Source organism: Crassostrea angulata, chromosome 8 (assembly GCF_025612915.1).
Source record: "Crassostrea angulata isolate pt1a10 chromosome 8, ASM2561291v2, whole genome shotgun sequence".
Lineage (NCBI taxonomy): Eukaryota > Metazoa > Mollusca > Bivalvia > Ostreida > Ostreidae > Magallana > Magallana angulata.
Genome location: NC_069118.1, coordinates 21,947,211 through 22,091,389, shown reverse-complemented (window position 1 = coordinate 22,091,389; position 144,179 = coordinate 21,947,211). Strand labels below are relative to the sequence as shown.

General features: G+C 32.2%; 8 protein-coding genes and 6 long non-coding RNA genes across 17 annotated transcripts in view; 9 read left to right on the top strand and 5 right to left on the bottom strand.

Annotated features, from left to right (window-relative positions):
• LOC128161162 (C-type lectin domain family 3 member A-like) overlaps window positions 1–2,623 on the bottom strand; it is a 3,219-nt gene extending 596 nt beyond the window's left edge. Inside the window, exons 1-4 of one of the 2 annotated variants that reach the window (XM_052824389.1) lie at window positions 2,499–2,623; window positions 1,899–2,165; window positions 1,037–1,216; window positions 1–14 (exon numbers count right to left, since the gene is read on the bottom strand). The exon at window positions 1–14 is cut by the window's left edge and continues 596 nt beyond it. In XM_052824389.1, the coding sequence (XP_052680349.1) occupies window positions 1–14; window positions 1,037–1,216; window positions 1,899–2,165; window positions 2,499–2,550 (513 nt within the window). In that variant the 5' untranslated portion in view covers window positions 2,551–2,623. The remainder of the gene's footprint in view (window positions 15–1,036; window positions 1,217–1,898; window positions 2,166–2,498) is intronic. The other variant, XM_052824390.1, reaches the window with a different exon arrangement.
• A 2,004-nt stretch (window positions 2,624–4,627) lies between these two features.
• Window positions 4,628–8,822, bottom strand: LOC128160260 (uncharacterized). Of its 2 annotated transcripts, none has more exons than XR_008240262.1 (4): window positions 8,751–8,800; window positions 6,768–7,040; window positions 6,123–6,302; window positions 4,628–5,881 (listed from the first exon to the last, which is right to left on the bottom strand). XR_008240262.1 is itself a non-coding variant. In XM_052823557.1 (4 exons), exons 1-4 carry the CDS (start codon window positions 8,800–8,802, stop codon window positions 5,652–5,654), a joined length of 723 nt encoding a protein of 240 aa, XP_052679517.1. In that variant the 5' UTR covers window positions 8,803–8,822; the 3' UTR covers window positions 4,628–5,651. The 2 variants fall into 2 exon arrangements, 1 of the variants encoding a protein (XP_052679517.1); XM_052823557.1 differs by having other exon boundaries at window positions 6,768–7,028; window positions 8,751–8,822.
• A 2,755-nt stretch (window positions 8,823–11,577) lies between these two features.
• Window positions 11,578–23,026, top strand: LOC128160553 (urocanate hydratase-like). Its single transcript, XM_052823892.1, has 21 exons — window positions 11,578–11,751; window positions 12,326–12,456; window positions 13,085–13,238; window positions 13,427–13,555; window positions 13,965–14,026; window positions 14,659–14,725; window positions 15,112–15,168; window positions 16,054–16,140; window positions 16,703–16,854; window positions 17,174–17,282; window positions 17,875–17,945; window positions 18,301–18,398; window positions 18,832–18,940; window positions 19,218–19,306; window positions 19,639–19,709; window positions 19,873–19,971; window positions 20,122–20,221; window positions 20,566–20,647; window positions 20,937–20,985; window positions 22,000–22,050; window positions 22,292–23,026. Exons 1-21 carry the CDS (start codon window positions 11,626–11,628, stop codon window positions 22,430–22,432), a joined length of 2,034 nt encoding a protein of 677 aa, XP_052679852.1. The 5' UTR covers window positions 11,578–11,625; the 3' UTR covers window positions 22,433–23,026.
• A 324-nt stretch (window positions 23,027–23,350) lies between these two features.
• On the bottom strand, window positions 23,351–27,231 carry LOC128160554 (mediator of RNA polymerase II transcription subunit 20-like). The gene is made up of 4 exons (XM_052823893.1): window positions 27,125–27,231; window positions 25,337–25,491; window positions 24,525–24,796; window positions 23,351–24,258 (listed from the first exon to the last, which is right to left on the bottom strand). Exons 1-4 carry the CDS (start codon window positions 27,136–27,138, stop codon window positions 24,046–24,048), a joined length of 654 nt encoding a protein of 217 aa, XP_052679853.1. The 5' UTR covers window positions 27,139–27,231; the 3' UTR covers window positions 23,351–24,045.
• A 152-nt stretch (window positions 27,232–27,383) lies between these two features.
• Window positions 27,384–30,725, top strand: LOC128161223 (small nuclear ribonucleoprotein F). The gene is made up of 3 exons (XM_052824449.1): window positions 27,384–27,511; window positions 29,196–29,321; window positions 29,828–30,725. Exons 1-3 carry the CDS (start codon window positions 27,506–27,508, stop codon window positions 29,957–29,959), a joined length of 264 nt encoding a protein of 87 aa, XP_052680409.1. The 5' UTR covers window positions 27,384–27,505; the 3' UTR covers window positions 29,960–30,725.
• Window positions 30,726–31,638: 913 nt separating this feature from the next.
• On the bottom strand, window positions 31,639–34,857 carry LOC128161224 (uncharacterized). The gene is made up of 3 exons (XR_008240341.1): window positions 34,697–34,857; window positions 34,225–34,345; window positions 31,639–31,830 (listed from the first exon to the last, which is right to left on the bottom strand). It is a non-coding gene; the product is annotated as an uncharacterized LOC128161224 (long non-coding RNA).
• Window positions 34,858–63,801: 28,944 nt separating this feature from the next.
• On the top strand, window positions 63,802–65,926 carry LOC128160235 (uncharacterized). The gene is made up of 2 exons (XR_008240258.1): window positions 63,802–64,006; window positions 65,539–65,926. It is a non-coding gene; the product is annotated as an uncharacterized LOC128160235 (long non-coding RNA).
• A 12,089-nt stretch (window positions 65,927–78,015) lies between these two features.
• Window positions 78,016–84,149, top strand: LOC128161306 (uncharacterized). Its single transcript, XR_008240349.1, has 3 exons — window positions 78,016–79,159; window positions 82,892–82,957; window positions 83,563–84,149. It is a non-coding gene; the product is annotated as an uncharacterized LOC128161306 (long non-coding RNA).
• A 5,763-nt stretch (window positions 84,150–89,912) lies between these two features.
• Window positions 89,913–93,642, top strand: LOC128157949 (uncharacterized). Its single transcript, XR_008239886.1, has 3 exons — window positions 89,913–90,050; window positions 92,017–92,079; window positions 93,240–93,642. It is a non-coding gene; the product is annotated as an uncharacterized LOC128157949 (long non-coding RNA).
• Window positions 93,643–93,734: 92 nt separating this feature from the next.
• LOC128158270 (C-type lectin domain family 17, member A-like) lies at window positions 93,735–109,872 on the top strand. 2 transcript variants are annotated; one of them, XR_008239942.1, is made up of 4 exons: window positions 93,735–93,894; window positions 100,304–100,564; window positions 100,966–101,145; window positions 109,229–109,872. XR_008239942.1 is itself a non-coding variant. In XM_052821029.1 (4 exons), exons 1-4 carry the CDS (start codon window positions 95,571–95,573, stop codon window positions 109,453–109,455), a joined length of 723 nt encoding a protein of 240 aa, XP_052676989.1. In that variant the 5' UTR covers window positions 95,362–95,570; the 3' UTR covers window positions 109,456–109,872. The 2 variants fall into 2 exon arrangements, 1 of the variants encoding a protein (XP_052676989.1); XM_052821029.1 differs by lacking the exon at window positions 93,735–93,894 and adding an exon at window positions 95,362–95,625.
• Window positions 109,873–111,385: 1,513 nt separating this feature from the next.
• LOC128158301 (uncharacterized) lies at window positions 111,386–111,996 on the top strand. The gene is made up of 2 exons (XR_008239957.1): window positions 111,386–111,512; window positions 111,721–111,996. It is a non-coding gene; the product is annotated as an uncharacterized LOC128158301 (long non-coding RNA).
• A 3,983-nt stretch (window positions 111,997–115,979) lies between these two features.
• On the top strand, window positions 115,980–119,052 carry LOC128161268 (uncharacterized). Its single transcript, XR_008240345.1, has 3 exons — window positions 115,980–116,110; window positions 118,700–118,756; window positions 118,892–119,052. It is a non-coding gene; the product is annotated as an uncharacterized LOC128161268 (long non-coding RNA).
• A 4,858-nt stretch (window positions 119,053–123,910) lies between these two features.
• On the bottom strand, window positions 123,911–129,235 carry LOC128157694 (3-hydroxyacyl-CoA dehydrogenase type-2-like). The gene is made up of 5 exons (XM_052820286.1): window positions 129,165–129,235; window positions 128,797–128,970; window positions 126,786–126,965; window positions 124,948–125,179; window positions 123,911–124,371 (listed from the first exon to the last, which is right to left on the bottom strand). The coding sequence occupies exons 1-5, from the start codon at window positions 129,183–129,185 to the stop codon at window positions 124,181–124,183; spliced, it is 798 nt and encodes a 265-aa protein (XP_052676246.1). The 5' UTR covers window positions 129,186–129,235; the 3' UTR covers window positions 123,911–124,180.
• Window positions 129,236–129,434: 199 nt separating this feature from the next.
• Window positions 129,435–137,525, top strand: LOC128161604 (ataxin-10-like). Its single transcript, XM_052824919.1, has 9 exons — window positions 129,435–129,764; window positions 130,696–131,046; window positions 131,196–131,363; window positions 131,793–131,870; window positions 132,208–132,376; window positions 132,708–132,816; window positions 133,492–133,667; window positions 135,874–135,937; window positions 137,022–137,525. The coding sequence occupies exons 1-9, from the start codon at window positions 129,619–129,621 to the stop codon at window positions 137,207–137,209; spliced, it is 1,449 nt and encodes a 482-aa protein (XP_052680879.1). The 5' UTR covers window positions 129,435–129,618; the 3' UTR covers window positions 137,210–137,525.
• Window positions 137,526–144,179: the final 6,654 nt, after the last annotated feature.

Here is a 144,179-nt window from a genome sequence, read left to right as displayed (position 1 = left end):
CGTTAAGGATGGATCTGTATTAAAAAGCAGATTAACTAAAAAAAAAGTATTAATGAAAATACATTGTATTATGTTTGAAACACCTTTTAGAGAATTTGCATTGTGTATTGTTCTTCTTATTAAAGTTCTTTCTTCACTTTCTCACACCTTTTGTAAAATAGGGGGGGGGGGGTTCAGAACCATAAAAGAATATCATTTTTAATTTGTTTGTACAAAAGTAACATTACACCCTGTTGTCGAGTTTACACATATTTCCAGAGAATAACTATTGAATCTATGATTCTAGACTATCTACATATTGTAACAAATACCCTGCCACTTTCAAAGGCACCCGTCCGATTCTTTATTGATCTTAATTCAGAAATAAATAATATATATACTATATCGTGTCCAAAAGTTTTGCTTCTACCACTTTTTGACGATTTTTAACCAAAGCAAACATATCTGACAATGAGGTACAATTCCATCCAAGAAAGGTACAAAGCCAAGATTTCTTCATTGACATATTATCAGTTATATGACGGAGACTTATAACGGGAAATGTTTACATCTTTTTCCATTCGGAAATACTCTTGGCTCCCCCGCAGTTTTCCCCATTCATCATTTTTAAAAAGAAAATTCAATGTAGGCATTAAGTATGAAATTTAAAAAAAGGCATACACCTACCCTGCCCATCACCAATGAAATAAAATATCAACAAAGATCACCAAAAAATCACCAACAATTGAGACAATGTTTAGAAAAATTTTCTGACTCCTGAATTATAACGTTAATTTAGGAGCAACATTTAATCAAAAACTGCAAAAACGAAGGCAGGATATTTACTGTAAATGAAATTCTTTGTGGAATACTTATACCATACACGGAAACTACTGAAAAATACATGTACATTTATATATCATAATCAGTCATGAAGTAAAATTCATTGGCACAACAACCTCATATTTTAGCTGATGTTACTCTAAACCCTACCAGAAGATTTTACATAAATTAATATAAATAATATTCCTTTTGGCGTAAATAAGCAAATATTTACCAGTAGCGGTAGTCAAATTATAAACTTCCTCCAACATATTGGTTGTAGTAATGCTGATAAGACTTCCTCCCTCCATTACACAAGTTTCGTTGGCATTGATCCAAGAGAGGGGTGTATGATGGCTCTTCAGACATTTATTTGCAGATTTCAATGTGACATAGCCTATATCTTCACAAGTAGCTTTAAAATCGAAAACCAATTTAATTTATAAATTATTTTTCACATTTTAGATTCAAAAAAGAACGTTTTACTATTCAAGTGGACAAAATTATCATTGATTTGATATGTATTTGAATATTTTGAGGAAAAAATGCTGCTATGAAGTATAGTCCATATAAATAATAGATAATGTTTTTTGAATAATTGCGATAACAAACGGTTTAAATTATTGACACAAATCAGGAAGTGCCATATATCCTCATTGCATTCTCTCACAATTTATAAAATCATAAAAGATTTTCTATAATTCATTGTATAAAAATTTGTCAGGGACATACATTATAGAATACCAAAGATCAGAGAGAAATTGTGTTCCTTGTCGACATGCTGAAGTGAATTAACATAACTGTAAATCAAATAAACCTTTTAGTTACATATTGTTTTTAGGGCATTTACATGTTTAAAAAGTAAAAACGTTTCTTGTGTCAATAGATAGTTGCTTAATATCGCTTATCTTTATGGCAATTAACATCCAAAATTCTTCAACGGTAATCAAATGTTCTATAGAACTGGCAAGTTTTCATGATTCAGAATTATCTTAAATGCAAACATTGGTTACCTTTTAATACTAGCTAAACTAATGACTATCGAACATAAATGAAATCAATTAGTATACCGATACACGTTAAAAGGGTAGGCATACCTCGCTTTGTATAAACGGATAATGTCCCAGTATCTTTTCCAGAGCGGGGGTCAACACCTCTATTGAACAGCTTACAAATTCCAGACGATTTATCCAGAAGAAAAGACTGACAGTTTTGATTTCCGATGCATCTAGTAGCACAACGGGTACTTGATGAACTTGCTATCTCTAGGTTCAGATAACCATGCAGTGATGACGACTGGGAGTTGTCAAGAACTACTAAGTCAAACCAATTCGATCTATATGTATCCAAACCCAGAGTACAAACTATTAAAAAAGACATTGCATAATTGAATTAACACTAGGATAAAAATTATGTTTCAATACTTACAAACGAAATGGTTTGTGTATAATAATGCTACATTGGTCATAATTAGTTATTCGTTCTTCTTGTTCTTAATCATAATGGAACGGAAAAACCTGATATTTAATAAGATAAGCTAAGGTACGTTTGGTTTAAATATTTTTCGAATCATTTTTTCAGTCAATTACAGATGCCAAATAGTGTCTACCAAAAGTAACTAAATTAGTATTAGATAAATTCGAGGTACATTGCATTATCTTTGATAAACTTCATTCGTTAAAAGTCAAAAAACTTACCAACTGCTGAAAATTTGAATAACAAATATATTAGTCCTATATTTTTGGACATAATGACAGTTGTAAGAACTTAACTTTATATGAAATCAACCAACAGAATCCAGCGTCCGAAGTGAGCGTGAAATATGATGTGTTAGTTAATGCGCATGCTGATGAGTATTGATTTTGTTGGTATCTTTATGTGATTGAATCATTAGCTTTAGCTAGGGTTTAGTTTCATAAACAGCATTTTGTTCATTATTCAGTTGAATGGGCTCTCAATGAAAATCAGTCGGTTAATAAAACGATATATTTACATTCTACTATGTTTTTCCATTAAAATCTGTGATGTTTAAATGCCTCTAAATGCAACACCTATTCACTGAGTATGGATTTACAAGTAATTTACATAAGTAGTTCTCAAACAGTGATCTCTATGTTATCAATGAGAAAACATAATTTTATAAATTTGTCAAAACACCATATTTTACAGTTATTCTAAAAAAAAAGTTGACTTCATTATTAAAAACAAAATCTTAAGAGTTATTTTTCATGGATTATATGTTCATGCCCGTTGATCTTATCTCAACAGTCTGTTAGTCGCTTTTGCGATTATCCAGCCAGTTGGTATTACTATTAGAATGCTGTATATTCGGTTAAACACGGCGAAAGCGATACTTCTTTAGCACGTTAATTAAACTTTAAAAATGATAATAACTTAATAACCCTAAATAAAACTTAATTTAACCTAAATCTAACTTTAAAATACAACTTTAAACGCCATCGAAAATTATTTTAGAAGCTACATGCAAAAATATTTACAGAATGAAACTCTGCCATTCAGTCATCAAGGTGACTGAATGTCATTTTTTTCTATTAGTAACCTTTCCAGACCTTTCGGATATTTCCGTTGACTGAATGGCACAGTTTAATCCTATGATACTTGGTGGTCGAAAGTCAGTTTTACACTGACTGCAATATGTGCATGTTTGAATTCAATATTATTTATGAAATCATCATATTAGTTTTTAAAAGCATATTTTTGAAAGCGAAGTATCTTTAGTTTATGATCTGTAATTTTCCCAAGAAAATGGTTAAATATCTAAAATTTTAATTTTTCAAATATTATTTAAAATACAAAAGTAATTTTTTAAGTATTATTTCAAATTGAGAGGTTTTGCAGTCCAAGAATTCCGTAGACAAATAATTTCATAAGTTTACGTAATATTTTGGTGCTGTTCCTGTAACTAATAGAAAAATGGGAAACAAATAATAATTGTGATGATGTTTAAGGACATTTCTGACAACATCATTCGTTATACCCTGTTATATAATTAACACTTTTTAATAATCCTATTTAGATTGGTAACACGCTAATTGAATACATCACACATGTCATTTTTAAAACCTGAAACATATGTTTACATATATAGGTGCATTGTACAATATACAGATTGTAAAATTTAATTTATTCCAATCGTTACTATTAGCATTCCGAAATCTATATTTGAAAATTTAAAATCACTTCAAAAGTTGAAGATGGATTATTTCATCAGTCCAATGTTAACACGTAAAACATATACAAAATTATCAAAAGTGAACCCAAAAAATGTATGAAGTATAAACAAGTATAAACACGTTTAGTTATGAAAAATTAACTGTTTTCATGATCTTGCATTAAATAGTTTTATATATCAAAATAATTCACAATTGATAAAATACATATAATTTCAGAAACGATTGACATAATTATCAGGTAAATACGTTCGTTTTCTACTAACGCTTTTTGTCAGTGTGGTTTTAACAGAAATAGGAGAGAATAAAAAAAATGAATAAGGGTAAAGAGAGAAGGGGTGGCGATTGGTTAACTTTTTACTTTAATAATATAACACATGAACAACGGTTACAAGTAAACATTTTTTTAAAACTATCATACGAATGATATGAGTTCAGAAATGAAATTCTCTTTGCTTTAGGACTAAAGTACAAGTAATTTCATGCCAAATTATATTTTAATATCATTTCTATGGATTTAGAATTTAAAAAATACCATTATATTTAATTTTATAATAAACTCTTCATAAAACTTGGGATTGAGCAAAAAAAAAAAAAAAAACAAAAAAAAAAAAAAAAACAAAAACAAAAAAAAAAAACCGAAAACAAACCAAACTAATGATTCAATGAAAGAAGTTCGTTCACTGTATCTCAGATTTTTATAAGAATCCTTTAGATTTAGATAAAATTGCAACATTTAAAAGCTTCACAAGAAAAACACACAAAACCCCAACCCAACGGTCTCTTATTTATGCTGTGTAATTAATTAAGGAATAAGGAAACACTCTTCTATAATTTTGGTCGGGCCGTGATCAAATCAAATAAAGCCCAAAGGGCGTTATGATAGATTTGATCATACCCCGACCAAAATTATCACCTTATAATAATCAAAGAATGATTTTTCATAACTTATATCTTATTTAATTTTCAGCAATTGTTCGCTTTCATATTTGAATATAAATAAGCAAACCCCGCTTGAGCCCCTATTCTGCGTCAATTGAATTTATTAGACTGTATAGTCGAAAATCGATACGTAGTAGTTATCACAGGCAAAGACACTGAAAATGTACATATTAATGTATCATATATCACTTCATTAAACTTCTCAAATATTCAAGTGATTATTTTATAATTTAGACGTCACATGGTGCCTTAGATCGGGGTCATGGCTTGAACAAATCAAAAATAGTACTATATATATTATGGTATATAGAATGATTGCATTGCTATACTAAGGTATCATAAATGGTAATATTGTATTTCGAGGAAAGGTTTTAAATATTTATCCCACATGTATACTCATTGAACGTTTAAATCCCTCTCCAACTCCGTATCCTCCGAGATTTGCGTTAAGTGTCACGGTTTTAGCTACTGTATTTATAGTCTACACAATATCACATATCCTAGTGCTTTATTATTTTTTTCAGTTTATTCCTATGTTAAAGTTGAATTCAGAAATCATTCATTTGTACTACTTATAACAAGCACTATTTCAAAATATTTGCGATAAGTTGATAATATTTGTTTTGGTTGTTTTTTGCTTTAAAGACTTGAATCAATTCACCACGGGTCAGTATTCAAATTGCACAACGTCCAGAGTAGAAGAAATCTGGTCACTTCTCACGGGTTCTTCTCACAAATGAATTTTAAAATCGCAGGCGGAGTATCGCACTGTGAATCGTGAATTGTGCCTTCGTAAATGATTAAGCAATTTTGATGAACTCTTCCTTCGGGTTCGGTATTACCCCAAAGTGGAGACGAGAGAGGAAAAGTAGATCCGTCATGAAAAACCCAATTTCCCTCTGAACTTAAATCATTCCCATCTATGTGGAAATACGTAAAGGTTGGATCTGCAAGTAAATAAAAGCGTCTCAAGTTTGTCGCCTTTAAGTAAAAGTGATAATTTAATTGTGATTTGTAATATCATAATCCTCAAAAGATGTAGGTAGAAACTGTAGTTCTGAAAATGACAGGTTTTATTGATTAACTGACTTACAAGTTTATGCTTTTTTGATAAAAATGAACGTTTTAAATTGTTGTATATCAAAAATACTGGACCAGTGCTGTAAACAAACAAATACATGTATTTACCTATAGCAGAAGTCAGACTTAGGACTTCATTTAAAACATCCAATGTTTTAATGGTAAAAAGATGCCCACCATCGTTAACACACGTGTTGTTGGCATCAACCCAGAATTGTGGAGTGTGGAACTTCTTCAAACACGTATGTTTTGTTTTTACGCTGATATATCCAATGTCTTCACAAGTATCTAAAAAAAACAGTAAACTTTAATCATAACAATTCAAAATATTACTCTTACAAGTTAAATTGGAAAAAAAAATATCACAATTAAACATAAAAGTGTAATTAAAACATGAAACCTTATGTCTGTATTGGAACTGTAATTAAGTTCGATTAAAACTTAAAAACTATATTTACATCTACCGAGGATAATCCCCTCTTTTTCTAACGGAAAAATGCTTTCTTGGATGATTCATACTGGTAATAAAGGTAGCGATCATTGCAGAAAAAAAATACATAATCCGCTATTTTTTTCTGCAGTGTCGCCACCTTCATATCCCGTATGAATCACCAAAGAAAATTTTTCATTCTTTTAATAAATTGCTAAAGCGAAAACAAGCTTTACTATGAATTCTCTTGTATAATCGATTTTTAATAATAATATCAAACATGCCAAAATAATAAATAAAAATGAAAGAGCGTTATAAGATACTTTGTTTTGTAAACACTGGATACATCCCAGTAGCATCTTCGGAGAGGATATCAACACGTCTACCGAATAGTTGACAGATTTCAGGCGACTCATTGCTCAGAAAGGTCTCACAAGTTCGGTGCAATAGACACTGAGTGGCGCAGTGGTCCACTGATGGACAGTCAGTCTCCAATTGCAGATCATCTTTTAGGGAAAGCAGCTGCGAGCTGTTCAAGATCACTTTCCCAAACCAACTTGCTTTATCAAGGCCACATACACCACCTGTCAAACAAACTATATTATTCTGATAAGTTTTTCGTTTTATCACATTTAAACAAGTCGTATCATGAAATTACTTGGCCTGTGTAATTAAATCTCCTCAATAAATAGATGATTTTTTGGTTTGGGTAAAAAAGACATATTTGTCTCATCTCGTAGTATTAAGAGAACTAACTGCTTTTCTTTAACTGCTAGGGTGTCGTTGAAAACTCAAGAAAATATCGGTGTCTGTCTGAGAACATGTAATGCATTATTATCTGTCACTACAATACCGACCAGACCCAACCTAACAGATGGTGCACCCAACCTAACTTTGGTCGGCTTTCTGTGCCGCTAAGAGTCGGTTTTGAGTTTGCTTAGGGGACCCAGAGCTTACTCCAAGCAGACCCCAGACTGATCCAGTGCAAACTCAGATCTGACATAGAGAGAAAACCCGGATTAAAGAAGTAGACCTTAAAATTGCTTCATAAATACCACAAGTCTCTACATGTGTATTTGAAATATGCTAGGAACGGGTTTTAAAGGCGGTAAGAAAAAAGATAAATATGCGACATATTTCAGTGCAAAAGCGGACACCAAGCAAATTCAAAGGAGATCCCGAGCGGACCAAGAGCAGACCCAGAGTAGACGCTTTTATTTTTTTTTAAAGCAGACCTTAACTAAACCCCTAACAGACACAAAGCGGACCGGAGTCAGCTTTTAGGGTCTGTTTTGGTGTTAGGTTGTGTCTGGTCGGTACTGTATGTTGAGAAAGTATATAACAACATATAATTAAAGATTTTGTGATAACTGAAATGAAAGAAAATTGATTTAAGCTACATGTATCTTAATTTGATAGTATATAACAGAATATGTTAAATGATATTCTTAAGTAAGAATTATTTTACAAGTACATTTCAAAACGAAAATTGTCCAATGATTTACCGAATTTTAAACGAAGTATTTGATAAATTGATACACTTACACAAAAGGCCTTACGATTTTTTTAATCTCTTTTTTTCAAATCAAATTAAGAGACAATAACGTCTTTTCTTTTTTATTCTTATTCGCTATACCATTTTTCAAAAAAAAAAAAATGATAGTTTAATTTAGCTAAATAGGAAAATTTAAACAATCCCTAAATATTATATTTAAAAGAAAAAGCACAATGTAGCTTTATAGTTTTTGGAAATGCAATTCGTGTTGTTAAAAATCGAGGAATTGTATCCTTCAATCACACGTATTTAATCAAAACATTTAATATATCTATATTATTTTATGATTTGAATAATGTAGACAATGGACATTCATTTTCATTTTGTTTTAAGTAGAATGGTAATTGTATACAAATCAACCCCGTATACCATTTCTAAAACACATTCCGACTTATATATAGTTTACAGAAAAGTACAATTTTAAGCGAAGATTATTGATTTCATTAAAAAAAAACAGCCTGGGTATCATGAGATTGTCAAGTCATATTGTTATCTTTTTCACTTATTAGAATTTCTTTTCAAAAAAGAGTGCAATGTCTTTCCAAACTAGTTCTTTGTGCTTGATCTATATTATATCCTTTATTTGGTGATTTTTTTTACCATTTTAGGTGTACGAAATGTATCTACATTGTAAAGGTTGAATCTAACGCAAAATTTGAAAATTAACAATCAACTTTGCAAAATTTGTAAAAAAAAAAAAAAAAAAAAAAGTAAAATCCAAATTTTGCAAAAGAAATCTCTTTAAACTTACCGAATCCCCATAAAATGTACACTAACTGTACAAGTCCAACCAGTTTTGACATTTTGGAAGATTTAAAAGTGATATTTGTTTATCGCCTCTACTTATCAGGGAAACATATTGAAAATCGACTCTCCTTTCAACCTATAGAGATATTGCACAAAGCTCAATGTTTAGATTAAAGAGTTAATTTGACATAAATTTTTAATGGCTATTGAATACTGATTTTATTGTGTACCTCTCATTAGCATGATAGACGTTTCATCATTAGAATATGGGTTTCATAATTCCATTTAACGGAAGAACAATGTAAATTTGTAGTCCACTCTAATTTAGATCGGTCACTGTTCAGTCAGTTAATCTTTACAAATCAGCTATAGTCCCTTTATTTACTCTTCTATCCTAATCTAAAATTCACTATTAAACAGTAACAATATTCTGGACTTTACTCATTTGGTATGATTTCTCAGAATCTGACGTTTACGAAGTTAACCAGCAAGTGACTTTAGGTTACTTAGTAATAACCGAAACAGACGTAGTGTTATGTCTTCATAACAAGCTCATATCTTAAAACAAAACCGGTCTATTTTCTGTTTTTCATGTCCAAGACAACAAAGAGGCATTACGTTTATTGTATTATTCAATATCTCTGAATCTTTCTCTAATTTATCTTAATGTTGTGCACCAATCATTTTTCATTCATTGTTTAGATTATCATATATTATAGTCAAGCATAGCTGTCATTCATTTTTCGTCTATCCTCACCAAAGTCCAAATGGGGATGCCACTATCTGTTATCAGACTCGGTTGTTACATTTTTATTTATTGATACATATACAATTTTTGCCATGCGTTGAGACTCGATTATTAAACAGTAGTTCTTCATTCCTTATTTTCTGGAATCGGACCCTCGGGAATTCGGTACACCTATTATTTTTTAGAAGGGAGGAGATGACTTAAATCAACTATCCTATGCAGTTGCTCTGGCAGAACGGAAGTGAAACAATTTTTTGACCTAAGCACATGCCATGAAAGGAAAACAGTCAACGCTGATCAGACTTAATAGTTGAAAATAATCGGTAAATTTGATGTAAGAACTAAAGGAAGGGTCGATTGTCATAGTGTCTGGCCTTAGTCCTTTATTCAGAAACATGCGATACTGGAGTAGACTAGACTTTATTATTATTTCTTTGATAAAAAATTGTCTGGACACAATTTCCCAGAAATATTTCGATTACTGATCCATTATGCATCGTTGAGTTTGATGGCGTTAATTATATTATAAAATATTACACAAAACGATTCATACGAGCTTTCCGTCTATAGCTCGGAATTCTTGTCGGAAAAGCCCTAGAATTCATATTACAAAAAAAAAAAAAAAAATAGAAGCTAAGAAACTACTTGCCATGTGAAATTGCGTATCGTTGATTTAAAAATGAATGATAATTGATAATATTAAAATAATATCAACTTCTGTCAGTACTTCAGTGCTTTGATTAGTCATCAGTGCCTCATCTATACCGTATAACCTCTACACCAACATTCCCTCACCCTAATCATCTGCTCGAAATGGAAACAGTTACGGACAAATTTACCAACATCGTTCAAATCTACGCTTCCACGTCTGCAGTCCAAAGACAAATTTCATAAGACTGATTAAATCTACGCGATCATAATAAGTGTAAAATCTGGGTATCGATTCCGGTACCTCTAACTCATTGGTACCACGAAAAGAAAAAGACATTGGATTCAGAAATAATGATTTATTTTTGTCAGTTATATTAATGTGAGCGTTCGTCAATCAAAAAAGAAGAATACAAGAAATGACCTCTCAAAAACTTGTATGGTATGTTGTATGCTATGTTATTTCTAAAATCTTGTTATCCAAGTTTCTCAGATGTCAAGGTCTTGAAGTTTACTTTACTCTAACTATTCAATTGAACTCACTGACATCTTTTTTAAGAATGTGTATCGTCATAAGACGCAGTTTACCTTTGTAATACCTTTTGTACGGTTTTTTTTTTATCCCAGTCGCTAAGTTAAATTTTAAAGTATAAAACTGAAACTTGTTTATCAACAAAAATTACACACCAACACCAAAAAATAAAGTTTTTATTTATCCACTGAAGATTAGATAAAAAAGTAAGTGTATTGTTATCAATGACAGTTTACTGTGTACTTGAGTTAGAAATCAGTTGTTATGTTCACGAGCTTGAGTGAACACGGAATTAAATTTGGTCGTAACCGTTAATCAAACAAGAACACATTTTATTTTATTTTAAAATGCAATGCCATGTACATGGCGGATGCGCTATAATATTCAATTCCGCCAATATATTGGCTCTTGTGTTTGTGCTATAATACGCATTCTCCAAACCTCTTAAAGTTTGTTTTACAGCATTGCGTGACCAGAGAGTTATCAACAGATAGATCGATCTTGAAAATAGCTCATAATATTCAGTATCATTGTCAACAATTGCAGAATTAAATTGTAAAGCATAAAATGTGCATAATAAATAGCAAATCACTCCATATTTAATATAACATAATCCGTGTTATAATACTTGTTTCAGGAAAATATGCTTTACTTTTTGATTTTAAAAAGTGAAATATGAGCAAAACCTAAAAGAGAGAAAACACTCTTTTTAACCGAATCTAAAACACAAATATAGTACTATTAGTTCCAAACGGTAGGACGACAAGCCATCTTTTGCGCTTTTCTATACTATTATACAGTCAACGAGTTAAGTTAACAGAGACATATGTTACCTGTCAAAATCTTGAAGATAACAACCCTACTCATAGGTCACTTACCACAGTAAGAGCTTATCGCACAGTGGCCTGCAACGACACCAATATTACTGTACAAGGACAAGGACAAACAAAGATGTCGTCTTTGAAGGAAATATTTGAAGGGCTGCCCATAGATCCCCTACCACCGAAAAAGCCTCGAGATGAAACTATTGCACATGCGCCTATAAGAACGCCAAATTTAAGTCATGAAGAACAATCGGTAAGGCTTTGAATTATGTTAAAATGTACTCGTTTCGGTATCCAAAATGGTAAATGAATTCATAATCTCGGATCTTCTCTCATTATTTTGCTTCATTATCCTAGTTGTACTTTGGTTAAACGATTAGTATATTATGTTAGATACTATATTTTAAACCTAAATCTCCTGTGCTAACACAGTGATTCAGAATCTTTTTCTGTGATGAAACGTTGACAGCCATGGCTTAACTTTTTGTAAAACTTAGAGTGAAGTTGCAATATGAAGATTTATTTATGAAACCTTGAATAAATTGGTAATGTCACAGCATACATGTTTGTACAATTGTTTTTGTTGTTAATTGTGAATATAAAAACCTAAATTAAATGTGTTATATACCATTCTTTTCTTTCTAAACATTTAACAAATATTATAATACAAATCCGTTCCATATCACACACTGTATCAGCTTCCGACAAGTATTGGACATATACATGTATATGGCCTTTTGATTATGGAAAAGATTTTACAGTGCATGTATATTTATGAAAAATTTACATTGCTGCTGTTCTAATCTGATGGTATTTACACCCTGTAGTTGGCCTTGGAAAATGCCTTGAGATATTTTCCACCGGAAATCCATGAAACTTTGGCAGAAGAGTTCGTCGATGAATTAAGAAATTACGGACATATTTACATGTACAGATTGATGCCCACGACTGAACTGAGGTATATTATATAAAATTAAGATATATAGGATTCGGCAAAAATTAAAATGTTCATTTAAAAACAAACGTTTGTATTACATTCAGGGTGACCAGAAAAAACAAACTACATGCATTAACTTTGACCCTACTTTTGCTTGGTAAAAACTTATGCTTAAAATGTATGTTGCAATACTATGACGTAAAATTACTGTAGATTTCATTAATCAATATTTAAGTTGTGTCCTATCATATAGACTGTATATATACAAATTATCAAGATCACTAAGAGGGCTAGGTGGTTGTGGTCATTTTTAGGCCTTATTTACCTCCTTTACACGAAGAGCTCTGTGTAGAGATATATAAATATGTTCAAATTTTTAAGGTAAAATATTTGAATTGTTTTTACTAAACGATAGACTATGGCCAACGATATCATGTTATAAAGTTCAAGACAGATTTGACCACCCAGCCTCCTAAACATACAAGAGTTTACAATAATGCACGTAACTTATCGACTTTTTAACTTCTTTGTAAATGATGTGTATGGATTGAAAGGGGAAATTTTTTTGCTCATCAATAATCGGAAGTATAAAAGATCTTCGGACATCTCCGACTACCTGTTAACTATAACAAGATTTTATCAATCACAGAGCATATCCCATAGATCAGATCCCTGCTCGGTCTAGACATGCAGCCGCCATTATACATATGATTCTGAATAACCTTGACCCGTGCGTGGCTCAGTTTCCGCAAGAACTTGTAACTTACGGAGGAAATGGACAGGTTTTCTCTAATTGGGCTCAAGTAAGATTTTGTGCATTTTGAAACATAAAAAAAATCAAAAATTAATCAAAATGAGAATTTTTTTTTTCTATTTCTTTATTTGTTTGTTTTTGCTTTGTGTAAAATATGAATCAACAGCAGCAAAACGATTTTACTTTAGTATTCATTTGACAATTGTTCCTCAACCACCTACGTTTCTGATTTCACAGTTTCTGTTGACGATGAAGTACTTATCAGAGATGACGGAGGAGCAGACCCTGGTGATGTACTCGGGTCATCCAGCGGGACTGTTCCCTAGCTCCCCCTCAGCACCAAGGGTTGTTGTCACCAACGGAATGGTAGGAACTGAGAAAAAAAAACAAGGAATGTTATTAATATTTAAAGGGGTAGAAAGGCCGTGTCCATATTCAGACTTCATTGATCTCCTTAAGAAAAAAATCTTTGTTTAAGGATAAAAAATTATATTCAAATCTAAAACATATTGATTTCATCTTAACTCATTACTTTATGACCAAACGTATCATATATAAAGTTTCAGATCAATCAGGCGGGTAAATTATTGAGTTTAACCAATTCATTGAATATTTCCGTGGTATATACATGTATGACTAACTTCTATCAGACACAAGTAAACTAGTTGAACCTTTGAAATAAAATCTGTTAAAAAAAATTCAATTTGTGATAATAAGAAGGAACCGAATAAACAATGCGACTTTCCAGAAAGATCTTTTTCTTTATTCAATATAGGTAATCCCAAATTATTCTTCCAGAGAAATGTATGAAAAGATGTTTGCTCTTGGAGTATCAGTGTAAGTTTACAATTTATATTTTTTCATAACAACTAAATTACTGTACCCTAAGTAAACAAATATATTGACAATATTCGTGCACATGTATAGTTGATAAATAATGAAACTACTATTTTTTGTGTATTTTATTCAATTCAAAGTGAAAAATTAGACTCATCAAACAAATTAAATGATTCAAACAATACAGACATCTTAAATTGAATTAAAGCATCATGACATTTTTATTAATGTAACTAACCTTTGGTGTTCTGCATGGGTGCAATCGTCAGACCTCTATTGCAAAGGACAAACATATGACATGTGTAAAGTAGTATGCAAATCTACCTTTGAAATGTATGTAGCGAACAGGTTACTAAAGAAAACAGCCAATAATAAAAACAACTTAAAAACTGAAAAATAATGTTGATTTTGTTTTGCCATGTCTTTCGTGCAGAGAGACAAGCACTAATTTCTAGATTATTAGACCAACTGTAGGTGAACATGATTTGTTACCAAGTTGTTTCGTGAATAATCCAAGTTATGGGCAAGACAGAAAGCAGAACATAAATATTTTAACAATTATCAGTGATGGACACGAAATTTCATGTATATCCAGAAGATTTTGACAATATGTGTGTTCTTCGAACTCACAGGTATGGTCAGATGACGGCAGGAAGTTACTGCTATATAGGACCCCAGGGGATCGTACACGGAACCACAGTGTGTATATCAAGCTATCATCCCCTTTTGTTTCGTCAAATGTTGTAATTTGCAAACAAAAGCACGTTTTGGCGATGGTGCATTAACAATAAAATATAGTGCGAGGAACACTGCTTTCCATTCAATTAAACATTTAGTTGAAGAACGAATTACACAGGAGTTCTATATTAATTTTAATAATCATCTTCTCACAATACGTATTGCATTTTGTAAAACTCTCACCCATTATATTCATAATTTACAATGTGGAAGTCATATATACAACTGTTGGCAAATAAAATGCAAAAAAGACAGACAAACAGTCATATCAAATTATGTATTAGTATTTTATTTTTAAAAATAAACCAAAAGGGATAAGTATTTCAATGAAAGATATCTATTTTCAGCTGACTGTATTGAATGCTGCCCGCAAACACTTGGGATGCACCGATATGGCAGGCAAGGTAAACATAGTTACGTGTATTGAAATTAAGAAGCATATTTCCTCTTCCGGTAAATATCAATTCCTGAATTGGACAATGAAAATGACTTACATAGCGCAAGTAAAATAATTTACAACAAGTATAAACGGTAATTAAACGTTATATATACCTAGTAAAGCCATCGCAATGACGGAGGTCGATAAGAATTCATAATCAAAAAATATGATTAAATAGGGGACTTTTCTTAATTTTGAAATCAATTTTCAAAAGCACTAAAATAAATGGCCAGTGGTAAGAAAATCATAAAATATAAATCATCATAAAATAAAAACAGACAGGTGTATGTACCAAACAGACAGAGAAGTCCATTATGATTTCATTTAGCTGCAGAACTGTAGCTCTCCGGGAAAAAAAAATATTGACAGACCGGAGAGCTACAGGGCCACCCATTGAAAAAATTGTATATTTATTGCGCAGAAAAACGTGCGCTAGTTTTCGCTAGTGCGCAATAAATATACAATTTTTTCAATGGGTGGCCCTGTAGCTCTCCGGTCTGTCAATATTTTTTTCCCGGAGAGCTACAGTTCTGCAGCTAGGTTTCATTGGATGGTAAAGGATGATTAAAGCAACTTTAGATTTCTAATACACTCGTGCTTAACGAGCACTGAACTTAAATATCGTAAATGACTCTACCTTTTATGTGAAGAAAGATGGTCATGATCATGCATTCATTTACATTTGAATTAGAGCAATGTCAGAAGTCAAGTGTCATAAAGACAATGCTCATAACGAAAACCTGTACCAATCTTTTAGTAATAAACATACTAAAAAACAATAGTAAAGTGATCTTCATTGTGATCAATAAAGGTTGTCATATATCAAATGGAATGTGTTGTTACGATACAGGTATTTGTTTCCTCTGGTTTGGGTGGCATGAGTGGTGCACAGCCAAAAGCTGCTGCCATATGTGGCTGCATTGGTGTTGTTGCAGAGGTAGGTCCATATCTCCTATGAATATCATATGACGAAATCGATTTTTCAATTAGAATAGTAAGTATTTGAATTTTAATTCAAAAAATATCACGTGGTTTATAAAAGTAGGGTTTTTTCTCTCTCCTCTCATAGGCGTCGGAACCGGGGGGGCTAGGGGGGGCTTAGCCCCCCCACTTTTTTTGCAAAGTTATACCTAACCATTAGAAACATAGCATGATGGAGGGTTCAGCCCCCCCCCCACTTTTTCTCGCAGGAAAGATTATTGTTCCTAAATTTACCTTGAAAGATTGAGAAGTTAGTTTCAGAAGCATACTAGCCCCCCCCCCCCCCCCCCCCCCCCCCCCGGATTAGGAATTTCATGATTTTGGAAAAAAGAAAACTTGGGTAAGTAATTGTTTTGGAAGTATAGGTATACTCACTCCCCCCCCCCCCCCCCCCCCCCCCCCACGGATTAGGATTTCCATGATTTTGGGAATTACTTTTTTCTCAATATTTCTGAGGATTAGTCTAGCCCCCCCACTTTCAATTTGCTTCCGACGCCTATGCCTCTTAATGCTATTAGGTAAGCAAAGAAGCTTTGGAGAAGCGATACAATCAAGGATGGGTTATGAAGGTCACGGACAGTTTAGACGAATGTATCAGCCTCATACGGCAAGCCAAAAAACAGAAGAAAGCGTCCAGCATCGGATACCGTGGAAACGTGGTCGACCTATGGTATGAACTTAATTATACGCAGTCGATTTCGGAAATGCGTGTGATTGACGTATGGAATCATAAAAAATCAATGAAATCGATGTGATATACTCAAAAAGGTGGTTATGTACTCAAATAATAATAAACAACACAGAACCATTTATGAAAATTACTGAAGTACATATGTATAACTTAAGTATATGTGCTGTATGACATTATATAGATACTTTCAAGAGTAGCTATTTAAATTTGACAAGAAGTTAGATTATTTAAGGAATAAATATATAAAATATGAACAAAATAGAATACAATTCTGACTACTTTTGAAAATTAACTTCAGGGAGCGTTTAGTGTATGAGTATGAGAGCACCGGAGACTTGCTTGTAGACCTTGGTTCGGACCAGACAAGTTGTCACAACCCGTTTCAAGGAGGATATTACCCTGTTCAGGTAAACTCATACAGGTAAAACAAATAAAATGAAACCCCTCTTAAGTGCATAATTGACGTAAAAGCTTCCATTCACGTAATATGTTGTATTCCGCTATGTACAAAGTTTTACCTCCGGAAATTAACAATCAATCTGTTACATTGTGTTAAGTTTATACAATGTAATTTTTGAAAGCATTTTATTGTCAAGCTTTCTGAAATAAATGGATGCATTTAAATATCTCATTGCGATGGCTAATGTCGAGGTTTTTAGTGAAGAACCTTCAGTAATATTGTTGACCAAACAATGCGCTGTCTTTAAAGGTAATTTTGTTGTTCGATAAGAACATGTCTAAATTAAGTTGTCGGTGTCAATGTATAAAACTGGTTATTTTTCGTTTGCATTAAGCGTATATAATGCTTCTTTCTATAATTCTGAAAAAGTAATGTCACTGTGCAGTATTGTCATTAGCTTTGTTAAAACCTTTGAAAAGCAAGATATATAGGAGAATAAAATAATTTATTACCTACTGATGGCATTAAGTGTATATTGAAGCCCTTGGGTTCTTCGTAGTTCATGTTTTTCTTTAAAAAGCTTAAACATTAATTTTTAGCTGTCTTACGAGGAGGCACGAGTTGAAATGCACGAAAACCCCGTCCGATTTAAAAACCTAGTGCAAGAAAGGTAATGATTGTGACTATGTTATTATGAAGGTTAGATTATCAGCAATTTATCCATCGGATATACATTTAAAAGATAAAGATATATCTAAGCTTTTCCTACATCGTTATGTATTATATATACATATGCAACTATCCTTCCAAAGGAGATAACTATTGCACACAGTCTTAAAATTATCACAACTATCCAAATCGCTTAAAAAACTACATGTAATTGTTTGATTTATTTAGCATTACTCTATTCGAAATTATGTTAAAAATACAGGTCACTTGAATTGTCTATAATAATAAAGAAAGAAAGAGAAAAACAGAACTTCCCTAAAAAAATTACGTTTTATGACCAGCTAACTGAATTTCAGTTTGAGGCGTCATGTGGATGCCATTAATAGACTCTCCGTCAGAGGGATGTTTTTCTGGGACTATGGCAACGCCTTTTTATTGGAGGCAGGGAGAGCTGGTAAAGATTGCTGGTTTTTTGGAGAGAGAGAGAGAGAGAGAGAGAGAGAGAGAGAGAGAGAGAGAGAGAGAGAGAGAGAGAGAGAGAGAGAGAGAGAGAGAGAGAGATGAACCCGTTTAAAGAGATTGTAATTTGAGATGTTTAAATTTTGCACTTAGTGACTTAAAAGCACTAATCCGATAGACGAGCTATTCCCTCGCCAATGTTTAGTAAATAATGTCACCTTTGTAAAAATATCATTTAGAGGTTATATTCTGAGATCTAGAGCTTTTAACATTTATTCAAGAAGCCGCAGATTAATTCTAATTCAGAAAATAAGGTATTGGTTCCTCGGAGAAAAATTTAAGATTAATTGACAATACATGTAGATCGATATACTGAATGAATGAATGAATGAACACATGTTTAATGATGTTATCTTTCCCGTTTTGAGGGGCGGATGTGGAAGAGAAGTCGGGGGTGACAGGGACCACCTTCCGCTACCCCTCCTACGTACAGGACATCATGGGAGATATATTTTCTCTCGGCTTCGGTCCTTTCAGGTACATTACGAAAAACATATAAAACCAAGGGAAAATTTACCAATTTTTCGAACTACGGAATTAAAATTGATATAAAATGAATATCATTCTGTTAACTCAATTTTATACATACATACATGTAGATATAAATGCATAAATGTACAATGAACATATTAAATGAAATGTTTTGCTTTTGATTTTCAATGTTGTTACAAATGTAAAGAACTTTTGTGGTTCGTGGATTTATTTGTAATATATATTTTATTGCTCAGTTTTGTGGGTGTAATTTGCATTGTAGGTGGGTCTGTACCTCCGGAGATCCCGGTGACTTGGATGTTACGGACGAAATAGCCACTTCAGTTTTAGAAGACATCATAAATAAAGGGGGTACATAGTGATGATACTATCATAATAGACATTAGTTTAAATATCAATTTTAGAAGGAGGTAAAATTCATCGCAAAATTTCCCCTTTTTTCTTATAAAAAGAAAACAATCATAAAAAATAATAATTAGTTTAATAGAGTTAATCGTATATTTTTAGAAAAAAATTAAAAATCTTGACGACTCAAATCTTTTATATTTAATTTTCACTACAAAATAAATACAATGAAAATAGTTACTGATATTGAAATAAAACAAATTTTAAAAAAAGATAAAGGTGCATTAACAATTTCTGTTTAGTTAGATTCTAATATAATTATCTAATTATGTATGTAGTTTCACTAAACACCAAACAACAATATGAAGACAACATCAGATGGATCAAGGAGGCCAATCAAAACAAACTGGTCAGTCAATTGTTTCATTTCAATATAAAAAAAGTCGTATTTCTTTTTTTTTTTGAGGGGGGGGGGGCAATATAAACAGAATCCAGACAATGTCCCCGAGTTTTGACATAAATCTAAAAAGGGTTTTAAATGTTTTGATGCGACATATTTTCTTTATAAACAGGTGGTTGGATCACAAGCACGAATACTCTATTCGGATCAGAACGGCAGAAAAGAAATAGCCACTGCATTCAACGAGGCAGTCGGAAGCAAGAAACTTAAAGTATGTACATGTAAAATCGGAAAGACATTGGTTAATTGCACGCAAGTTCTGTTTAAAGTATATACGCAGTATGTGTATGTGATTATTACTACTAGTTTGTTCCATTAATTTCCTTTCACCCTTGCATTCGCATTTTTCTGTTTTCCACAGGGACCAGTGGTGATAAGTCGGGACCATCATGACGTTAGTGGAACAGACAGTCCCTACAGGGAAACCTCTAACATATATGACGGATCGGCCTTCTGTGCTGGTACTGTAAACAGGGTTATTTTTGCCCCGTGTAATTTTCGCCCTTCTTCGCTCGCAAACGGTTGCGCCCCGTCTTGAATTTGCCCAGACAAAGTTGATATTATTTGAGACATTACCCAATCTTAAATTCGCCCGCTGACAGTGAGGGCGAAAGGGGCGAAAATAAAATGGAGGCGAATGTTTCCCTGTATACAGATTTATTCCTTTTCCCACGTAAAATATAACGATGATTCCATTTTTTTAAACACTTTCTTTCCGTTAATGTCCACTTAATTCTCGAGAATCGGTCGGCTTAAATGATGTCGATATTGGAACTGCACGATTCTACATGTTCCTCATTTTCAGATATGGCGGTTCAAAACTGCATTGGAGACGCCTTTCGTGGAGCCACTTGGGTGGCGCTACATAACGGCGGAGGGGTGGGCTGGTAAGGAAGAATAGTTTTATTTTTTCTTTACATCACTAGGGGTATAAAAATTTATGGTGTACTAAGTTTAAGAGAGAGAGAGAGAGAGAGAGAGAGAGAGAGAGAGAGAGAGAGAAAGAGAGAGAGAGCACACTTATCGCAGATCTTTATACTATCCATTTAGTTTAAGGTTATTCTGTAAATTTTTTTTGCGTATTTTGACCAGAGAATGGTGATTTGCATTCCGTATACATACTGAGACTAATAGTTATCAGACATACCACATCAGACATTTTTTTTCTTTTTTCAGGGGCGAAGTCATTAATGGTGGATTTGGGCTGGTGTTAGACGGGTCCAATGTAGGGATTTGTTTTACATATTTACTAATTACCATGCATAGCCAAAAAATAATTATTTCTTTTAAGTTTGTTGTTGCTGAATCTACATACTTAGATGTGATAAAATGTGCTTTCGTAAATATTTGTCAAGTGATTTCTTGTATTAATTTTCTTAATTTGAAAAATTCTTTCTACGTATACATTATGGGCTTTAATGCAAGTTAAACAAAACAATTATTGATAAATTCTTCCTCTTTAATATTATACAATTATTTAATGCTTTAGCAGTCAATAGACCAGAATATTTTTCCCGAGGTGCAGGGAACAGTTCAGTATGATCTATTGCCCGAGGCCAACGGCCGAGGGCAATAGATCATACTGAGCTGTTCCCTGCACCAAGGGAAAAAATTCTGGTCTATTGACTGTTCAAGCGTTAAATAATTGTTTTATTACCTAATTCCTTTTTTAGTTTTCGGGGTTTACAATTTGCATATTGCAATGATTTTCGTGCCATTATGCAATATACTAAGATTTTTTTTTCATCTTTTACATGCACAAAACCTGTTGCATGCATTACAACATCTCAATTTAATAGTTTACACAAAGAAGGGGGAACCTTCAACCTATTAGATTTTAAATACATGTAGTCTTTTACCTTATATCAGGCTTTAAAACTATTGATTATTTGATACTCCATTTTGATAACATTGAATTTGGTTTCACCAAGTACTAAAAACAGCGTCTATGTAAAGGAATATACATTCCATGAGAACTATCGAAAGGATGTAACATTAACATACCAGCGTTCTGAAATACGTTGCCGGTCCAATAGATCGCAGTCTATTGACCGGCGGTCCAATAGATCGAAGACTATTGACCGGTTGTCTAATAGATCGCAGTCTATTGACCGGCAGTTCAAAATAGACGCAAATATTTAATATGTAATAAAACAACAAAATCCCTTTGATTAGGTAATAATATATTATATCATATACATGTGTAGTATATATGCGTTAATATTATATGTATTTGTAGGAGGCGAGGGAGAAAGCCCGCAGAATGTTAGCCTGGGACGTTTCAAATGGGGTGAGTATTGAGAGTAATAAGAAGTGTAAATATCAAAAGAAAATCAAGTGAAAAATTGGTTATAAGTAATAATGGGGTTTTCTTTTATCACCTTTACTGTCAGTTGCAGTGCATGGACATGGCATGGACAGTGGAGGGGGGGGGGCAATATTTTTTTTTTAATGTACTTTCTTATCAAATTCAAATTGTACAAAATGTGACCAAGTAAATGGTGCAACTATTTGTATTATACACCGCATAGGTCAACCGTAGGAGCTGGGCTGGAAATGCCAAAGCTGAGGAGACTATCTGTAGAACTATGGAAGAAAACCCCGGCCTGAAAGTGACGGTGCCATATCATGTGCAGGATAAAGATCTACTTAAAAGGGTCCTCAAAGACTAGACTATTGTTCATAGCATCATAATGGCATGCCATGCCTACATGTAAATACATGAATTTTTGGTAAATGTACATGTATTCTTTTATCCAATTTATCCTGCAATTCTTAGGCTCATATCAAAATGCATTGTCACCAAACAAAGAAAATAACACTTTCAGAATTACACATTGACTTCTATTCACTTTAATTTCATATTTTTGTATCTGAATACAATTTTTCCAGTTTATCTACAATGCATCTGAACATACATCTTTTGATTTTGCAGGAAAAAGCTAAGTAAGTCACTTAAATCATGTGCTTTCATCTTATTACAAGAACCATTAAAGAGTGGTACTTTTTGTACATTCCTTAAAAATCCTACTTTTAGTAACTCTACTTTGAAAATAAATTAAAAAAAAAAATCCAGGGGGGGGGGGTTGGTTGGAGGGATTCCCCGACATCCCCCTCCCCCAAAGAATTACGCGTGCAGAATAAGGGGAGTCGAGGAATCTGGGCTCCTCCTGATTTGTGCATGCAGATGAGATAATTCTTTGTTTAAGAAAATCTTATACCTTTCACAGGATGAAACTCTGCTATTCAGCCAACAGAAATGTGACTTAAAAGTAGCCAAATTGCAAATCTTTAATTGCCATCCAGTCACCTTTCCAGACCTTTCAGTTAACAGCTGACTGAATGACAGAGTTTCACTGTGGTTTAAATAATCTGTACAATGTAATGAAATAAATTTAAAATGTATATAGCAGTTTTTATAGTTACACCAACAGTAGGCATATTGTATAAAGAATTTTACAGATCATTTACTGTATCATGTTTAAAAATTCTCATCTGTGCATATTATACATGTAATACATTTGTACATCTATTTGCATTCATATTGGAAAATTGGGACTGGCATTAAACATTTAAAAAATGTACAAATCTCTGAGTTAATATATTATTACATGTATTTATTTTTTCAAAATACTGAAAAAGAATTCAATAGGTTACAGTGACACAGGGAAGTCAAATGAAGGAAAAAAGCAGGAAATTTCAATGGTAACAGTCACTAAATATACACTCCTTATTAATGATTTTTGCAATTGAAAATCCAGAATAAAAAATCTTTTAGGCATTCTTTTTAATTGAAAGAAATAAAAATCACTATTGGTACATATCGCAGTAAATGGTACATGTATTTCAATTTCTCTATTAAACAATAAGAAATATATTTACAAATGAATTAGATGTTGAGTTACAATACATCAGCTAATTATTGCCTGAGTACTGTTCACTATATAGCACCCACATCAACCATGCCCTCTGTTGGGTAACAGATAGAGCAGGCAAGTCAATCAGTTACTACATGTTGTCACTTTAGCACTGGTCTTCCACCATGGACATCTCTTTTGCTCTACTCCTTGAGAGACACTAAGTTTTGGGGTTTATCCCCACACTCACTGTTTACTATGCTGTTGTGTTTACATTCTCCACTCTTCACTCCTAGACTTGCTTTAGAAAAGTGTGGACACCTGTACACAGGCATTTTGTTACACTCCCTGTTCTGTATGCAGTCAGCTGTACACTTAAAACTCCTCCACCCCCAAGATTCACAAAACATCACCTGCTGGGAGGGGCATCACCTGCTGGGAGGGGGGGCTGATACAGCCTTCCTGAAGTTGTTGAAGTGATCTAGATACTGGAGGATGGTGTCTGAGGGCGTGTACACAGTGTCTGGCTTATGCTTGAGGACTGGTGGAGGGGTTTCGGCGGAGTTTCCCACCATGCTCTGCAGTAGTTCCTTCATCATGTTCCAACACTCATTCAAGATAACACATGGGCAATATTCAACCTGAATAGACATTGGGCAGTTTGTTATTAGCATAAATATGCTGAAATTTGAAAAAATTACCTCTCAATTCTATTTTTTTGGAAAAATTTATGTGTGCAATCTTCAATGCTTTTCTAAAATTCTTAAACCAAGGCTGGTTTTTTTTATTTAAAGCATATTTCATTAAAATCATTTATCATTTATTTTTTTAGTTTTATTTTAAAAGCTATTCCATGGATCAAAGTCCTAAATTAAATATGAAGATGATATGTGCAGTCTTTACTCACCTCGATTAGAATCCCTCGAAAATTAGAAGCCAGGGACACAGACCCAATCTTGATGATAAAGTCCCCTACTTCATATCTCTGTCCCCGAGACTCAATTTTGAAGCCCTTTCTTTGGGAGTAAAAACTTTCCCTGCCTGCCTTTGCCATGGTCAGTTTGGACATCAAGTCCTCAAAAAGTAGGTCAGACACTAAGATTTGACCTGATTCTGTGACAGAAAAACAGGATGCCGGATGTTCACTGTTGTGAAGGATGTTGACCACGCACTGTTGGGCTAGAACGATAATGAGAAAAGAAAAGCTGATATAAAGGCAGATACAAGTCGGTTTCATTATAATGTTAAAGCGAATGTCATTTCTGTGCCCATAAAGCTCATTTAATATACTGAATATCATGTTCTAGGAAAAGTTTAATCATCATTGTTAACTACTGCTGCATAGTGCATGTGCATACCATGTCTTTGAATGAACCAACAGACAAGTTGTTTTATTTAATACTCCAGTCAAAATTTAAACTTATTAATTACATTGACAAGTAAATCAGTTGGTTTTGATAATACCATAGAAGGTAGGATAGTATATACTTTAAAGAGTTAAAACAGAATTTCATAAAAATTAGACACAACGAAGCCCCGATATCCCTTCTCTCTCTCCCTACAAAAGGAACATCATGAAAAGAATCACAGCCAGTATGTATGCGCTAGCTGTAGACCATCTTATTAAATTTTTCAATGTTTACATGAATAACCCCATATTCCAACAATGCAATATCCTTATGACTCCAGACACACAAAATATATAAGACATGTACATACGAGTCTGTGTGACATTCTGTGGGTTGGACTGGTAGGTCTCGCAGTCTACTAGGAAATTCCCAGACTTTGTGGCGCCCATCATTTCCACCTGCTTCTGGAGCCCATCCACCACCTGCTGCCCACTTTTACCCTCAGGGACTGGACAGGCAAACACACTATGACCATAAAAAAATTACATATTATTCATTTTATTGATCAGTTAAACATAATTTTTTCAAAATCAAATTCTGTCAATCTCAAATGAATTTAATATCTCGACGTCATTGGATGAATCGCGTCACATGATTGCCTTTTAAAAGCTAATAGCTTATAATTTTTTTTACATGGAGAGCATCAAAATTTATAAGGCAACATGGCGGATGTAACGTTATTTGAGCGGATTTTTTTTTACACAAACGCTCAACTGTACCTTTAATTTTTATGCCCCAAAATATTTACAGTGACCCCCCCTTTTGCCTGTGACGTAATATTACGATAATACAATGGCATCCAGGTTTGCACAGTCGACTGACGAGGAAAGTTCAAAATTAGAGAACTAAGCTATGAATTTAAGTGTAATAAATTATCTTTTGTTTGTTTACATATCAAACTTTAGGTCCTCATCAAAACAAAACACTTATTAGGTTCTGCCTCGCCTTCTATGGACTTTACTGACCCTATAAATTTCTGTAAACAGTCAGTAACCAACCCAATAAGTAATAATGCTATAGCATCTAAAGCTTTCACAAATCTCTGAAAAAAAATTGAAGTAAGAAATGTAACTGAAGCCAAAACGACAGATATGGGCATGATAAGTGTAAGGATATGGGAGTAAAAATAATGTACCACACCTGGGATTCAAACCCAGGCCCAGATACATGTAGCTCAGTGGATATAGCACTTGACTAGAGATTCAGGGGATCCAGGTTTTAATCCTAGTCCCTACCATCATTATTTCTCCCCACTGATGTCTAGTCAACCAAGCTATCCTGCGGCATAGGTATTCAAACCAAACTGACCATTGCACGTTCCTTTGCCTTCAAAGATACAGGTTCTATTGTCTTGCAGGAATTAACCTATCAGTTACGAGGGCTGGCACATTTTGAACATGTACTGATGTAGTGAGATGGGAGAAATAGTAGTGACGGGTCAACCCAGGCCCATTGAATCACAAGTTACTGTGTTAGGTACTCCGAACTGAACTATATCTTATACCCTATTGGTTGAACTGGTCTAAAAGTCACATTGGTATAAATAAGGAGCAATGACTGGTGGATGAATTCAATTATGATCTAAACATAAGGCTTAGCTAAATGCAGTGAGAAAATGCTGAATGTAAAGGGATGGAAGCTGAAAATGACATATATTGTATTTATAAGTAAGGATTTCATAAGGAATGCATTTAAATTTAACCACAATTACAACCATACAATTAATGGGTTGTGCAAGTTTTCGTTGCATTTCTCCAAAACAGATAATTACAGACAAAACATGTCAATATTTATCATGTTTATCAATACTACACCCGACTTCTTCTTAATAAGACCCCATCACATAGGGATCTTATCCATTCGGTCCTCTATCACATAAATAACTGTAACATACTCTAGATGTATCTTTCTTATCCGTGAAAGAGCACCAAGCGGATAAGATACCCTGCACTCTAATCTTCTCTTTTGTAAACAAAATACCGAATTTCCTCTGTTTGTATGGCTAAGTGTTTAAAAGAACAATTGGTGCCCTTTTATCGATGAGGTAAAAAAAATACATAAAATGTAAGACGCATTAACTATAGTCAACAACATTTACCAAACAACTCCCATTCTGAGATTGCAGAAATTATTATTTACACATTTCCCTCTTTTTCACGTTGTGCCGCGCCGGTAAAATTTTTAATGTGATAAAGTAACAAAACGCAAAACAAGTTTTAAAAAGAAATCAAATTTTGATGGGAACTGGATATGCATAATTCTTATGATAGTTGCTAAAAAATTTGCTTAGTTTTAAAAAACAGACCTTTATTTACGAATTTTTAAACAATGATTCTGGTCTCAGTTTTCAGTGTTATTTCGTTTTCTTAAAAGTAAAATAGTCTGGATTGCGCACACAAAACGTTACAAGCACGCCGGTCGGGATTTTTGATAATAAAATAAAAGAAGATTTATACTTGTCAAAGTTTCCACCAAAACAATGGCAGTAAGTAGAATTGATATATTTTTAAAGATTATTATTTATCAAACGAAGTTCATATGTTGACTTTCGCATAACCATGCCCATTAATTTGATCAAACATGTCACAGGCCTCTGAATTTCTATCAATAAGCCGCTAAATGTAGGGGAAATTTATATATAAATACAAAATGTATTTATTTAAATACAAAATGTATTTATTTATAGATAGGGTATATATATCTCTCTTCTCCTACATTTAGCGGTTTATTGAAAAAGATGCAGAGGACTGTGAACATGTTAACAGGTTGGGACCAATCTCCCAAATTGAATATAATAGCCCGTTTGGGATATAATAGCCCAAATGGGATATAAATATAAATAATGCATCCCCAGATCATTAAATCCAAACGTCGCCCGGCGGGAGGTGCAATACAAGGTGGGTCCCATTCCTGACCGGCTTTTCTCCATACAGATACACAACGTTCGCCATCGATCATAGCTCTACATTCATCTGTAAAAATTTAATTTTTTCCAGTAGTCATCCACAGTTTTCTTCTTTGCACCATTTCTCATGCTTTGATTTATTCATTTCGCGCACACGCATTCAGTCTTCATGACAATTTTTTTCAGCATATGCCCTTCGGGCATGTAGACCCATCATTTTTACCCAGCCCATTCAAATTTTTACATGCCCAACTCAAAATTCGTATATTTACCGGTACATGTATGGTGCAACCAAAATAAATAAATAAAGGTTTTATATCAATTTTATTGTATTAGGGACATCTTTCAAGTTCTTTCCAGCTCCCTCTCAATTTCAAGCTCAATGTACGTCTCGTAATTTAGCAAACATGTATACAATAGGTTTAACTAAACACTTTGATGATTACGATTGACGCTGATTAGACAAGTTGTACCAAGAATGTAGACTGCACAAAGCAAGTTAAGTGAATAACTTGGGTACGATGGAAGAAATGGCAAGTAAACATATTGTACGTTGACAGAAAATTTACACATGCCCTCCAGGCATGTAATTTGGCAATTTTTACATGCCCGCCTGCAAATTTACCAGGCCCCGGGCATCGGACTCCCGGGTTATTTCGAAGACTCCTTCTGTATCCATCTCGATTTAAAATTCTTTTCACAGTGCTTTCTGAGACAGTTCCAGGATCAATTTCATTTCTAACATTCGTTAATTCTGTTAAACTTTGCCTGCGATTCATTCTAACCATTCAAAAAATTTGTTGCTCATCCTGTGCACTGCACTTTTTGGGTCGGCCGCTTCTCGGTTTGTTTTCAACATCTTTAGTTGTTCCATGACGCTTCAAAAACGTGTGCACTGTAGATAACGGCTTTCCGATAATATCTAATATTTCTTGTAGTGTCAAACTTGCTTTTCTAAGAGATAAAATGGATTGTTTCTCTTCCAAACATAATTCCTTCCCCTTTCTACCCATGGTTGTTTACAGACCGAAAGTAACTACAGTAATGCAGAGTGATGATAAAATACCTCATTAACCAATCACGTGATAAATGTCTGTCCTAGTGAAGTTAGATATAGAGTATGAGAGATAACTCTACTTTCATTTCTGAAAACGATGTCTAAAACAAGCGCGTTACCGAATTTTAATCTGAGCGACGCCATGTTTTTACGAATACTTTTAACACGAGACTGTATATCAAATATTGTTCTCTTTTGCAATTTCAGTCATTACCTATGAACCCAAAGCCATTTCTGAATGGACTTACAGGTAAACCAGTGATGGTGAAACTAAAATGGGGCATGGAATACAAAGGATATCTGGTGTCTGTGGATGGCTACATGAATCTACAGGTATTAATACTGGGCTTGTACTATTTAATAAAATCCACATTGCTTCTACTGAGAAGTTCTGGTTTATAGATGTAAACTACATGTATTAAACCTGATCCAAAGAGGAGAATTACATATGTCAAGTTGGCATGAACAGATCATGATCTTAAACTGAAAAGTTGAGTATGATTTGTAGATCTGTGATTGTTAATGAGACTATATTCATCTGCTCTTTAGATCAGGTCCAACAGGTTTAGATAATAGCCTGTAATAATTTCAATGGTCATCACACTCTACCAACTCTGTAAAGGTAGATGGAAAAGTATGGATTCAAAATACTTTTGGTTTCTTACAATAAATTTATGCAGTACTATACTGGGTAATTGTTATTAAACATTAAAATTTTGAGAGTGTGGAAGATGTGTTTAAAACAATTAGTTTTAATAATTAAAAGATTAAATGTAAAATTTACGCAATGAATATCTTAATACAGCACATTGTTTTAAAAATGACATCTCTGTTCATAGCTTGCCAATACAGAAGAATATATTGATGGAGCGCAAACAGGCAATCTTGGAGAAGTTCTCATTCGATGTAATAATGTCCTGTATATTCGAGGAGTGGAAGAAGAGGATGAAGAAGGAGAGATGAAGGACTGATAACTTCCTCACAAAGTGCTGGAAGAGGCAGCAATCTTCGTTATGTTCATTTCATCATGTCATAATACATATGCCATTTTACAGACACTTTTGTATATTTCATTGTTTTCAATTCTGATCCATTGACTTTAGCACAGTATGTATGTACGAGTGTTGTTTTATGAGGTAGACTTTTGTGATCTGCATCATGTTTTTATTGAAACGTAAAATGTTGTACATGTTTATAAATACCATAACATAGTGTTATGTGTATACATGAATGTATACATGATAAAAGAAGTCAAGTGCAAGAAGCTTACTTGAAGAAAATTTGCATTTCTTTTTATAATTTTCTGAACTGTGTATTGCACTTTCAACAGCAACATTTTATCCAGAATCCAGACTTCTCATTAGACTTACAGGGAAGTTTATCAAGAAGGACACAAGGGTGGATTTTTTTCTCCTTGTAAACTTTTAATTATCATTATAATGCACATTATGGACGAGTCCCTTCATATATAAATTTTAGGCATGGCACCTCAAATGTCAGTATTTTCGTTTGTATTGTGTTCTTAATTGACCAACTTGTATTCTTGACATTATCATGAATTTGCCTGCATTCATTTGACTGGACATAGTTTAGCACTAATAGCAGTGCTTTTCCTTATGCAGGTGCTTACTTTGTGAGCAAGCAAGTTATCTACATGTACCTCGTATAAAGGAATTAGATGTGCATAGAAACTGTATACTTAACAGTCCAGAGTTATTAAAGAAAGTGAAAATTACATATACATATTATTATTATATTAATGATTACAAGTCTAAACTAAAAACATAGAAAATACATGTAGATGTGCCAACTACAATTAAACTTAGATATCTCGAACACTGATATATTGAATACAATGGGTACATTGTATGTGGAAGCGATATGCAAGTCCCAGCCACTTATTTCAAAGGTTTTTTACCCTTGATATCTCAAAGTGTTTAAACAGTCCCATCTAGTTTGAGATAACAGTTTGACTGTTCTATTTGAATTTGATGGGAAAGTTCTCCCATCATAGCCTAAGAAAAAGTAACTTCAGTCTAATATCAGGCTGTCATAAGCCTACATTTGGAGGGAAGGAACTGAATGGTTAAGTCCAAAATGATGTTGTATGAAGGCTTGAAAATATTTGATATATGAAAATTGGTGCACTTAAAAAACACAGGTAATACAATCTGCCATTGTTTTGAGGCTGGCAGACTTAACCGAAAATGTTCTTTGTGATTAAATGTATAGAATATGTACGTGCAAGAGGTACCAGAGAGAAAAGGGGCTGAAATAAGTCTTTAGAGGAGTATATATGCATGAATATGACTAATTTCCAAATTAGATCAATTTCAACAAAGCATTACATGTAACCCCATTTGGATTGATTTTCTGTGACTTGGAATATTGGTCAAGTTATATTTAAGTACCAAATGTGAAGTCTCAACTTTGAATTGGGTTTTCTTAAAGTTGATTTGACTACTTGTACAAGATAGTGGGTACCTTGCATTTAGAGTACAGCATCAGACTCTATGATTTTTTTTTACATGGTAAATTTGGTAAAAAAGAAATTGAGGTTTATTAAATATGTATTGTTACCGTCTCGTGTATTGTTGAAGTGTACATGTACAGAACAGTGTACTATCAACAGAAACAAGCAGGAATACCATTCGATTGTGTAAATCAAATTTATTCATAAAGATGATCAGTGATGAAGACACCATAATATTACACACACACATCTACAGCAAAAACTATGATGAATATCACATTGATAGAATAAATGTTCTTAAAATTCATGTAATAACTTCAGCTCATCACACTCTGCTTCTCTATCGGAAAAGGTATTCTTTTGTCTGATCTGAAAAAAACCAACATTAAAACAATGTTTGTGAAACACAACAATCCAGCTGAGCATTAGATAAAAGATGAGCAATGCAGTATTAACCAGTTTCTTCATACATTCTGAGTGATGGTTGCTCAAATTGCAAAATAAGGAATTAGTTAACAGTTGAAAAACCTAGTTAATAATAGGTGAAACTATATATTAAGCTTATTTTAGTTTTGACAAGCCATTACCAAAACCAAAGCTCAATCTTCATAATGTATCTGCTTTCACTAATTTAATCATCCTCATATTACTTAACATTGCCAAACTGCACACATGAAGAAAATGTTATCACAGATCCTAGGGTGCCTTGGCAAGGTTAATGTGATATAATATCCAGGACAGGTGATATCTTTTATGATTAAATTCCAGATAAGACAATAAAGAAAAATATGCCATATTATCTACCAGTGCTTATAAAAGGGTTTAATTTCAAGATTCCAATATCTGTTTATAAGGCAATGGTAATCCTAAACTGCACTGACATTTCCTCAAGTCTTTCTATAGTTCATGTATATGTTAACTTTCATAAGGCTAGGCCTAAAAAAAACTAGAGGTACTGTGAGCAAGCTCACAATTGATACCCCCCGCTAAGAAAAAATCATAACTCATGTTTTTTTTCTATTATAGAAATATTGGATGAATCTATTTCATCGTCCATTTTCTATAAATAACAACTGCTCTATTTTTTAAAACTGTTAATGCTTATATGAGTACACAAACCAATTTGTATTCTTTAAATTCCATTTTAGTTCAAGTTAACTGTTAACGCATGAGGACATTTGAATCCTTATGTTTACAAACATGACTCGAATCAAACAAAATTGTCAAGCAGCCACTTAATATAAACATTTTGAATTATTGGTATACTGAGACCGATTTTTTTTTTAACAATGACCTTGAACTTCCTCAATTGACCTTTGGTCAAGGTCATGACACACTCTCAGGTTATAAGCATTCTAGATGTGAATTAAGAACTTCCAATACTTGTCCATTAGAAAGATATGGACTGGACACGAGTTTTACACTTTTCTGCAAGTGACCTTGGCCTTGCCCAAATGACCTTGGGTGAAGGTCATGACCAACCCTTAGCTCATAAGCAATCTTTGTGTGAACTGAGAACTTCCACCAATGTTTCTCAAGAAAGATATGGACCAGACAAGAACTTTGCATTTTATCTGCCATTAACCTTGACCTTGTCCAAATGACCTTGGGTCAAGGTCATGACACACCCTTAGGTCATAAGCAATCTTTGTGTGAAGTAAGAACTTCCAATGTTTCTCCATTAAAAAGATATGGACCGGACACGAATTTTGCACTTTTTCTGTCAGTGACCTTGCCCTTGCCCGAATGACCTTGAGTTAAGGTCATGACACACCCTTAAGTCATAAGCAATCTTTGTGTGAATTAAAATCTTCCAATGTTTCTCCATAAGTAAAATATGGACCGGACACGAATTTTGCACTTTTTCTGTTGGTGACCTTGACCTTGTCCGAATGACCTTGGTTCAAGGTCATGACACACTCTTAGGTCATAAGCAATCTTTGTGTGAAGTAAGAACTTCTAGTGTTTCTCCAAAAGAAAGATATGGACCGGACACGAATTTTGCACTTTTTCTACCAGTGACCTTCACCTTGCCCGAAGGACCTTGGTTCAAGGTCATGACACACCCTTAGGTCATAAGCAATCTTTGTGTGAAGTAAGAACTTCTAATGTTTCTCCATAAGAAAGATATGGACCGGACACAAATTTTGCACTTTTTCTGTCAGTGACCTTCACCTTGCCCGAATGACCTTGGTTAAAGGTCATGACACACCCTTAGGTCATAAGCAATCTTTGTGTGAAGTAAGAACTTCTAATGTTTCTCCATAAGAAAGATATGGACCGGACACGAATCGAACAGACAGACGGACGGACAGACGGACAAGGTGATTCCTATATACCCCCCCAAACTTCGTTTGCGGGGGGTATAAAAAGTTGTGTGTTTAGGGTAACCTGACCTAACCTACAAAAATGCCCCGATCCTACCATTTTAGATATCTGTTTTTATCCGATTGTGAATTTCATATTACTTCTATTAAAAAATCTGTTTTCAAATATGACACAATTAAACAAACATTCTTAGGATTCATGCAGAAAAATAATATGATAAAATAAAAAAAAAACCTACCTACCTAACCTAATTCTTTCATCAGTGTTACTCTAAACACATTTTTTTTATAGGCCCTACTACAAATAGCTACAACCTATAAAGTCTACCCATACATAAAAACATGAGCATTAATGTCAGAGAAGTCTCAGATTAATTTATACATTGATATTAAAATTATGAAAATGACAGATTGATTTAAATCTTTTAAAACATACCTATCAGCTTCCAGTTGGGACATTTCCTGTAATATCAGCAACATTGGCTGCATCTGCTGCTGACATCTCATGAGCAATCAGAATCACCACAGCAAACAGTCCCAGACTCTTACCAAATTTCCTGTTCAATCATAAAATACCAATCCAGAAATGAGTTCTTCAATACTTAATCTAGATATATTGTTTCTATAATTATATAAATCCCTTCTCTCTCTCTCTCAATTAAAACAACTTTCAAAATGAACAAATTATTTTCTATTGCGAATATCCTTTTCATATTTTTAGCCTATACGTCACTTGTTCTTCTGCTGATATAATCACACTATGGTTTGTAACAGGACTGAAGTTATGAGAGTTGTAACAAGTTAATGAATGTGACTTAACTAATTTATTTCAAAAAGCAGTCTGAGATAATTCGGAATCTATATGATTTATACTGTGTATTGCATGATGTATATATCTATATAGTTACCAAACAAAAGGTTCTTTCCAGAGTGCCATTGCAATTGACTTCGCTCCCATGTTGATGCAAATTCCTTAAATTTACTCTAAAAGATGTTTTAAATATCCTTCGATTCACGTGTTTACTTTCGGGAACCAGTCCGAGGAGCTCCGACTGATCAATAACGTCTATAGAACTCAAACCAAATTCAGTTTTCAATCCCGGATTTATATCTGTGAAACAAGTTTGCTAACCAGTTTTACCTAGGCATGGCTGTGCCAATAAGGTCTGTGCATAGGTAGAATTGGTATTGAACTTAATTTTCCCGTTATATTTGTTAGAAAATGAAATTCTTTATTTGTATTCCATTTGAAAGCATGTTAAAATAAGGGAGATCGTACGTTTTTGATAACAATTTCTCAGTTAAATTTCATTAAAATCTCTCTCTCTCTCTCTCTCTCTCTCTCTCTCTCTATATATATATACACACTGAATATATACTGAATAACCCAGAAAACACGACTTTGTTAATCTATATTTCATATCTGTAAACAATAGTTAACACGATCATCTATGTTTCAGAAACACTGAAAACATTACCATTTGCGATCGCAAAATATAATTTATCTGATAGATATACTTTTACAATTGTGAAACTATGGTTAACAACTATTAACTATAGTTAACAAAATTAATGTAAATTGTAGTTTAGAGATGTGAATCTATACTAATCAGCAAAATCTATTGTTAACGTTAGTTGCAGACAGAAATAAACTTAGATTATCATTCGTTAACTATAGTTTATAACCGTTAAAGCTGTTCGTAAAACTATAGCTAACAGTCGAGAAACCTAATTACCAAGTTTAGCTCATTTTTGTGAATTTGGCGTGCCATTAACATTGGCTGTGTTTGACTGATATCATGGCCTCAACTACATTGATGGTAAGTTTACAACATTGACCAAATGTTGCCCTAACGTTGTGTTCCCAACTAACATGGATACTGAGGTTTGATCTGTCAAGTGTACATTGGCCCAATATTGGCCCAACGTTGTGTTCTCAACGAACACTGACACTCACGTAAGATCTGTCAAGTGTGCATTGGCCCAATGTTGGTTTCAAATAAGCTTGTTCAGCCAACGCTAACCCTACCACCCACAGCCAATGTTGGCCCAACACAGTCATGCTATCTGGGATAGTTATATACTCACATTGTAGCGCAACTTTAAAAAAAAACTTAAGAGTGGTTAAGTTGCGTAAGAATTAAAAAAAAGAAAAAGAAAAACAATTATATAATGTAGCAAGCTTTATCATTATATTTCAAAATCAAATAAGTTAAAACGTTATTTCCTCACTTTATGAATCAAATTCCTCTGTGTACAATTAATATTGAAAGTGTCACGTGCCGAGGAGGAAGAGCATTCTATAATAATTAGTTATAATTCATCTTTCGAGTAAGTGCATCCTTTAAGTATCTTTTAGTTTTTAACGGTCTATCAAAGGACACACTGTCATTATATCAATGCCCATGCATATGAATATCAAGAACACAAATATAACCACTATTTTTAATAGTTATCTTTATTATTTTAGAAAAGAAGTATCGTTGTATAATTTGAAAGTACTTGAATATAAACATAATGAACGAATCACCAGGAAACCAGAAAAAGTCTGAAAGCTGTAACATCCGGAAAATGAGCCACAACAATTAAGTTTATCGCCGTTATTTTTCCTTAAACCGGAAACTGTCTCTTTGTCCTTAGGAGGTTTTTCTGCGACGAAGATACGTGTATATGCGTCTGCTTCATTCAAATAATGATGTAAAATGAACGGTAAGCTGACACTTTTCTTTCTTTCTTTTTTTTTTGTTTGCTACAAAACATATCTGAGCAATCATTTAACGTAATATTTAGGGGGTACTGATGTAATGATAATCAGGTCAAGTACGTGTAGAGAGGCAGTGTGGTAGATATACTAACTTTAAGGTATCTTCTTATCATGGTTTGTTTAAAGTGTTTTGTTTATGATGTTACTATGAAAAAAGAAATAGATTCCATAAATTTGAAAGCGTTATTTTCAATTTCAATTACACATGTACACGACTTTGTTCTATCCGAATGTAAATTTTAGGTGAATACACATGTTTGTATAATTGCATGCCCTCTTAAAGTACAAGCACATTGACACTTAAACAACAATCGTTAAAATAATTTTGTCATATTATGAGATGCGATGAAAAAAAAGAGTAAATGATAAAATTAAACGAGAGAGCTTTTAAATAAATCAAATTTGAATTAGTGATTTAAAGAACAATAATTGATGTTGAGATCTGTTGAATATCGTCACAGCTGTTCGCTAAATAATTGTATTTAAATACAATCCTAAAATATTCCTGATTCAAAGTAAGTGTTACACAGTGATTTACATTGATTTCTTATCTGTATTTAGAAACTGTATTGCTTCAATTTACTTTTAAAAATTGAAACCATGCACACAAAAAATATCGAATTGCCCTTTCTTTTGCAGCTGTAAACATTAATCTGAATTGCTATAATTCTAGTTTGAAACAAAAATCGAAATTAATTCTGATTTCATTGGTTTTTATTGAATATTTAACTCTATGTGTTTTAAAGCATTGATAGAGTAATTGAAAGAAGCTAGTAAAACATTAACATGAAAAATATTGTTAGAAATATATTACTAATATTGCATCATTGAATATTGTTCTGATGAATGATCTCGAATTGAAATTCATTCGAACCAGGTACCACGACTACTGCAGTGCCTGACCCGGTCGAGGAGTACGTGTCTGTGTTAATTCCCGCCATCATTGTTCCTGTCATCTTCTTCATCGTTCTGTGTCTCTTCTGTGTTTGGTTGAAGTTATCAAAAAACAAGGCTGGTCCCAGAAAACCATCAACCTATGAAGATTTTTCTCACGTGGACAATACAGAAGTAATCATCCTTTCTCATCAAGATCATAAATGTATTATAATTATGCCTAAAGCTAGGACACTTTTAAATCAATTGACTAAATTGTTCAAAGATGATTATTGCAATCCAGAATGGTCATTGATAGGATAATGAAGGACTGAGTTGGGTAAGAGGGCAGGGTGCTAGAAGCACTACTAAAATCATTTAAATATGAAGTAGTGAGTAATATGTGTCATTCAATCCACTACGTACATTCTACATCAAATTTCCCATTCTACAGTATGTCGGCGACTTCGCTTTCCTTGAAATTTAACCCGACCCACTTTTCCAAATAATGTTCAAATTTGTGGCAAATTCAAAATGGCTAGATAAAGTTGGGTCAGTCTGCACTCTGTATATACAGGTCTATATATTCATTTAAAAACTTATTTCATTATAAAAGTGTGATGTTGATATATTAGACCTTTTTCTCCTTGGGTATTGTTAATTAATGTTTATTTAAAGCATTGTGCATATCAAATTAAAATATTTACTTTAACATTTCGACTTCAATCGATATCGTATATTTTTCTGGGTATCGCTCGATCCATATATGAAAAAAATATGTTGAGCCATAGTACTTTCAAATATCATATTCTTCATCTTATGATCATATTATATATATATATATTATCAAAGTATCAAATGATACATGTGGTTTCCTCATCATTCTGTCTGTGACCGCTCAATAATAAACCACTGCTATGCAATTTGAATTATTTTTTCTCCTTTTATCATATCATTTTTGATTTATTGAAAAAAAACCAATAAGTTATATTTTTTCTTCCTTCAGATGCTTCGCATGTCTACAGACTTAACGTTGGAGGACAATAAAGCGCTTTGAAGAGACTGGTGCATAGTTTGATCCTGTATGCACCCGATCTTTTGGTCTAGAACGAGAAGCAAAACATGCCTAAAACTGATCAAAATCTATTGATCGGATTGTAGTATGTACATAGAGTAGAAGGCAATTTCTCGATCAATAGCCCATTTTCATATCGGAAGCATGACTGTGAGCTATCGGTATGATATCGGATACTTCTGACAAACGGTTGAATGCAGTGTGTACGCGGTAAAATGATTTATCTTCCTCATCAACTGATGGCTATCTGTGGATAAATGCAACACATCCGTCCCTAAAATTGTTCGCCTTGACAGAAGTACTAAAACTTGTGTACATCATCAAATACATGTATCATGGATAGTTTTTTTGTTTCTTTTTTTTGTGTTTGGAAAATTGCACTAGTTTGAATATTTATCACCTGTCATGTTTTACTAGTGCAAAGCATTGAATTTCATAAAGATTTAGTAAATATTTAATTTTTTATATAGAAATGTAAGTACATGTTTGTGTTAGATGTGACCTTAAAGGATATGGAAGGCACGAGTAAGCAGCATTTAAAAAGAAAGAAGAGTCCAGAACTACCTCAAATTGGCAAAACAGAAAAAAGAGAAGCGATTGCAACGTTGATATTTTTCTACAAAGACTATAGAAATTGGAGAGATTGATTGCATTAGTTCTTGTAAGCGTTCATTTTTTTCTTAATATGTATACATACAAATGAAAAACGTTCATAACGTAAACAGGACCTACCTCCTCCACTCTGCACTCACCTTCTGCAACATACACATGCTTGCATCACTTACATATACATGTTTCTGGGTTTTTTAAGTTAATAAGAATGCGATCACTTGTTTAACACTAATAATTGGTAGCCGAATTATCGAAAATTCATTTTCTCTTGTAATCTGTATCAATTGTTCTGGAACTATTTAAATAACTTAAATATGAGATATTTGTAAGCCGGACATTATATAGAAATTTATTATGGTTTATGGCAGTACAATGGCACAAATATAGAGTGGAAATGCCTAAAACATTATATTGAGAAAGCATATTGTTTCAAATTATCAAAACATAATAGTGACCAGTTTGCTTGAGTGAAAATGTTGATATACTAGTATTAAGTGTGAATGTATTGACAGAGATACAGATTTAAATGATCCAAACTTCCATTTAAATTAATTGTTAATGACGTTGATTTCAGTAGGATTGAAAACTGGTAAACATTACATTATCTGCCTGAATTTGCTACAAAATGATCTAATCATTGCAAATTTGAAAAAAAAAAATATAACGTCTTGGCATGATACAATTTAAGAAATTAATTTCAAACATCATTTACCTGAAATCGTTTACTTGAAATAATGTTTTGATTTTGTACTGAACGTTGCCATATGCTTACACTTGATTGATTTTGATTTCTTTTTCTCATTTGTTTGTAGTTGAGCATGAATTACGAATGAACGTTATATACAATATCCCTAGACACGTTTTTGTAGACTGGCTCGTCGTAAATATTTCTTAATTAAGAATAATTATCGTGCTTTGTTTGTTGTTTTATTTGTTTATTTTTTTTTTTAGAAATTGACATAATAAACAAATTGTTGTAGAATATTGTATGTTTATTATATAAAAGTTAGATTAATCCGGTACTATTTATAAACTAATTTTTAATGCTCTATTTAAGTTGGCCGGTGGGGGGGGGGGTCTAAGGAATATTTTTGGTAATTTTGTAGTGAAAAATTGAAAATAAAATGAATTTTGTAGGGTGCGTGTGGGTTAGTGGGGGTGGGAGGTCTGGACTCCCCTGACTTCTCTAGATTCGCGAATGTGGTGTATGCTGATTGGTATTCATGGAATATAAGTTTAAGCCAAAATAGTGTTGCTTTTATTTGTTATTCAGTTGTTATTGGAAAATATTTTGTTTAACTCTGCATCACTTACCTTTGAATATTTGTAGAGAAAAAAAGATCGTCAACAATGATAACGCTAAAAGTTAAAAGCGTGAATAAGTATATGGTTACATACTAAATGCTCACTTGCAAAGAAAAAAAGTAAAATTATTAATGCTTTACTCTATTTGCACAATTTTGATTTACACAGAAATGGCTGGCACAAAGCAAACTTATTCAACGGAAAACGGGCATGCTCTTGCGTTGAACTTGATGACGGGATCTATTTGAGATCTGCAAATGTTTGTGTTCAGTTTGAGACTGCTGCAAATTCTTCCGGAATTTGATAATACACGCATATTCTCGTAGTACGGTCTGTATGCCCCCACAAATCTCAATCCTCTTTATATATTCCATATGCAGCAGTATTTTTGAGTTTCTATTTTCAAATCTTTTGAAGAATTATGTTTTGCTTCAATTTAGCCATTATTTAAAAAGAGATATTGAAATGTGATATACTAAGTAATCGTTGAAAATACAAGATTCGATAAGCGAAAATTCTTCTCAATCTAAAAATATAAATTTGCTCAAATATTTCCTTGATAGGGATACAAATTCCCAAATAACACTAAGATGAAAAAAGAAAAGAAATCAAACATCATTAAATCGTAATTCACATAATATTATTCGGCTAACCGCGGACACTTTACATAAAACTAAAGTAAGTAAAAAAAAAATGTCCATTTCATTTAGGCAGTCCAAAAGACTTAATTTTCATTGATTCGGCGTTCAATCCTATCTAAAGCAGTTAAATCAAAAAGCACCTATTGATTAGTTACATATACATGGCTTTAACAAACTGCCAGTGTTGTAATTAATCATGTGCACGTTATTTTGACAAAGGTAATTATAATGGAGTGAAAATCAACCTCTAATACATAATGGTAACAACATGTGCAGCAAAATTAAATTTATTATCTCTGGCAAATTGTGGAAGTATAATTTTTTCCTCGTCCCTTCGGCAATATGATCTACTAAACGACAATATATCAGCAAATGACATATATCGTTGCATATTGTGCCGACATGTTGACATCTAACGGAAGTGATGCCGCTAGGTGTATCACATATTGGCACAATTGTTTAATTCTTGAAGGGTTTTCATTGAATGGGTATATAATGTTTTCACTGTGGCACGTTTTTGTAATTTGTTCCAACAGTGAGGACACTAAAAATAACTAATATGAAATACCTTGCACTGTGTATTTTGATTGTCTTGCTGATCATCGTTGTATCCGAGGCCCAATCGACTGTGGGAAAGGCTCACCCAAAGGACAGTAAGTACGCTTAAATTGAGATTGACCAATGAGAAGGAATAGCTACCATCATTTTAGAAACGTATGCTTTTTGCTCTATGCTTTCAAATGGAATGTGATTTGTAAAAAGTTAAAATGGATCTGGGTTTTTTTAAATAATACATATAGTTTATGATAGAGTGTAGACTAAACTGAGAAGATTATCTTATGACTAAGATATAGAAGTAGTGGAAATACATGTATAGTATATTGTTATACTTTCATGTTAAATACTGAAATCTGATTGGTTAAGACGCAGTTAATAATATTTACTATTACCCTCAGCGTTAGCAACGCACTTGGCAACGGGTAACATTAAAAAATGTTACATGCGCGAAAATTATGCGCGTACGGTTCGCTGTAGAATTCACGTTATTCCTATATAAAAGCAGTAAAATTTTCTTAAAAATTTTAAAAAAGACATTCAGTATAACAAAATAAATAGTGCCTGTTTGGGAGGATAACAGTTGAAATTGACACCCCTCGAAAACCATTGTCAACCTCCGCTTCGCGTCGGTTGACAATGGTTTTCTCGGGGTGTCAATTTCAACTGTTACCTTCCCAAACAGGCACTATTTATATACTAGCAATACTTTATAACGTATTTTAGATCTTTTTATAAAATGATTTGTTGATTTTATTTTTTTCCTTTATGGAATATGAAATACAGATAAACACGTATTCAGCTTGTTCAAATAATCTCAGAATTTTTCGAAAAAAAAAAATTCATGGCCCCTAAGGCAGGGAAAGATTCTGGTAGTTAAAAAATTATGAGAAAACAAATCCAACATTTAAACGACAAGAGGACATCGACTCTTTTGCATCGAAAGCATAAAAAAATATTATGAGATATGAAAAAAATTGAGACAAATCTAATAAAAAAAAGACCCCAAACATTGTAAATTGAAAAACACAATTGCAATTTTGCAAAATAAAGTTGTTTTCATTAAAATTTAATGATACTAATGATGAAATTATGGATATTTATCAATATAAAAAAAGGCAGCTAAATAGTTCAGGTGAAAATTATGAAAAATAGTAGATTATTCTGCACCTTTATTGAACTAATACTAATAATATAACACTGTATTTTTCAAATTATATATTTTCCAAACAGTAGCTAATGTAGTTTGGTCAAAATGTTCTTTTGAAAATGAACAATAGCTGTTTTATTGTCATTGGTGTTACTTGTAAACAATACACTGTACATAAAAAATAAGCAACTTTTGAAATGAAATTTGAGCGGCAAATAAATGTTTAATAATGTAACTTAGCAAGAATAAAAATTCACAGCATTTATTTTTAAAAGTAAGTTACTTTTTTCAGCTTTTACATGAATATGAAACAATTTTGTAAGACATACCTGCTTTTATATGTTTTAACATAAAAATGGCAAAAATAATCAAAATTTCAAAACATGCAATCCATCCAGAATTTCAATACATTAATTATCATGAATTACAAACTCCAAAATACATAAAATTTAAGACGAAAGAACATTTATAACACTGGTTACTCCAATGACTTGATAGTAATACCAATGACAGTTTCAGTAACACCAATGACTTTTAAACTAAAAGTCAAGTCTAAAACATCTCAAAGAATTAAAAAAAAAAACTTAATCTTTCTTACATTAACCTTGCTTAATTACAAAGATGAAAAAAATAATAAGTTTAACTCCTTAAATGAGTTTGCAAAAGTGAAAATTGACAAAGTAACACCAATGACATTTGGTTACCCCAATGACAAAATGCATTGGTTACCCCAATGACAAATGCAAGCATACATAAATTTTAATTAACATTTTTCATTCATATATTAAAGCTTAACAAATGCTTGAAAAAAACCCATTCAATTTGATATCACCACCTACTAACTCAAATCATTACTCAGCATACATTTCAACGATTTTTGCTAATTTTTCACAATTATTATAATAATTTTATATATTTTTCTATGTAGCTAAAAGGCAACAACGATCAGACGGAATGTATGGAGTCTCTGGCTCTCGCCGTTGCAGAGGGAGGCGTCTTAGACGTTGCTGATTACATGTAACAATGCTGATTACATGTAACAATGCTGATTTCAAGTAACAGTGACCCTGTGTGCGATGCTTACATCAATTGACAGCATTTGAATAAATTATTTATACGAAAATATGGTTTTAATCAATTTTTTATGAAGGAAACTTCATTGATGCGTTGTTTTTTTCCGCAGGGTATTGTCTTATGAATCATCTTAAAACTCGATAAGCAAACAAACAATTTGTTGTCTTTTTATACCGCATGCATAAGCAAACATTGACACACATGTATTCTATTAATTCCTAACGTTTTCTGTTAAATGCAACTAACTTGTTACAGTCGTAATAAGATTTCCATGGCTTGATGATAAACTTATTTTCCCCTTTATTAATCATTTTCAATTCAGAAAGACATGCATTTTGAACAAAGTTATAATTAGTCACAAAGTAAAATTAAAAAAAAAAATTAATTACAAAGTATGGATCAGACAGTTTGACAGTAGCAACATAATAGTTTTCCCTCCTTTGATATGTCAGTTTCGGGTAGCGACCTTCAACGATTTTTTATCCACCTTTGAAACAAAATTAATTTTATTTTAATACTAACTTACTTTTAATGTGAATCTTGTTGTAGTTTGCAAAGTTTTAATTCTATCCGTCAATAATGAAGGAGAACGAAGGATGAGGGTGATATAAATTTCAAACACCCCTCGTAAATCACTTTATAAATTTGGTTTGAACTGTGACCTTCAAAAATACTGAGCGTGTGGTTTTGCCGTTTTAAAGTAAAATGGGAAGATCCGGTAAAATTGACAACATTTTTTTAAATATTCTATCATTGCAAAATCTCAAGTTTTAACAAAAACTGGTCACAAGTTTAGGTGTTCTCCCAATGTATTGTTTTTACTTAATATAATATACTCATTTGTTCTCTTGCCTTTGGGTGACTGATATCCACCTTACTTTGAAGTGGTTAAAATACATATATATTATTATAACAGTAAAATGATTCAAAGGGTGGATCACGTCTCGTTGCCAGGCGCAGATCACCAGATCAAGCGAGACGCAAATTCTAATTGTTTGTTCCGAGGTTTTTTGGGGTTTGAGGTCTGATTCAAAGTTTTTCTTACATGTACTATTCTCAATACATGGATGGACAGCAAGATTATTTAAAGAACATGTATACTTCTCTCAAATCACAAAAAGTGGATCTGCCTCATTTGTGAGATAGAGCAATTATCATATCACTATGTAGCAAATTCAGATAGCTGAAGTAGTGTTTACCAGTTTTCTATCATACCGCAAGCATGGACAAGGGTTATCCATGAAAGCCATGAACTTTGGTCCTTCACGAACAATGATGATTCCATAGTAATTGTTTCCATTTAAATTTGTATTTGCATCTGTACTAGGTGATCATATAGGTGAGAATTAGTTCCCATGGTTCACCTTATATTCTTGATTGTATTGTTTGAATTATGCCTGGTTCCATTAATATAAGCAGCCGTGGCCTTCAACATCAGTAATAAATCATTTCGAGGTAATGTCTGTATTGTTTTTTATTACTCCTATGCTGTAGGAATCTTTAATAATGGTTTACCACATTGTTTACCCGTAACTTTAGTGAATATTTATATTCTAATGTTTTTAGATTGAAAAACACATGTAAACCTGACGAGTGTACTTAACGTTTTGTTGAAATTCAAGGGCTAAGTTTCCTGATTATTTTACTTAAGGTGGGATATCCCTCTGATAAGAGAGATAACTTCTGTATAAAATAATCTCACTTTGTTTCTGTATACTCACAATTATTAAGGCATGTAGCAATAAGGGAGGCAGTGCTGAGCCCCAATTTATGTTGGAAGGCGACATTTATTTAATATTCAATTCTAAAAAAAAAAAATTGAACGAAACGAAGTGAACCCAAACATTTGGTAAGGAAAAAAGTAAAGAAAACTTTTACCCTCCCCCCCCCCCCCAAAAAATGAAAAAGCGAATCATATTTATCAAAATTTTAATGAGGCAATATCTACATATATACCCCTTCCCCTTCCCCTAATGGATCAATTTTTAAAAAAAATATTACTAAATCTTATGTACTACATGTAGTTCAGTACATAAACAGTACGTGTTTGATGTTTTAGGTCAGAGACATTTGGATGTAATTTTTCTCTCTCTATTCACAAAGGTGAATGAATTATAATTGAGAAAAACGTGACCAAGTAATTGCAAACTCTAGACTTAGTTATCGTCGTTTGAAACTTATAACATTTCAAATGCTTAAAATTGAATAAGGGTTTTCTTATCCGAGAGAGCAGATATGGGACAATAAAATCAAAAAATAACAATATAAAATTTTATTCAAGACAATATATCCCTATATTGAGATCATACCAATTACTGGAAGATCATTCATTTGATCCCCTTTTTGTGTTATAACAAAATGCTCTCACGACTGGTTTACATTTTTAGCATTTCTAAAGCATATGGACCCATTTACATGTACTATTATCTTATCCAAATTTAAAAACAGAAAACCTTTCTTATTAATTAGAAACTGTGGCAATTTATCTTGTACTGTATTTAGAAAATGTATGTTAAACCTTCAATAGTCTATGGTAAAAAAAGATAACTCTTGCTAATTGAAGCAAGTTTTGTTACAAATCTATACAAAAAGTGCTATTCTGAACTAAAAAGTAGCGATTCATTATGTTTTGTAATATAACTTGGCAATGTACATAACTATATATTATTTTCATATACAGTCAATATTTTTAATTTTATGCTGCGATGGCAAAGTTTGGCTTTTTCTATTCACTATGTCTAGTTTTCTTCATATCATGATTAGACACATTATCAATTTTTGAAAAATCTAGTAGCGCTTCATTACTTCAACTTTGTTTCATTTGATTCTATTGATATTGACTTTCATGAAAATCAATATGAAACTTTTAAAAAAATCTATGGTAAAATTAATAGCAGAGGGATATTACACCTTAATGAAAATTATTGAAATGATTAACTTAAAGCAAAATCTTATTGAAGCTTCGGCAAAGGCAAAGTAACAACTGATATGAATTGCAAATGTGGAGTTTTGAATTTTAGGTGCCTCACTACACCTTGAAATATTTTCTCAAATCAGCAGAAAATTGCTTGATTATGATAGAAAGCATGATGGATAAGAAATATATATGTCAAATAGGCGAAAAAATGTGCAATTTTAGATAAAAAATGATATTTTCAAAATTTTCGTTTAATAAACATGAACAAAAGCCCCAGGTGGGTTCGAACTCATGACCTGCGGTTTACAAGCCAGATACTTTAACCACTGAGCTATGACGATATCAATCTGAATCGATTGATACAAACAGTTTAACAAAACATTTAAATCATTATCTTGTGACGTAGTGTCTTAAAAAGTATAAGTATCGGTGTAGTGAAGTACCTTAAATATGATTTTTAAGATTTGTTAAGTTCGCGAGAGTTATCTTTCCTACAGTATTGTCAAAGTTATACAGCATCTTCATATATGGACACAAAATCAACGTCGCCGGATGTAACCAATGAATTTATTCCGCGGTAAAATCTTGGGAGCGTCATTTTAATAGCATGGGTTCTCACTTTCTTTCAGGAAGCCGATAGCTAAGCATTGAACATTTTCAAAGCGATCTGCAAAGTTGTAAGGTTTATATTTTTGTTTTATTTTACTGATGGAGCCCAATAATGTACTTATATTGGGTCATTCTATTGTGCGCCGCTTTCAATAATTCCTAGTAAGTAATGAGAATGTTAGGTACTGTGAGGATCTTGGTAAATCATAGGATATTTTATAGAGGAGTGGGAGGTTGCACTATTTCGGGCATTCTCGAGCTCCGCAAGGATGCGAGTTTCATTGAAAAAGTAAAACCTTGTAACATAATTCTAATTGTTGGGGGCAATGATGTTCGACGTGCGACGTCTTACGAAGAATTTGCAGCAAATATTTAATCTCTTTTATCGGTAATGCACTATAGATTTTGAGTCGCTCAGATCCAAGTATGTAAATTGTTGCCCCGATTTAAGCTGTACAAAGATGAAGGGCTCAGGTGGTTCAATTTCGAGCAGATAGAGGTTGATTAATTCATGAATATACGTGGAATAATGCTATATGCAGTAATGGTTTATTTTGAAAATTATCAAGTTTATTTTGTGCTATCCAATGTAGGGCTGTTGAGAATTGTTCAAATATTTTACAAGATGAACTTAGACTAAACTGCAAACATGTATCAAAGTAATATTTACTCTTCCACTTGAACCCAAGAAACTGATAGTAAGATTGATGAAAATTTCATTTTGTATTCTTTGATCAATAATTTCTGGTGTTGTAAGTGCCGAATTTAAATTTTTTGACCCTATTCCAGGACATTCTCCAACAAAGCCTAAATAAAAACCATTTGAAAAACCCTGAATTAAAAAATTAGTTTCATCTTCATCATACCCTGATAACCAATGAGTAAGTCTATTTACCTTGATTGGTGTTGGGCCCTTGCTTGGATGAACCAAAGGATTTGATTGGTTATATTGTTCCCTGTATTTGTACTACCTGTTTGGTTTTGATACTTCTGCATGATACGTCGCCGGATGCAACCAATGAATTTATTCCGCGGTAAAATCTAGGAAGCATCATTTTAATAACGTGGGTTCTCACTATCTTTCAGGACGCCGATAGCTAAGCATTGAACATTTTCATAGCGATCTGTAAACCACCTCCACCCCTCCACCTTTCTTTTTCATGAACATGTACATAAAAAAAGAAAAATCGTTGTGTATTTTCTTTTTTCCTTATTAAGCATGGCGCTTTCAGACCACAAGGAATATGTTTTGCATAAATTATCTAATCAATCACATCATCGATTACATCAGTAATGGGAGGTATGGATTATTTTAGTTGTAAAATATCATGGCATAAAGAATGAAATATTAATAATTTTATGATTAATTTTATAAACTGATTAATTATTGTTATGTAATCATCTATTGTCATTTTCCTGATTATTTCAAACCAAATTTGGTTAAACAATAAAGTCACAAAAGTGGTAGAGTGCAACATACTTATTTGTGATGTGATGTTTAACTGTACACAGATGCTTTCAGGTGGTTCAATTTCGAGCAGACAGAGGTTAATTATTTCATGAAAATGCGTGGAATAATGCTATATGCAGTAATGGTCTATTTTGAAAATTATTAATTATAGATAAAAACAATGATTAGTTTATCGTTGCATATGTTACAAGGCTATGTGAAACGTTTCAAATTCGATTCACGTGCTGACTATCTCACCATTTTTCATCCTTGAAATGTTTGTAACACTGTAATCACGTATAATTTGTATAATTTATCATGATAATCATTGTCAGCGATGAGCGTATTCGATACAGTCTACACACACTTTTAAAAGTACATCTCAATAGGTAAATGATGCATATTTTATTTGTAAAACTCAGTTTTTATGTTTTAATGCAATGTTAAGCCAGTTCTAACAAACTTTAAAATTGGTGTTGTAATTTTTCGTGGGTGATTTATTTTGACACTTTTCAAATCAGATATATTGAACAGTGTAAACAGAATTGAAGAATTATTCAATTCTTAACCAATAGATTGATACAATTTTTATCATATTTACGCGTAAAGTAGTATTCTTTGAAAATATTTTTCTGGGACTTATTGTTGATAAAATTTGAGGAGAATGTTGAACAAATTCCAATACGAACAATATAAATTGGGTATACAGGTATCCATCACCCAAGTTGAATTTGAGTGTTGACCAAATACTATTGAGTATAGAATTCTTCTATAAAATCATGAGTAACACGTTTCGTAAAATCCTCTTATATACAGACAAACAGAAATGGAAAAAAATATTTACGAAAAAAAAAGATTTCTAACATCCTCAGATTTTTGTTCCAGTGCGTTTTGATTTTAAAATTAAATCTGATCTTATCTTGTCGATAATGCACATTTAAAATGTTTATCGTAAATATTGGCAGATATCAAATCAATTAACACCGACAATGTATGCAGGTGCAATTGTTTTCCCTGATTTATTATTGCTTTGGTTTTACTCCGGGTAAACATTTGGTCAAAAGTTTGATTTCCTAAACTCTGGCCCCCTTTCCTCTGTACTGTGTGTTTCATTCGTCTTGGTCTAAAATGGTGTTTTTCTGGGATTTTCAAAAAATATAATGTTTCCGATGTGCAGGCTTAATTGACATTACAATTCATGTCGTCTTATCCGGACTTTTTGTGTTCACTGACAATTTGTAAGTAGTGGGGCACCCCGACAGTTTTTACATATCCTGCAAAATAAACAATAATTTTACTTGTTATTCGATTTTAGAAACGTGTCTGTAGTATTAAATTAAAATAAACTAGGTATTTTGATATTTTCAAACATCTCTCTTGTATTATATATATTTCAAAGTTTATAACTTGACTATAATAATTGAATGCGTTTTGTTGCCGTTGACAAATAAGAGACTGCATATCATGCTACATGTGTGCTTTTGTTGAATTTAACTTTTCATTATGTAAAATTTGAAGAAAGAAACCTATCATGAGCATTGTTTGCATAGATCAATAGTTTATCATATCAGATATTTGTTAACGTTGTTTTAAGCATTGGCAATATTTATTCTTAATTTATTCTATCATCTGATGAATACATCTGTCTATTGAAGTATTGACAGGAGTTGATTTTATTGCTTTTTTTTATTCTAAAATCAACAATATGTAATTGCGCATGGCAAATAGTTTCATAGCTGGTTTTATTGTGAATAATCGGGCTTTCCAGACAAGACGTCTGATATAAAGACGGAAAACCCTACATTAATCAGGTTGTGTAATATATCTAAAAATAGAATAAACGCTTACAAACTCTAAAATACATTATGTATCAACAATCGAAATATTTTTTTAACTTTAGTATCGAAGCCATTTTGAATAAATAAGTTTCCTTGAAAAGAAAATCCCTCTGAATACAAAACATAACACTATTTAATTTTTTTTCAAGTAATTAGTCTTGCCAGCGCGGTTATACTTTGTGCTTAAGTCCAAACACTGTTTCACTTCAGTTTGCCAGAGTAACTGCAGAGGAAAGGTGATTAAAATCGACCCCAAATAACACCTCAATTATTACAAAATGTAAAGAAGCAGGGGCGATCTTTATTTACCTGATTAAAAGTGTTGTTCATGATGTATTGTGCTCTATAGGCTACGATCTGGGAATTACGTTTACATTTTCAGGAAATGGTTGAAAAAAAATCGTCTTTTCCACAGATAAAGGTATCATATAATTGAGCATTATTTTTAAAATTATTGTCACTTTATCAAACAAATTAATTGGTGTTTGTTTTAAATCAAAAAATGGGTTTGAGATGTTCAAATTTGATACACAATTTTAACATAGTCAAAGAAATAATTAAAGTTCATATACTTACTGGAACAAGTTTTATTGCAATTCACCCATTGTCTAGTAATGCAAGGGACCTATACATTTTATGAAATTTAAGCAATACAAGTAGATTTCTGTCTTCGTTGCTTCCTAACAAGATATCAATTGATGGGTTTGATAGGATTTTTTTTTTCAAAAATATTAGATAGAAATGGTGTTTTAAACCGCCATCTTCAATGCAATGAGAACACAGTTTCCTGGTGTTTTCTGTGCCTTATTAATGAAAAAGTATCCAAAAATGCACAGTCGCTTTATATTGAAATTATTTAGATTTTCATAAAAGCAACAATAGCAACATAAGGAGAGAAAACGTTATATATCTGTAAAGTTTGTCTATGTTTTTTTGTTAATTTGATGGGGGTTTTCTCAGGTTATCAAATCTGAATTTTCTCTCAAATCTCATTATAATGTATAATATTATTCATTTATTTTGTATTTGATAGCCTTGTAGAAATAAATATCCTGCCTACAACCAGGAAGCCAATTAAAGGGTCGCAAGTTCTGATTCAAGACACGTAAAATATTTAACAATCCTAAGTAAGTGTCTGTTTTGGCATAACTAATAATGAAAACGAGAGATGAGGTTAAAGGTTAGTACGGATGTTTCTTTACTTATTAATAAATACATAAATCCATTTGGCAAGAACACTTTCACATTCCTCGTTAGGAAGTGGTCTATTACAGACACCAAGTACATCTGACATGAAATATTTTTGCCTGTGTGTTTTGATGATGACTCTAATGTTTATAATGATTCAAGGAAAGGAGAATGTCTGGACCACTTTCAAAAAGAGTAAGTTTTTCAATAATCATAACTCTAACATGATAAATAAACATACCTTAAGATAGAATGAGTCTAACCTTTGTTGGGGAATCTCTATATAATCATTTAGGAAATTGTAATTGAAGTGTTTGAACAAGCAACTTTAAGGGGGTTTTTTTTCTTCAAAAATACCATGTGGTAAATTTTGTACAAACCAATACACTGTACCTTAAAAATTGTATTTTTAAATACAAAAGAATGTATATTGCTCCATGCGTGGGTTAAAACATGTTTAATGCATATGCTTTATTTTACCTGTAAATTAAATCAAGAAACATCTACCAGGGCATTGGGAATTTTTTTCTGTATTATATCCGCATTATCTTCGTCTGAAAATAAACTAAAATCCAGCATGTTGCACAGAAACAAAACAGCAACAAAAAAGAGAAAAATAAAACAAAATAAAATCAATAAGAACAGCAAAAAACTGCTTCCATTTATGTCATAACTGTTACATGTCACTCAGGTGACCTATAGCTATCTGTTTATCCATTTTCGTGCGACGTTTGTCGTCTGTTTATTTACTATTTTACGTTTCTAACTTTTTAAAAACTGTTTCCATCTAAATTGTGAAACTCAGGACTTCAACACCCATGGAACCCACAGATTTTCAGAAATGTTCTTCTTTACACTCATATATAAGAAAAAACTAAATGCATAGTTAGGATGTCTATTAAGCTCTCTATCAAAATTGTGAGATTAATGGCCCTTCGGTCAGGGATTCGGATCTTAGGTGGGAACAAATTAATTTATCAATATTGTGAAAATGTAATGTTCTCGAAAATCTTCTTCTCTATTCCCATATACATATTTGAAAGGGTTAAAATGCATGTATCTATTTTGTAAAATGTATGAAACTCGGTCAGGAGTCCAGACTCTTAGTTTGAGTTGATATGACCATATAGTCTAAATAAATTAAATTGCTCTTATTTTCTCCAATACATATTTGATAAAAACTGAATACATAGCTATTATGCCCACTACCTAAAGTGTAACATTCATGAACCCAGAGTCTGTGGTTAACGCCCTTTATTTAGACTTTAAATGGCAGCAGTGAAAATTATCGAAATTCTGAACATCTTCCTTAGTCTGTATTATTACTGCCGTGACTAAATGCATTGCTGTAATGTTTATAATATTATCTTATTAGATAGTGAAATTCACCGCCCATGGAGGAGGGGTTGAGATTTTTTACTCGGGCGGTGGATGAAAAACAATCCAACACAGTGAATATTTATTTGTTAGGTCACTTGAAACACGTAGGTCACCTATCGTCGTTTGTCACCCATTGTTGTTTGTCGTAATTTGGTTATCTGTAAACAATTTTACATTGTCGATTGGCCATATTAGATTTAGTATTTGTTCTTTGGTACTCAGATGACTGTCCAATGCATTTAAACCTTTTGATTGTTAACATTGTTTTCATCTTTTAAGTAACTGATAATATTTGATAATAGAAATCTTTGGGACATACATGTATATCAAAACAACTATTTACCTAAGGCTCTAATGTGATGTTTGTCATATGCTATTTCTGTATATTCATTTAATCCGTAGTTTTCAGTAGACGGAAAAGAATACAAAGAATATACGGCATCACCCCGAGACTTCTATGTAGTGGGAGGAGTCCACGTCGAAGATTCTGTAAACAATGAATTTTATAAATGTGATCTCTTCAGAAGAAATAAATGGATATTTTCACACCCTTTGAATTAGATACATGTTCTTGTCTGTCAAAATGTTGCCACGTTACCTACTACTGTACGTATTAATCAAGACAAAATGTTTTTCAAAGACGTTATAAACGTTTCTTAAAAGCTGTGTAACAATTTTTTACCGAAGTTCTGTAATCAAAACACAACCAAAGATTAATACTCAGTACAAGTGACTGTGAATACATTGTACTTTTATAATATAAACAATAAAATGCTCTTTGTTACAGCGTGCGTTGTTCTCTTTACCTATCGTAACGTGCTTACTATTGTATGCATGTACTGTAACTTACAATCATTTCTATCATAAATTCATCGTTGCAAAATAGAAACACATTTTTGTACAAGGAAGAACTTTTTAAGACAATCGACAATCGGGATTGTTCATATAAAAATACGGCTATATTAAAGTCCTTGGGACAAGTGACTTTACTTCGTTATATCCGTATAAGACTTTGTAATAAAGCAGATAGAATCAACCATAAACATGTTTTCCTCAATATTTTCTTCGACCATTGTGCTTTTTCAGGCATGTATAATTTTTCTAGAATCCTCAAATTATCAGATGATGAATCTACGAATTTATTTGAAATTAAATTCATCCAAACAATCGTGTCATTTGGGATTGGTAATTTAAAAATATATAGTACAACTTGCTGAAAAAGATATAAATTTAAATTTTTGAAATTTTGCTATTTCATGCTTCGAAGGGATTCAAAATCAAATCGTTTTATTTGTAAATTTATTATAAATGAGATCATTAGAACCGTTAAAGTTCGCAATGATTTGTTAAGAGTTTGCCGGGGACCTCACTAAACGTCGCTATATTTATGTTGTTCGTACAATATTAATGTACTAAACAAGTTTTACTCTAAATTACGGAAGAATCATCTTAATCATCTTAAACAATTTGCAAAGCAAAAGTATCAGGTTGATTTTAACTATGCTCTGATAATTAAATAAGTGCGCATTGCTTATTTCTAAATTTTCTGTTGAATATTAATGTCACGCGAATTAAAAATTAAAAAGTTAAATTATGTAATTGTGTCAGTTATCAAACCAATCGAAGAGTAGCTTTGAGCGCATTAAATAAAAATAGACGTAATGTCAATCTGCTTCATAAATTGAAACGTAAATTTAAGATTTTTGAAGGAAACATATATAACATTGAAGAAATTGTGTTGCTTTACTTGGTCAACCTGCTCGAAATGAATTGAATAACATCATTTACTTGCGATTTGTATGTCCTCTTTTTTACGAATTAAAAATCAGATTTTCATGTGAAGGTACAAACAAAATATTTATAAATTTTCAAATGTAAACAATCTGTTCAAGCTACATATTTCAAAAACACACCTCCAATGGATATAATATCACACATACGAACATTCTAAAGAAAATTTGAATGCCATAACTAATTAATGAGTATTATTGAAACAATTAATTAACTATAAGGTCCATGAGGAAAATCTAAGTATCGATATATCCCTCTGACGAATATGTAAATATTAAGTTTTTAAGGACATACATGAACATTCAAATATCACTAGAATTAATTGTGTTTGTTATTACACGTATACGATTCTTTTCTTCAAATATGACTACATGTATAGACGGATACGAAAATGGAAACACATTTGAGTCAATTAATCCATTTAGCTTGCATCATAAAACGTCATATTTTTTCTAAATAATTTGATAACCGTTTAAGTACCTTGATCATTGTTTCATGGTTTTTTTATTTGCTTTAAATTTGTTTATTTATTTGGATCGAAGTGAAGGCATTTTGCCCATGAGCATCATGTCTTACCTTCCTCGTTAGTTTAATTTTCGGTTACGTAAAACAAATGACTCGCAAATGAAGATTGATGTGCAATGACGAAATTCAAGGCTGGATTTCCCCATACAGGTATAATTAATCCATTTACATCGACACTTTTTTTTTAATACATTGCCACGTCTATCAACCAGTGTGAAGTGTTTTAGCACATGCATTTTAATTTTGATGCTAAATGTGCATTGTCTCTGAGGGAATAAGAAGTTATAAACTGCTAGCTAGACTAAAATGTAAGATAGTGTTTAGTACACACATCTTGATATGAATATTCAGATGACAAAATCTAATCAGAAAAAAATGTTGTTTCCCTATTTAAATCAGCCGAGAAGTATGCAGAGTTATAGAATGATCGCTGGAAAATGTTTTCTAATATATTTCGATGCTGCTGCTACAATATTTAAGAATGGACAGTTTAAGATAGAAACTTTTATTGATAACGCTGTAGGATGATAGAAAAATAGTTATCTGCAAGTATGTTGTACTTGTAGATCTGAAGCCTCTACTCTTCAGTGAATGGATAGACTATCAGCTTTAATTGAAATAAATATTTAAAAAAAATTGATATAATTGCTTACTCCGTATTTCTTCTTCTTTCTTTAATTTTGAAGATATCATAATTACGTGAGTATTTTCGTTGCTTCAAATAATGAAAATATTTCTGAATTTTACATCTTATGAATACTGTACATAAAGAAATAAATCGGCAGACGAAAAGCTAATACATTTGTATATTGACCATTTAAAAAGAGAAAATGCGATTTTAGTCGCCTTTACAAATCTGATTTTAGAATGAGGAAATAATAAGGCTGATAAAAATGTTATTTGATAGGCAAATCATATTTTAAGAACATACTCTGAAACCAACGTACGTGTATCGTTTACAGTATCGTAACATTAGTTCACATTAGGTAAAAAAAATCAGCATTATTGTTATAAAAATACATGACGCTAAATAAACTCATATTTCTACAATTGTGATTTGCAAAAACATGATTTTTTCTTTCACCACTTATGTTTCGCCAAGAAAATAATCATTGTTAGAATCTAAATATTTATAACTATTTCTATGCAAAGTTGCATAATAGAAATGCGATATTTGATAAACCTTCACCTTGATTTAATGAACAATAAATTAAATTTACTTTTAATTACATGAGCCTCTTTCCTACGTAGAATTGCTGTTGACTTTTTTTTACTTTGTGAAGCATATTCAATTGATAGCTTTTATCTACATACAAGTATATTTTAGAGATTTGTTCTCCTTCAATACTTTTTTTTCAAAAGGAGCAATATTATTCAGTTCTTATGAGTTTTGTTCTACGTTAAATTTATATTTACAAGGGAATTCAGAGTGATACTGAAAATCATTTTTATTAGAAGTTATGATAAAAGGAAGTAATTTTAAAAAGGTTTCAAGTAGATAGAATAGATAAAATATACTTTTTTTCTACATAAAAACTATTTGTAACAATTGTATCAACATGGTCATATTTTATTCAAAATGTATTTATGAACAATGTATGAGTGTAGCTGAGATTCGCTTGTCCTCACTCTCTTTAATTAGAATCAAATTAAGAATCCCATGTGCAGTTGTGAAATAAACAAACATATTAAACATACTTAGACAATGTTTTCCGAATGTAAACTATCTGTGTAAGTTACACTTTCAAGGGATATGCCTCACGCTGATTTAAACAGACTTGATACCTTGTCATATAATACCATCGTAATACTACTTAATAATCAGGGGTAAATAATCAGACTAAATTCGGATTAATTTGTTTCACGTTGTTTATAATTATACTTTCGTGAGGAGGCATTCTTTAAAGACACATGCAGCCAATGGACATTGTGTCTTATTTATTGTTACAACACATAATTTTACGCCCAATGCTGTTTTTTCTACGCGTATCTGACACATTTCAAATGATGATAAATATTCTGTCGTGTCCAAAAATTGCACTTATTTGTTGTGTTCAACAGCTGGCTTTCATACACAGGTATATAGTGATGCAAGCAAATTGTTCTATAATACAAACACTTCGCTTTTCCATATTGGAAAACGAGCATGGAATATGTCAGCTTATGTGTTTTGATTTTGACGCTTATGTTTATCGTTTCTGATGTACAAGTAAGTAATGGACTCTCAGCAAATATGAAAAGTAAGTCCCTTACATTTATATGTTATATCAAATGTGAAGCATTGTAAGACATCCGTTTAAATATAAATATGATGTAATTGTTATAGGTTACTTTTTCACGGATCATTATATTTAACGTAGATTTATATAAAGAATCTTTAATATATAATTGTTTTAAATTTGCATCTGGTCATGTAATTTTTCACCTAAGTAATTTGAACACGTTATGATTAAAAACATTGATATGAAACTGGTGAAAGGTGCAAATTACCTATTTTGACCTACAAATAATGTGTGGATGTACATATATATTGTTGTTTATAATCTGTTTTTACTACTCCTATCTGCAGGTCGTCGTAGGATGGTTGTAAGAAGAGATGGTATTTACGGTGTAAAGAAGAAACGCTGGAGGAAGAAGAGTTCATGGCGTGCAATAGCTGTCTAACAATTAAAAAAAGTGTTAGCTTTATTTTAAAATTAAGTGAATTTCTTTCACAACTTATTATGTTTTAATGTACTGTTAAGCCAGTTCTAACAAACGTTAAATTGATGTTGTACATTACTGATCAGACCCAACCTAACACCAGAGTAAACCCCAACTAAACCCCGTGTTTACTCTCTGGGTTTACTTTTTGAAAATTTTGGTCCACTCGGGGTTTACTTTGGGTTTACTAGAGAATTGCTTTTGGAATCAACTATCCGCCATGAAGTGTGAAGTAGACGTGTATTTTATCTTATCATCCTACTGCATGTGATTCCTGTCCCTTGTTTATTCCGAATACACATGTAGCGTCTGCTTTCAGGGTATACTTCTGATCGGGGTGTACTCTCTGTGTCCACTCTGGGTTTAGTTGGGGTTTACTCTGGGTCCATTCTAATAAACGAAGAGTAAACCCAGAAAGTAAACCCAGGGTTTAGTTGGGTTTACTTTCTGTTAGGTTGGGTCTGATCGGTACTGTAATTGATCGTGGGTAAATTATTTTGACATTTTTCAAATCAGATATATTGAGCAGTGTAAACAGATTTAAAGAATTATTCAATTCATAACAAAGAGCTTAATACAATTTTTATCATTTTTACGTGTAAAGTAGTATTCTTTGAAAATATTTTGGGGGGATATTTTGTTGATAAAATGTGAGGAGAATGTTAAACAAATCCAAATGCAAACAATATACATTGCAATGTTAAAAAACAGGTAACCATCACCCAAGTTGAATAAGGGTTTTGACCAAATACTAATGTAACACATCGTTTTGTAAAATCCTATACACAGACAACCAGAAATGAAAAAATAACTTATGATAAAAAACTTAACATACCATTTAAGATGTCTAACTTCCTCACATTTTCTGTCCCAGTGTATTTTGATTCTAAAACTAAATCTGAAACTGATCTTGTTCATAATGCGCATTTAAAAATAATTATCTAGGGGAAGGCGGAGCTTGGGCTTACAACGAATATATATATGTATATAAATGTGTTGACACGCTTCGTCATTAGATTCAACAAACACAACTTTTCACGCAACCATGAAATACTGTTTGCTGTGTATTTTGATTATATCACTGTTGAATGTTGCCTCTGAAGCTCAAACGACACCTTCGGTAATGGTATACACTCAAGAGTAAGTACGCATTTGCATACTGAGAGCTGTAAAGATCCAAGAAATGAAATTATTTCAAATTAAATTAGTAAGCATTGTGATTTCAAAGACCTGTGTATTGTGTTATTATCCTTTTAAAATAGTGTCTTTTACTAATCAGTAAGTTTTAAAGGTCATAGAATGGCCATTTCTTCTTTAGGCAAGGGAAGTCCTACTAAATAAAGATAAAAAATGAACATTATTGAGGTTTTATGTCCATGAACCTTTATTGAATATGGAAGAGTGTAGTTTATCTAACATAAAACAGAATCATACTAGATGTGGATCAATGTCCTTTTCAAACAAAGTCATAAAATCAATAAGCTTCAATATGATATTAAATACCAAACCCCAAAACATAACTTTGACCTAAGTAAATGATTTTTTTTCATTTATGATGGATTACATGTTGGCCTACTTTCAAGAGCAATATATAGTGTTAAGGATGATAAGGATACTCAGGATTTGAGTTATTAAATTCGGATTGTTATAAAGTTTAATATCACGAATAAAATTTTCTTTAAACAGGCTCAGACAAAAATTTACTTGTAACAAAACAGGATATTCGGACAAATTTTAGCAGATGTTGTCGTCCGCTAGGTTATTTATGCAGTACTAAATCATTAATGAAATTGGAAAGTATTGAAAATGATTATAAACAATAAAACACACCATCACCCAAAAATTTTGAAATTTGACCTCGTATAAATTCTATTGTTGTGCCACCAAAATAAGATCATAAGTATTTTAATACTATGAATGTTTTTGTATTATCATCATTCATTTTTTCAGACTTAATCAAAAATGGGTAATAATTTGAAAAGTGATAGAGAAATTCGGACTGGAATATATAAAAAATGTTCCTGAAAAATTACTGTTTTGTATCTATTTATTGTCACTGCCATTCACATATTGCATTTTTTTTCTTCCAAAGTTACATTATTCATTTGTAATGTTTTAAGATATAGAAAATTTTCACTGTAATAAAAATCTTTTAAGGAATTCTTTTTAATTTTTCAAAAAATATTCAATGGCCAATAACTTAATAAATGAGTCATGGACGTACTTTTTTGAAAGTTAAAAGTAGGAATGAAACTAAAACAAAAACATTATGTTTTGGCACACAAAACCGTAACAGCATTTGAATTGTTAGTGGAAAAGTTGTTTTTAGCAAATTCAAATTAATTTAGAATTCAGTTAATGTTAAAATTTGGAAATTGTTTTGTATCTGATAGTGAGCACAGATCAAGTAGGATGTATGGTGTTTCTAGGTCCCGCCGCTATAGATAGGGGCATCAAAGAAGGTGCTGAATCAACAGAAAAAGCTTTGCTTCTTGCTAACATTTCTATATATACAACAATAAAACGGATTCTGTCCTTCAAAATTAAAAACAAACACAATCAATTCATTGGGTTTTTTTTTTCTACAAATAACACGGTTGGTCCTCATCAACTACAAATTAGGATGCGAAATCTAAATTGTTTTTTTATTTCTAAACAGTATAATTGTTGAATAAAATTTGAACTAGAGAGTATTAATTAAATTGATTTTGTTAAAAAGAAATTATTAATTGTTTTGTTCTTATTGAGTATAAATACGAAATATGACATAGCTTGCGATTTCAATTTATCTCGTTCACAATTTTTAATTTTTTTGTTAATGAAATAGGTGATATTTTCTATTTTTCCGACAGTCAAATTACTATGAGCCTACAAAGCCATTTTGTATCTGTTGTTAAAATCATTGATATTAATCAGGCAGTGCGTATTGGTCTGACTTGTTATCTCTTTGGTCTTTCTCCGGGTAAACAAGTTAGATTTCCTAAGCTCTAGCTCCCTCTCCTCTGTACTGTGTTTTTCATTCGTCACGGTGAAAAATAGTGTTTTTCTGGGATTTTCAATCAGTATGTGCAGCCTAAATTCACATTACAATACATATCGTCTCATCCGGGCTTTTTGTTTTTACTGACAATTTGTAAGTAGTGGCGCACCCCGACAGTTTTCATATATCTTTCAAACAAAATAAACAAAAAAATTACTTGTTATTCGATTATAGAAACTTGTCGATCTTGTAGTATTAAATTGAAATAAACTAGGTTTTTTGATATTTTCAAACATCTCTCTTGTATTATACATTTTTTTAAGTTGATAACTTGACTATAAATATTGAATGCACTTTGCTGCCGTAGACAAATAAAAAGACCGCATATCATGCTACATGTGTAATTATCAATTTCTGCTTTTGTTGAATGAAAAAATGACAATAATAAACTGTCAACCATCTCAAACATCAATATAACGAAATACAAATTCAAAGCAGACCAACATGGACCACTAAAAATATAGAGGTAGGACCAGGTGCCATGGAGGAGTGAGCATCCTCTGCTGACCGCTTACACCCGCCGTGTGCTCTTTGTCGTAATCGGGGAAAAAATGGATAAGTCCGTAGACAATTAGGTAATTAATTATGGTCTAACAATTAGTATGAAAAACGTCAGTCAGCATGCGACCTAGTGGTAGATAGTATTTGCTGACAAGGTCGTTGTATCGACCATAGAACCTACGAAAAGATGACTTCAAAAGAGACTGTTGATAGTCCTGTTTTATTAACTTTTTTGCCAGTAGCTTGCCTCGCCTTAGAAACTGTTCAAACGAAGAACATGCCCTGTGTATCAAATTAACTGAGAGACAAAAACACCATATGCAGGTGATGAAGGTATATTGCTACATAAGTAAGGAAAGTTGACTTTAGAATAATAGAGGTCATCGCGTTGGTCATAAAGTTTTATTGTTAGGTAATATAACCATCAATGTCCATTCCCAGTAAAATGTCTTAATATTAACTTTTAATGTGGAAAATCTGAAGAACAAAACATATCATGAGCATTGTTTTTATGGATCAATAGTTTATCATATCAAATATTTGTTGTTTTAAGCATTGGCAAGTTCCATTCTTTACTTTATCATCTGATAGATACATCTGTCTATTAAAGTACTGACGGGAGTTGATTTTATTATTTAATTTTTTTTATTCTAAAATCAACAATGTGTAACTTCGGATGGCAAATAGTTTCTTAACTGGTTTTATTATGAATTATCGGGCTTTCCAGACAAGACTTCCGATATATAGACGGAAAACCCTACATTAACCAGTTGATGTAATAAATCTAAAAATAGAAAAAATGTATCAGCAGTCGAAATATTTTTAAAACTTTGGTATCGAAGCCATTTTGAACTCTGGTGTAGAAATACATACGACTTCAAAAAATACCATTTAAAATCTGACTTGTTTCAATGTATTTTATAAATAAGTTTCCTTGAAAAAAATTCTTTTGAATACATAACATTACACTTAATAAATTGAATTATTTTCACGCAATTAGTCTTGCCAGCGCGGTTATGATTTGTGCTTATGTCCAAACACTGTTTCACTTCAGTTTTGTCGGTAAGTTTATTGAATTCAACCCCACATAACACCTCAATTATTACAAAATGTAAAGTAGCAGGGGCGATCTTTATTTACCTGATTTAAAGTGTTGTTCACGATGCATTGTGCTCTATAGGCTAGGAACTGGGAATTATATGCACATTTTCAGGACATGGTTGAAAAATAAATCGTTTTTACACATATAAAAATATCGTAAATTGAGCATTATTTTTAAAATTATTGTCACTTCATTAAACAAATTCATTTCAAACATCTTTACATGGAGCATGTTTGTTTTAAATCAGATAATGGGTTTGAGATGTACAAATTTGATATACAATTTAAACGTAGTCAAAGAAATAATTTAAGTTCACATACTTACTGGAAAAAGTTTTATTGCAACTCACCCATTGTCTAATAATGCAAGGAATCTATACAATTTATGAAATTTAAGCAATACAAGTAGACTTCTGTCTTCGTTGCTTCCTAACAAGATATCAATTGGTGGGTTTGATAGGGTTTTGATTTTTTCAAAAATATTAGATGGAGATGGTGTTATAAACCGCCATCTTCAATGCAATGAGAATACAGTTTCGTTGTGTTTTATGTGCCTTATTACTGAAAAATATCCAAAAATGCAAAGTCGCTTTATATTTAATTTATTTAGATTTTCATAAAAACTACAACAGCAACAAAAGGAGAGAAATCGTTTTCTATGTGTAAAGTCTGTCTGTGTTTTTTCTTATTTTGATGGGTTTTTTCAGGTTATCAAGACTGAATTTTCTCTTAAATTTCATTATAATGTATAAAATTATTCATTTATTTTATATTTGATAACCTTGTAGAAATAAAGAGTCTGCCTACAGCCAGGAAGCTAAAATAAGTGTCGCAAATTCTGACTCAAAACACGTAAAATATTTGACAATCCTAAGTAAGTTTCTGTTTCGGCATGACTAATAATGAAAAAGAATGTGAGGTTAAAGGTTAGTATGGTTGTCTGTTTACTTAAGTACATAAATCCAGTTGGCTAGAGCACTTTCACATTCCTCGTTAGAAAGTGATTTATTACAGACACCAAGTTCAACCAAAATGAAATATTTTTGCCTGTGTGTTTTGATGATGACTTTAATGTTTATAATGATTCAGGGAAACGAGAATGTGGGGACTACTTTCACAAAGAAAAGTAAGCTTTTTAATATAAATCTAATATGATAAAATTAGATTATATGTCTTAAGGATAGAGTGTTTGAGATAGCAAATGTAAGGATTTTTTTCAAAAATTACACAACAATTCACCGAACCTAATTGTTTTAATAAATATATAGGAATTTTTATTAGTCTATGCATTGGTTGAAACATGTTTAATGCTTTATTTTTAGTTGTAATCGAGAAACAAAGGGTATTGAAAATTTTAAATCTGTAGTATATCCGTATTATAGTTGTCTTAAAAGAAAACAATCTGCGTTTTGCACACACCAAAAAAATAAACAAAAAAAAAAAGTAAAGAACAACAACAAAACTGCGTCCATTTAGTGCATGTCATAACTGTGATAGGTCACTTGAGTCACTCAATTGACCTACTGCAATATGTCTTAGTCCATTGTCGTGCGCCGTGCAACGACTGTCGTCTGTTTACTATTTTACATTTTTATTTTCTTCTGAAAAGCAACAAAGGCAACAGTTTCCATCTAAGTTGTAAATTCAGGACTTCAACACCCCTAGGACCTTTCTTCTCCATTTCCGTATATACATGTATTTGAAGGGTTAAAATTTTTATGAAACCCTCTTTACCCAATTTGTAAAAGGCCTTTCCCTCGATTAGAAGTTCAGGATCTTGATTGGAGTTGTTATGACCATATAGTCTAAATAAATTAAATTCTTCTCTTCTCCAATATATATTTGATAAAAATTAAATACATAGCTATTATGCCTTTGACCTGAAGTGTAAATAATGTGTTCATTATGTTATTTTTTAGATAGTGAAATTCACTGCTCATGCGGGAGAGTTTAAGGTGTTTTACTCGGGGGGGGGGGGTGAAAAATTATCTTACACAGTGAATATGTATTTTCCGGTCCCTTGAGACACGTAGGTCACCTATTGTCGTTGGTCGTATGCTGTCTGTAAACAATTTTACATTATCAATTGGCTATATTTAATTGAGTATGTTTTGTATTTTAGTAAATCTACTTTAATATCCATGTGCATTGTATGCCTGTGTACATTTTAAATGAAACTGTGAATATTATTATTAAAAATCGGTCATTAAAAGCCTGCATTTGTCTTTTCTTCTTACTAACATTTTACAATATCTCTTCATTCTTGAGATATGGCAGAGTTAATCCGAAAACTTCCCGACTCTTGCCCCATCCCCTCCTTTATGAAAATAGGTGTTTTTAAACAACCAAATCATAACTGACGGGAGTTAACTGTAAAAGTCAGAGGTGTTTTGGATTGGTGTTTACACTCCAACAGGAGTCTTTATATGCAAAAGTGACACCCTCCAACGTTTCAGTGTAAGAACTTTGGTACTCAGATGACCGTCCAATGCATGTAAACCTTTTGTTTGTTAACATTTTTTTCATCTTTTAAGTTACTGACATTATCTTATAATAGAAATCTTTGGGACAAACATGTATATCAATACAATTGCAATGTATTTATTTAAGGCTCTATGTTTGTCATATGCTATTTCTTTATATTTATTTAATTCGTAGTTGTCAGTATCAGGGCTAAAAGAATAGATGGAATATACGGCATCACCAAGAAACGTCTATGTAGTAGGAGGATTCCACGTCGAAGATTCTGCAAACAATGAATTTTATAAATGTGATCTCTTCGGAAGAAATAATTGCATATTTTCACACCCTTTGAATTATCTATTTGTTCTTGTCAGTTAAAATGTTGCCACATTACCTAGTACTGTACGTAATATTCAAGCCAAAAAAGGTTTTTAAAGACGTTATTAATGTTACTTAAAAGCTGTGCAACAATTTTTTACTGAAGTTCTGTAATTAAAACACAACCAACGATTAATACTCAGTACAACTGACTGTGAATACATTGTACCTTTATAATATAAACAATAAAATGCTCTTTCTTACAGTGTTTTTCTCTTTACCTATCGTAACGTGCTTACAATTGTATACGTATGCATGTACTGTTACTTAAAATCATTTTTACAGAAATTCATCGTTGCCAAATACAAACACGTTTTAATACAAGGATTTATTTTGTATAGAACTGACAAAATATTACGATTATTCCCTGACAAATAAAATGCATCAAGCTTGCAACGTTTGTAAATCAAGGTGTTTTTCCCAATACATATTATTATGTGATGTATAGTGTTAAGTATACATTTGGATTATTAGCATGTTCTGTAAAACAATGTTATATTTTAACTTTTGATTGTTAAAGTTCTGAAGAACTTTTTAAGACAATTGACAATCGGGATTGTTCTAGTCGTACAAAAACACGGCTATATTGAAGTCCTTGGGACAAGTGACTTTACTTCGTTTTATACGTATAAAACTTTGTAATGAAGCAGATAGAATCCACCATAAACATTTTCTTCGACCATTGTGCCTATTCAGGCATGTATGATTTTTTAGAATCCTCAAATTATCAGATGATGAATTTACGCATTTATTTGAAATTGAATTCATTCAAACAATCGTGTCAAATGGGATAGTTACGTAATTAAAAAATTTATAGTACAACTTGCTGAAAAAAAATATGAATTTTTGAAATTGTGCTATTATATGCTTCTAAGGGATTCAAAATCAAGTCGTTTTATTTGTAAATTTATTACAGACGAGCTCATTATGACCGTAAAAGTTGGCAATAATTTGTTAACAGTTTGCCGGGGACTTCACTAAACGTCGCTATATTCATATTCGTACAATATTAATGTACTTAACTAGTTTTACTCCAAATTATGTAAGAATCATCTTATTCATCTTAAATATTTTGCAATGACAAAAGTATCAAGTTGATTTTAACTATGCTCTGATAATTAGGTAACTTGTGAATTGATTATATCTTGATTTCCTGTTGAACATGAATGTCATGCAAATTCAAAAATTAAAAAGTAAGATTATGTATGTGTTGCGTAACTTGGCCAACTTAATCGAAATGAATTGATGAACTCCATTTATTTGCGATTTGCATGTTCCCTTTTTAAAATCAAATTCAGATTCTCGTGTGAAGGTAGAAATAGAACATTTATATAATTTCAAATGTAAACAATCTGTGTAGTTACATTTTTAAGGAACATGCATCACACTAATTTCATTGTACATGAATATTCTTATGAAAATTTAGATACAGTGACTAATAAGTGATATTAAATGATCCATTTCAGTAGAAATCACCTATATGTATAAAGTCCATGAGTATAATAAATTCTTGGTTATTCTTTCTCTAATTTTCAATTCGTTCCAATATATCCTATTAAACATAAATTGATATTAAGTTTTAAGGACTTAAATTCAAATATTTCTAGAATAAATGATTAACAAGGTTTTGTGATTTGAAGGTTTTTTTTTTCAAATATAACTACATGTATAGACAGACACGAGAATGGGAAAACATTCGGATCAATTACTCCATTTAGCTAAGATCATAAAACGTACATATTCTTGTTTAATAATTTGATGCCTTTCTTGTACTTATGATAATTTTTTTCATGATCTTTATATTTTTCCTTTTTTGCTTTAAATTTCTTTATGTATTTGGGTTGAAGTAAAACCATCTTGCCCATAGACCTTGTGTTTCACCCTCCTCGTTCGTTTAATTTTTGGTTACGTGAAACAAATGACTCAAAAAAGACTGATGTGCAATGACGAAAGTCAAGACTGGTTTTTCCCTGCACAGGTATTTGTAATCCATTCACATCGATAATCTTTTATTCAATACATCGACACGGCTATCATCCAGTATGAGGTATTTTAGCATATGCCTTTTAATTTTGACTCTAATGTGCATCGTCTCTGAGGGAATAAGAATTTCTAAACTGCTAGCTAGATTAAAACGTAAGTTTATTGTTTCGTACACGTCTTAATATGAATATTCAGATGACGAAATATGAATTTAGTAACTGTTAAACATCGAAGATGCCGTTACAATACTCAAATGAGAGTGAATAAATTTAAGATCAGAACTTTTATTTAACAACGCTATAGGTATTCGGGAATAAATCATGCTTAAATTTTACAGAAAATGTTTTACGATTAGTTTTAAGTGTGGCACATATAATAATATAATGCGGTAATATAAATAGAAACACTTCTAAACACGTTCTAAACGCTATTCATTATATCATAGTAGGAAGGAAGATCTATAGAATCCGTCAATTTATAGATGATCGACCAATCATCATAATACAATCATAAAATAAAGAATACTGTATAAATCTAGATTCGAAATATATCGCAAATGCGTATAGCTTTAAAAATCATATAAAATATTATTTCTTAATTAAATAACTATATCTGCGTGTAAAACAAAAGATTTTAGTAATGTCTTACCATAAACAAATTTTGAAAACGTCATTGCTACAATGCACTCTTATTTGACTATTTATTTAAGAGTCAAATTTAAAACGGTGATAAATTTCACTACTGAATTCAAAATCCACTGATATTCCCAAAAATTGACTGACATTGTCTGACATCTACTGTATAACCACTATACCCTACTGTAAATCCACTGTACACCCACTGTACAGAGCTACTGTACCACACTTTATCCCACACAGCACAGTACCTACCCACTGACCAGCACTGTGCCTCACTGTACACCACTGTACGGGGCACTGATCAGCACTGTACACCACTGTACAGGGTACTGACAAACACTGTTCACCACTATAACCCACTGTACCTATGTCTTTTTTTTTTTATTAATTATTATGTTTAAACAATGAATTGAGTGAATTGATTCTTTCCTATTGCTTACAAGAGAGGAAATGGGCTTCTATTCCTTTAAGTTCATATATAATTGCATGCGCGGTAAGAATTTTTCCAGGGAAAGGGAGGGATATTTCATTTCTGGGGGAGCTAAGACATATTTTTTGGATATTTGTATTATGTATTTGAATTGAATTATCCTCTGAACCCCACCCATCCTCCGATTCGCTCAGGTATTAAAAACTCAGAATCCAATTTTCATACAAAATACAGCAACTTATTCAATTAAAAGGGGAAATGTATTTTATATATTTCGATATCACTGTTTAAGTAACTAAATATCTAGGGTTTTTTTCAGTGAATTTAATTTAATCAATATTCATTTGTCAAATAAATGTTAGTATATATGTTACATTAAAGTTTTAAAATTCAGAGAATTTAAAACTATGTATTACAATTTATAGATAGTATTAAATTCTTGGAATTTTAAAACTTTAATGTAACATATATGTGGAGGAGGAACAATATTTTCAACGATAAAAAGAATCCACCATATTGCTCAACATACTGATTTTTTTTCAAAAGAGAGAAGATAACTGGTCTGGACTTTAACATGTCTTTGAAGTTTTACTTCACAGGAAAATCAGCGAGGCGGTATCTGTGTATAGTATACATACTTTCAGTAGATCAAAAGGTGTGAATGTCCCAATAATCAACCCTGTAAATTGTCAGTCTGATACCTTGTTCAAGATATTATGTAATTCTTTTATAAGGGTATTTTTGGTCTTTAGATTATTAAATCCATTTGAATTATATATTTTATATATAAATTATATAAATATATATTTTTTATATATATTTTTAAAAACATTACATGTATGAATAAACGGTATACTCTAGATCTTTATATTCATCATTTTTGATGCGTTTTTTTATTATTTAAATCAAGTCGAATATTAAACAATCACATTAAGAAAATATTTATAAATTCTCTCCCCCCCCCCCCCACCAACACCAGTCGCGGATATCAAAATAAGTATGGTGTTAATTTAAAAATGAAATGTGGTGATATTAAACAGTGTTCAAATTATATTTCACTCTATTACCGTTACGGTACTTGTAATTATTACTTTTGAATTTGAACACGGTTCGTTATCACCACATGTGAAACATCTACGTGTATCTTCTCTTGCACAGCGAAGAATGTTGCCAGGATATACATGAAGTGACATAGTTTTAGTAAGAAAAAATGTATCCCCTCCTTCCCTCCCCCTCTCTCTCTCTCTCTCTCTCTCTCTCTCTCTCTCTCTCTCTCTCTCTCTCTCTCTCTCTCTGTGTTATGTTGTACATGTAACTATTCTCCTCTTAAGTCAGAAAGGCATAGCCCCCCCCCCCCCGGTAATATTTTTGCTGCATCACAATTTTATTTTAGCATCTCTTAAATTATAGGCAAAACCTCAATTAATAGGCAAACAATTTTTTTTTCTCTTTCCGTAATAAGTGAATTGTGTACGGGTCGGATAAATGAGAAAAATATTTTCACTATTCAGTTATTTGAAAATACGCAATTTATTTTTGAATCATGTTGAATGTATATGACCTTAGGCTAATAAATTCCACGATGAATGAGCATGCAGCCCAAAACTTGCATACAAAATTTTCTTTTTTTAAACAAACTTATGAGCTATTAAAGCTTTATTTACTGGTAATAAACTCAATTGGAACTTGTTGCACGAAAAAGTCATTCCATGGAAAACGAACTCCATTAGTTGTCATCGTATAATGGCTGCCTTTACATTCAACATTTTTACTGATCGTATGGTTTTCTTACACAATTATATTTGTTAAAATTAACGTCTTAAACAATGTCAAGCGCTAAACAAAATGTACTGCGGAGTTAAATTTGTAAAACTGAATTAGTTTATTGAATATTGTGCTTTTACACACGTGCTCTTGATCTTAGAGAAAATACGGACGACATTTCCGTATAAAACCGCTTCGTATGGTCATTAGAACAATAAGATATTCAAACTATGACCAATTCTGACTAATTTTTTATATCGTGTAATATTTGCTTCCTGTGTATAGTGATAAGCAGCGTTCACGACCGCAGATAGACCTCCAGGCCCGGAGGCTTTCACACCTCTAAAAATTAAGCCCCGTCCTCGCGTGAGATTTACCACCCGTTAAAAATGTTCGGCCTTAAAAACAGTCTTTCGTTTTTTCTTCTGTTTTTCCCCCTTCCTTTACTGAAACCAGTATATTCAGAGGCGGATCCAGCAATTTTGAAAAGGGGGGGGGGTTCCAATTGATGAAAATCAATACGTGCAAAATACATTATTTGTCAATAAACAAGGCCTTTTGAACGGTTTCCGTGCGTAAATTTAATGAACATTTATCTCATCAATATCTACTTCACATCTATTTTAATATCAGAGTGCACTGCATTATTGCGCGTTTTGGTTTAGGTAAGGAAGATCTGCATAATTTCCAGCCTTAAAAAAAACCCAAGTCTCCAGCAATGAAAACGTGCGTCTATGCTATGCTTAATAGAAAGAAACACTAAGAAACCAAAGATAATTCAGACTTATTTCGACAAGCTATTATAAAAATGAATTTTTGGTAAAAAAAAAAAAAAAAATTATGTTTTTGCTGTTTAAATTCTGAACTATTTATTGACTTTGATTTCTATCGGTTGCTTTCTTAAATAAAGGTCTAAATGATAGGATATGACGAAAATGGGGATAGTTTATCTGCTGAATAGATGGAACATGTAAAATACAATTGTACAAGCAATAGTCGTCCCAGGGAACTTGATGTGACCTCTGTAATGGGTGAGCCACATCATCCGGCACTAGTACAGATGCGATCTTATTCAGGAAAGTTTTGAAAAGTTGTGCAATTTCATAATGGTTTATATAAACCCCCCTACACGGTATTTTGTAACATAATTTCCGATTCTTGGAAACAAAACAAAAAAGGGCTTTCTTTTGTGTTTCATGTGGGTATGAAGGTACGGTATAGCTAGCATTCCAGAAAAATAGCATAACTTGCATAAAATGAACTATAATCGATTTTTTAAAGAAATAGAGTAGACAAAACATTGTAGATGTAATTATATATAAATCTGTGTTTTTAGCGACACTGCTAAGTTAATTTTTTTTTGATTTTCCACATGTTTACTCACAGATATGAGCACCGGATGCTGATGGGGAGTACCTTTTTCGATAAAAAAGATTGTTAGGGTTTTTCATATAAGAAATACATGTAAATTACGGTGCGTTGTAAAAAAATCTTTAAATTAGCAATTTTAAAAGCATTTACTTGAAATAACTACAGTATTTATATTATAAATGGGGACAATTGCCTTTAAATAGGCATTACAAGTTTTCCAAAAAAAATATATGTCCCAGAGAAGGGGGGGGGGGGGTTCCGACCCCCAGAACCCCCCTCTGGATCCGCCAATGATATTGTATGACAGCAGACAAGATAATTTCAAATCTACTATAAAATCTCTCTCTCTCTCTCTCTCTCTCTCTCTCTCTCTCTCTCTCTCTCTCTCTCTCTAACATACGAATATTTTAGTATTTAAATAAAGTGTGTAAGCCTTCTGTCTTACAGGATCCTATTGAGGGTCAGCTCAAGCTTATGGATGACAAGTCCAGTATTTCTTTCTCAAGCGGTTTTATTAAGCGTGATCGTATAGTTAAGATTACAACAATCTAAAGCAGCCCAAATCAGGAGTCTGCACAATCTCATTTCATATGGGTATATATAAGGTTTTACTTATGATGGACAGTTTTGACTAGTTCGGCCCATATACGACGCTCATGAGTGAACATTTAGTGTTCAAAATTAAGATTAATATTTTATTCCTAAATAAAGTAACAAAACCGTCAAAACTGCCAATCAAAGAGTCTGGATGCAGGATGTGGGTCTCCGAGTCCTGGGTCTCGGAGCCCCCCCCCCCCCCACCTAGTATGAGGCATCACTTACTCACAATACGTTCATTCATACACGGCATAAAAGGTTACAAAGGTTAATATATAGAATACACAATACATGACTCAATATAGAATACTAGAGCATTCGTTGCAGACACAGAATCGCCAAATAGGTCACATGTTGTTAAACTCTCAATTTGGATATTATTCTGCCCGTATTATGACCTGGTTTCATAACATCATTTAGGAATACTACGCATTGCTACAAGAGTCACAGAGTTCATTCTGTCAATTATCATTAACACCATTCAGTGCGCAGCATCTAGGTACACATAAATATCATAGTGACCATTATGTAATACTAGCAATTCAAGGTCATAGCATGGCTATCTGTTTACATACGTCCCCCAAACAAAAGAAATATCCCGAAGGGAGATTTCTCATGCCTGGCGCCCGGAATAGGAAAGCGTCCTTGATCTACCCTTGATCAGACGAACTTCCTAGTGACATACCAGTCAGAACATCTATGTTAAGAGATAGTAACAAGTGACATGTTTCCACCTCCGGCTTGGAACACCATTCATCTATAAAAACAAATCTATACCCAGGATGTATACATGTTCATAAAATCATATAGCTTGATTATATCGCATTACAATCATGAAAACAATAATGAATAAAGTATGATAATAATGACCAAGATGAAATAACCATAGTTGAATATAATCGTAAGTAATACTAAGTATGATTAAGCTTGATGTCACATATATATAAAAAGTCAGTGCATGCTTATAAGTTCACAAAAATATCTCTTCCTTCCTAGGGGCGAGGTTCGCGTCATAAGTTCGGAGTCCATCGGTTTCTTCCTGAATTTCTCCAGAGTGAATCAACAAATACAAGATTTACATTAGCACAAGATAACGCACATTTCTACTTTAACACATTTCACATTTTTTTTTTCGCTAAATTTCACAATCCTTTCATAAGGAATACACAACTTCTTCGCGGCTGTAGCTCAATTATTCATCCATCATCGGCACCCGTGGATAGAGGGTCGGCGCGGATGGCGAGGCGACTTCTCGCGGAGCGTCTCCTGCGTTCCTCTGTTGCGTAGACATCGCGGCCTTCTCTTCCAGGTATTTACGTGCCAGCTCTGGGTCCGGTCGATAGTATTTGGTCCATGGATAGTCTTCATTTTCCTCCTCTCCACGAAATTGTTGTGCTAGTTTAGTCGAAATGGTCCCCGTGTTACTGGCCAATTTGTGAGTTCCGATTTTTCCGCTTCGTCGGGGTTTCTCTTTGATCCTAGTGACTTTCGGGATTGGTTCAAGTTCAATAATGTCGCTAGAGGTCCTTTTCTCTGGATTCTCACAACAAAATACAGTGTCTTTGGAAGAACCTTTCTTATCTCCGTCACTACCCCTTTTTTCGACAACCTGTCCAGCAACCACGACAACATATACCACCCCACTTTTTAATATTTTTCCGTTTCTTAATACAAAGTACTATCGTTATTGTTACTGCCAAAGTTAAAACCAGGGGCTTCCCACCAAAGAACATGGGTTGCAAATTAGTTACTGGCAATTTCGCCATAATTGATTAATAGGGACAACTTTATTATCTTTTGTCTTAAGACAATAAACCATGAAAACCCGAGGAACCTTGTCCCATACTCAAAATGTTGATCGCAAAATTTGATTGTTTTTACGAATTATCTTAAAGTTCTTACAAAAGTCACACTTACAAAAATCAGTCGTAAAATTTCTTTACTTATTTGCTGTCTCATGTATTTCGAGTATATGTTAAATCTCTTTAACCTTCATATACCTTCACATAACCGAGGTACTGAGTCCGCGTTTGCTAGTCAACGTATCTCAATACATGTTTTTATGTCACAGGGGGTCATCCTGTCATATCTTTTTAAAAGCGTGCTATATATACAAAGCTAAGCTTATTCAAGATTATTTACATCTACATTATACGATAATAAAACTTTTTTAGTTTATTATTTTGGCTAATTCCTTCATAATAGCCAAACAATCTACAGCAAACTTTTGTTTGCTATTTTCCCTACGGGGCTTAGGGATTAGTTTACGCGGTTTAGGGATTGGTTTGAAGCCTAGACCTACTTTAGGGGCTATTTCGTCTATTTCCATATTTTCATCTAAGGGTACATTTGGGTTATCTAAGGGTATTTCATAGTCTTGACCACTATTTTCACCACATTGATTTGACTCATGGGTCTCATCCGATTCTGAATCTACGGTCTGATCATTCTCGTGTTTATACTGCTGATCATCCATGATTTTCTTAGCTCTTATACGTCTTTGAAGTTCTGCTAGGGGAATATCCTCTTCGTCTGAAGATCCTTCTCTTTCCCATTGTTTGGACTGTATAGCTCTTTCCAATGGTTCTGGTTGCATGTCTTCATTTTCTGACGACGATTCATCTTCCGGTGGCACCACATAGTTAGTTTTTCTTAGAGTTCTTCCACCATCTTCAGTAGTTTGTGAAAGGGGCCAGTGCGAAATATCTGCCCGTCTTAATTGTCGCGCATGGCATTTGGTGGTTAATCCAGTCAATTGATCTCTCACCACGAAACTAACTGGTCCTTTCTGCTCTATGATTCGATAATATGGTAGCCACTTTTTATCTAACTTATTTTGTCTTCTGTTGTTCTTAAGGTAGACAGGGTCACCTACCTGAAAATTTTCGTCTTTGCTTTTCTTATCGGCCTGAGCTTTCTGTTTCTTCTTGGCTTCCTTCATATTACGATGTACTAGCAGGAAAGCTTTATGCTGTTCTTGAAGGGCGATCTTGTGTTGATCTTCCCCCGCATATCTCCTTCGAGGTTTCATCAACGTATCAAGAGGTAATACGACATCTCTGTTGTACATAAGGTAATATGGAGAAAACTTTGACGAATCGTTAGGATGGAAACGAATGGCTGCCAACGTCTGATTAAGATGAATATCCCATGTTTGAGCGTTGTCTGTTGTTTTCTTAGCCATCACGTCATGTAGAGTTCTATGAAATCGTTCTACTTTACCATTACCTTGAGGGCTGTAATAAGATGTTTTGATATGGTTGATATTCAATTCTTTTAAAGTTTCTTCCACTTTCTTATTCACATTTTCTGTTCCGTTGTCTGTGAGGATTTGAAGAGGACAGCCATATCTTGGATATATTTCTTCTAAGATAAGATGTACTATGTTGTCAGCTGACTTATCAGGAACGGGAAAAGCTTCTGGCCAACCAGAGTAAATGTCAATAAAAGAAACTATGTACTTGTTTCCCGACAAGGATGTTGGATATGGTCCAGATAGATCAAGTCCTACTTTAGCCATTGGAAAAGGTGGTATATCTGTCTCTTGAAGTGGAGGTTGATTTTTCTTATTGCTCCTCGTTTGGCATACTACACATCCTTCTATATAAGAGTATAACCTTTTGTACAAATTTGGTATGTAGTACTTTTGTCTGATTACGTCATATGTTTTGTCCACTCCCATATGTCCAAGTCCGTCATGATACTGCTGCACTACTAAAAGTTCTAACTCACGTGGTACATACAGGCGAAGTTTTGGGCCTTCTGAGTCTCCATCTGAAAGATAGTACATTAAACCATCAATTTCCAAAAACTTCTTTTCTTCGGTTGCCGTTGCTGTTCCTTTATTTAACCGATTCTTCAGTTTCTTAATCTGCTCATCGTGTTGTTGACTTTCTTTGATGTTGATTTCTTCTGGTAGATCAATAAAGGGTTTGACCAATTCGTCGTGTTGTTTAACTTCACATCTGGCTAATCGCTTAGGCGAAAAGGCATTTGAGTTAAGTACGTTTACTTCAAAGAAATTGTCCTTAACATCTGGTTCATCATGCTCTGATTGTTCTTCCTCTTCACACTCGAGGTTGACTGTCGGTAATCGGGATAAGAGATCTGCACAGCAGTTAAATCTTCCTTCTATGTACTCTACCTTACAGTTATATCCTGTAATACTTAATGCCCATAGTTGAATTTTCTTATTTTGCATTGGAGATTCTAAGATATACTTGAGCGGCTTATGGTCTGTTCTTATAGTAAACTGAGCACCGTGTAAATAATGGTCTAACTTCTGAAGGGCGTAATGGATTGCAAATGCCTCCTTTTCTATGGTTGACCACTTTTCTTGAGTTTTACTCAGCTTGTGGGATAAGTAATATATTGGCTTATCTTCTCCCTCATCTGTCTTTTGAGTAAGGCACGCTCCAATACAATTGTCGCTGGCATCGGTGTACAGGATGTAAGGCTTATTAGTATCTGGATATGCTAGTAAAGGCACTACCGTTAAACTTTCTTTAATAAAGTCAAACGCTTTTTGGCAACATGGCGTCCATTTGAACCTTGCATATTTTCTGGTTAAGTCAATCAATGGTTCCGCAATCTTAGAGAAGTTCGGTATAAATCTCCTGTAATAACTACACATACCTATAAAGCCACGAACTTCTCGGACTGTAGTGGGCGCTGGTAACTTTCTTATAGCTTCGACTTTCTTTGGATCAGGTGTAACGCCATGTTCATCAATGATGAAACCAAGATATTCTGTCTGTTCCTTGAAGAAACTACATTTCTTTAGCTTCATTTTAAGTCCATGCTTCCTTAGGCGGTTGAAAACGTCTTGAATATGCCGAAGATGATCTTCCGGTGTCTCTGAGAATATAAGAATGTCATCCAGGTATGCGATGGCAAACTCCTCTTGTCCTTGAAGAACTATGTTCATCAGCTCTTGAAAGACTGCTGGTGCATTACTCAACCCAAATAGCATCCGGTTGAATTGGAATAGTCCTTTGTGACATGCAAAGGCCGTTTTTTCTTTACTTGAATCTTCTAATTTCACTTGCCAATATCCACTCTTTAAGTCTAGTGCAGTGAAATATTTTGCCTTACCTAGTAAACATAGGATGTCATCAATCAACGGTAGCGGGAATGATACGGGTTTCGCTATCTTATTCAAGCTTCTAAAGTCAACGCACATTCGGTCTGATCCGTCCTTTTTCTTCACCACTACTAAGGGAAATGACCAAGGCGATTGTGATCTCTCGATTATCTTTGCGTCCATCATTTCCAGTATGGCCTTGTCAATTATCTGTCTTTTATTTAAGGGTACACGGTAGGGTCTGTTCTTTATTGGGTGGTGATCTCCAGTTTCTACCTTCATTTTAACAGTATCAGTCACTCCAAGGTCACTGTCTTTCTTTGCAAATAAATCATTGTTTTTGCTCACAAGTCTTTTGATTGAGTGTTCAAATCTTCTAGGTACATCAATTTCTTCTTTTGTGTCTTGAGTAGTCTGTATATCTGAGATTTCCTTCTGTTTTAATGCGGTAATTCGTCCTACTATGTAGCCTCTTGGAATTTTATAATTTTTGTTAGTTTGGTTAACGAAGATCATTGGAACTTTCTTATCCTTCCGAACTATACAAACGGCGTCTTTTAAATATAGTCCTGGGTCTTCCATAATGCAGTTATTGTCTATGCTGTTCACTTCAACCAAGTCATTTTTTTCCAGAGGAAAATTGTTGTTTATTTTTCCATAGAATACAGTCACCGTGTTTGGTCTCATAATAAGTTTCTTAGGAGTTCTTACAATAGTTGAGATATGTAAATCTTCTTTAAGTTCCGCGTATACTTTGCCATCAATACGCATGAGTCCAAGATCAAAGTATAAACGAACATTGTTTTTCTTGAGCCAATCACGACCGAGAATCATGTTTCGGTTGAGTCCCTTTGTCACATAAAGTTTGTGGTCTAAAGTTAACCCTGAAATCTTAAAGGAAATATTTACATACCCTATCGCAATTAAAGAATTGCCATTTGCTGCTTGTAAAGAGGGGATGTCATTATTAAACAACTTGGGGCGGGGAAATAGATTATCATACATTTTCTTACTAATTAGAGATACGGCTGCCCCTGTATCTACCAAAGCTCTAAATTTATTTTTACCTACTTTTAATAAACAGCTACTGGGGTTGTTAGTAAAATTAATTTCATATGTAGGTCTTTGTTTAAAGTTCTTTCTTCGGGCTTCAACGAAGGAAGAACGTCTTAGTTTTCCTGTTTTTGTTTGTCAAAATAAGAGCGCGATTTGAAATTTTGAGACGATCCCCTATTTACTTGGTCGCTAGATTTATATGTTCGGCCTTGACGATTTGATGGTCTGCCCCGATTTTGCTGCGTTCTTTGATACATATGCGAGCCCCAACAATCTGCACGCACATGACCTACTTTACCACAATTCCAACATTCCACAGGCGAACGGGGTCTCTGTTCTATATTATGGACGGGTTTGTTTTGACTGGGTCGTTTATCTATTTGAGGACGGGACCTGACTTGGGATTTATTTTGAGTACAAAATCGAGCCCTATGACCCGTCTGTTTACATTTAAAACACCTACTATTACGCGCATGGTCAATTTCCATTGGTTCTACATGCCTTGTCTCTACTGAGGTAAGATTATCTGCTCTATCCTTTAATAAGGGAAGAGTAGTATCAAGATTTGAAAGAGTTCGTCTGTTGTCATTACTTTGTACAATTTCTGTCATATTTGACCCTCTTATCGCTAGCCTCTGTCTCAGATTTTGTTCTCGCATTGCTATTTGAATTGCGGATTCTAAATCTTTAGGGTTTTCTCGCAAAATTTTCATTCAGAGGTAGTCGAATGTCAACCCGTCACAAAAGATATCTACTAACTGTTGTTGTATCAAAGGGTCTTTTAGTCTGTCATTACTGTAGGCGTCTTCCGCGATTTGCAATAGTCTCTCGGCGAACAACTGAACACTTTCATTTGAATGTTGTCGAGTCTTACGCATTACTGCTAACGCGTGTTGGGGGTCTGTTATTTCTGCAAATCTATTTTTAAGGGATTCCTTAAGATCGTTCCAAGATGGGATTTCTTCAGACGCATCTGTTTCATCTAAATACCTTTTAATATAATCCCCAACTGAACCCTTACTCGTTATGTATGCAAGCATGGGGATCTCATGACCTTGCTTCCCAGACATAACACTGTACTTTTCAACTTCCTTTATCCACTGTTTAAATTTTTGAGCATCTCCCTCAAAAGGAGTTATCACAGAAGATAGGGGCACTGAGAGTGCGGCTGTTATAGCTTTAACTTGCCCAATAAAAAAATCTTTTTCATCATCCTGATCTGAGACTCGGTGTCGAGTTTCACGAGTTTCATACGGCCTAGCATCATGATATGTTTCAAAAGTGCTCTTTTTCTGGGGATTTTTCACCTGTTTCTTGCCCTTTATTTTCTTTGTTCTGACCAAACCCCGCAAATTGTTTTTCTAATTGCTCCATTTGATTTTTAAATTCTTTTTTATCAAACCCATCACCTGTCGCCATATTGGTTGCTTAGACAAAGTTGTTTACTTCGAGATAGCTATAAGAGACATATAGAAATGGTTCTTACCTTACTCTGTATTGAACTTCGCTCAGTCCTGGTCACTGGCACCAAGAAAGTTCATGTAAGCCTTCTGTCTTACAGGATCCTATTGAGGGTCAGCTCAAGCTTATTGATGACAAGTCCAGTATTTCTTTCTCAAGCGGTTTTATTAAGCGTGATCGTATAGTTAAGATTACAACAATCTAAAGCAGCCCAAATCAGGAGTCTGCACAATCTCATTTCATATGGGTATATATAAGGTTTTACTTATGATGGACAGTTTTGACTAGTTCGGCCCATATACGACGCTCATGAGTGAACATTTAGTGTTCAAAATTAAGATTAATATTTTATTCCTAAATAAAGTAACAAAACCGTCAAAACTGCCAATCAAAGAGTCTGGATGCAGGATGTGGGTCTCCGAGTCCTGGGTCTCGGAGCCCCCCCACCTAGTATGAGGCATCACTTACTCACAATACGTTCATTCATACACGGCATAAAAGGTTACAAAGGTTAATATATAGAATACACAATACATGACTCAATATAGAATACTAGAGCATTCGTTGCAGACACAGAATCGCCAAATAGGTCACATGTTGTTAAACTCTCAATTTGGATATTATTCTGCCCGTATTATGACCTGGTTTCATAACATCATTTAGGAATACTACGCATTGCTACAAGAGTCACAGAGTTCATTCTGTCAATTATCATTAACACCATTCAGTGCGCAGCATCTAGGTACACATAAATATCATAGTGACCATTATGTAATACTAGAAATTCAAGGTCATAGCATGGCTATCTGTTTACAAGTGCTACCGGTAACATGTAGTAATGCTGACAGGTTCTAAATCTTCATCTTGGCATTAAACAAGTTAAATTATGTATTTTTTTTTTTGTTACGGAATAATGTCCATGGTTTCAAATGATTTAAAGTTCGTTATTTAATGATTGTCTTAAAAATTCTTAATGCATGAAAGTCAACGCTAACAGAGTTTTTTTTATATCGACGGTGTACTGTCTCCTTCTTTGTGTATGTCTACATAATCTACAAAATCTTCTGTCTGTCTGGGAACAACGAAAAACCCGAAACTAACAGAAAGGCCCAGACTATACACATGCCCGGTTGACTGCGACAAGGTGTGAAAACTGACCACCTGTGTATATGTGGTGGGGCATAGGAATAAAATTAACAGATGTAAACGTCGGGGAAATACACTGTTAAAACAAAAAGTCTGTATTTTCACTTTTGATTAAAAAAATCATTACGGTTGCCGAGTGCATTGGGATCATAATAATTTAAAATCTGTCTGAAAAGATTATTATTATTTACTTTTTACTTACATGTAGGACTACTTGCATGTAATGTTTGCACAAAAGTGGGATTTATTATATCTATTTAATAGTGATTACACATCGAGGTCAAAATTAAAAAGGCGCATTAATTTCATTAACCGATTGCTTAACATGAATCGTTTCGACATAGCACAGTACTGCAAGGAGTATCAAAGGATTTGGGGGGAAAAGGGGGGGGGGGTTATGGGGTTATTATCCATGTTACATTTTATTTTTTGACTTAAAGTTTGCAAATATATTTCTAAAACCTGGGAGTTAGTTGGCAAAGATAAACTTGAGACATAAAGAAAAATAATCGATTTGTAAAAAGAAGCAGATTAATAGACAAACAAATTCTTAACCCAATTGATTGGATCTCTCTCGATCTCTCTCTTTCTCTCTCTCTCTCTCTCTCTCTCTCTCTCTCTCTCTCTCTCTCATGAATTTTCTAGTGCTAAAACTTGGGGCCCCGAGTCAGAATGGTATAAGCACGATAAAATCCCCTTACGGCATCATAACCGCCAGTTTCAACATAGATTTTATTGTAAACTTTTCTACAACTTCAAATGACACCAGTACAATATAGTCAGGAAGTGATATACCTGTAATCTCTCTCTCTCTCTCTCTCTCTCTCTCTCTCTTTCTCTCTCACAGTATAGAAAAATAGTGTGTAGAGTAGGGCATTTTATATCTTATTTCTAAAACATAAAAAGTAAATCCTATTTTAAGAAAACTGTACAGCTACGCATATTACAAAATGTTACAACCTTCCTTGATTTCAATCCTTATTTTTATTTCTTGCAGAAATTAATGATACTGTTAATTACTGCTTAATATGTCACTGATTATGTTTAAAATTTATAATGTATTTTGCCGTTGGTGGTAATTTGTAAAATTAAAACCCGACATTTGCAATGTATTTTTAAATGTTTTAATCAAAAGAAATCAATTAACAAATGAGCTAGAAACTCGCACGCTATCTTCAAAATGTACCTGTGTAGTCAAGCGGGCAGTCATGATAAATGGACATGTGTACACAAAAAACAAGCATAAAAATATTTTGTGGATTCTGTTCATGTGTTTAATTGACTGTGTTTAGTGGCTGAAACACAGCTCGTAAGACACAGAGAATTAACAATCCGATCATTTGTCATGTATCATCAATAAGAAATGATTAATTTGTAACCTTGCTGGTTTGGGGGGGGGGGGGGGGGGGTAATATATATATATGAGAGTTCATTATATGTAGCTGTAGTCGTAAATTATTGTTTCAGAGAAAAATAGTATTTTGAGTTATGGTGTATCTAATTTTTATCTGTTTTTATGCATTATCAAATCATTAATTTGTGTAATGGAATATTGCACAATGCAAGCTAAATCATTTCACAATTTCGTTAGTCATATCTAGAAGGGCCAGCACGATGTTTATTCTATACTGTTTTGTTCAGTTAAAGCTCCTACAATACGGAAAGGGAGAATACACAATATATACAATCTTCCAAAGAAACGCACACGTAAGTGGATGATTTAGTGTTCATTTTTTGTAAACGATACAGTATAGTACTTGGAGTTAGTACTGTAGTACTAAAATTAGATATCTGTCAAAACTTATTGCAAGGGTTACACTTTTAATTCTTTGACTTTTTAATAATAAACAACAAAATAGCTTTCTTTGATGATGCATGCGAGATATGAAGATAGCAATTGTAGTTACTGCAGACAAAAATACATAAACTGCGTTATTTTTTTTCTCTAATGTCGCCACCTTTAAACCCCGCATAAATCACAAAAGAAAGCATTTTATTGTTTAACTAAAGTAATTGTTTCCTATATAATTTATGATAAAGGGATACCAGCCAAAAACACGGTTCTTTGAGAAAATAAGACATAAGTAGTTATTATGTCAAAAATGTCTTGCGTAGAAATACAAAATCCTTATCAATGTCATATTTCGGGGATGATATTTCGTTTAAAAAGTAAATAATGTATGGAACAACCGTTTTACTCATTATAGTTTCAGGGGGATGAATTTTGCACATTCTGAACTTGACCCTAAATTTCAATTCACAGTTTGTAGTCATTACGTGCTTTTATTTAAATATCTTTTTTCTCTTTGTAGCTCCTAGAATAAGGTCCGAGAGAAGAGACAGCGCATATGACGCTCTTATCAAACGCCGGTGCAATAGACGACGAGTTTGCAAGCAATAAAATCCGTTCACGTGCCCTGTAAAGATCACTGTAACTTATAACTATAACTCAATGCCTGAAAAATAAAGTCTGCGTGGAATGATAACACTTTTTATATCATTGAAACGGGTGTATACTGAATGCTTTGTGTTACTACCTAAAAGTGAGTCATATTAAAAGGAGGAAATCGATTGAAATTAAAGTAATTGGCGGTTAATTCAAAGCCTTGTACGCACTTACACTTTAGTTCTACAAGCACTTCCGCTAATAACTCCAAATTTGAAAATGTGTTACATATAATATCAATTTTAACATATGAGATTTTCTGTACAATTGGATAAGATCTCACTTTATACTTTGTTGAATGAATTTGTATACTTCTGGTTACAATAACATTTTCATTTTCATCACTGTTGTTGATGTTTTAGAAAAACTATCATGAGCCCATGTCAACCTTGGAAAATTGGCTTTCGTCATTTATAATGTAGAATCTACAGGAATCTGTATCTGAATGTAAATTTTAAAACAAATAAAATGGTAACTTAATTGATGCCCCTTTACTTGTATAACCTTGCCAACGAGACTGAGCTTACTTTTTGCTCAAGCTGGCGAAAACAGAACATATAATTGTGTATAAGAAAAAATAATGTCTTTTGTTACGTAAACGCCAAACGATATAATTATACAAAACAGTTCTTCATTTACAATACAACAGAGGAATTGCGTGTGGTGCTGAATGCAGTCATGATCCACTATTATACATTATTAAAAAGAAAGAGGAAAATTTCGTGCATGCTGACTGACTTTTTTCCGACCATATGTCAAGCTATTTTCATGCAAAGAGCACACGGCGGATGGACCGGTCAGTAAAAGATGCTTACTGCTCCATGGCACCCGTCCTACCTCTTTTTTTTTGCGAAGGTCCTTGCTTGCTCTGCCCCTTTTTTCTTTACCTTTGGACTTAATTTAAAAAATTGTTCGTTATCGCAAAATTTTATCCATAAATTCATTAAAACCGAGTTTGTAAACGTTATAACCATTTTAAGTGTAAAAATGTTAAGTTTTCAAAAGATTTATTAAGCATTTTGCCGGAGAGTCCGCAAAACTTCACTATATATATCACTTCAATATATATCTAGATATATCAGTATTTGTACTTAGTTTTACTTAATGTACCTTGAAAAAACATCTAAAATCATCTTACACATTTTAAAATGGTATCCAGTTGATTTTCACGATTTCCCAAAAATTGCTGTTGAAAAAATATGTGAAATGCTTATTTCTTAATTTCCTATTCAAAATAAATAACATGAGTTTTAGAACCATAAAAATTCATATCTATAAATTCATGTCAGTGATAAAAGGTAGTGAAACATCGATTGTATTAAATCCCAAATCAATCATTACAGCAATTTTTTTTTAGGAAACATAAACACCACTGCAGCAAGTGTGTTTCGCAACATTGTCAATTTTTTATTAAAAATGAATTGATGAACACTGTATGTCTGTAGCTGAGATTCGCTTGTCCTCACTCTCTATATTTAGAATCAAATTATGAACCCCATGTGGAGTTATGAAATAAACAAACACAATAAACATACTTAGAAAATGTTTTCCAAATGTAAACAGTCTGTGCAATTTACACTTTCAAGGAACATGCCTCACGCTGATTTAAACAGACTTGATACCTTGTCATGGAATACCATCGTAATACTAAATAACCAAGGGTAAATAATCAGACTAAATTCTGTTCAATTCATTTCACGGTCAAATTACACTTTCATGAGAGTACATTCTTTTATTTCATTATTATAGACACATGCAGCAAATGGACATTGTGTCTTATTTATTGTGACAACACATTTATTATTTTACGCCCAGTGCTGTTTTTTACTACGCGTATCTGACACATTTCAAATGATGATAAATATGCTGTCGTGCCCAAAAATTGCACATATTTGTTGTGTTCAACAGCTGGCTTTCATACACAGGTATATAGTGGTGCAAGCAATTGTTCTATAACACAGACACTTCTCTTTGCCATATTAGGAAACGAGCATGAAATATGTCAGCTTGTGTGTTTTGATTTTGATGCTTATGTTTATCGTTTGTGATGTACAAGTAAGTAATGGACTCTCAACAAAATTGAAAAGTAAGTCCCTTACATTTATATGTTATATCAAATATGAAGCATTGTAAGAAATGCTTTTAAATATAAATATGATGTAATTGTTATAGGTTACTTTTCTTTTTCACGGATCATTATATTTAACGTAGATTTATGTAAAGAATCCTTAATATATAATTGTTTTGAATTTTCATCTGGTCATGTAATTTTGAACACGTTATGATACAAAAATTGATATGAAACTGATGAGAGGTGCAAATAACCTACAAATAATGTGTGGATGTACAGATATATTATACAAATATTGACTGGGGTTGAGGGCAACATTGATTATATTGGCCCCCGAGGGACGGAATATTGCCCGACGCGAAGCGGAGGGCAATATTTTCGTCCCAAGGGGGCTAATATAATCAATGTTGCCCGAAAACACAGTCAACATTTGTTTTGTTATATGAAGAAACAAACCAAAATTTAAGAAAGTAATTGAAAACAGATCGCCGTAATTTTCTCAGCTCAACAAAAAATTCACGAATTCAATTTTGTGCAAAGCTCATTTCCAAAATATCCTCAGCATCAAACGGTCACTGGTGATATTCCGCCGACCGAAAGAATTAATATACAGATGTTCTACCTGATTTTACTTCACAGTAATTCGCAAATCCTTATATCCGTTATGATAGCAAACCGTCGCATTGCGCGTCCGTTGTTTACATGCTTTGACTGACTGTCTATTATGACGTCACCTTGTTTTGGAGTCGCGAAGAGTTATTTACGTCATCGTTTACGAATCAACTAATCAGAGGCGATTATTTGATATAGAGGGAATGTTCTCTAGATATAATTCCTAGCCGGTCAATATCAAAAAAATATTGACCGGTCTATATTTTTCGGACGAGCTGATATTACAGTTCTTGACTATTCGTCTAAATAGAGTTATATAGTGAGAATATACTACTGAATATAACAATGTTGTTTATCATCTGTTTGAATAAATTCAGATTTATTACTCCTATCTGCAGGTCGTCGTAGGATGGTTGTAAGAAGAGATGGTATTTACGGTGTAAAGAAGAAACGCTGGAGGAAATAGAGTTCATGGCGTGGTGCAATAGCTGTCTAACAATTAAAAAAGTGTTAACTTTATTTTTAAATTAAGTGGATTTATTTTACGACTTAAATTCGGATAAATTAAATTGATGATTATCAATGATAAACAAATGCTATCAATTGATGATATTTTTGTTAACAACATCCTGTATCTTCAACTACGTCAAAAAGAACAAAAAATAACACAACATGTAATATTATACTACAAAACCGTATATAACATTAAATTTACATTTTATGTGAATTTCTATATTTTAGACAAATATATACACTTATTTAAAGTTTAACGTGTATCTGTTCTCGCATTTTGAGCGGACGTTTGAATGTCTTTTTGCGTTATAACACCTTTTGAGATTGCTTTTATTATTGATAAATAACGCCCTTAAATAAAAGTTATCATTTATTTTTCTTTACTGATATACAAAGCCTTTTAGATAGGCGTTAAATCGCCCTATTTTGCGTTAATTTTATTTCCTTAAAAAAGGAATAAGATGTATTGCCGACAGCTACCTTTTTCGTTTGAAATAGATGGATATATTTGCTTACATGAATCGTTTATACTAAATGTATGTCTCTAAAAGAAGCTAAATATCAAGTCTTTAAAGATAATTATGTGTTGCGTTTTTGCTAGGAATAGAAGGCTATACAACCAAGCAAAAGTATCCCCTTCCCCTTGTATACACCAAAGAAATAGAGAATAGAGATACAGGAGATATTATGAATTCTGTTATATGCGTAATTGTATGTATAATTTAACTTTGATTTTCCATAAAACAATTGGTTCAACTCTAATAAATTTATATTCATAAATGATGCATCCTTTACAAAATTTCATAGCACGAAAGGTAGGTTCCGCAAAGCGAAGCCATTGTTTACCATTTAGAAGCAATAAATAGTACAAATTAAAATTTAGTAAAAAAAAAAAAAGATGACAATAACAAACTGCCAGCCATCTCAAAAATCCATAAAACGATATATAAATTCAAAGCAGAGCAACACGGTCCTCTAAAAGGATAGAGGTAGGATCAGGTGCCTAGGAGGAGTGAGCATCCTCTGCTGAGCGGTCACACCCGCCGTGTGATCTTGTCGTAATCAGAAAAAAATAAACAGGAAAGTCCGTAGACAATTTGGTGATTAATTATGGTCTAACAATTAGTATGAAAAACGTCAGTCAGCATGCGACCCAGTGGAAGATTGTATTTGCTGACGAGGTCGTTGTATCGACCATAGAACCTACGAAAAAATAACTTCAAACGAGACTGTTGATAGTCTTGTTTATCAACTTGTTTGTCAGTAGCTTGTCTCGCCTTAGAAACTGTTTATCCAAAGCGCATGCCATTGTGTTTCGATTTACCTAATAAACAAAAAAAACAACAACATGCAGGTGATGAAGGCATATTGCTACATTAATAAGGCAAGTTGACTATAGAAAAATTGAAGTCACCGCGTTTATCATAAAGATTTGTTGTTACGTTACCATCAATGTCCATTTCCAGTAAAATATTCAAATATGAAACAAGTGACGCAGACTCTGTGGTATCATTTATTTCAAGTGCACTGGGATATATCAAGTCGACTTAAGTATGGAAATAACAATTGTTAATTGATGATACGTCGTCGATATACCGTTTAAGCCCACAGTGAGTAATTGATTTTCACGTACAAGTTTTTGAATAAATTCTGCTTCATAAGTATACAAAAATAGAATATTTATTGCTTACATATGGGCACAATTGGTACCCATGGTACCTGTGGGAATTCCACCAAATTGTTGGAAGACTTGATTTCCAAAAACTACATAGATGTTGTCTATCAGAAACTCAAGTATCGTTTCAATGTCAACTTCAGAGTGTGTGCAAAATATTTTTTTTTAGATTTCCAATGACTAGGTTAGCATTATTACGACTTTCATTTTTATTGAAGAAACAACTGTCGATGATTTAAAAAAGCCTAGATTTTAAATTGCCATGGGGAATAGTTGTATAAAGCATTAAACAATCGTATGGTTTGACGCTTTTGATTTTGGTAAGATTTTCTTTCCTTAAAGTATCTTATAATTCTTTAGGGTTTTTAAGTATCCACATCTGATTCACACCACTTCTGAAGAGTACGGTACTTGAGTACTTGAAGTGTCTCCTTCCCTACTGTAAGAATTTTAGTAGTTTGGTGGAACATTTACTGGAACGTGCTATATCTCATCATTTCTCTGTTTGTAAGGACGTTTGTTAAGCTTTGGAATCCAGTACAAATAAGGTAAATCAAATTCATTTTGCTTTTGGAGGATATTAAAGATATATATCCATAACCGATTTATGATTTTGAAGTATTTCCTGCTTGAAAACCATGCTATGGGTGTAAGTAGGATTACCATTTGTAGAATTGAAACCTAGTACTTTGAAATCGCAATTAATATAATGTGCCTTACAAACAAAGACAATGTTGTTGCCTGCCTTATTAGCAGGGACCAGTACAGTACAAACTATCTGTTGCAAGAGACGTTACTTACAAGATCCGAGGATACATTAATTCTTGGTTACCAGGAAACTATTTCTCTCTCCACTTTTTTCAATTTTAAACATATTTTAAGTACATAAGTTGTAAAGAACTTCAATTTAAAACAATTAAATTACTACTTGGCAGGGTTTTTAAAAAAATAATAAACGGTTTCTTTTCAAACAAGGACGTATTCGAGAATGGGGACATATTTAGTCTAAACATGAGACTCTTAAAACCAATCAATTTCTCTGTATAATATGAGTACTGCTAAGTCATTTAATCAATGTAAAGAAGGGTAAATAGTGTTTCTTAGTTGAAACCGGTGGGTTTATATATATTATTTTATTTGTGAAGTTATTTGCGTCAATGTTAAACAATTTTGGCATTGCTACTAAGGTAAGCAATGTTGCCCAAAGGCCTCTTGTTTAACCTTTAAGTTCAATGTTTTTGTTATGTTAAGCAAGCGAAGCGTGAAACAAGATAAATATGCAATGACGAAAGGCAAGACAGGTTCATCCAAGCATATGAATATATAGTTCGTTCACATTGATATTCACTTACTTAATGATAGACACTTCAAACAAGCAACATGAAATATTTAAGCATAGTATGTGTTTTGAGTATGATGCTTATGTGCATTATTTCTGAGGGAATTAGGGGTTCTGAACTGAAACATGTATCAATATTTAAAAGTAAGTATGCACTTATATATATCATATATACAAAAGGCAACATCTGTTTGGAACTTTCATATCATTTGTTTAATAATGTGAATATTTAAAAGATTAGAACACTTTATGCGATCAGAAAATAAATATTGCGTTGAGTCTGAAGCATATGATAATTCATACAGAAAATAGTCATAAAGCGTATGAATGAATATCAATTTAGTACTGTAGAAATCGTTTACTAAAGTATTTGGAATATTGATATTAAACATATTATGTGAGAAATTCGATTTATTTAATGCGTTGCATTGCTATCGGTTCACATTAAGCATCAAGGTTATACTATGTAATGAATATTTATGTTAGTTCTATTGTAAGTGCTTATCCATCCATCACCTTTTTTCAAAGACATCTCTGTGAATAACGGTGATTCTTCTCTACAGCAAAAGATAAAATATAAAATATTAAAAGTAATAACTGATTAGTTCCAGCATGATGTAACAAAAGAAATAAATTGTTAAAGGTAAATACGAGGGTCGATCAAAAAATACGAAGACAATGGGGCTGTCTATTTCATATTTTTCATCAAGATCATAACTAACAAGTTAATTTATGCAACAATACTTATTTTGTTGAAATAAGAAGTTTTATTCCATTTGATGAAAATGTATTTTTGTTACCCGATTCAAAAATCAACATGCTTTGTCACCACGGCGCACGGTAACGTTGAAATCAAAACGCCAAGATGATAAAAATATAAAATCTTTATGTCATTCTGGGTATTTTGTGCTTATCACCATACTATTTAAATCGGCACTATATCACTTGAAATCTAATTTGTTCACATTCGTTCAAAAATCATAAGTTAGTTCCTCGAACTTTTCATATTTTTTACCGCATGTCTCTTCGTTTACGGTAAGAAAATACCTAAATGTCAGATGACGTTGTTTATTTTTTGATCAAATATTTATAGATATTCATTTCGAATTCTTTCTTACTGTTTCATGTTCAAAATACATTTACCACTACCCCCACAAAATGTGTTAGAGTTAAACACAAAGGTGCAGATAGTTTTGATTTATTTTTTCCACCATTGAGCATTTTCATAGTTTTTATCGGCATTTCCCCCGAGTTAGATCCATAATGCTTAAACAGTTTGTTGCGCCGTGACGTCCGGCGACGTCAATATTTTTAGTCAATTTTAAAAAGAACTATATGTCTTTCGTTACTGATATCTGTTCAACAAATCTATATATACCGTCAGTATTTAGTACATAGGATATCATAACAATTTGTATTTTTAGGTTTCGATATCAGTTGGTTTTAAGCTCAATTTATGGAGATATTTCTTGCAACATCATATGGTATATTGTTGCCAGAACACAAAGTTTGATCATGCGCCGTGAACTCATTTTTGCAGGATTAAATTCTAAATAGTTCTTTGAAATAAAGGAATATATGAACTATATTAAATTTCAAATTGTTTGTAACAATAGCTAAATAATGTCTACTAAATTTAGTAATAATATGACGTTAAATAACATAGCTATGGCAAAAGTCTTCGTATTTTTTTTTATTGACCCTCGTATAAAATATAGAAGTGGGTGCAAAAATGCTACCTTGGCGCTGGCAAAATTATCCGGCACCGTGTATTATTCAAACGCAAGCTTAGATAAACATTCTACTTTTTTAAATTTACCAAATGATTCTCAGAATGTTTCTTCACATAATCTTAAATAAAAATTAATAGTTAAATAAAAATTGATTAATTATGACCTGTCTATTGTAACGAAAAATAATCTTTATCAAATTAAACTAATAAAAAAAATCGGATTAACTTAAGGTTACTTGAAAATGTAAAATAATCATGTATATTTTACCTATGATATCGCTAAACACATAAGAAATATACTGAATATTGAAAAAATCATTTACATTTTCACTTTTTGTAGAAGGCCAGCATAATGTTAACCCTGCTTTTCCATTTTAGCTTTAGTTCCTGGAGGGAAGTATGAGAGGAGAGACGGGATATTCAGCATTCAAAAACGCCCATGTAAGAAGATGTTTCAATGTAAAATATTGCAAACAATAGTACATACATAAATGTATGTGAATATGTGGTTTCATTGATATTCGTGGGTATCAATTTTCGTGGATAAATTTAAAATCACAGTTTCAAGGATACGTAAATTCGTGGCCAATGACCTTAACAATACAAATTGTTAGAAGAAATTGCACTGCAATGAACATTTAATTTCAAATATAAACTTAACAACGAAATCCATAAAATTGGAATTCAACGATGAAACCCCAGTATTACAATGCAAAATGTACATGTAGGTTTCGAGACTTTAGGGGTTATAATATGTGTAGAATCAAACAGACAGTTCATGCAATTTGTATGATTAATGCGTTTCAGGCTGGGTCAATAAAATATAATAGGCATCATCTGTTACCTGAAAGAAATTTTGAAACCCTGCAAAAACTGACAAAAGAATAGTAAAAATAGAAGTTATTTTCATTTGGTTCCTGGTAAAGTTTTCTGGTGGTAAAGAAAAGCAAAATAAAATGTCGCAAAATTTGAATTGTATCTAAAAAACAAGAGTTTTGATAGTCTGATGCTTTAAAAAGAGAAGCAATAAAGATTATATCACTCGTAATTGGAGTTGAAAGTAACGCATCTAGGTAACCCGAAGGTTAAGAACTTTCATTTTACTCTCTGTGAAATGTAGGTTAGAAACTGAATGTTAATATGCCAGCAATTTAGAAAAGCATTGTAATCGTAGTATATCTATATAATTTCAAAATTTATTAAAGAATTTATTTTTTATTAAACGTTAAGGTGGTATGGGATATCTGTTGATATTAATGTGGATTAAAGTACATTGTCATTAACATACTCTTACCGGTTTAGAATTTTTAAATTTTACTATATATAACTAAAAAGAGCTTTTGAAAATATTAGGAGAGGTAAAAACTGTGAAAGCCTTAGTGGGATTCGATCTCATGACAGATTCGTAGTAAACCGTCTTTCTTTGGAAAGAAACTACTTATATAGTGACTACTTACGCTTGGTTTTATTGTTTATTTCGATAAACAACACGTCAAAACATGGAAGTGTTCAATACCACCTTAACTCGAAATGGCGAAATGTAGATTGAAATTTGTGATTATAACATGATTTTGGTTTTTTAATTTCATTTCTATTTGTAGCTCCTGGTATAAGAAGAAAAAGAATATTAAACAAAAACCACATCACACGCCGGTGCAACTGATGACGAGTTTGCAAACAACGAATCTATTTTTTTTTTGTCAAGAATCAATGTGATTTTGAACTTCAACTTTTAATTATCTTGTATCCAATGATAACACTTTTTAAAACAAAATTGATATTTATTTATAAAGTACAATAATATAAGCAAACGTGTGCTTTTTAAGCAAGACATTTCTTTTATTCATTAAAACGGATTTAATTAAAATGCGTGGTATATAATTATGTTTGAAGCAATTAAAGCTATTGCATGACTCAAAGCCGTGTCTGTATATAAGCGATTGGAATAACTCTTGAAAAGAATAAAAACAAATATTTCCGTTTCATGTTATATGAATTCCATAAGATTTGGTGGCGTATTTACTGTAGTAACGTTTTTCACTTTGAATTCTTCCTGCATGTTATCCAGCTTAAATAGCATTTGATTATTTTCTAGGTGGAGTAATTGAAAAAAATATTCTAAGTTTGCTTACATTCCTGGATTATTAGAATTTTCACTACATAGGGATCTTAACGTTAATGCCTACAACGTTTTACAACAGAAGCACAACTGGAGTTGAAAATACGTTTTAGCATAAAATATACGATTTACATACGGTATGTGATAGTTCTACAATGTAAACTTTGGTGAACTTGAAAACAATCTTAGAAGAAAAAGTTTCAAAACACTATATATGAGTTGTCAGTTCTAAAATACATGTACATAGAGAGTGTAAATAAAATTGATGTCTTCCAATTCTTATAAGATTATATAGTTTTCCTCTATCCTTAAACAAACTTCCATAAATATAATCATTTATTCCAAAAAAATGTAAGCAACTCTTTCTATTCAAAGATGATTAAAAAAAACCTAAACTTTATATAATTTTTGGCACATATAAATATAGGCAATATCAACAAAAATATATAAAAAAAAACTTAAAAACAAAAAAGAAGAACAAACAAAAAATATGAGTTCATAATTTTACGTTAATTAAGACTTGATAAAACACAATGTTTTAGAGTTCAGTTGACAATGACCCTATATTTTTGCTAAAATAAGTTACATTTGACAATTCTAATATCGAGAACATATCTAAACAGTATCTTTAAAATACATGATATGACCCACTCTGGTTGAACATATACACTATATGTATATTTTAGCGCTGATAATTTGACAAAAAGATGTCTCTCTAAGCCTTTACTTTGAGGCTCTTGGGTGATTTTATTTTGCTTTTTTTACTGTTTTCTTTTGCAATTTATAGTAACATTAGCGATTTGCTTGCCAACACCCAGGACTTTGGGGTTTTTTTTTCGTGTAAACATACATGTTTGATGTACCGTACTCGATTAAAACAAGTTAGGTTTGGTTTTAGAGAACTGGATGTTCGTGGCTTATTATCTTAATATTTTAAAGATAACGTTACACTTTCATCAAAATAAAGATTAAGGAAAGGAAAATGTTAAAATTTCTACACAAATCAATATTTCATTATTTTAATGGTCCAAAATAGCAGATATAAAATTTTAAGCAGATCTGATCTCAATATTGTATATGAAAAGCTTTTTAAGCATACTTTTCCTCACGTTCATGATCACAAGTTAATAACAAGATATTGTTGTAAATTCAAGTACAATAATTGTCCCTACACTAAAACCAGAAAAGCAGTGGGAAATGCTCCCTCAACCGCAGCTGTGTTTGAATTGTTTCTTCATTGAGAAATTTTAATTGGTAGCTGATATTCATCGTGGAAAGAAAACAAACAACATCACACAACTGTTTCCATATTTAAAGAATTCCTATTAATATGCTATCGATATTCAATAGTTGAAATTCCTCAGACATTGTTAACATTCTGCAATCTTTAATTAATGTTCTATAGTATTAAAGTACAATAAATGGTTATGTTTAAATTCGTCTAATTAAAATTTGATGGATATTAATTAAGTTTTACGATAATTTTCACCAACAAGGAATTTCGTTAATTGAAAGTTAACATATTTCCATTTGGTATTGATGTTGCTTGTTTATTTTTTTGCTGTAAAATTATGCAAACATTTTTTTTCTGTGTATATTAACAATGTTTAGTGAAAACCTTTCACTTGGATTTTGATCAGTGCCTAGATAAAATACCGAAAACCAATACTTATCCTCATGCGACAAAATTTTTTTAGATTCTTAAAAATCTTTCAGTCTTCATTGGAATTTTATTGAATTCGGGATCAGATTTATCTGGGTAACTTAAAAAGGAAGATACACCTTTAGGGTACCTTTGAAACAGATTTTCACAATGTCAAAGATTTTTGGATTAGCAACATTTTTTATCTATTTTCTCGGTACAATCGGTAAGTATTTGAGACAAAATGATTAGTTTTTTTTTCACTCTCTTTCTTTCTTAAAACGATTTAATAGGAATTCTACATACTTTATACTAATCAATTGATTTTAAGCTTATCAAAGGTAAAATCTCAAGTTGAAAGCACAAGTGAGCCTTTCTGGTCACTTTTTGTCCGGTGTCCATCTACCCGTTAGCCTTAATTCAATTGAACTTGTCATTAAGCTTTAATTGTGTGAAGGGATTTAAAAAATTGTTAAAATAAAGGGCCACGCTTTTTTTCAAAGGAAGATAGTGAAGAATTATTAATATGTGTTGGTTTATGTCAACATCTCATAAACCACTCGTTCAAAAAAGCTAAAATCTATGTTAAAGCATCCATGGGTAATTCAATTTTTTTTTAAAATAATGATATCCAGAATAAGGGTTAGAAAATTATGTTGGTCAAATTTTTACAAAGGAATATTTATAGAATTTCATTTATAAAATCTTCTCCTCCAAAACCAGTTGGTAAGAATTTGTAACTTTTTGAGTAGATTCAAGTTTGTTCAATTCATTATCCCCGGAAGAAAGGGGCACAATTCGGGAGGGCGGTTATTTCTTACAAAGTATATATATTTTTTTATAAAACCTTCTCATAAACTTGTAGGAAAGAAAAGCTGTAACTTTTCTGGAAGCATCCATGGATATTGCTTTATTGTTCATTTTCAATTATTAGACTGTTTTTCCTAGACAACTCTTGGGCCAGGTTTTTATATGTTTAAAATATTTTTTGAGAAATATGCTTAATATATGTTAATCATATAAAATTATCCTGTTACAAAATAAGTTTAGTGTTTAACATAAGAATATCTATATAATAAAATTGAAAATCTTGTTGAAGGCCGGTTCTGGGGTATAAATAGCAGCCAATCGGGGAAATGAAGGAAATATCAATTTTCTTGCCACTCTTCACTTCAGGGGATATTTTTTCAAATTTATACAAATATCACCAATTACCACTTTAAGGTAGTTGTTGTGTATATAAAGTTATGTGTTCTGCATTTGAAAATACATATAATTTACTTCAAATATATGTAATAAGGGAGAATTATTCAATTAAAATTCTGAAGTGACACTGATTTTCAAATTTGCCCATTTTGATTGACAGCAGAGGTTTGTTTACATTACACCGGAAGTTCTAATCTCCACAGACGCATTCAAAATGGTTGTTAATAAGATTATGTCTTAATCATCCTACCTCAGCAAAGAGAGAAAGAGTTAAGTCCAATTAATCCATTTATTTGATAAATAAAGAACACATACACTGCATGTAAGCGTGAATGTGCATCCTGCTGAGTCCGGCTGTTATCTCCTGACCGCTGCTCTTAGTACAGTTTACACGAACCTTTCAGTGACCAGATAAGAGTCCAATGCAGATGTAATTTTCACAAAAACAAATTCCAATAATAAGAAATTTTGAACAAAATTTTCTGATTAAATTAAAAAAAATGTGTATAATTATATTGTTTTTAATTTTAAAAAAACACAGTCACTGCCAACGGTGTCCCATGTATTGGATATTTTTGGGGGTTGGGAAACCAAACTCGCACCAAGTTGACAACACATTCTGGTAGAATGTCCCTACGATGGCTTGCAACATTGGTAAACCGAGGGTCGAATTGAAGAACATTTAGTTTTCTCTCTCTATATCTTTCATCAAAAAATACTCCTCTATTGAAAAGCACCGTCCAGAAAAACTTATACTTTTCCTTTCGGAACAAGGTATTTCTTCTGTCAGGTAATGCTGGTTCAGAAGGCCACCACATTTGTCTGTTTCTCCCGTCTGTTATGCAGGGTTTGCAAAAACAATGGTCACATTCATCACAGTTTTGACTTTGTGGGATACAGAATGTCCTCTCAAAGTCGTCAGCACTGATGTCCTCATTCCCAGTTGTATTTTCTTCACATATCATTTCTTCTAACTCCCATTCATTAAAATTGATGAATTGAATTATTGATTCCCTTTGATCAGAGTTCACCCTCAAAGTAATTATACTTGTGTCCTCATTTTCCTCCATTTTGTTACAAGAATGATGGCCAGAATTGGAGGGAAAGTTTTAGGGCATGGGGTACCAAAGGAGATTTCTCTACCATGGCATCATGTATGTGGCCATTTTTATAAGCATTAAATTCTTATTTTCTATCCATCAAAGTTGTTAGTAAATATTTACATGGAAATCTATTACAACATAATAACTATCACCATATTTCCCCCGCATCCACAAATATTTTGATCCCCACTGAGGGCCCACCCCGGGAGATGGGCTGATAAATAGATTTATTGACATTTGGCGGGATGCAGGGAGTGCTTCCCCGCTGTGAAAATATTTCAACTTCACATGATTCATTGTATCTGGTCCATTCCATTTTATTTCTACAAAAGGTTAAATTGAGATTTTTGATGATTGTTTTATTCAAAATATATATATAAACCCTATGGTCTATACACTTAGCTCTGTAATAATGAAATCACTTGATCATAAAGAGTAAACTTTGAATCATATTTTACTTATAAATATACCTATGGAAATAAAAATATGTATCCTGTTACACCACATGAAAAAATGATCCAGTCCGTATTATGAAACATAAAAGTGCAAGCAATATTACATTTCACAACATAGCAAGTAACCATTGTAAAGATATTAGAAGACTTCAAGAAAATGTCAGAAACTAAGAGAAAACGGCCAGGTAATTTCAAGTTTGAGATGCCGATTACCGAGGGAAAAAAGCAGGAAATTATGCAAAATCTTCAAAATGTGAGGGAAGTTTTGGTCAGCAAGTTAGGGAGACCAGTTAATAACACGGACATCATGGAATCATTGCTGGATACCTGGAGACAATCTCTAAAAACGAATGATGATGATTTTAAATCACCTGCAACTTACACTAAAGTAAATAAGAGTCAAGTGAAGCAGGATTTTTTTGTTACATCATTGCAAGCTGTAAGAAAACTGATCGATGTTTCAGCATCCCACGGGAAGTACTGTAAAGGGACTCTTGAAGTTAAAAAAAAGTCACAAAGAGAAGTCATGTGAGTTCATTGAAATTAGTTTGTACCCGGGGCATTAGAGGAAAACACTCCTACATTTGGGCATCATCTCCATACCTACCAAATGGGAAGTATCTTGTTAATGAAAGAATCAACCATGCATTTCTATGCAGTGGAATGTTACCTTCTCATTATTCGAGATTCCGTAATGCAGCAGGACTTGGTGTTCTCTCCGTTGAAAAAAGGGACGCATTTTTTAAAATGTATAAACCAATTGTACAAGAAGAATATGAAGATTCGTGCAACACTGCCATTCTTGAAGAAGTTGGATTATATGAAAACTTGGATGGAATAGACATAATTACTGATGCACGGCATGGATGGCGAAAAAATGCTCAAGACACCAGTGTCGTTGCAATTGGGGAGCGATCGCATAAAGTTCTTAATTGTGCTCATGTAACAAAGGCAGAGGATCCTGTTTCTCAAAGGCATGAGACAATTGGAACACGAAAAATTTATGAAGATTTTGACAACAGGGACATTTCTGTGAACGTGCATACCCACGACAGGAACATGACCATTAATAAATATGTAAGAAAACGGGAAAATGGCTTTACATGTAATCAAATTGATCTATGGCATGGCATCAAAAGTATCAAAAAGGCCTTGACTAATAATTCAAGTGGACCAAGATACAAGGAAGGAAAAACCTGGTCCGAAGAACTTGTCGATAAAGTGGAACCTATTGCGACACATTTTTACTGGGCAGCCAAGCATTGTGAGGGCAATTCTACTACTTTGAGAACTTTGTTGGACAACATAGTTGACCATTACCAAAATGACCACAAGCGATGCCACCTTAGCTCAAGATGTAAACAAGATCCAAATTTTGAACCATCAAAAGTTGTACTTGAAAATCCTGTGGCAATTAAATTACTCAAAAGTGTTATTGTAAATTCCACACTTTATAAATATCCAGATCATTTCAATTTAGGGAGAGATACATACTTTGTGGAAAGTTTTAATAACACTTTGAATGTCTGTCAAGACAAAAGAATAGCATTTGGAAGTGAACAGTATAAAGTGCGTGCTTTCCTTGGAACTCTGCATTGGAATGAACATGTGAATAGAGAACATACTTCAGTATCATTCAAGGCTGATCCGAAAGCCCCTAGACGCTTAAAGGGCAAAAAAAACTATAAAAAGAAAACATTTAACTTTAGAAATAATATATGGATGCGCTATATAAAACAAGTATACTCAAAGTGGGAAAAATAAATAGTGAAACCATGTGCTGCTGTCTTTTATTTCAACACGTGTCTGTGCTATGCAGGTATCTATTTATAGCTTCACTCTGTAATCTTATCAGTTGGGGGGGGGGGGTGGCCTTCTCCCAAATATGCTTAATTGACGTCCGTGTGGATATTCAATTAGGTCAGATCCGGCCTTTAAGCAGGATTTTTTTCTACATTGTCCATTTATTTTATATATAACTCCATAAAGCTGATTTTATTATTGCTATTGTTGCACAGGTGACAGATGCGGCCAAAAGTCCCCGTTTTTAAAATGTCTTCATTAAAATTGTCTTCCTCCCTCTAGATTTATGTTTATGTCAGACTTTCATTTAAATCGGTTGCTTGGTTTTATTCTACAGTCGGTTTCCTTGGCTTCGAACGATCGATTTGGTTTCATAAAGCCTTCATAAATGGTTCCCAGTTGTCATCATTGCAAAATCATCTTCACTTGGAGACAGCAAGCTTATCAGAGAACCATTGTGCTTATAGATGCCTAGAGAATCAAGTCTGCATTTCATTTATCGACCATGAATCGTCAGGAACTTGTCAGCTGTTCGGTTTGGGTGTGGACATCCGCTCTAAAACATCATCTGGGACAATAACAGCTTATACAAAGCAGGGTTACTATATATTATTTACATTAAGTCTTAGTTTGCGAACATAAGTTGATCAGTATTTTTGTCCATATATATATATATATATATATATATATATATATATATATATATATATATATATATATATATATATATATATATATACAATTGGTAATCTTCATTGCCGATAAAGTTAATACATTCGTTATTATGTACATACATGTACATTCTTTGATCTTTTTGGCATTTTATTTATATATTTTATTTATGTTCAGTCTTCAAATCGTCTAAGCAATAAAATAAGCAAATCAAAATTTGTGTTTTTGCTTTTAAATTGCTGTTAAGAGAAAACAGAATATAATTCTATTATATATTAGACATAAGTTTAATGAAAACTTTTATTTTGTCTTTATTAATTTACTTAGTTACATGCGAAGATTTTGGCTATGTCAGTTTAAACTCTACCAAAAAATGTCTGAAACATCATCACGTACCTCTCTCGTGGATGGATGCCAACAACACTTGTGTTTCGGAGGGTGGGAACCTCTTCAGTATCACTTCACTGGATATGATGGAGGAAGTTCTTAATATTACTTTTGATAAAGGTATAGTGATAATTTAGAATATTGATACTCGTATTTATATGAAATGCATGAAATCTTTAATTTATGTTACTTGTCAAGATATTTCAATAATCAACTTTTTTTTAATGGATAAAACATGTGAATATCTTTTTAGTTTGCGAAGTTTTTTTTTTAACACAAGGGGGTGGGTATATTTTAGTTACAAACTACTTATCTTACCTTTATTCCAGCTAAAAAAAATTTCTTTTTAAATTCAAGTCAATATGAAGAAAAAGCCATGAACATAACAATTTTTCCTGTTTAATAACAGAAAACAACTTCAATTAAAACGGCCTTGTTTTCAAGCAAAAAGTCAATCTTTACTACTATATCAAAATAATAGACTCGAATTGTTGGTCTTTAATACTGAGAAATCGGAAGAATGCTGTCTTTTGTTTTATATATTTTAAACATCATTGGTACTTGAAGATTACCAATTTGTTTTTATTTTTTTCAGTTAAGCTTCACTAATTGATAATCAACGAAAATTCCTCAAAAAATCCCGGAAATCGGCTGGATTTTTTTGGATTTTACAATCTTGCACTTGCGCAATACATTCACGCTAACGGGGTTTTTAGTTTATGTTTCCACAATATCACATCTGCATGAATTAACTCAGAAATGATAAATAAAAGCAAATACGGGTAAAATGTTATTGGACTTTTGCTATATATTCTGTTCATATATATTAATGATTTCTTGATGAGAGAAAGTATAAAATAACAAATATACATTTCAACTAAGTACTTACTTTTGTCTTCGTGATGACAAAAAATATTTACGAGGGTTGTCCCAAAATAATGTAGACAGGACACATAATTTATAATCTGTTAACTGGAATTTCATTAGACTTCTATATTTTCTTCAATGACCCTTTGACAAACAATGCTGAAAAGTTCAAATCTGTACTTTATTTATTTCTCGAGAAAATGAATAATTAGTAACAACAAGTTTTGTCAGGCGGCGCAATGTGCGACGTCAAAAATTTCCAGTTTTACGTTGTTGCTAAACCCTCCACATCGTTCACGATAACATTAACGTTTTACTAGTATTTCCGAAAATGTCTTAGAAAAAATACTATCTTTGAACATGTACTCTGCGTGCACATTCAATATATATTTCTAGTTTTGTTTTGTTTTTAAATATTTTCTAAGTACAAACGATCTGTCGGCTCCAAACTTGCCCTGTATTACTTGTTGTCTAACGTCCGTCTTACCGAAATGTGTCGTTCAACATTTTGACGTCCATTGCTATCGTTCGGGGTTTCTTTTTTCCACTTATTGTCATCATACTTGTTCAAATATTCTCAATGTTGTTTAACTACTTATTTACAAAACGCATTTCTCATCGATTTTGTTAATTTCATTGAATTCCAAAGCCGCTTAGGATTTATTTCATGATCTTTACAAAATTGTATCAGTTACTGCTGCGCCGCCTTAAACGCTGAAAACTTCATTTTATTACCACTTAAAGGGACTTGGACACGATTTGACTTCAAATTTTCAAATTTTATTTTTCTATTTTCAATGTTTATACTGATAAATATAGAAGTTTATAATCCTGTGTCAAAATTTGAAAGTCAAATATCAAGTTATAAGCAAGATACAGAGTTCATAATTCTTTGTTTTGTAAACAAAGCTCAAATATTGCCATTTTTACATATGTGTTGTATTGGTGTAAGTTTCAATCAAATGTATCTTTCTTTTGTTGATAATAGTATTTATGAAGATACTGAATTAGTTTAAATTTTTTTTTACACGTCATTTTGTCCAAGAATGGTAATTCTCTACATTACATTTTTTGTAAACAACTATAAGACTCGAGCTTTGTTTACATAACAATCAATTCTTACCTCTGTATCTCGCTAGTAATTTGACTTTAACATTCAATATTTTGGTCAATCATTTAAAATGCACCAGTCAACCAGTTTATACATAAAATATAAAAATAAAATTTTTGATCTCAAATCGTGTCCAAGTCCCTTTAACTTTTCAACTTGTCACAAAACGCGCTATAAAATATTTAAAAGTTTTGTTATAGCCAAAACATTTTCTGAGTAAATAATAGAATTATTATCAAATATCGGTGTATGTTTTATTTGAATTTTTTCATTCGAAAAGTACTTTTCCGCCCATTTTTCAATTCATTATGTTGATTTTAACTTTTTGTTTTTGACATTGCGCCGCATGTCGAATTTCTGATCTAACATGCTTTCATTTCACTAATTTAATCTCAAACAATATTCGATTTTAAAACATTATTTGAATGCAAATTTCTTGAACCCTTTGTGGCACAAATTTCATCTTCCTTTGTCTTCGATTAACTGAACTGAATAACGCCACTTATCTACGCTATTTCGGGACAACCCTCGTTCATGCAAAAAAGTTGCATTATATTTGTTGGGATAGTGAAGATAGAATAAATTTTATTGTAAAAATGAATAATGTTCTACGGACCCAGTTTTACAAAGAAAATACGTGTACGTTGGTGAAAAGGTGTTGAATTCTTCCATTCTATGGATTAAAATTTTTAGTTGATAGATATTTGCAGTCTCAAAAAGGTTTGTTATGATGAATTTGACTGTTATTTTCAAGGCAATTTCATTTAACTTTCTCTAAAATCGTTCCGGAGCGATTCTGCATTTTTCTACTACATTACTGCTATAAGGGAGCTATTCTAACTGTGGTGAGGGCCTTTCCCGAGACACAGTTAGATTATTCAAACTAAGGAAAGTGTAGTGAAATTAATAGCATTATTGTACAAACGATCTGTCGGCTCCAAACTTGCCCTGTATTACTTGTTGTCTAACGTCCGTCTTACCGAAATGTGTCGTTCAACATTTTGACGTCCATTGCTATCGTTCGGGGTTTCTTTTTTCCACTTATTGTCATCATACTTGTTCAAATATTCTCAATGTTGTTTAACTACTTATTTACAAAACGCATTTCTCATCGATTTTGTTAATTTCATTGAATTCCAAAGCCGCTTAGGATTTATTTCATGATCTTTACAAAATTGTATCAGTTACTGCTGCGCCGCCTTAAACGCTGAAAACTTCATTTTATTACCACTTAAAGGGACTTGGACACGATTTGACTTCAAATTTTCAAATTTTATTTTTCTATTTTCAATGTTTATACTGATAAATATAGAAGTTTATAATCCTGTGTCAAAATTTGAAAGTCAAATATCAAGTTATAAGCAAGATACAGAGTTCATAATTCTTTGTTTTGTAAACAAAGCTCAAATATTGCCATTTTTACATATGTGTTGTATTGGTGTAAGTTTCAATCAAATGTATCTTTCTTTTGTTGATAATAGTATTTATGAAGATACTGAATTAGTTTAAATTTTTTTTTACACGTCATTTTGTCCAAGAATGGTAATTCTCTACATTACATTTTTTGTAAACAACTATAAGACTCGAGCTTTGTTTACATAACAATCAATTCTTACCTCTGTATCTCGCTAGTAATTTGACTTTAACATTCAATATTTTGGTCAATCATTTAAAATGCACCAGTCAACCAGTTTATACATAAAATATAAAAATAAAATTTTTGATCTCAAATCGTGTCCAAGTCCCTTTAACTTTTCAACTTGTCACAAAACGCGCTATAAAATATTTAAAAGTTTTGTTATAGCCAAAACATTTTCTGAGTAAATAATAGAATTATTATCAAATATCGGTGTATGTTTTATTTGAATTTTTTCATTCGAAAAGTACTTTTCCGCCCATTTTTCAATTCATTATGTTGATTTTAACTTTTTGTTTTTGACATTGCGCCGCATGTCGAATTTCTGATCTAACATGCTTTCATTTCACTAATTTAATCTCAAACAATATTCGATTTTAAAACATTATTTGAATGCAAATTTCTTGAACCCTTTGTGGCACAAATTTCATCTTCCTTTGTCTTCGATTAACTGAACTGAATAACGCCACTTATCTACGCTATTTCGGGACAACCCTCGTTCATGCAAAAAAGTTGCATTATATTTGTTGGGATAGTGAAGATAGAATAAATTTTATTGTAAAAATGAATAATGTTCTACGGACCCAGTTTTACAAAGAAAATACGTGTACGTTGGTGAAAAGGTGTTGAATTCTTCCATTCTATGGATTAAAATTTTTAGTTGATAGATATTTGCAGTCTCAAAAAGGTTTGTTATGATGAATTTGACTGTTATTTTCAAGGCAATTTCATTTAACTTTCTCTAAAATCGTTCCGGAGCGATTCTGCATTTTTCTACTACATTACTGCTATAAGGGAGCTATTCTAACTGTGGTGAGGGCCTTTCCCGAGACACAGTTAGATTATTCAAACTAAGGAAAGTGTAGTGAAATTAATAGCATTATTGTACAAACGATCTGTCGGCTCCAAACTTGCCCTGTATTACTTGTTGTCTAACGTCCGTCTTACCGAAATGTGTCGTTCAACATTTTGACGTCCATTGCTATCGTTCGGGGTTTCTTTTTTCCACTTATTGTCATCATACTTGTTCAAATATTCTCAATGTTGTTTAACTACTTATTTACAAAACGCATTTCTCATCGATTTTGTTAATTTCATTGAATTCCAAAGCCGCTTAGGATTTATTTCATGATCTTTACAAAATTGTATCAGTTACTGCTGCGCCGCCTTAAACGCTGAAAACTTCATTTTATTACCACTTAAAGGGACTTGGACACGATTTGACTTCAAATTTTCAAATTTTATTTTTCTATTTTCAATGTTTATACTGATAAATATAGAAGTTTATAATCCTGTGTCAAAATTTGAAAGTCAAATATCAAGTTATAAGCAAGATACAGAGTTCATAATTCTTTGTTTTGTAAACAAAGCTCAAATATTGCCATTTTTACATATGTGTTGTATTGGTGTAAGTTTCAATCAAATGTATCTTTCTTTTGTTGATAATAGTATTTATGAAGATACTGAATTAGTTTAAATTTTTTTTTACACGTCATTTTGTCCAAGAATGGTAATTCTCTACATTACATTTTTTGTAAACAACTATAAGACTCGAGCTTTGTTTACATAACAATCAATTCTTACCTCTGTATCTCGCTAGTAATTTGACTTTAACATTCAATATTTTGGTCAATCATTTAAAATGCACCAGTCAACCAGTTTATACATAAAATATAAAAATAAAATTTTTGATCTCAAATCGTGTCCAAGTCCCTTTAACTTTTCAACTTGTCACAAAACGCGCTATAAAATATTTAAAAGTTTTGTTATAGCCAAAACATTTTCTGAGTAAATAATAGAATTATTATCAAATATCGGTGTATGTTTTATTTGAATTTTTTCATTCGAAAAGTACTTTTCCGCCCATTTTTCAATTCATTATGTTGATTTTAACTTTTTGTTTTTGACATTGCGCCGCATGTCGAATTTCTGATCTAACATGCTTTCATTTCACTAATTTAATCTCAAACAATATTCGATTTTAAAACATTATTTGAATGCAAATTTCTTGAACCCTTTGTGGCACAAATTTCATCTTCCTTTGTCTTCGATTAACTGAACTGAATAACGCCACTTATCTACGCTATTTCGGGACAACCCTCGTTCATGCAAAAAAGTTGCATTATATTTGTTGGGATAGTGAAGATAGAATAAATTTTATTGTAAAAATGAATAATGTTCTACGGACCCAGTTTTACAAAGAAAATACGTGTACGTTGGTGAAAAGGTGTTGAATTCTTCCATTCTATGGATTAAAATTTTTAGTTGATAGATATTTGCAGTCTCAAAAAGGTTTGTTATGATGAATTTGACTGTTATTTTCAAGGCAATTTCATTTAACTTTCTCTAAAATCGTTCCGGAGCGATTCTGCATTTTTCTACTACATTACTGCTATAAGGGAGCTATTCTAACTGTGGTGAGGGCCTTTCCCGAGACACAGTTAGATTATTCAAACTAAGGAAAGTGTAGTGAAATTAATAGCATTATTGTACGCTAATAGCTTTGTTATGCAAATGTCATTAATAAGGTGTGTCGATGTGTAGTTACATTCGTTGTATTCGTAAATGTCCGATATGCAATGTCAACCCGTGCACGCACGGGTCAAAGTCTAGTAAAAAAAAATGAATAAAGCTGCGAATACATATCACTAAATAGCGTGTAATTCTTATCAATTTCTTAAATGTGCACTTTCTTGTTTTACAAATCGAGCTTTAAAGGGTACCTGCAGCCCAGCCGATGTGAAACATATGTTAAAGAGTTTATTTACCAAAATTAAATGCAAAAAACCGCATCGAAATCGGTGCAAAAATAACTGAGTTACGCCTCTTCAAAGTGGCTATGTTTACCTGCTTTGGGAAATCTAATCAACAGAAAACAGAATTAGGCGAAAACGAGGCTTCAGCGGAAGTGACGTCACGAGGTCAATACGAGGGAAATTTCCTTACAAAGCTTTACAAATTAAATTCGATTTTTCAGCCAAAATGATTGATATAAGTCTGATGTTTTGAAGTATCTTGTTATTTTAAGTATTGTAGATCTAGAAATTTGTATCCGTTATTATTTTATTACAATCAGATTTCTTTTTGAAGGATTTTAAAATTTGTTATTCTCGTTCCCTTTTTACCGATGAATACGATATCTTAAAACGCTTACATGGGCAAATTTATGTTCAATATTCATTTTTTGATTACATAATATCCTTTCACACACGAGTGATCCGAGATAATGACACAGGTAAACAGGTAAACTAACAAAGCCACTGCTCCAGACACAGGTGTATCTGGGGTATGTATACACAAGGTGCACGAGTCTGGTGAACAAAGAGAGGGTTTCACACCTCTAGACTGGTAAATTGATTTGTGTATAATTAGATACTCAATTGTTAAAAGATAAAGCAGAAAAATAAATTAGACTGTGTAAATTCAAGCATTCGTCAGCTAAAACATGTGTATAGTCCGTCAATCAGTGATTAAAGAATCATGCATGAATCTATTAGATAGTACAACTAATGTTCGCAGTAAATGCCTTTATTGTTACTTATCTAATCACTTAAATAATGACCAAATTTACAATTCAGCAATTGAAACCTTTTTTATGTGAATAAGTAATTATTTCGGATTTATAATTTCTTATTTAATAAAGTGCAACTTTCTTTCGAGCGGTCAGCAATTAAACGCTTTATAACTCCGTATAGCTTAAATTGTAATACTGACAACGAATCATTATGAAATCTAAATAAACTGGAACATTTTGATAAAGGATGTAAATAAATGTTAAATTAAATTCCATTATCGTATTTTTAAAAGAATACGAGACAGACTTAATCATGCAGCCATCTTGGACTTTCGCCTTGATCCGTTTATAATCCCGTGTTTGTTTGTTAAAGAATGCATACTATTTTGATTGTTATTGGTCCGATGTCAATATTATTGAATAATCGGGCGACATCATTTGTAATTTTTTGCCTTATACGAGAAATAGACCCCGAGTTACCTTTTACGAAATATCATTATGTATTATCAATATTATTAATCAGTTAATAATGTCAATGAGAAATCAATCAAAAGAATGACAATATTAACAAAATATGTTTCTTATAACAATAATGCTTTGATTAATTGTCATTTTGCTACATATGGTGTGCATATATATGTAAAATGTGTTACACATTTGACGAAATTCATGAAGCAAACAATTGTCCGAATTCGGCATTTTTGTTCGATAAAATACGGGTTAAACTCAAACAACAGTATAATTAGTCATCCAGGGTTGATAAGGAAATAAAACAACAGAAAAAAATGTTCATATATCGATAAAACTATGCTAGAAAACGAACAGTTTTCATACGAGATTTCTTTTTCTCATGCAGCGGCGTTGACCCCGTGACGTCACAGTTCATCTCGCGCCAAATCGCCTTGATTCAAAACTCGTTCAGGTGTGAAATCGGGTTTTCCCCAAATATCTCGAAAACTACTTATGCGATCGATGTAAAATTTTCAGGATGATGTTTTTACACAAAGATCTCCATCATATCAAAAATTGACCGCTGCAGGTACCCTTTAACGTAATTTTTACATTTTTCTTACAGATTCATCGTTCATGTTAATTCATGTCGATGGAAATGATTTATGGAGGGAGGGAAACTGGTCGTACCATGATGGATCATCTGTTTCTTTTTCACCTTTATTTTGGAGACCAACGGAACCAAATGGGGGGATGAATGAAAACTGTCTGGGTCTCTTAAATGGAACATTGTGTGATATAAATTGTTGGCTATCAGCGAAGTTTGTTTGTGAAAGGTATTTCTTTATATGATGAATAAAAAAAATGAAAGCGAAATGAAAGCGGAAGAGTTATAACAAAATATATTTTGAAAAAGGGCATCGATGTTGAGATAAGCGGCTTAATTCGCATATAAAATGACACATTGTTTGTCCACTTTAAAGTTCATCATTTATTAAACAATGTCACGTAGATATGCGTATTATGTTTAAAAAGAATAAAGATAACGATTTGTAATGTCAGTGAGATTTTCAGATGTTATACAGCATGTACGTATTTGCTTAATTAACTAATCAGATTACATAGGCAATGTATTTGAATAAAGATACAAAGAGTAAATTACAAGTTCAATGTACATATATGAATAATAGACATGATTTAAATATATCTGTTTTACTTATCTTGTGATGTGAATAAAATTTTAAATTTTAGCTCAGGTGCATAGCTATATTTGTTCTTTTTTATCTTTGTCTGTCTGTATGCATGTACATGTATGTTAACTTGACTCATCTGCATTGAAAACATGCACCTTTTTGACATTTTTAGCTTTGAATAATAAAGTAGCTTCATTTTTAAAAAAAAATTGTTAATTGATAATTAAAGCAATTCCGTCTTCTTAAATATTCAGATGTTTCCAGGCCGTTTTCTTCGAAATTAAAAATAACATGGAAAAATAAAGCCTTCTGCACTTTGTAACAGCACTAAGTATGAGTATACTAAATACTAAATACATGAGTGTAGTAGAAAAAAAAAAGCTTTCACTTTCATATTGAGCTTGATGATATAAATTTGCAAGAGATAATACTGAAAATGAATGCATGCATATTATTACTGATATTCATATATGGTATATTTACATTCTATGAATATATCGGTAATTTTTTTCTGAAAGAAATTCGATCAAATCCTGTACATTTTACAGCTAAAGCATCCCCAAATTACAATGTATTTAGTCTTTTTTAAATACATGTAGTCCACGTAGGAATATTTGCTGTTCTTGATCTTGTTAAAGTGAATCCCTCCTCAGCAATTTTACATCTTTTTTTTCAATTATTAGTTTATGTCCTAATATATATCATAAAGTTAGAAAACCTAAAGTCGTCTTAAATACTTCCTCTTCTTACTAAAATCCCTACATGTACACCCCTTTTTTCACAAGTTTCAGCTAACTTTCAATATTTGCAATTTCATATATAATGTTAAAGCAGGTTTGAAATGTACATTTTTAAATCATAAAAAGTAAAAAGCACATGTTCAAACTACTATTCGTTAACAAATTCAACATCGTGAAGCGTTTAGCAGTTAAAGATCAAAACATTCTAAACTTGTAATTTTATTAACTCAAGGTATATTCAATAATTCTATGCCTAACTGGTATTGATAACAACATATTTTCAATAAAATGTATGCAATTTTCATGATAATGCCACTTTATTAGGAACACACCTTAAAACTACAACTATCTTATTTTTGTCTACTTCTGTGCCAACCATTTCTTAACATATTGATTCTAGTTAACGTGACGAACATTGTTAATATTGTCAATGTTTACTACACGTAATGCTCGGTTTTAGTCATGATCAATCACATGAAATCGGAATGAAATTCGCGTCAGACTTTCCTCAGTTGAGTAAATTTTGCACATTGAAAAAGCCTCTATTAAGCAAACAACAACACACGACTGACGAAGATAAATTGCAGTAAGTCACTTGGCTGACGCAAAAGCACTTTTCATTAGTCAACAATCTCATGAATCAACTGTTCTCGAATTTAGAAAATAGACAGGTTTTTTCTTATTTCTTTTTTCTACTTTATTTAGTAGTATGTTGCAACAAGTAATTCGACGCGTAGGTAATCAATTAGTAAAACCATGATTAAAATCTAAAAATAATGATTACAACATCTCACGGTTTGAGTATATATTAAGTTAACCAAACATTGACTGTTAGTAGTCTTGATGATGTTCAACTATTTTATTGTTGTGATGATTTTCTCATCACTCTACTTGTCCAGAGGACAAACTACAAATAAACCTTTGACAACGAATAAAAGTGTTGAAAATACAGAAGAACCAAGAACTACACCGAAAGGTAACTCATTTTATCATTTTTTTATCCATTGAATACATGTATTGATAGAAAATTACAATGATAAAAAATGAATAAAATAATATAAAATTCATTCGCTTTAAATTTAAAGTTTTTAGCCACGGGATTTAAGTGTTGTTTAATCTGACATCTGTAGGAAATTATCCTCTTCAAAAATTTAACATATAGAAAATCCATTTTTCAATTTCAGTTTTTGAGGATTCTAGGCCAAATAGTGTGTTTTTCATTGAGCCTATCATTAGAAGACCCCGATTACAAAGAGTCCAGAGGATAGAGCTAGCCGATCCTTGAATATTAAACTATAATAGAAAGGCGAACCGAACCCATTCTTATTAAGAACAGCCCTTCTGAAGCAGTCATGAAATTCATACAACCAGCATGTATTCGGTGCACGTAATATATATCTAACGCTGTCTGTGAATTATGTAATGCATGACCGACAAATGAAGTGCTAGTATAACATTTATATACTTGTTGTTATTTTTCAGTCTTTTTTACTTTATATATTTACATTTCCAACTGTCTTTTTCTGTAATAACATTACGAATCAATTTTCAAACGTATAGCCGAATAATTCATAAAAGTCTTAGATGTGCGTCACAAAATGGGCATGTCCTATAGCATGATCGAAAAACGGCATTGGCTGCGCCGCGTAGTAATACATGTGTTAGATGAACCTGTAAATGAAAAGAAAAATGGTTTTAAATTGTTGTTTTAAAGTGTACAAATTAAAAATAGTATAAAATTAATGTAAGTAAAAAAAAAATCATTCTTTGTATATTTTGAGGTGATACTTTTGGTCGGAGCGTGTTCAAATCTATCACAAAGTACTTCGGGCTTTCCTAATATCTTAATTCCTTAAACAACATGATCGATAACTACAGTTTTATACACAGAATTAAGATAAAAGAAAAGCCTTCATGGGTTTGATGTTTCGTACAAAAACGAAAAACAGTAACAATATGGCAGAATTAATATTGTCATTCGTGTTTGACTACTATTTTAATTCTCTTAACACTGTTTTTCTCTTTGGGGTGCTATTAATCTGTAAACTACGAATGTGCACTTTCCTGGACTTGACATGTACGCTTTTAAGGAGGTTGGCACCTGAAATACTAGAAATATCAATTATAGAAAAAAAAAACATGGGGTCCTACGAGTTTATTTATTTTATTGTGACCTATGTCTCATGCCATTTTCCATTATTTTTGTTTTTGAGATATGGGGTCCCAAACAAAAATGATAATTTTTCTGAAATTATTGCTTAAATTTGGTATGGAAATTGATATTTGAAGAAATCAAACAAATATTTATAGTTTGAACTATTATTTAGCTATGATTTCAAAAGAGTATGAAGTTGAACATATATAGTAAATATAAAAGTAATTATATCTAAGTCAAAGATGAATAAACCTTGCTTTACTGATGGCTTCAAATACCAGTACATGATGAATATAACAGCAAATTTAGAGATTGTGACAAACTTTTGGAGTAATCAATTTATAACGCAAATGAAAAATTATAGTTATGCCAACTTTCCAAAATGTTGCATACAAATAGACATACATTTCATGTTTCATATAAAAGTAAATAAAAGTAGGGGTCACATCTAAAAAATAAAATGAGATATGGCATGAAATAAGCTAATTTTAGGCAAAGTTGGAGTTCATATTTTCTCGACTTTTATGAAATATAAGCTAAAAATGCCAAAATATATCGATATAAGTATCAAAATATTGTTCAAAAATGTTTTGCAGAACAACATGGATATATCGTAATACACAAACGTTCTGGAAGTTTAGATTGCGCTGAAAATTAGGAGTCTAAGGTAACAGTACTTTAATACAACTAAGTTATGAATTCTGTTCATTTTCTTCTTGAAAACCTTCCGCCACAAAATATAGTCCCTTACTAAACTCGGTAAATATATTTTTCTTTTAACAGTTTTATTTAATATGGTTTATTTGGCATTTTAAAATATAAATTTACAAATAAAATCAATATATGATACAAATCTTTTAGATAAGAGGTGACATAAACGAGTTACCCAAAAAGTGAAGAGCGAACGTTTTTAAGCTAAAGCGTATTGGGATGTGACCATGTTTATTAGTATTGATGTCTCGGAAGAAACTTGTATACACAGCACATTAAAGTATTTCCTTTTGGAATATTTACAATTTTATTGTAGACATTAGATTTAACTAAGGATTAGGGACTCATTTTCTGTGTATTATGAGGTACCCTTGATGTTTTTATGGTTAAATCCGTAAAATGTTTGTTTAAATTGGAAGATGAATATGTAAACATTCAAAATGAAGTTAAATATCGGTATGTTGCAAATATTTTGTTCATGCTGTAGGAGCTAATACAGGTACACTATCAACGCAATTATCGCGACGACTGCTCTCGAATCAAACATCACATTTTTTTTTACTGATTTCTATATAATAAAGCAATTTTTTAAACAAATTATTCGCAATCCTTTGTTTTATGTATTTTAATATTTAAAGGCCATTTAAACTTGCCAGTATGAAAGCCATCACATTTAGAGTGAATTTTGATACATTTTTTCAACCACGAATAAGTACAGTTTAGCAACATAATACGTCAATCACTTTTGAAATAATGGTGCAAACTCATTGAAAATCGGTAGATATGTAACTCATTATATATCCTATCAAAATCTGCAAAGAAATGATTACCTTGCCAGGTGAAAAATAATGAAGTGTAGTCTGTCAACTTTTCCTATGTACGGTTTTATCAGTTTTTCATTGAATTCAGCGATTTCAACTCAAACTACCCTCTATAAATTGTTAAACATTAGTTTCATTTCACTTTTCATAGCTTAAAATGTGTAAAACACAAGTTAAATTAAGAAATATTGGCAAAACCATACATCACATAACACTTATATTATAACCGATAACGGTAAAATATTCCGGCATACTCCCAATGACGTCATGCGACAATCGAAAGACCTTAAATGCGGTCAGAACTTGTTCAAATCCAACAAAAGGCTTTATAATCATGACAGTTTTTACCATATCCTGAACCGTATTTAATCACCTCATAAAATTCAATTTATAGTTCCTGCTCGCCTATTATATTAACATTTTTAACAATCGTTCAATAAAATGTTGAGTATTGAAATTTTGACGTTATTTTGATTTTGTATATTCGGAAGTCACTCGGAATACCTCGCACAGTTTATCAACGTTATCTTCCGGGTTTGTTGCAATACACAATCCCCGTAGACGTCACATATTTTAGCCGTATATTCAATCCTGATAAGCTGGAGGGGGCGTTTCAGAAGAGAACTCTTAAAAAATTTTTTTATAATTTTGAAAGGACATCGTTTGAACCCTTAGGTATAAACAAATACTGATTATCGAGTATTTAATCAAAATGTGAATCGATGATATCTTGGGACATAGTTCAGTAGATAAAAAGACCATAAAAACACCATACTTACATTGGAATTAACAAAGTTTTCTTAGATTCTTGATAACAATATATATATAAAGTTATATTTGAACAAATTTATGTATACAGCACATTTAAGACTTATTTATCAGTTTTAACAAACATGCTTTCATTAGTTCATTGCTCTGCTCTGCTCTCCATTCCAATTTTATTAATTTTTTTACTACTAGCAAATGATAACATTAAAGGATTTATAGATTAGCAAATTGACAATTAAGTGGCATACAGCTCATATTGAATTCAGAAATTCTTGTTTACAAAAGTAAGATTTTTTAAAGTTTCCGTTTTTACGTTACCTTATAAACACCACCAACAATTATTGAACCTTTTTTCAAAATCTGAAAAACTGAAATAATAATATGAAATGGTTGGCGTGTAATCAGAATTTTTAAACACCATTCAGTTTATAGAGTTTTTGTCCCAGGTTACTTTTCTCTTTTCTGAAAAAAATGTTAGTACATTATAATTGTTGCACCTATTTCATGTGGCGATGGGGTCTAGTTACATGTAGGTGTCTTGAGAAAAACACAAACATTGTTAACTTTATGTGTCATTACAGCAGGTAGTTAAGTTATAGAGAAATAGTATAGCAAACACATCTTATTTAAACAAAACTTGTATTTATCCGAATCAACAAAGCTATAATTTCTTTCGAAAAAAAATCTGCGAATTCAGATATTTTAAAACCAATTTTACAATATTATTTGTAACGTTCAATAATTCATAATATGAATTAAAAATTATCAATTTGTTCACAATTTATTTTTCGTTTACACAACAAACGCAGTAAAAATGGTAAGTGCACTGTGTTTCATACTTCAAAGCTCATTAATTTAGTCTACATTCCTTTTGTTTTTCGTTTGTTACACATGTAAAGAACATATGACAAATGATGATAAGATATGCAATGACGTCAAAAGGTAAGGCTGATTTGCATAAATAACCCTGTTTACATTTTGAAAATAAATTAGTTAAGACTCTGCATTGAACGAACATGAAATATTTATGCCACCTCTACGTTCTAACTTTGACACTACATGCGATACTTGCTTCATACGGTGAACAGAGAAGGGATAGGATCTCAGCTCAATTTAAGAGTAAGTCTTCTATTGATTTCATTACATGCTATGTTTATCAATAATGGAATAATTACAGTTTGGGTACATGTATGAAGCATAATATTTCTTTCGAATGTCTTTATTCTAACGAAATATGGTTCATGTTTAAATGGTTATTATATCCTTTAATTTCCTAATATTTTATAGTAAGTGCCAACATTTCTGAAAATGTGTTGCTGAATCGATTCACGAAGTATATTTAACAATGAATTGTGGAAAGAATTTTTAGTTATCGTATTATCGAAAAAAGCATTTAGTGTTTACTAAATGCATGGAAATTCTTTTACAAATAAATACGATGGTTGTTCGGAAATTATTGAGACAGTAACTCTTATTTCCTTGGGGAAAATGATAAACCCTTGAAATTTCACCAAAACGTACACCAGAATATAGCTTATGAATGTGAAAAGTTTTTGTCCAGAGGATGATTGGATCATTTCTGGTAAACTGACCAACTTCCCTTCGCCCAGTGACCCGATGTAACGAGTGTACATATAACGAAGAATATTAACCCGGGTATAATTTTTCAACGTTGAAAATTGAGACCAAAAGTAAAGAAATTTATACCCGTGATCATTTTTCAACATTTTGAAAAAGATTTTTCTAAGCACTGATAACCTCGACACGTTGAAAATTGACCCTGTTGAAAATTGAATCCAACTGTATTGAACTGTCTTTGAAATGAACTGGAACTTGCTCTTCACGGTATAAATATACATCTTCATGTACATACTTGCTTCTTTTTTATGTTGATATTCCCGACTACAATCATTTAATATTATGACTGAAAAGTTAGTACATGTATCCATTAAATATACTATGTAAATAAAGCTAAGAAGATGACTTTTTGCTTCTGAATGGGACGGGCGAGTCGGGCTAGCAATATTTTGGTCATTTTGGTCATAGAATTGTTTTCATTCCCTCTTGGGACAGAATTTAATGGTCACCAAGGACAGATTAATTTTGGTCTTTACTATCAGAATTTTTTGAAGCTTAAAGAAAATAGGTTATTTGTTTTCTTGTATACTAGAACAAGATACAAATTAGTGTCTTTATTTAAAGTTCAAAAACTGACAGCAACCCCCACTTTTCCCTTTATCGGTATATAATGTTTGTCCCTTAATTGGTGTTTACTTGTCATAATCTTTGATAAATATGTCCAACAAATACTGACCGTTAACGTTACTTATTAGGCAAATCGACATAGCTCAAATCCACGGGCACCTGACGTTGTATATTTTTTTCATAATAAAAAATATATACCAACTACCTTATAATACTATATTATTAGGTAGAGGGTATATATTTTTAGTCCCCTACCGGTTTTCACCAGAGGGGACTATAGCTTTCCTCTGCGTCCGTCCGTCCGTCAGTCCGTCCGTCTGTCCGTCTGTCTCTCCCACTTCATTTTTCCACCCTTTTTTTCTTTATGCGTTTGAGGAATAATATGAAATTTGCTGGACAGCTTCAAAATGTCAAACTACAGATCAAGTTTACACTTATGTAGCGTCTGGTTGACATATTTTCGAGAAAATGATTTTTTTATATTCCAATTATTTAATGTTCGGGTTCGATATTCTAAGAGTGCATTGTTTTCACACAAACCGGAAGGGGATGTGTATTGCTCAGAATGCTTGTTTATTATGAGAAAAATATATAACGTCCGGCGCATGTGCTTAATTCCGAGAAGTCGTGATATTTCCCTGACAAATAATAAATGAACTGTTGTCATATTTTTATTTGACAAGTCGTCAACAGTTTTTATTCAATTTATTCGACTTTAAGAGGTTCGTTCCTTGGGTTTTGGGTAGCAATTTTGGGTCATCTCTAGTGTGAAAATTCTGCATCACATATTAATTCTAGTAGTATATTTATATTTTACAGTGCCAAATAAACTTAATTAAATAAAATTGTTTTTAAAAAAATTACATTTTTACAGAGTTTAGTAAGGGACTCATTGTATGTATGTCTATTTGTATGCACAGTTTTGAAAAAAAATTAAAATGACATTACTATACATTTTTATTTGTGTTATAATTTGATTACTACAAAATTTTGTAACATCTGTTGTTGTGTACATTATGTACCTTTATATCCAAGTGGTTTTCGGATGATTGACATTACTATTATTTCAGTAGGCAACCTCCTTAAGATTTTCATACTTGTCATCTCAATTACATATCCAACCAGTTGTTTTTTTATTTCAATTTTTGAGCATAGGTATTTTTATTATCCTTCAAGTACGCTGAAGTCACATTAAAATTGATTTTGACCTAGCTCCTCTGCCACGACCATTTCAAATTACGCAACGGAATTCCTTTTAAAAGTACATACATTAGACGTAAAAACTCAGACTTGAGGCTGTGTATTGACCTGCAGAAAGTTTGTAATGGCGGGGTCTGACCTTGCTAAGAAAACAAGATGGCCAAATACCATGATCACTTTGCATTGTTGTCTGTCTGTTTTCCAGGCATTTCTTAACACAATTAAAATACTTTATATGTTGAGCCATACCAGTCTTATAATTGTAATGCAAGAACAACGTTAATTTTGTATTTTCATTCGTAGATTTTGGTTTAACGACCGAGAGAAGGGAGAGCATTATCAATATCCCAAAGCCGAAACGTAAGAATATGATTATGTTTAGAATATACCAAAATTGTTACTGCAACATAACACATTTTGAATCAAAATACATGTAGCAAGTTCTATAAGCAGTTTTCGATTGGTGTGATATAATGACCTCTTTTTCATTTGTAGAGCCTGGTCTAAGGTGGATCGGTTTATACGGCATCGACAAGAAACGACCATGTAAAAAGGGAAATCGGCGGCGAATATTTTGCAAACAATGAATCAGATTTCATTTCTATATTATTGTTTGATGATTTCTTAATGCAATTCAAAGTAAAATGATAAATGAATACATTTCTTATCAAATGAGTACACCCTCTGTGGAATATATAGAGCTGCAGAGAATAATAAAAATAAAAGCAAAATATTGACAAACACATACTCAAATCAATTTTAACGTAGTCTTTTATTTAGTTCCAAAAGAGTTTGTGTTTCTCCTTCATCCAAACAAAACGTACATGTATCCTGTTTTATCGCGTTACATCGTCTTTATGTCATAACTGATAGGCCAATGATAGACGGTAGTTCAAAGCGCTATTTGTACCTATTATGTTGAAACCAACTGTGAAAAAGATAAAAACTATATAGTGACTGTCATGTTTTTATCATATTCAGTCATTGTTATAAGATTGATAAAACAAATCATACGACATAATCCTGACTGTCATCCTGTTAATTTACGGGCATGGCCCAACACATGAAGGCAATGACATATTAGATTAGACCAACCAAAAGATTTACAAACCAAACACAGAGATCATAGTCTTTGGTTTGTAATACAAAAGCAAAAATCAGGGCCAACTTTTATACAATGAAACGTTTATAAACGCTTTATAGAATATCAATAAATCAAATGGAAAAGAGTTAGGAAAATGGTTTATCCAACCAAAGGGAATTATCAGATTTTACCGTCATTTGTCAGGTTATGTAAGCGAGATCAAAGCTAACAACTCTTTGTTATGTAAGCTTATCCCATATCATGTGTTTGTTAACAATAAATGTATGTTTTGGGCTTCTTTTTCTGAATTGTTCTATCTGCAAGTTTTTCATGAACAAATCATTTTATAATTTTACAGTTTCTTTGAAAGTGCGTTAATATATATATATATATATATATATATATATATATATATATATATATATATATATATATATATATATATATATAGTTAAATCCAAAAAATATCGCAGTGTCCGGTTTTATATATACAAAATTTGAAAAACGAAAGACAACACAGAGTAAAACGTTAGCGCTTTCATTCAATCTTCAGACGTTTTTAAAATTTTAAAAACGTCTGAAGATTGAATGAAAGCGCTAACGTTTTACTCTGTGTTGTCTTTCGTTTTTCAAATTTTATATATATATATATATATATATATATATATATATATATATATATATATATATATATATATATTAACACACTTTCAAATAGAAAAACAAAAATAACCCCTGCAAATGTAAAAATAAAAATATGTTTATTAAAATTTACTATTATATATATATATATATATACAGTCATGTACATATGTACCATGTATACGAAGCAATTCAGTCATTATTTGTCGTCATAAATTACAATTATACATATACATGTAAGAGATAATCATTTGTTAATTTATCGTAGACATGAATGATAATAGATCTAAAACATAAAGAAACCAACATTCAAATCCTTATTAGCATCAATTTCTAACACTGAAACATTAATTCATATTTTACTTCAAAACGGAATTTATACGTTGGCATTTACTTGCACAAAATGTATATCACACACAATGTGCAAGTTTTACACTGATTACTTGTAAAGCTTGCTGGCAACAAGTCTGTAACGCATTTTAGTTACGTGTTTGTTTAAGGAGGTTGGCACCTGAAATAATAGTAATGTCAATCATCCGAAAACATCCTGAATATAAAGACGGGGACCTTGAATGTTCATTTATTTTATTTGTGACCCATGTAACAAATACATTTTTGGAAATATAGGGCCCCAATTAGAAAAGATAATTTTCCTGACATTTTTACTAAAATTTGACATGGAAACTGATAATTTGAAGAAATCAAATATTTATAGTTTGAACTATTATTTAGTTATGATATTAATACAGTATGATTTTAAACACATTTAGTGATTATAAAAGTAAAATCTAAGTCAAAATTTAAAAATTCTTGCTTTACTGGTGGCTTCAAAGACCAGTACACAATGAACACAACATATGTTACAAAACTTCGGAGAAATCAAACGATAACGTAGATGAAAAAAATTATAGTAATGTCATCTTTCTTAAACTTTGCATACAAATAGACATACATTGAATGTCTCATTTAAAAGTAAAACAAGTAGGGGTAACATAAAAAAAAAAATGAAATATAGCGTAAATTGAAATAAGCTAGTTTTAGGCCAGAATTAGAATTTGTTTTTAACTCAATGAAATACATGTATAAGCTAAATGTGCCAAAATATATCGAGAGAAATATTAAAATATTGTTTAAATATATTTTTAAAACACCATGAATATATCTTAATACACAAACTATTTAGAAGTTTGGTCTGCTCTGAAATTTGGAAGCTAAAGTAACAGTACTATAAAACTAGTGAGTTATGAAAATTGTCCATTTCCTTCTTGAAAACCTTCTGCCACAAAATATAGTCCCTTACTAAACTCTGTAAAAATGTAATTTTTTAAAACAATTCTATTCGATTAAGTTTATTTAGCATTGTAAAATATAAATATACTACTATAATTAATATTTGATGCAGAATTTTCAGACTAGAGGTGACCCAAAATGGCTACCCAAAACCTACGGAGCAAACCTCTTTAAGTACGGCGTTTAACCTTATAAAATGTTATATACACTGTATGTGATTTCAAATTTGATGTGCGTTCTAGTCTAGTCAAATCAACCAACACAATAATTTGGTAAATTTCTTTACAAGGCAGAGGGTTGTTAGATAACGGAAAGCAATCATATTAATTACCGCCAATCACTGGTCTCTTTGGAAAGTTATATCCGTTATCATCCATGCCTAATTCTAATGATTAAAACTTTGAACAAGCATGTAATACTGCTTCGCCTGTGATTTAAGAACAATGCAATGAATGCATACCAGGGAGAAAAAGAAATAGTTCTTGATTAATTTCTGGGTGTTTAAGTAAGTTCTTCAAAGGTGCAATACCGTGTCCAAACATATAATGATATTTAAAAAAAAATTATTTTTCTGTACAAGAAACTAGCTAGAATTGTTAAAAAATCGTTAAAAAAGCCAGGAAAACGTTAGATATTTCGGACTAGAAACCATCCAAATTTTGACATATAGACCCATTTTGGTTATCGAATACAGATCTTGTATATCTATAAAGCAAATGAGATAAAACACTATCCTGACGTCATATATAGCTGCAGAGTGTACGTGTACACGCGTGGATCAATTTGACGACCTTAAATTAAAGCTAGCCCCATGATCTATCTCACTATTTCTCGCACAATTCTGTATGGTTGAGTTATATACTCTTCTATTACACAACATATCACAGACTTAGCACTACTGCTAATTTTGATTTTACCTACTGAGTGGAGAATTCAAACTAAACAGTCATTGAAATTTATTATAACAAAATTTTCTTAAACTATTATTTTCTCACACAGTTTATGTTTGAAATTAATACAACATGGCAGAGATCCAATGAATAAGTGAATGTGTAAAATAAAAACAGAGGATGTGTTTTGTTGGTTTTATTGTTTTATATAAAAGATGTACAAGGTCTTCACCAGGTTTTGCTGGTAACATAAAAAAAAAAAAATGAAATATAGCGTAAATTGAAATAAGCTAGTTTTAGGCCAGAATTAGAATTTGTTTTTAACTCAATGAAATACATGTATAAGCTAAATGTGCCAAAATATATCGAGAGAAATATTAAAATATTGTTTAAATATATTTTTAAAACACCATGAATATATCTTAATACACAAACTATTTAGAAGTTTGGTCTGCTCTGAAATTTGGAAGCTAAAGTAACAGTACTATAAAACTAGTGAGTTATGAAAATTGTCCATTTCCTTCTTGAAAACCTTCTGCCACAAAATATAGTCCCTTACTAAACTCTGTAAAAATGTAATTTTTTAAAACAATTCTATTCGATTAAGTTTATTTAGCATTGTAAAATATAAATATACTACTATAATTAATATTTGATGCAGAATTTTCAGACTAGAGGTGACCCAAAATGGCTACCCAAAACCTACGGAGCAAACCTCTTTAAGTACGGCGTTTAACCTTATAAAATGTTATATACACTGTATGTGATTTCAAATTTGATGTGCGTTCTAGTCTAGTCAAATCAACCAACACAATAATTTGGTAAATTTCTTTACAAGGCAGAGGGTTGTTAGATAACGGAAAGCAATCATATTAATTACCGCCAATCACTGGTCTCTTTGGAAAGTTATATCCGTTATCATCCATGCCTAATTCTAATGATTAAAACTTTGAACAAGCATGTAATACTGCTTCGCCTGTGATTTAAGAACAATGCAATGAATGCATACCAGGGAGAAAAAGAAATAGTTCTTGATTAATTTCTGGGTGTTTAAGTAAGTTCTTCAAAGGTGCAATACCGTGTCCAAACATATAATGATATTTAAAAAAAAATTATTTTTCTGTACAAGAAACTAGCTAGAATTGTTAAAAAATCGTTAAAAAAGCCAGGAAAACGTTAGATATTTCGGACTAGAAACCATCCAAATTTTGACATATAGACCCATTTTGGTTATCGAATACAGATCTTGTATATCTATAAAGCAAATGAGATAAAACACTATCCTGACGTCATATATAGCTGCAGAGTGTACGTGTACACGCGTGGATCAATTTGACGACCTTAAATTAAAGCTAGCCCCATGATCTATCTCACTATTTCTCGCACAATTCTGTATGGTTGAGTTATATACTCTTCTATTACACAACATATCACAGACTTAGCACTACTGCTAATTTTGATTTTACCTACTGAGTGGAGAATTCAAACTAAACAGTCATTGAAATTTATTATAACAAAATTTTCTTAAACTATTATTTTCTCACACAGTTTATGTTTGAAATTAATACAACATGGCAGAGATCCAATGAATAAGTGAATGTGTAAAATAAAAACAGAGGATGTGTTTTGTTGGTTTTATTGTTTTATATAAAAGATGTACAAGGTCTATAAAGACAATGAAATTAGCATTGATATCTGGCTGCTATATCAACTCCCTTACACTTATTGCGCACTTCCTTATTAATTAAGGTACTGCACAGATACTGCACACCTAGCTGTCAATATATGCACTTTCCTGGCCCAAACATTCAAGCTGTTGGTGGATACAGTACTGGAGTAATTGACCAGCCACATGTATGTAGACAAAATGTTGATGTGTCAAAAGAAGCTGGTATTAACTGCACCGTCTAATTTAACAACCTCCCCATTCATATACGGATTTGTCACAATTTTTTCACATAGATGGTAGAATGTATCTTCTGAACCCAGGGAATAAGGAAAAGCCATCATGCTCAAGAATTTCTGGAACTGGGCTCCTTTCATAAAGGGAATCTGATAACGATAAAATCCTGAAACAAAGAAATATATTACATTGACAATTTCGAATATATAGGCCATATCAAAGAATGGAAGCTGAACACTGTGGTGCTCTGGCACAATAACATTCATATCATTGACTATGGTTTTGCATTTCCAAGCATCCAGTTTCAGAAAAGTCGTTATGCAAACACCTTCAAAATTTCAATGGATTAATAAAGATCATGGACTACTCCAATTCCAAGTTTTCAAAAATAATTCAAAACATAATTTACAACTAGATGTATAATTTTTTTTAAAAAGAAAAACCATAATACATACTCACAGAGAAAAATTTTTTATTAAAAATTCTGCATTTATAAAACTTTATTTTTTTCAGGGGTACAAAGAATGGACTATTTTATTCATTTTCATCAACTTTAAATGATAAATAATGAAAACTTTCAACAGATGAACTCACCTGCAATTTTGCTAGCTAAGAGTTTAGGATCCCCTCCTCTCCTCTACATGAAGAAAGGATCGTAAACCCTAGGCTTGCAAAGATCAAGGCAGGTTTGTGATCCATGTGGGTTTACCGTGTAAACCCTTGGCTAGTGAATATGACTCACCTGTAGCAATGCTGTTGACCCTGACCCCCAGATCCTTGAAATCCCTTGCCATAGGGAGGGTCATTCCTATGATAGCTGCCTGAGACATACTGTAAGGCGCCAGGCTACTGTTGAATGCTAGTCTGTGAGATTTATTAATGATCACACCTCTTTGGCCATTAGAGTCTGGAGAATTTTTGGCCATTAGCTCAGCACTTAGTCTACACACATTAAAAACACTGGTCACGTTAGTCTGGAAGAGAGAAGAAATAAAATAATTCATTCATTTTTGCATATTTTGCATGAGGACAAAACAGATACAGTTATACATTTTCAGTTTTAGTTTAGAAAACTTAAATGAGATTGAAAAAAAATTTCAGAGTTTAAACACTGCAATTTTATTATTTACTGCATAGGAAAAATGTACCAGTATAAATTTATTTATTTTCCAAATGACCAACTAGAATCCATGCATGAAGCTGAAAAGATTAATAATTATTTCTTTCTTGTGCATGTATCATGCGTATTACACAAGTGAAATCACATAAAACATGTAAAAATTTATATTAAAAGTTTTCTTTCTCCAAAATAGTTACATCATAGCATTAGAGAATTTATTACGATAAGGTACATGTAGGTCATGCGTTCAAATCCCGCTGGATTTTTTAAAATTATTTTTACCTTTCCAAAAATATTTTTTTGTGAAATAAAATCATAAAATTTCAAAATTTTAAAGTGGTGAAATGTTTAGATTTTAATGTACATCCACATTTATATCGATTTGGACATATTTTAATTGTTCATAAATACAATTAGGATTGGGCACAAGTTCCAAAAGTTAGACCCCCTCTCCCATAAAAATGATATCGATAGGTGTCCCATACCACCTTAAGTCATCATACTGCACTTGATTAAAATGTGTAGTCTGACAAGAGAGAGAGAGAGAGAGAGAGAATGCATACTTTACCAGAAATTGTTAAACAAACATTGACCATGATGAATCAACAGGTGGTTGATATTGTAATAGTGAAAGTGCATGTAAGACTCATCTCGCAAGACCTTTCATCATGCAGGGAATGATGTATAAATATTCAAATATACTGTAATTCACCCTTCTTTATATTTGTGCTTGTCAAATTGGACTTTTTTTACCATTTGTATACTTCAATAAAGCATCATTTATAGCTGACAAATTTTATTAATAATTCTAGTGTATACAGGATCAGATTGACACACGTTTATAAAATGCTCAAAAGTTGAAATCTATACCACAAATGTCATGCAAAAATTGACATTATACAACATTTCCTAGATTCCTAATCAAACGCAGGAAATTGATATCCCTGTAAAACTGCAAGAACAATATCTTGCGGATTCTAAACTTTCGCCTTTATTCTTCAAAGAGATGAAAACTAAATGAAACAACAATAAAAAATTTTACTTTCGTGATTTTATATTCTCCCAATTTGATGCAAAACAATGGAAACATGCATTTTATTAAATACTCCAGACCTGTAAAATAAGGAATTTACAGTAAATAAAGAATTAAGTATTTTTGACAGAATAATTTATTTGTAAAAGTTTTTATCCAGAAAACTTGTATTACACACCATCTTGACATTCTTAAACCTGCGGTATGCAGCAGTAACATACTTTGAAAAATGCGGCACTTAAATTTTGTTCTAGACCTATATATGCAAAAACAATACCCACTCCAAACCTCTAATAAAATTTTGGCAGCATAAAACTGTGTACATTACCAGAGATGTTCAGAAGGTAAAAAAATAGCAGGTCAGAGATTTTTATTTAAAATTATTAAAATATATATAAATGAAACAATTAAGTCTCAGTCAGTTTACCTTGAAAAGCAAATCCATCATTTCTCCTGACAAATTTGTGTTTGCTTCAGGAACGTCTTTTACATTTATCATTAGTCTTGATGATTTAGCAAAATAGGGACAATTGATCGTCACATCAAGCCTTCCAAACTTTTCTTTTGTTAACTTTAAAGCATTTCTGACATCATCTTCCTGTGACAACTGAAATACAGACAGGTTTTTTTTTTTAATTTAAATAACTGACAGTCATATATATAAAATTAAGCACTCGAAATTTATTAAATTATTTCACATCTCTTTTGACCCCCCCCCCCCACAAATATAATATATATATATATATATATATATATATATATATATATATATATATATATATATATATCAGATTCAGTGGGCATAATTGGCATAATTAAACTAGTTGCTCTGGCCAGGGTGTTTTTGGACATCAACATCCAGGGTTTGACATTAAGTTTTTTTAATTACTAGACTAGCTAGTTGGGCTACCTCAGCAATTTTTCACTAGCCCTGACTCTTTTACTACTAGCCTTGACCATAATTTGACAAAAGTTAACTAAAAGTAATGACAAACATAAAATATTAAATACCTGTTTCTGTTAAATTGTATCGGTTTATCTTTACCAATAATGAATCATTCAAACAGTATTTAAGATTTAATTCATTCAAACTGTAAACAATGGTTGACCAGGGACCAACAATCTTTAGGGAGAATTTACTTCTCTTTAACAGAGACACATGGAGAAGTTTGAGAAATCGGGAAGACTTTCATTACTTGATAATGGCATTACAATAATGATGATATACACAGATTTAAACTTTAATAATTTAATTAGATTAGTCATTATGATTAACTGATTAAAAAATAAAACAAATTCTAAAAATTAAAAAAAAAATCATCAAGTTTATTTAATTTGAATCATTTGATGTATCCATGCATTTTATAGATCAAATGTTTTGTAATTATGTTAACTAAAATGACAAATAAAATCAGTCTCTGTTTTGTAGTGTATTTTGGTGGCATTAGTCCAACCCAACCATTATGTTGAGGATTTAGATTTTTTAAAAAGATAGTATAACTGTAAACAAAGGGTTTATAATTATTTTAAAAATTTGGCACTGTTATTAGCTAATTACAAGTTACCAACAAATTCACTGTTATATCAACACTAGCCTTAAAGTAATAAACATCGTTTTGTACAAGCATGTTGCCATGTGGTTGCATCACCCGTATTTATAACCCCTAAAGATAAGACAGACTAGATTAATTAATCACAAGAGGCATAAACTGAGTTTGTGAAGACGTCTTTAGAATTAAATAATTATCATTTTATTGCCCTTTGGGTTAATTTACAGGATAAAATGAACTCTGTGTACAGGGCGACTTGGACTTTTCGTTCAGAGGAAATTCCGGCGAAGTTACCGATCAAAAAGTGAGTATTTCCCCCACTTCATTCTCTAGGTTAGTCCTTGGGTTGTACTTAAATTACGGTTTGTAGGATTTAAGCCTGTTATGAAAAAGCGCTTTTACTTCTATTGATATTAATATTACAAAAAAAATTATGTGTACACTTTTTTTTCACACGACCAGTCGGGCTAGTACACAGACATTTAACCCAACCGAACCTATCGTTTACTAGACAAAGTCGGTCGGACATGCCTTAGTGTCAAACCCTGACATCTCAAAAAAAAATAAACAATTATATATGAGTTAAAAATATATTAATTTGATTTATGTCTGCATTTAGATTGCATAAATATAATAAATGTTAATCATTAAATTCATTCCAGTAAAGTAAACATATAAATATACCGGTATACATACATGGACATTGCATTAAATATAATGAACCAATATGTATAGTTCGTGTAACTAAAATGACTTTTGTAAATGTTCAGTAGAAGTTAATTTGAACTGTAAGATTAAAAATCCATTTGTCCTATCAGTTGAAATAGTGTGTATGTTTATCATCATTGTGTTTTATTTATAAATGAGTGTTGAAATTGTTAAACTTACATCAGTAGGCACAAACATAAAGTCCTTCTGTCCCAGACTCTGTTGCAATTCTTCTCCAGCATCTTTCATAGACACAGAGTCACATAATACGACTTTTCCTCCTCTTTCAACAACATTCCTGGCGCATGTTCCTCCTAGATTTCTGGAACCACTTGCGATTAGAAATACCACATTCTATAAAACCCCAGACACAATAAATGTTATTACCGTTCGAGTTTTCTCGATGTCGTGTGGTGTAAATAAGAAGATTTGCCTCATAATGAAGACTAAAGAAATGCATCAATACCTTGAACATGTTGTTTTTATATCAAATTACCGTATTTAAGTATATGCATACACTGTTAATGCATCAAATAATAAAAACCGACCTTTAACTTTGACGCAGCCATGTGGGAATGGAAAGAACACAACCAAAACAAATCGGCAGAGTGAAGTTCGTTCGTTCTCTGAAATAGTCGCCTTTCACAAATTCACTAAAAACAAAGATTACTGTAGAAATTAATTCAAATAGCATAGCATATTAAAGTGCATTATAGATAGTTTATAAAAATGTAGTATAGTCCCACTCAGTGTCCATGAATAGATATTTTACAACAATTTATTTTAATTTGTTTAATGTACAAGTTATCTTATTTTCAAAATGGCTGCGCCCATGAATTATCACAATCTTTGGCAAACATGTTCGTCACTGTTTGAAATGATCTTGATTGTGTATGACAGCATTCAATTTGATCTTAATTAGTTGATACTGCAAAATATATTTCTTTAAAAATCCAAATTCTCGCTAAATTGCCTACGGACTTGTTATGTTCAAAATAAGATATGGATAACATGGAGGAGATTGATACTGCACCGGTTCACGCGTTTTCAAATCTCAAGAGAATTCTCTCAAATGCAGAAGTTTCGAAAATTGAACTGATAGAGGAAATCCAAGTACTCACTGAAAAAATGAAGGACCCGACAGAGAGGTACGCTACTTTGATATAACATGCACCATCTAATTTATTTATTTTTAATTCATTTACTTTAATTAAATCTTGTTCAGTGTTATAACATGGCTTTTTAATGAGTAGGTATAGATTAAAATTTACCTTATGTCGTTTAACTGGAGGTTTACTCAGCAATCTGGGAACTCATAAACTAAGGAACATATATAAAATTGCATGTTTGCAAGCTTCAGATCTTCTTAACACAGGCCTCCAAAATAGCTGGTTCGCCTGAATGTACAGAACAACATGATCATATAACAGCTCTATAGGGATTTAATGATGGACCAGACCGAGATTTGAACCTGGGACCCCAGGGGCTCTACCAAACTGAGCTATCTGTGCCAGTATTTGAACTGGTTTGACCGTCATTTCCTCCCCCTTAAATAGTATTCACCCTCAAAGATCATCCCAGGCTAATTCCCCCAGAAAGGTTTAACCTGTTTGTTGCGGGAGTTTGCATGGCACCTAATGTAAAGGGTTGGGAGAATTATTGACGGACCAGACCAAGATTCAAACCCAAGTCCCCTGATTCTCTAGTCAGGTCCTCTACCAAGTGAGCTACACCTGGTGCTGATATTCAAACTGGTCTGACCATCAAAAATGTATGACTCCTGCATAATGAACAATACTTTTAGTCTTTTATCATGCTACTGATTGGCTGAGCTCAGTTAATACAGGCATGTACACACAATGTGACATAAAATATCTAAATCTATCATCTCTACACTGTAACAATAAAAAAGAATGTTTATTCTTTAAAAAAAGAATAGAACAATATCTTCAAATAATCCTTTAATGCAGTTAATAAGTACCATATGATTTATGTTACATCATTAAAGTTAATTTCCCCAAGATTACTTGTGTATGTTTCTAAAACATTGATTTTTCATTTTCATGATAATTTTGCTAGAGAGAAGATAACAGAAGATGACATCAAAACAGTGGATCAGGTCCTGAGCTATTTTCTGCTCCTGTCAAATACCGATAATATTTCCGCACACAGTGGTTTGACAGACTGTTGTCGATTGTTACGCAATATGTGTGTGCAGTGTACTTCTACGCAAGACAAACTTTTACCATGTATCGAGAAGATCAAATCTGTGATATTGAGTTATACAGATCTTAAGAGAGGGATACACAATACAGAAAGTGAAAGTAGCAGTGTCTTATTTCGATGCATCGTGCAGTTCATTGGTAATAGCATTGTTGGACATCCAAAAAACCAGCAGTACGTGTGGGATAATTTCCAAGATGAACTAAGGTATGTTATGATACTGTAGTTTAGTAGGCCTAATGCAAAATTATATAGAGATGTAGGGTTTTTTTTTTATTTATCCAATCTCAATGACAAAATCAAAGCTCATATCATTGCTCTTTTGTTTCTCCTTTTATATTATTCTAAACCTTCAGTGACTTTTTGAATTATGGAGATGACAAATTGACAACCTACACATGCATGGTCTATCACAACTGTCTGAGGGGACTTCTTGACAAGAAGTCAGTGATGGATGTAGAGCATTGTGGGAAAATACTCTGTGATGTAGTCCAATCAACTGTAGACAAGGAGTCAGAATATGGGTAAGTACACGTTCATAGAAAAAAAAAACGGTCATGTATTAAAAAAAAATTTATTTATCTAATGTATGCATGAAGTTAACCAGAAAAGGCAAATCTGTGGCCCAAATTATGATAGATGGAGTTTGATTTCAAAACTCTTTTAAAAGGATTAGAACAAGTGTGCAATGAAAACTATAATTTGATATTTCATTTGCACATGCAGTTACTTTTTGCGTATCAACTACATGCCATTTAATTGCTGTTTAGCATGGTTCAAAACCATACAGTTTTGAAGTCAACATTTATCTAAAGTGATCGAATTTTAATTTTTGGGGATGAAAGTTAAAAAGATAAGTTATTACTGTATGTTTATAGAGTTTCTGGTGATAAACTTTTAAAACTAAAAGGAATTGTTGTATTAAAGATTGTTACTGTCTCCGTTATTTTCAGATTATACGTAGTGGAAGATTGTTTAGAAGTAGATGGGACACTGGCTGAGGCAGACACAGTGTTGTCGGACCATGAAATGTAAATCTATACTGCAGTGATTGTAAATACATGTACTCTCAGTGATTGAATGTTTTCATTCATTGAATATAAAGAAAAGTTGTTCTTAAAACTTAAGATATACTATGTAACATTTATTAAGGTACAACAAGTCTTTTGAATAGAAAAGCAAGATAAAAAGAAAACTACAAGATTTGACCTAGCTAGACTTCAAATACATTATTTCATACAATATGAGATTATCTTCACATTTATTTTTCTGGTGAATTTAATTATAGAAATATTATATATTAAATATGAACTTGTTAATTTTAGATGTTTTTTAGTAGTTGTACATTAGTAAGGCTTTTGCTTTCAGTTTATTTGTCCTTGAAATTTTTATAAACGAACTGAAAAAGTTGCCACGGAACTCTGATGTATCAAAGAGCAGCACACATCCCTCGCTGGGAAACTTGAAGTACCTAGTGACCCAGGTCGCCACTCATGCCACCGCCATCCTCAACATAGTAGAGCAGAAAATAGAAACTGTAAGTGGCTCCTTTGTACACATGTAGCTGGAAAAATTTATATTTTAACTCAGGCCCTGCTGTCACCAACTTTCCGTTTGTCAATACTCAGCCACGATCAAGTCGTGTTGAGAACAAGTGATTTGAAAATTTTGGTGATGACTGGGCCTTAAGCTTTTGTAGATGTATACTTTACAAAAGTTTAGATTTAGCTATCTAGAACAAAAATGGCTTTCTACAATGATATTTGAAGTCCTAATATTAATTAGAGTACATGCAGTTTCATGGGGGAGTTTAAATAACTTTTTGAAGTGAAAAGTATAAATTAAATATTTTCTTAATTTGTTTCAAGAATCCGCACATCATTGTCAAACAGATAGAGATTCTAGGACTAGCTTCTTCCCTCCACAATCTGTATGGAGAACTCCAGAATGAGGCTGACCTTTTGACAACATGCTTATGTAGGTATCACTTTACATCATTTTTAAACATTTATATATAGGTCACCTGAATCGCTAATACTGTGGAATCATTTTAATTTGTAAGAACCAATTTTCATGGATTGTCATTTTTTTCCAAAAAAAATGGTTCACTCATGGAATTACTTGTATGTATACAGTATGAGATTGTTTTATAATTTGTTGGGGATTTTGATTTTAATTTTTGAATTTCGAAGTAATGTTATCTTCCTAGAGATGATGTTTACTTGATATTTAGTTAATTTATACATGTATATCAAGTAAATGGATATTCATATACCCTCGGTAACGGCTCTAAAGGAGAAGAGGGTATAGGGCCTACTGTTTTGCCCTTGTGTGTCCCTCTGTGTGTCTGTCTGTAACAAATTTCCATCAAAGATTTCTCATTAACTATTGATTGCAGATAGTTGAAATTTTAACACACTCTTTGTTTAGGTATGCAATATGGTAGGATTTATTTTTTAACAAATTTGACCTCCTGTTTAATGTTAACTTTGCTAATTTTGCTATATTCACATCAAAGCAAGGGTATCACTAGTGAGCATTAATTAGCTCACAGATATCTTGTTACGTTTTTTTTAGTAATTAGCTAATTTACAAAGTATTTTTAATTAGAATCTATGGACTCTGACTGAAACAAAATGTGGATTTTAACAGATTTGCTCCACAGCATCCACCGACTGGGTAAATGTGGAGATAACGTGTTCAGTAGTGTGGAGAAAGTGACGGAAGCCCAAAAGGTGGATGTTCATCATCCAGCTTACGGTCTGAAGAAGGACATCATCCGCCTACTGGCTAATCTGGTACACGAACATAAAGCAAACCAAGACAAGGTTAGCCATTTAAATATGTACAGGCATATCTGCATTCAAGTTCTTATATGAATTCAAAATATATTTCATATTTACAAGATCAATGTAGCTATCTAGGGATTATCAAATCTTTTTAATAATTTCAAAATGAAATTTTCTTAAAAGAAGCTAACTTAAAAGAATATCAATATCCATGTACACTATACAATGTTGTTCATTTGTAAAGAGAAAAAAAATGACAACAGGCACTTTTAACGTACATATACATGTATATATATTCCATGTACTCATTTACTTAAATTTTACACCCTCCTCCCCCACCATGTTTAATTCAGAAAATTTATTCAGAATTAGCAAACAATGAATATATAGATACAATTATTTTTTTTTCTTAAATTATTGTGTTTAAATTATCATTACAAAGAAATAGTTTAACATTTAAATGGGTTATATTTAATATGTAAAGATGTATTTTCACAATATATTTTCATTTTACAACTAAACATATTCCTTGAAATGAGTCATTATGATTAGTTTACAACTGAGATAGCTTTGCTGTAACGATTCATTTTTATATTTGTTAGATAATATGTAAGTGTAACACAGTTGAACTTTTTATATTTTTTACTTATCAATTACATGTATGTCACTAGCAAACCAAACTTTTTTCTTGGATACATCCCAAGGATATTGTTAACTAGTCTCTTAAATTTTTGTGATATTTATTAATTTGATACAATTTATAAATTGTTTATGTATAAAAATTTTTACAAACCTTAATCAATCCGTAAAAGAGCAGATAATCTGAGAAAAAGACTGTGCACCATTAACAGGAAGGAGTTGTCTCCCGTGTGACAGCCAAATGTTCTCAATGCTCTTCTACTTTTCTCCAAGTTTTTTTTAGATATTTGAATTGTTTATTAATCTGTTATACATTTGTCAATATATACCTGTTCTTTTACTTATTTGAATGGAGAGAGAGAGAGAGAGAGAGAGAGAGAGAGAGAGAGAGAGAGAGAGAGAGAGAGAGGCAAGATAGACAAATAACAAAATAACATCATTCAAGGACTCAAAATTTAAACATCTTCTTTTACGAAGTTTAATTTTACAATAAAAACATTCTTTGGTGTTTCATGTGGGCTATAAAGGCAGCGATCATTTCAGGCAAAAGTAACATATTTACAAAATTACTGTTTAATTGTACCCCCTGTCTTCTCTCATCCATATAAAAATAGGAAAAAATACGTAAATGGTATATAAAATGTTATATCGGCACTCCTCGGCCAATTCCTACTGCGAAGACATATGATGTTATTGGCCGAGGTTTGTCGAATGATGGAAGATCGGAAGTCATTCGTTGAGTCTGAGCAGTCTGTGCTTTCATTGCATCACTGCAGCTACAATTGAATGAAATAGAAAAATAGAATAGAAAAAAAAAACCCAAGTAAAAAAAAAACACATGTTCACATTATTTATTATAATGAGAAAATAGTACGTATCATGAATATATATATTGACTATATAAACATATAACTGTATTCCCCATGCATTTTCATTGTTAAAGCTTATGCAATACTTGCACAGTCATAGAAAGTAGTAACCAGACGTTAATTTGGAGACGAAGAATTTTACAAAATAATACTTTTCTATTTAATTATGGGAAACAAATGATTTCAGTAATAAGTGAAACACTAAACTGGTGACTGAAAAAATATGGTTTGAATTATCATATCGTGCAGACACATTTATTTACCATTATTTAGCACCCTTTCTGTGTAAATTTTTAGTATGTGTATATCAAATAACGTTTCCTAAATACATCATTAGGTCATGCAAAGTTTTTAAAAGTTTTCAGAAATTCTAAGAAAATTGTTAAATTATTTTTTTAAGTGTCACTGACGATCTTTTAACATGATTTTAGCCGCCATCTAGTTCTATATAACAGATATTAAAAGTGCACAAGTTTGTGGAAACAAAGTTCTCACAGTGTCATTTCGCTGAATTGCATGTCTCTAGATCCAGGTTAAGTGACCTTAACTCGTTAATTCTAACTCGCATAAATTTTCTGAGCTTTTTTAGATCTAAAACTTCATAATCACCTGTTTTCTCACCCTGGGTTAGCTGGGTGTTTGATCTGGCTCATTTTAATTCTTTATTTGGACAAGCTACATGTTTGATCTCGGAACATATTATTTCTAACAAAGCATTTAATTTTCTTTTGACACAGGTGAGAGAAATGGATGGCTTGCCGCTTATTTTAGATCAAACGAACATCGATGCTCGAAATCCATGTATCCTTGGCTATAAATACCTACACATGACCAGTTCTAAACACTTATGAAAGCACCCAATTAAAAAAATGTATTCATCTATCGGAAAACCAAAATGGCAATGGTGCTTTTCGTTTAATACGTATTTCTAGTACTGTAACAGCAAACGAACTTTTGCATCCATTTTTATTTTGGATGAGAGGTGTAGTTTTCGTAATATATGCAAAATGGCATGAACTATTTCAGCCGCCATAATACTGTAACAGCACTATCTTTAATTATATAACTTCATATTCCTATTACAAGTTTTCAAATAGTGTTTTTATCACCAAATTCTGCAATATGCAATGATAAACTTTGACATTAAGGAAAGACTAAAGTTTTAAAGGACTTGGTTCTGAATGCATTGAACAAGGTGAATTGAATGTATGTTTCTTTTCTGCATCTTATAACCATTACAGATGTTTTATGCTTTAGAATTAATAACATCTCCCACAACCCAATGTGGATTGAGGCGATGTGAATCATAATGCAATATTTTACCGACATTTTGAGACATAAAGTCCAGGAGTTAAAACAGTATTCTATAAAACGAATACTGTTAACTGAAGTCATATTTTTTCAATCTCTAAAAATGAAATCTACGCCGTTTTTATCACTTTCTGTTTGTTGTTTTTCTTTGCGTAACGTTAGCATTGCTGTTGTTAAAAGGCCCACATACCCGTCTCTGTTTTGTATGGCGACTAGTGTGGTCTTTTTTTATGGTGTTCACCTGGTTAACCAAATATGTTCTTTGGGGTGAACAGGAATTATTTCTCAATAACTGAGATCGTGCATTTCTAACACATGTTTTCAATGTTTCCGAGTTTATCAGAACCTAATGATTATCTCGTTGGAGTCATTATATTTCCATGCTTGTAGCATCAGTCAGGTAAAGCGTTGTCATAGTTTGTACCTGAATATTTTACAAATTGCGTACCCGACATCATTTATTTTTTCTGGGCTGTCAGAAATTTCTCCCCGTCGTAGTGGATACCAGTTTGAATGTCGCATGGAGGGGGTGGTATCTAAACAAAACAAAAATGTCACTTAACACAACTTGCAGACATCTCTCAGTGGGCGATTCTCGCCATCCACAACCTGTGCAAAAATAACGCTGAGAACCAAAAACTGTTGTCTGACCTGAAAATACAAGGAGTTTGCAACAAGTCCGCCGTTATTGAGGAGCTCGGGATCGAGGTGCAACTGAAGGATGGCAAAGTGTCTGTGAAGCCGAAAACACAGGATAGGTGATCATGCGCGGATAAAAAAAAACCAACACTTTTCTTTGGTGGGATGGGGGGGGGGTCCAAAGAGTAATTGTGTTGACCAGGAACGGTGGATCAGAGATTTTTTTTGGTAATTTTATTACATGTATGGGGATTTATTAAGTTTGAATTCTCCGGGGGAGTCGGGATTAGATCCGCGCATGACTGATCAATCTTTTATCATCGATACATTGACCTGTTTCGCGCTGATCGAAAATTACATCTCATGTTGACGTATGCCAGTATCTTATTGTTACAGGAAGTGTTAGTTTTTTAAAAAATAAATCACAGTGAATATATAATACAGATGTTGTTTATTTTTAAAGAAAAGTTTTGAATTATCTATTCCTTTGCGATATTAACTTGTCTTTATAAATACTTTCCTATACTGTCTTATAAGTTTCCTCTGAAAATATGAAAATACGATGTGATAAGAGAATTTATAATGTATTATCTAAGCAGACAATGCAAACAACAGCTCTAGCTTTCATCATGTCAATAACCAGGAAGCTGTTAGATACAAAATGTATATTTCTGCACTGGTTGTAAGGGGAAGGTGTTGTCCCTTGATCAACATAAACTGAAATCCATTGTAATTGACATTCCAATTGATTGCATTAATACCGGGAAGTCTGTATTATACCGATTGCAGAAATTCGGTTGATGTCATTTTTTTATATAGTAATTTAGCGCCGTTGCTCCGTTTTCTAACCTTGTTCGTTTAATCCTTTAATCCCATGTACATCATTTAAGTGCAGTCCTTGGACGGATTAACATGTTTTTTTAGTGATAACTACGGCTTGCCGTAAGAATTAGGGCAAACGGGTACCTGTAGTAAAAAAAAAAACTCTTGGAACTATGTATTGCTAAAAAAGAAGCGTTTACCAATTACCACCTATTTTTTGTTATACACAGCTTACTGAAATACAGAAATTTAGCAATCGACCCTTTATTTTGATAAGATTTTCCCCGAAAAGAACTATAAATCTAAATCTTAGTCCTTAATCTTTATAATTATAGGTTGTTGGGTTTGAACCAAGATATGATATTTCAAGGGCATTTTATTATCATTTGCAACACCAAGTTTTTTTTTTTTTTGCAAAGTCATGTCAATTTCCCATCGTCTGTGCTTTGTCACTGGGTGATGGATTTGAAACGAGATGCATCAAATTTGTATTCTACAATGTAAGTGGAATGTTATGAGCGAATGCAAATGAGCGAGAATTCTCTTATTCCATACATTTCTGGTCGCTGATATGTGATGAATGTATATTTCGTGTTTTATCATTTTATTTGAAAATATGCTTATATTTGTAATTTAGAAATGATTTATTGTTGGTTATTACAAGATGAAGTGATGCTTATTAGATTAAAAAAAGACTTGTTTTTCGAAATTCGCCAAAACGTAAACAAAACAATTGAGACATTTTGCTTTTTTCAACGATTGAGTGAAATAAGTTTAAATGAGTTGATATTTATTTTTTTAAAAATTGGTTTTCAAAGTCGTGAATGATAATATTGAAAATGTCCTCTGATTATTGCTATTTTTAGAATTGCAAAAAATTTCATTATTAGTACATATGTACTTTTTGTACCCACTCACTTTATTGAATGTATATTTATCGCATCACTTCTTTGAATAAAAATTATTCAGATATTGATTACAACAGAGCAATTGAAATATCTTTAAGTTCCGGCACGTAGCATCAGAGGGGGCCAGGGGGGGGGGGGGGGGGGGCTTGCCCCCCACTTTTTCTCGCAGCAACAATATTTTTAAAATTTACATATAAAAAATTGAATTACCATGGAGTTGCCCCCTCCCCCCCCCCCCCCAACTTTTTTGGAGGATGTAAAAAATTGATATGGATGTATTAGGATTTTGAAGAATTTTGGAAAGACTTATTTCCCTTTTTTTTTTTTTTTTTTTGCTTGTCAAGATTTTTTGGATGAGTCTGCCCCCCCCCCCTTTCAAAAACGATGCTACGTGCCTGAAGTTATTTAATCCAAATCCGCAAATCAAATGCAATTTATATGTAACAAAATAGAAAATGTGCACGGAAATTATTTATACATTGTAAAAATATGGAAATTTTAGCTTGATGACGAGTGTGTATATAGTGAGAATTATTTATACATGTACTGATGCGAACCAAGGGATGGCTTGTTCACAACCGTACCAAAGAACCTCGTATGCAGATAAACTCAGACCAGTTATTTAGAATCGCTTGAAGTAGTTCTCCTGCTGTGAGCTTTGTGCCGAATATAGAAATGATTCCATTCTTGTCCACGATATATCCAATTTTTACTATGAGATAAACTGCACATTGTTGACGTCACCGCTACATGCATCAATAGCCAATCGATGCCATTTCTACAAAGATGACGTTTTCATGACTCGCTGGTGTTGGTTTTTGTATTTCTAATCTTTATTTACGAATTTCAAGAGTGTTTAAATGCTTCAAAATTGAATTTTAGGACTAAATATCCATTTCTTTTAAAACCTGAAAGCAAATAAGACTTTAGTACTCATCAGTTACATTGTACATGAACTTAAGTATTTTATTTTTCGCTACACTTTTTATGAGTAATTATGAAGAGAAAATAGAGCGAATTTCTTAACACTTGTCAAAGACTGGGGCAAACATATAACATTTGTGGCTGTTAGTATTACGAGATAAATAGAAACAGGATTCCTAGAGACCCTTATACCACACAAACGATTAAATGCCATGAAAAAGAAATTCACACTTGTTGAAGCTATGAAATGCGAGATTTGATATAATGTTCCCAGCGAATGATACAATGTTCGATGTGGTAGTTCCTCTAGCTCAAGAAGTTGCACGAACTGTTTCGTATGCCACAATTTCATTTGAGGTGATCTTCTACATTTTTTTTAAAATATAAATTGCTTTGCCTAATATGTAAATGCAAAATTAATGTTCAATTCATGCTTTTTGTGCTCTTAAGTAGTTTTATTGTGTAATTTATATTTTTGGTCATAGTGGAAAAGGTACAAAGTACATTATAATGGAAATTGTCTAAAATGTTTCAATGGTGGTGCGGTTTATTTAATTTTAATGGTGTTCAGATTTGCTTGGATGTGCATGTCAATACCAGATACAAATATTAAATTTGTTCCTTTAATGATCCCATTAAAGTTTTGACACATCTACAGATATTTTTAATGCAAATTCATATGTTTATAGCTATAAATCAGGAAAGTGTTATTCAAACCAGATATCATCTCTAATAACTTGATCAAAAAATCACCAATGGGTCCATTGTAATGGAAATCTTATGGCGTCATTTACATGAAAACTAGACTTAAATTTTAACTGTGCATTTGCCTTGAAATCTTTATTACCTTGTAAATATGAACAGATCAATTGACCCCACGTTTCGTTCAGTCATTTCATTTTCTCTCTTTGACAACAAAATAAGTACGAAAAGATAAATCATTTAAAATACATTAAGTCACGTGGTTATGATTACGTAAAGTTGATGCCAATAAGACATATATATGCATCTTCGATCTTTGTGTTAATGAAATTTCCAGCGTAATTTGACTTTTACTTAGAAAGAAAAACATATTGGTCTCATGGTTGTAGAAACTTTCGAGAGCCTTTGACACTTTTTACCCGACTTGTGAGAGCCTGCTTCCAATTAAAAAATTGTCTTGGTCGCCAACGTTTGTCTCAGAGAAAGAGTCTATCACTGCCTAATCGCGACAATTTGGATTTACTGAATATGATAACTTGACTCTAATTCAGCTATCGTTGAATGCCAGTAGAAATTTACTTACGATTTCATTTTCAGGTTGTCACATTCTGTGATCTAGAATTACTTGATTTACTTTCGTAATCTGTGACGAAAAACCAAAAAATAATGAAACCAGGTAAAATGCCTATTTTTACACCCCAACAATTTTTATGCAATAAATGCCTTATCAATATTGACAGATTTACATTACAACCTGCATGTATGGCTATTATAACTTTTTGAATGTTTTAAAGAATATCATTGGCGAGTTATGTGATTTTCTTAGTTCTAAAGATATCATTAAGTTTATACATACATACATGTATGTTGTATTTTCTAGTATTTGTCACTTCCAGATCTTATAGTGGCACTTATTCTGAAGATCATTATTTCTAAAAACGCTACATTGTAGCTATGAATGTCTTCTCAGTTCTAGAGGATGTACTAAATCTAGTCACACGGAGTCTTGATACAGGTAGACATGATACGTGTAATAAATGTTTCTTTTAAGTGCATTGCTTTGAAGGACAAAGACATGTAAATAAATTGCAATGATCATTTTTTGGGCAATGAGATCCATGGTCAGCCGCATACATAAACATGGGCAGAATTCGACTGTTATGAGACAACTATATCTGCACAGCATGAGTGTTATGCCCTTTTGACACAAAATCTTCACTCGTTGGTTGTCACAGAAACCACAGTCTTCCTGTGTTTCTGTAGTTACTGTAACCATGTTGATTAAATGAGACAAGTAATCGATTATATATATAACATTGTGACATGTAACATTGTACACTCTTTTGTGGTAATTTGCATAGTACATGTATGTGAATTATAACAATAAGAGAAGCATATCCCGTAGCTTAATTTTTTGAAATGAACACTATGTTTTTATTTTTTATTAGGGTGATTGTTCAATGTAAAATAAATAGTACTGCTCTATGGCTACTTCATTTAAAACAATCTAGACGGAAAAAAAAACTAGACAATATCTATTGCACCATGACTTATAACTTTAACATAAGGTTGTAGACCTTCAGAAAATGTATAATTATAGCATGGACATGTCCGCATTGATGTAAAAACTGTTTCATTTATTTCAAATTACACTGTATCATAAGACATTTTTGATATCCATACATGAGCGCAGAAAGCCTTGCTGAAGTAATATGTACATTTACAGTGTAATTATAAGAAAAAGTACTGGACGAAAACGGCAATTATGATCATTATGTTAAATATGTAAAAAAAACAACAAAAAAACAGAAAGCAAGATAACAAGTAGATGAGGGAACTACATGTAAACAATGTTATTATTATCAGGTTCAAAAACCTCATAATAACATGTTCATTGAATGAACTTCTTAAAACCATTGATTATAAACTTGCAATATTTTGACTCTACCAATTGATGTTGTTCATCCAAACTATAAGAAGTAATAGATGTTGTATGTACATCACAAGGCAAGCTGTGCCGTTCAGTCAACTGAAGATTAACTCAAAGGTCTGGAAAGGTGGCTGGAAGGTTTCATTTTACAATTTTGTTAACTTTTTATAAACTTTCGGTCACCTTGAAGTTAGCTGAATGGCAAGGGTTTAACATGTGTGCATGCATCATTGTAGTTATGTAAACATAATTCTGGATTTTAACAATTAGAAACCGTTTCGTTTACTTTTCATGTAATATGACTAAATGTAAGACATATTGTTAAATATCATATCATAGAAAGAATGCGGTGTCATAAGTAAAAACTGCTGATTTATCGTTGAGTAAGACAATTAGCAGAATGTACTGTCGTGGTGTTTAATACCTGTAGCAGTTTCTAATTACGGTAATATAGAGATCTGAATCACGACCTCTAGATGGCAGTGGCATTTGTGGACAAACAATGCAGCAACCTAATGAGACAAAACTAGCACATGCAATCCAGTGAGAGGAATTTCTGCAAAACCTTTTCATGGCGCCTCTTGTTTACGTGCCAGCCGCGTTTGGTCAGCAATGGCTTATCGCGCCCAAGGTGTGGGGCTGTCTCGCGATCGTTTTGTCTGCGGTCCTGCTGTGTTTTGACAATCAGAGCAAACAGTCCAAAATGATGGCGCGTTAGGTATCTGAGGTATCAATATAACACCTTGTCAGAATTGCTCGGGGCTGCTCCAATATCAGATGGTATGCAGTCGTTCGGAGTTACGCCCCCTTTTCTCGGGGATTTTTCTCTTCTCTTTTCAAAAATTGAAATATAAACTCTATTAAACCATGTAGCAAGCTGAGATAGTGTTATCTTTTTTTTTTTTAAAGAAATCTGACAATTTTTTTTTTCAAGTGACAAGACGAAAAAATTGTACTTATTAATTTCAGCACAACTATTTGATAAATGAATAATGATAAATAATATACTCAGAGAGTAATGAAAAAAATGTGTTAAACACTGCTGCATGCAGTATGATTTCTTTAAAGTTTTGTTTTATTAAGCACAACATTGTACGTGAAATATTGTGCAATCAAAAGACCACAAAATGAAAGAATTTATAATGTACATCATTATGTACACTGTACATGGAAATCAATGTTGCTGATTATATTGATCTTTGAGTATTTTATTTTTAATTGTACATCAAATCACTGCATCTAAAAAGTGTTAGTAGTTGAACACACTTAAATGTTATCTTTTATATAAAGTGATTTAAAATAGATGTAAAATATGAATGTAAGTATACATATTAAAATTTTAATGATGGAAATTATAATTATTACAATTTGGTTTTATTTAAATTTAAATATTATAATACGATATGTACTGACTTGTTTCGGGATATGCCGGTACAGTTAATGGTCTAAACATCGGAATATATATCGTATGCTGCAGATGCAAGATTTCCTTTTTGTATGCTTTTGTTCCATTACTCAGTTTTTTTTTTATACTTTTTGATTTGGGTCATTGTTTTTACTCAAAATCTATATAAATGATAAATTTAAGTAACCGTAGAGTACAATTGCGTAACTGGATAAAAAAATCAATTATAAAGTAAAATAATTTAAAAAAAAACAACAACACTTGCCTATCTTAAGAACGGTTGTTTTCTGTCATATTTTTTCTCTATTGTTATGCTAAATTAATTGAAATAAAAATAGACAATGCCACGTGAGCATTTTTCTTTTGTAATTGCAATAATCAAGCATGGACGCTAAAGGTAAA

What these genes read in the sequence shown, in the direction of transcription:
- LOC128160260 (XM_052823557.1), bottom strand. Translation starts at nt 8,802, where the DNA reads ATGTCAAAACTGGTTGGACTTGTACAGTTAGTGTACATTTTATGGGGA. An exon ending in GTACATTTTATGGGGATTCG is followed by an intron (nt 7,029 to 8,750) that starts GTAAGTTTAAAG and finishes TTTGTTTGACAG; the next exon opens with GTGGTGTATGTGGCCTTGAT. An exon ending in TCCAGTGTTTACAAAACAAA is followed by an intron (nt 6,303 to 6,767) that starts GTATCTTATAAC and finishes TGTTTTTTTTAG; the next exon opens with ATACTTGTGAAGACATTGGA.
- LOC128160553 (XM_052823892.1), top strand. Translation starts at nt 11,626, where the DNA reads ATGTCGTCTTTGAAGGAAATATTTGAAGGGCTGCCCATAGATCCCCTA. An exon ending in AGGCCAATCAAAACAAACTG is followed by an intron (nt 19,710 to 19,872) that starts GTCAGTCAATTG and finishes CTTTATAAACAG; the next exon opens with GTGGTTGGATCACAAGCACG. An exon ending in TGGTGTTAGACGGGTCCAAT is followed by an intron (nt 20,986 to 21,999) that starts GTAGGGATTTGT and finishes ATGTATTTGTAG; the next exon opens with GAGGCGAGGGAGAAAGCCCG.
- LOC128160554 (XM_052823893.1), bottom strand. An exon ending in ACAGAATGTCACACAGACTC is followed by an intron (nt 24,797 to 25,336) that starts GTATGTACATGT and finishes TTATCGTTCTAG; the next exon opens with CCCAACAGTGCGTGGTCAAC. An exon ending in TTCGAGGGATTCTAATCGAG is followed by an intron (nt 24,259 to 24,524) that starts GTGAGTAAAGAC and finishes ATGTCTATTCAG; the next exon opens with GTTGAATATTGCCCATGTGT.
- LOC128161223 (XM_052824449.1), top strand. An exon ending in ATGGCTACATGAATCTACAG is followed by an intron (nt 29,322 to 29,827) that starts GTATTAATACTG and finishes CTCTGTTCATAG; the next exon opens with CTTGCCAATACAGAAGAATA.
- LOC128158270 (XM_052821029.1), top strand. Translation starts at nt 95,571, where the DNA reads ATGTCAAAGATTTTTGGATTAGCAACATTTTTTATCTATTTTCTCGGT. An exon ending in CTATTTTCTCGGTACAATCG is followed by an intron (nt 95,626 to 100,303) that starts GTAAGTATTTGA and finishes TTTATTCTACAG; the next exon opens with TCGGTTTCCTTGGCTTCGAA. An exon ending in AACAGCTTATACAAAGCAGG is followed by an intron (nt 100,565 to 100,965) that starts GTTACTATATAT and finishes TAATTTACTTAG; the next exon opens with TTACATGCGAAGATTTTGGC.
- LOC128157694 (XM_052820286.1), bottom strand. Translation starts at nt 129,185, where the DNA reads ATGGCTGCGTCAAAGTTAAAG. An exon ending in TGGCTGCGTCAAAGTTAAAG is followed by an intron (nt 128,971 to 129,164) that starts GTCGGTTTTTAT and finishes GGGGTTTTATAG; the next exon opens with AATGTGGTATTTCTAATCGC. An exon ending in GGTCAACAGCATTGCTACAG is followed by an intron (nt 124,372 to 124,947) that starts GTGAGTCATATT and finishes TCTTTGTTTCAG; the next exon opens with GATTTTATCGTTATCAGATT.
- LOC128161604 (XM_052824919.1), top strand. Translation starts at nt 129,619, where the DNA reads ATGGATAACATGGAGGAGATTGATACTGCACCGGTTCACGCGTTTTCA. An exon ending in AATTTCCAAGATGAACTAAG is followed by an intron (nt 131,047 to 131,195) that starts GTATGTTATGAT and finishes CTAAACCTTCAG; the next exon opens with TGACTTTTTGAATTATGGAG. An exon ending in GTGTTGTCGGACCATGAAAT is followed by an intron (nt 131,871 to 132,207) that starts GTAAATCTATAC and finishes TTTTGCTTTCAG; the next exon opens with TTTATTTGTCCTTGAAATTT.